The 144,179-nt window shown below is 44.4% G+C and overlaps 3 protein-coding genes across 3 annotated transcripts; 2 read left to right on the top strand and 1 right to left on the bottom strand.

Annotated features, from left to right (window-relative positions):
- Positions 1-31,071: 31,071 nt before the first annotated feature.
- cldn18 (claudin 18) lies at positions 31,072-37,360 on the top strand. Its single transcript, XM_061243762.1, has 5 exons — positions 31,072-31,353; positions 35,141-35,305; positions 36,212-36,350; positions 36,480-36,590; positions 37,155-37,360. The coding sequence occupies exons 1-5, from the start codon at positions 31,134-31,136 to the stop codon at positions 37,246-37,248; spliced, it is 729 nt and encodes a 242-aa protein (XP_061099746.1). The 5' UTR covers positions 31,072-31,133; the 3' UTR covers positions 37,249-37,360.
- A 9,229-nt stretch (positions 37,361-46,589) lies between these two features.
- selenof (selenoprotein F) lies at positions 46,590-63,756 on the bottom strand. Its single transcript, XM_061242095.1, has 5 exons — positions 63,427-63,756; positions 59,066-59,233; positions 51,609-51,672; positions 49,088-49,137; positions 46,590-47,170 (listed from the first exon to the last, which is right to left on the bottom strand). The coding sequence occupies exons 1-5, from the start codon at positions 63,472-63,474 to the stop codon at positions 47,039-47,041; spliced, it is 462 nt and encodes a 153-aa protein (XP_061098079.1). The 5' UTR covers positions 63,475-63,756; the 3' UTR covers positions 46,590-47,038.
- Positions 63,757-63,934: 178 nt separating this feature from the next.
- Positions 63,935-139,993, top strand: hs2st1a (heparan sulfate 2-O-sulfotransferase 1a). Its single transcript, XM_061242094.1, has 8 exons — positions 63,935-64,138; positions 64,351-64,478; positions 132,479-132,714; positions 135,278-135,363; positions 136,089-136,227; positions 137,195-137,292; positions 138,293-138,450; positions 138,787-139,993. The coding sequence occupies exons 2-8, from the start codon at positions 64,355-64,357 to the stop codon at positions 139,011-139,013; spliced, it is 1,068 nt and encodes a 355-aa protein (XP_061098078.1). The 5' UTR covers positions 63,935-64,138; positions 64,351-64,354; the 3' UTR covers positions 139,014-139,993.
- The last annotated feature ends 4,186 nt before the right edge of the window (positions 139,994-144,179 follow it).

Genomic DNA, 144,179 nt, shown 5'->3' with positions numbered 1-144,179 from the left:
CCAGCTGCAATATCCACCAGCGTGCTTGCCACTGAGTCAATACGACTGGCTGTTGGCTGTCGTGTGCCTATCTGCTGCCTGGACATAACATAGGGGGGCCTGTAGCGTAGTGGTTAAGGTAAATGACTGGGACACGCAAGGTCAGTGGTTCGAATCCCAGTGTAGCCACAATAAGATCCACACAGCCGTTGGGCCCTTGAGAAAGGCTCTTAACCCTGCATTGCTCCAGGGGAGGATTGTCTCCTGCTTAGTCTAATCAACTGTACGTCGCTCTGGATAAGAGCGTCTGCCAAATGCCGTTAATGTAATGTAATGTAACTGCTGGATGTAATGGTCTCCTGTTTTTTTGTTTGTTCATTAATTCAGACTTGTTGACCATTTTGTCTCTCCCATGTTAAGTCTATGGAAAATTGTTCATCATAATTTCACCATTTTGGGGTCACATTCGATATTAATAAAGTCTGCAGCCTTGAATGTTTAACAAAGACACATACACTCAGTGAGCAGTTTATTAGGTTGACCTGTAGACCAACTTGTTAATGGAAATATTTAATCAGCCAATCATGTGGCAGCAACTAAATGCATAGAAGCATGCAGATGTGATCAAGAGGTTCAGCTGTTGTTCAGACAAAATGTCAAAATGGGGAAGAATTATGATCTAAGTGACTTTGACCGTGGAATGATTGTGGGTACCAGACAGTGTGGTTTGAATATCTCAGAAACTACTGATCTCCTGTGATATCCACATACAACAGTCTCTAGACTTTGCAGACTGGTTGAAACCGACAGGAAGGTGACAATAACGCAAATAGCCGCGCATTACAGCAGAATGAGGGGTCATGCATCAGGAGCCTTTGGAATGAAATTTAGTTATGTTTGCGCTAAACAAGCCTAAACAATTTTACGCTAATTTTAGGGGGTGTCCAAAACATAGTAGTGGTGTAATGTATTTATGACAAAATCGTATTTGGGGAGCCCATGGTTATTGTACTCCACCTGTGAAATGGTATTGAGATTGAAATGGGAGAGGTATCGAAGTTCAAAATCGTTAAAAACAGTTTTATATTAGAGAGTTGACCAATGCGAGCAAATAGTATAACATATAACAGCCAGCACTTCATTCAGGGTTCCTATAAAATGAACTCCTAATTCACATACAAATACACCATTTCATTGATTATATTTACCAATGGCAGTAATATCCACAGAGCTGGAGTCTAAATAAATTCTAGAAGGTAATTTTGTTTGTGGTTTTTGTGGTGAATAACCTCCTTAGTTATGACTGATGTATTGATGTTTAGTAGAATGTCAACATCCACGAGACTCATGTATATGTCTACGATCATTCAAACGGCTTTGTTGATTCGCTGTTAAAGCCACTTCCCTGGAAGGAACATGCTTTTGTCTTTCATCATGGCTGAAGTGAAGCAAATCATATATCTGTAATGTTTATACTTTTTAAGCTATCTCTGTCGGTCTCCACAGGTTGTTTTTTAAAAGGTGAATAAAGGAATGTACTTTTCTCAGCTAAACCACAAACATTCTTTTCTTAGTCAAAACAGCATTTTGAGTTGATCTTTTGTCATTGATAACAATGGCCAGAGGATTCCTTTTTCATAGTTTTAACTCAGATTATAAATGCGCAGTGTTATGCTGGAATGCAAACACACATGGGCATGGGCAGCATTAAACTTCAGTTTATTTTCTACAGAGGGTCCAATACTGGACATAAAAAAAAAACCTGAGTCAAATTAACACGTTTGCATCTTTTGCACAGTCAGGGTGTTGGTGGGCCATGGCCTAAAATCTACCGCCTTTATTAGTATGAAAAATCATGAAACCTAAACAAATAGGCATAACAGAGACACCTAGGCTCAGTCATAAATACCATGTGAATGAAATCTGATCAGTACAGGCATTCCACCACACATGTACCCACAGACGAGAAGAAAACGAACCTTATTTCAGCACCCACCACTGCCTTATAAAAAATATATTGAAAAAATAGTCTAGCAAGCATTTAACTGGTATGGTAGCCAATATCAAATATTTTCTCAAAGAATGACTCTCATTCGTCATTCTTATGTTTCTTTAATTACTTTTTCAATGTGCATTTAAAACCATTTGAGGCAGACATATAATTTATTCAGAAGTGCCTCCGGACTCACAGCACTTAATCCACACATTTTTTGTTTGGACTTTGTTGCCTAAAGCAATGTGCATTTCATAGCTAACTGCGAAATGGAAATGAGACGAGAATAAAACAAAACAGGTTATTTCCCATTTCAAATAATTTATGACCACTTGAAACAAACATCCAATCAGAATACGTGCTGATTATTCACTTCTCATCCTTATATTTTCCATATTGTCCGTTAATGGTGCACAAAATCCCAGCATACCCACCCACATCAGTACAGAATATCACTGTATCAGGGCACCCACATCAGTACAGAATATCACTGTATCAGCTGTTCAATTAAGACAGCTATACATTTTGTTGTTTTTCTGGAGAGTATTTATCATGGGTAAAAAAAAAATATGGTCTCTTTCTGCAGCATATCCTGCCAATGCCACCTCTTAATCTGTTTTATTTAAAAAAAAAAACCAAACATGAGCAGGCAAGAACTGGCTAATATATTCATATATTATGAGATGGAGGAACTTTGAATGAGTTGGATGCAGCAAAAGAGGCTTACAATACAACCAAGGTCCCAAAGCAATTAGCTCTTGCAGGAATCAAGTAGCTACTCGCTGCTTTAGAATTTTTTCAGACAGGAAGTGATTTCACAGCCACAGGAACTCACACCACCTCTATTTCTCAGGTGAATAATTACTGATGAATCTTTTATCCTGCTTGGCTCGCAGGAGGGTAATTAAATCTGGAAACAGGTTCAGAGGCCTTTTCATAGCTACATCAATAATCACAAAAAGGATTAGCATACAAAAAACTGCTGCAATTCACTGGCTGCCAGTAGAAATCAATTTGAATTGGGCATTTTTAAATGATAGCATCCTCCGTGTGTCTGTCTCAATTGCAAAAGACAGTAATATTTTTCAAATAGATTTAGATTTTCCTCTCCATCTGTCTACCCCTCTTACAGCACAGTCTAATGAGAGACATTCAGTTGAACGCCTAAAGGAATAAATGTGTACAAGAAAATGTGTGCATACCAGTGAATGATTTATACCACATATTGTGTTGTGATATTCATACTGTGTATTGTAATAGCTATAGTAATTTGGTAATTACTCCCAGAGGAAAGTGGCCTTTGCTAAAATAAAAAAGCAAATTACTGTGTAAGAAGAAAAGGTAACACTTGCATTAATTAAAGGCAAAGTGTCATTATGCAATATGAACTGACCAAACCTTCTTTTGTAAATTTCGCTACATTCATAACCGACTCATATCCAAACTAATCCTATATTTTCTTTCATCGCACTGACATGCTCTCGAAGGTTTCTGCTTCAAGGTGATAAGCAAATAGCTGCCAAATTAGTGAAAGAGTCCATAGCATATTCCCCTTCATATTCCTTCCATGCATTTGAAACAAAACCTTCAACCTTGCCCATGTTGTTCGCCTTTCATTCCACTGATCTTAGAGTGCTTTCAGGCCAGCCAGCTTTGTTCATGCTGAGAAAAGGCCTGAGGCCCAGTCCTGCTGACAGCTGCATAGTAACATCCTGAAATGCCCTTTGACCTTTCCAGTATACAGGGCGTGCAACCAGGATGTGGGGCTTCCGCCCTAACAGGGAACAGCAAACGGAAGACTTCAGAAAGTGGAAGCTAACTGTTTTGCTTTTTTTTTTTGCCTGTGTGTCTTCTAAGGCCAAATGAGATTAGTGGGGGCAGAGAGGGCTATGCAGAGCTTGGGAGGTCAAAGGTAAAGGTACTTATCGGAAGGGTACCCCAGGGGCCAAATGGTTCACTCAATCAAAAACTGGCAAGCACTTCTGACTGGATTAAATTAATCAGGAGCGAACAGGGGAGTTATAGGCTGCTTATCTAGGGAGAAAACATTTGGCTTTCTTTCCTTTGAACGGGCCCTACAGAAATGTTTGTTAATTTTATTTATTACAGGCCTTGTCACTGTGGCAATCTTCCATGAAATCGTTAAAAAGGGCTCTGGGACTCACTGTAGGAATGCAGTGTTTGCATGCCGCATAGATAGGGGTGTCTTTGATGTTCAATATTTTCTCCGCACCCTCGTTGTGTGCATTTATTATTAGGAGTATTTTATGTGCCAAAACAGATCATACTGAACAAGGTGCTTGGTTAAACAAAGGCCTGGAAGTGCAACTGTTTTCACAGCCATCTTTGGATAGAAAGGTGATTTGTATTACTCATATTGCAACAATAGAGCCACTCATCTGTAGGCATTATTATTACATTAGGAAATATGGAATACCCTGCAAACCACAACCCTCCCTCCCTCCCTGCTTGAATGACACTATGGACAATTCAGCATTGCCCTATATAGCTCATGGTTACTAGTGAAGGACCATGGGGCTTGTCCCTGCATCCAGGACATTTGCATTAGCAGAGCAAAGTCTGACATATCTTATGTTTCTCTTGCTTACTCCAGGCACAGTTCTTTCATTTTGGGGTCTCAATAAACCCAAGCAGTCTTCCTCTTTTGTTTTATTGATATGCTGACAAATGGTCTGTTTTAGCGCAATGTTATCTATTACAATGACTCTACTGTTGTTGTGGTATTAAGAAGTGGAAAAGCCATTTGCTTTCTCCCAAGTCATTGTTTTTATGAATTAAATATTTATTTGTTTTCTGTAAGGTGTGTTTGTTGAGGAACAATATTTAAAGATTAATTTCTGTTGTAAAAATTGGTTTATATAAGCATCAGTTAGAAAGTTGGTGGCAGTTTCTGGCAGCTATAAAAAATATGCATCTAATCTCTAACACTAAACACTCCATTTAGCCACTTTTGTGTAACTAAATTAAACCCTGGCCAGTACATCAACACAAGTCAATCATTATTCAAGTTGCCGTTGCCTGTGCCACTCAAACACTATGTTGAGAGTGTAGAAATGTCACAATATTCATATGGGTATTAGCAAAGACTTAGTAGTGTCGATCATTCGAAAGAAAAGAAAAAAAAGGATTGTCCGTTATTCGTTAACATTAACAAAGCAAATGTCAAAAATGGTTCATTCTCTGATTCAGTCCCTCAAAAAATGTGGAAAACATACTAATAAATTCATGATTTAAAGTATTTGGGGGCTGTCAGCATGTCACTGCCGCACTGCAGCTCAATGGATGCAATCTGCTGTTTCCTTTTTTTCACCGTGACACAAATCCAAATATAATCTGCCAAACTTGTTTACATGTGTTGACGCTTGCAAAGTAGGTTGCCGAAAGTTTTCTCCAAGGCTGCATTTCTGCGGTTGGCTCAATTAAACTCCCACATAGTTTCACACAATGCTCGCCTTGTAAGCAAGGCAAAATAATATCTCCACTTGCTGCATTTACGACCTCAATAAAAACTCACACCGGATAACTACAGAAATAATCAGTGGAAATGGATCGGCGTGTTCTCCTCAAGGTGTAGTAATATGGTGCAGCTGACTCAGATGTATTCCGGAAGCATCCACCACTAGAAAGTGAAGGATACCACAGAGGAAGAATTAAACAGAGACACAACTTTATCCGATTTCATAACTTTGATTTTTGTATAATTTCATGACGTGAACGGTTGGCATTAGCTGCTATTCATTACCCGATGATCTGGGAGTCTGGGGGGCCTTTTACACGGAAACGAGGCCTGGTTTGTGGTGGGGAGGAGCGAAGACACAGTCAGCAAGACGAGGCTCGACTTTGTTAAAGCATTGCTTTGACTTTGAATCAATACAGTGACATTGCTGCAGAAATACACCGACTTTGTGAGGCATTAAATCCTGGCCCTGGCAGTGGTGACCAGCCTGCTGCTCGAGTCAGAGAGCTTCAAGGAAACCCTGTAAAAAAAAATGACACGTGTAGTAAATATTATCTCTCATTAACGCCTCTATACCACATCGCACTGACTTGTCCCTTGTACTGTCAAGAGATCTGATTTAGGACGGACTTCTGTAGGCTTGGTTCAGGCTCAATTGCTGGTCGTTGCTGAAAATAGCAGGACAGGTCGTCAAAGGGATGATTCCTGTTTGAGCCTCTGTCTGCTCTCTCTCACCTCAGGGTCTTTTGACTCCTTTGTCAAGTGGATTTGGCAAAGGGTCTCTTTTCCACATATTTTGTGGTCCTGAGTGATGTGTCACTGAGCTGTATATTGGAGGGAAAAAATATGGCTTTCACAGCATTTCATATTTTTGAACACATCAATAACGTATCAATAAAAATACTGTGACTATAGTCATTGCAAAATGGGTGAAAAAAAAACTTCAGAGCTTTTCCTGAAAATGTGTATATACTATATATATTACATTTACCAGCTTGGTTTCCTATCTTCTTGTCAGACTTCTGAATAAGATGTGGTGATGTATTTTGCTCATACAGGACTGCACGGCAGTGTTCAAATACATACTCAATAATAACAATCTCACAAAAGAGCTCTCTGAATGTTTCTCCGGTTGGTAAACACTGCGATTTTGCTCTTGAGTTCTGCTAAAGTGCATGTTGTTACTAGCGACTGGCCTGGGGCGGTAACGTTTAGGAGCGTTATTAAGAAATTACGAACTGGGAGATCAAAAGGACCAATGACTTAAGGTATGCTTAATCAACCAAACCAAATTCTTTCTCCCTCTCGGCGAACAAAGAGAAACAATTTAAGTTGATTTTTTTTTTGTTTCACCCTATTACTGTTGCACATAGAAAGTACAGAGATATTCAAAAGGTTGATTTAAATGAGATTAGGGTTGCTTGTCTGGGGAAATATGTGCAAAGATATGCGACAGGCAGCAGCAGGTCTAAATCCACAGCATTCATCTCCTTGGCTGATTCGTGCTTTTCGGGTCAGTTTACGCTACTACAGGAAACCAGCAATGAGATGAACAACTCCTTCTGCTCAGCTATAGGCTTGTCGAAATAAAGATATCCACGACGGAAGGTCAGTATTCAACTAACCTAGATACAAAATTTGTCTGAATATAATCCCTGAGCGTTACGTAATCTCGGGCATTTACCTGAAAAAACAAAAAACTTGAAGATCATAAATATTAAAACCACCAGTCCACAGAGATGGTAAACGAACCTAAAAAAAGCCATCTCAAATAGTCAGAAAAATCATGATCTAACATTCCTTGCCGGTTCCTAAATCGAACAGCACGGTGTGGCATGTGTTTCGATTCCATGACTTATTCCACACGGATAAACATCCAGTGTTGATTTAACAGAGTGCGTACAGGTCTGAGTCCGGTGGGGGCCGTGGTGTGCCGTGCACTCGGTGACAGTTGATGTGAAAACGTTTCTGTGCAGACACACCTGTGAAAGCCACGGAGCGCTGTGAACGAAACGACTGGGAGGGTTCGGTCGCCGCGATGTTATCCACACCTCAGACGATGCTTTCTCACGCACTTGCCTCCCCCATGTCCTCCTGTACGTGGCTGCCCTGCCCTCTCTCTCTCTCAAGGTAAGATTCAGCCCAGGGACATCTGGCTCCCTGCCTTGGCTGAGTCATAATAGCATGTAATGACAGCTTGACGTGAGTGACTCATTCGCATGCTTACGTGTTCCTAAGTGATAACATGTTTGCCACTCATTGTTTTGTTTTCCTTTGTGTTTCTTTGTTAGCTGTTGATACGCGGACTTTATTTTTTGTTGTCGGTTGATATGTGAATTGATTGCTGGGGTGTGGTGGGGTTTGGGGTGGAGGTGGGGGGGGGGAGCAGTTACTGAATGATAGGAAATGCATTCCGCATTATCACAATTTACTACTGTAAGGGGATATTCTCAATGTACAGGTGACAAACTAGAGGTGTTAACAATTGTCTGAATCTTTTTGTGTAGATAATCCATTCATTCTGAACATTGTATGATTTGTATACGCATTCCATAGCATATCGGAAAATCTGAATAATACTCCAAAACTAACAAAACGTTCCCCACTGCAGTCATATATCTACCCTCACTGAAGAGGGATTGAAGACACTGACACTGAGAGGATGATGCTTAACGAAAGCTCTCACGTGGTTCAGGTTTGGACACAAGGTCCCCGATCCGCATTCAAGTTTGGGCTTAATTATGAGGCTCAGTGTAAACTCTGTTGTGAGGTTGCTGAAAGCCGGGGCTAAGCAGTATGATATTATTCCAAGTTTCACCTGTGTCGAACCTTTTGACAGAGAACAAATAGAAATATGTTATGAGGTCATTCAGCTTACCCATTAAAAAATATTCCTCCTTTTGACAAGAGACATGATTCTTGTAAATAATAATTAGCCGATTAAGTCCTCCCTGGAGTAGGATCTGCTTTCATGTTGCAAGAACAAGGAGAGAGGGGACAGATATTTAATTGCAATAAACATACAGACAGAATATATTTTTCTACATGGACGACTCAGTAGTCCAGTAGTCACTACCTCAAAGACCATGAACACTAACACAAATTATTTCCCCTCTCTTGTTAGATAAATAAATAAACGAATGGGTCTTTCACACCGATAATTTATAATTATCGAACTTTTGGTCGTCCAAAGACTAGATGGTGGCTACTGAAAACAAGTTGATGCCTTTTTCTCTTCTTCAACCCAGTAATATCAGTACATTTTATGACATTCACAGCTGTCATAACATTTACCAATAAAAGTACGACTGTTTTATGTCATTTGACATAACCTGACATCATCTGTTATGCCATCTTTAGCAGCTGTTATGTCATGTGTATGGCAGTGTTATGTCAGCCTTATGGCAAGGGGTTCAAGTAAAGTGTTACTGTACTAGAGTAAGAGTAGCCAGTAGTTACCTGACATATTTAGTTGCGGCCAATGTGTGTGAGAGTGTGTGTATGAATGGTGAATGAGGAGCATCAATTGTACAGCGCTTTGGATGAAGGCGCTATATAAATTCCAACCATTTACCATTTTACCATATTCACATTTTTTATAAATGGTGACATTTCCCTTGCCTATGTGGCAGACTGTCAGGCAAGTCTTTTTAGCAAGCTGCTGTTGCAGTGTACATAGAAAGCACTAGCAAAACATATTCTTTTACTTTAACAGTTTTAAAAGCAGAGACATATTGTTTAATGATACAAATAAAGTATTCAATTGAACTCAAATGAAATGAGTAATTTTTCAACCTTGGTCAAGGATGCTCTTACTGCAATGTTAATAATGAAATGTACGTGTCAAGTGTTTTGACCCTTGTGTACAAATGATTATAATCACGGGATAGCCCTCCCACCATCTGCTCTTTAAAAAGAAATAGCAGCATTTTCATATACTTGCCAACCCCTGCCCTACAGCCTGTTCATCTTATTTGCAATGAGATGGTAAAACCTTTCTTTTCATGAACATAAATCTTCATAAAAATGACGTTGTTTACTTCATTTCTTGGCTGGATAAATTGTATTTGAACTCCAGCAATTATTTCCTGAAATTAAACTGTGTTTTGTGTGTGTGTGTGTGTGTGTGCACGTGCGTGTGTTTGTTTGTGTGTGTGTGTGTGTGCGTGTGTGTGTGTAAGTACATGTGTGTGCTTGTGCATGCATATTGTGTGTGTATGTGTGTATGTGTGTGTGTGCGTGGGTGTGTGTAATTACATGTGTGTGCTTGCGCATGCATGTTGTGTGTGTGTGTGTGTGTGTGTGTGGGGGGGGGGGGGGGGGGTACATGGGGGTACATAGGGCTGTCCTATTTAAGTGTATTGCAACAGAAAGATTACAAGCAGAACAGAAACGCGGACAGGAACAAAAACAAAAGTGTCAAAGATGCTGGTGGCGCCATTTTAGCCGTTACCTTACAGTGGGCCACAAATTACTGCATTTTATGTTGACATATATTGCAGCCTTCTTTTCAGCTGATAACAGTTTTATGATATCTTGCATTAAACATTTGGAACATGCTGGCCTCCATATTTCATCTGGTTTTTTAATTTACTGTACTGGCAGGCTTGTTGTTTCAGGTGGAAACATCAGAATCAGCATAACGCTCACTCCAAAGACACACTTTACGAGATTCATTGCCCACACTGCAGTACTGTATGAATGTCAAAGGGCTGCATACCGCCCAGAGCACAGTGCATCTCCTCAGCAACGGGGAAGGATTAGTATCTCTCACTAAATGACCTTTGACAGGACGACAGGGGGTTAAGTAAACATAAACCATTTACATTACATTACATTACATTACATTATTGGCAGACGCTCTTATCCAGAGCGACGTACAGTTGATTAGACTAAGCAGGAGACAATCCTCCCCTGGAGCAATGCTGGGTTAAGGGCCTTGCTCAAGGGCCCAACGGCTGTGCGGATCGTATTGTGGCTACCCCGGAATTAGAACCACCGACCTTGCGTGTCCCAGTCATTTACCTTAACCAGTACGCTACAGGCCGCCCCATTTAGTTGTGTCTCCTGGCTGTGGTTTTGGCAACAAGACCAGAAGCATCCAATTCAAAGATGTTCAAAAGTGCAAAAACAGCCATGGGTGTTGAAACCATTACCCGCTCCCAGCAATACTTGTGTGTCATTTGAACACATTGAAGCTTTGTGTCCTTATTCCGATTTCCTCTTTGCAAAAATGTAGCTGCAATGATTCATTTTGCTCCAGTGTTGTAGGTTCAATGGAAAGAAAATGATCTACATTTGAATTCAAGACAAATGATCACCTGCTCTCCAATTCGGAGCATAAAGTCATCAGATTTTGAATGTCAAACTTTATTTTGGTGTGCTTTTCACAAAGTTCCCCTTTGCCGTAGCTAAGACAGACCCTGACAACCCCAGATAATTCACGTTTCCAGTCGAGCTGTATGGGTAATGCCAGAGAGAGAAAAAAGGCTGTAATCCCTAAGAAAAAAAAAATCAGATTAATATTAATATCAAATCAGGAAGATGGCAGAAGAATCAATGTGGCATGAAATGACCAATCTCTTGCAAATGTCCCTCAAAGCCCCCATAATAACATAAACTGACCTGTTCAACTTTCCTGTTGGGCTCACAGATACTTCATGAATTATAGACATCCAGCAAGGTCAAGCAGTCACTAATGATGGCTTTCTTTGTCCCATGAATCAATCAGGCCCCTCCTGCTAGCCCTGAGAAGGCCAGGTGGAAGAAATATAATGTCACATCGTTTATTAATTTATTTGTTGTGCGATGATAGCCAACACAATGTTTCACTGATGGCCATCTGAGGAGCTCCATCCCCATCAAGTGATTGATTGGGGACTCTAAATGATAAGATAATTTAATCATTTTAGTGTTGGAATTCAATGGGGTGTATTTGTATACCAATGCATTTTGTTTGCATTATTAAAAAAGTAGGTTTGGATTTGGGACCCTAAATGATTAGAGAATTGCATAATCATATGGTTGTAATTCAACAAAGAGTGTTTGTTTATCAGCAAGGTAATATGCATTATTAAATAAGACATAATTATTCTTATTCTTATTACTGGTTAGTTGAAGCCCATCCTACTGCTGTTAAATGACTTGCAGAGGGCACTTTGCACAGTTTGATTGTGGAGTTATACACTATTGCTCCTACATATGTAATGGGGTGGAGATTCCACTCATTTTGAAACCCCATTTTTATATCGCATTTAATGAATGAATGAATGAATGAATGAATGAATGAATGAATGAATTAAAAGAGGCACAGGGATAAAAAAAGAGAAAGAAATGCATTTGTGCTCAGGAAAAAAATGGAATTCTTATAATATTTGGACAAATCAATCAAGATGAATCTTGCGATTCAATGACTGGGAAACAAGAAATGAAAGAAATGCTTGACAAATCTCTGGAAGATAGGGAAAGGCAGAGCATTGCCTTTTCTCCTAGTGGCAGAAAATACAGGAGATGAAGCTGGGAAATTATTGATGCAATACAATGAACTACAAAGAGGGAAGAATGAGCAATCAATCAAGCCCAGAACTCTCCGTGGAAGAAGGGTTCAGGCTGATCCCTGATCCTCCTCTTATAGATCCAAAATGGATATCGGCTTTCATGGCCAAACTTGTTTGGAATATGGAACACAAGGAAGGGATGGGGCACAAAGCATTTCAACAAGAGATCACGCCAGCTCAACATGGAGTGCAGGGGCGGGAATGATAGACACTGTCTTCATAAGCGCTGCAAGTCATGAATCCTTCAGCCAAGTTCATCCTCAGCATCTCTATCCCACTACTCATAGAATTATTGAACTAAAATACTGAACAATTCGTATAATAAGTATTTAGAAAACAAGCTATTAATCTATGACTTTTTTTATGAAGTCATCTTATTGATTTGGGTCTGGGCGGGTCTATGAGGTAGTATCCACAATGTAATCCAGTTTTAACCTTATTCAAACGGAATAGGTAAAATACACATTGTGGCTGACACAATGAGTTCTTGTTTGCTTTCTAGCCCAATGCCCGTATGTTACCTTGGAAAGCCATGTGCACTCATGTAATTCCCCTGTATGAGATGACTTATGTCATTGTAAAATGTAAAGGTTTGTGGCTAATGCGGAGGGGGTAAAGGGTGGGTAGGGTGGGTTGGTGGGGTGGGGTGGGGGGGGGGGTGAGTTATTTGGGCAGAACAGCAAAAATTGTGGGGTGGGGGTGCGGGGGTTGGGCAGTACAGAAAACATACTGATACTGTGTACATTTACAGTATCGCTGTATCACTGACAATTTTTTTTTCAGTCAAAAAAAAAAACAGCATATAAATAAATAAAAACTGTCAGCGTACCATTCCTCTGAAAATAGTAGATATAGCAGGTATGCCACCTCATCGACACCCAGGACCCGGTGCACAACAACTGATTTCACACCATAATAACTGACACTTTTTTTTTTTACTCTAGCCGTGCACATGCATTATTTGGCTTCCATCAGTTACATTATTGTCGGTTCATATGCTGAGGATTCCACCTTGACTTCGGCTGGTACTTCTAATCTACTGTGTAACTAACCGTAATATGTGGAATATATGGCAACCGCCACTTTAAAAGAGCTATACGTTTTGTGTTTCGACCGTTTCCCTCAGCTGTGGTACACAATATAACATAAATTACCTTAGCAAATGAGGGGCCAGTTTATCGTTGAACAGCAGCTTTCTCGAGTAGAATTGGCACTAATTGTATTTGACAATTGCATTTTAAGTGTTCTCAAGGGAGCTGACTAATCAAATGGCATTAACCATCTCCAGGTTTTATTAATTCCATGACTAAGTGCTCAGTGTTAAGTGAATGGGTGATTAGTGGTAAAGCAGTGGGATGAAATGAGGTCTTAATGAATTCTCATTAGACAGATTTCTCTGCAACATTTTCCCCTTTCTTTTCAATGTCTTAAGGCCAGACTAAATTAATGTCAGAAAGCAAATAATCAGAAGCCAAAACTTAACTGTACTACAGATGGCAGGACCGATAGTTTTGTCTGTAAAATAATACATTTAAAAAACGTGGTTGTTTGTCCAATTTCATTCCTGGACATCCATTGTAATATACACTCAGTGAGCACTTTATTAGGTACACCTGTACACCAGCTTGTTAATGCAAATATTTAATCTGCCGATCCAGTCATGTGGCAGCAAATAAATGGATAAACGCATGCTGACATGGTCAAGAGGTTCAGATGTTTTTCAGACCAAATGTCAGAATGGGGAAGAAATGTGATCTAAATGATTTTGGAATTATTGTTTGTGCCAGAGAGGGTGTTTGAGTATCTCAGAAACTGCTGATCTGCTGAGATTTTCACACACAACAGTCTCTAGAGTTTGCAGAGAATAGTGTGAAAAACAAAAAACATCCAATGAGCAGCAGTTATGTGGGCAAAAAATGCCTTTTAGTGGAGAAGGGCCAGACTGGTCAAAGCTGACAGGAAGGTGACAGTAATGCAAATAACCACGCATTACAACAGTGGTATGCAGAGGAGCATCTCTGAACACACAACACGACCAAGCTCTTAAGTGGATAGTGCTACAGCAGAATTATTGGCAGCAGAAGACCAATAATTCAAATAAATACCTAATAAAGTGCTCACTGAGTGTATATTACATTACATTGCACTATTGGCATTTGGCAAACGCTCTTATCCAGAGCAACGTACAGTTGATTAGACTAAGCAGGAGACAATCCTCCCCCGGAGCAATGCAGGGTTAAGGGCCTTGCTCAAGGGCCCGACGGCTGTGCGGATCTTATTGTGGCTACACTGGGATTCAAACCACCGACCTTGTGTGTCTCAGTCATTTACCGTAACCACTAAACGACAGGCCGCCCTTGCATATATATTGCTTTCATTTATAGCCTATGTATTTATCATGAGAAATGTTGTCATGTATGCTTTTATCCAAGCTTTATCCAAGCTTTGAAGAAGTGTGTGGGTGGTGTGAGGGGTATGTAACAGTTGTGCTTTGTAAAATCAAATAGTATCAAATGTTTACATCCATAGTAACCATGCGTTTCGTATTTTGATAGATGCTTTGGTATAGTAAACTAAAAGCTAGGATAAATGCGTTTATTAAGGAATGTAATCTTCTTTCCCTCTTTTAACCAGCTTAAGCTGAAGGAGTGGATGCCATTCGTCTGACATAGGTGTGTGTGTGTGTGTGTGTGTCTGTAGTATACAATGTATTGTGTTTAAATGTGTTTTACACAGGATAAGCATCTGCAATTATTATTATTATATATAAAAAAGGTACACTATATATATCAGCATAATGGAAACTAAAGCTTAAATAATTGCAAAGAATAGATTATAACTGAGTAATAAATGAGAGAGAATACAGAAACAGCCATTGTATCCCAGCAGATTCCTATGCTATGGGATACAATGGAAACAGAACCAAACAGACCATTTCACTCATTTCAAGCGTAAACACGGACTTGTATGCATTTAGCTGACTTAAAATGTTTCTTGGCCTAGATTAAATCGACATGCGCCTAACTGTGTTTATTCCACGCAGACATGATTTGGCGAAATGAAAGTGATTGCTGAACCGTGAACAAAGACACTGACACTCGTATTTCATTGTGAGCCGAAGTTTAGGACACATCTCTACTGAAACCCGGTCTTTTATTCCCCACAAACAGCTATCGTCTTGGTTTTGAATGCAGACGTAAGTTAGTTTCCTCTCGCGCACTTTTCTTCAGGCGGCGAACACAAAGAGCGGCGCACAGATGGCAAAGGAAAAAGCCTGCAGCCCCGATGGGAGGATTTTGACATTGAAAATATTCGGCAATCAGGAATGAATTGAAACAGATAATAGATGTTTTGGAATCTGCGCACCCAATGGAGCGCTTCTTCCCCCCCTTTTATCTGATACAGGCTTCTGAAAGCTCGGCTCTGTCAACGCGACTCGCCTCCACACTAACTCCGTGGCTGCACCGCCCACTAGTGGCCAGAGAGGGCAACTGCCCGACATTTCTCACAGGCCCCATTTTTTGAAAGCCTGAGTGAGTCGCTGTGACGTTTTGACTCCCTTCCAATTAGTCCTGGGATGCCCTTCTATTGTGCCGGGCTCGGTGTGTCGGGTGCACAAAGTGGAGCACGGAGGCGGAGGAGGGAGAGAGAATCGAACAGACGTGTGAGCTGTGTTCCGTCAGAGCCCGGGAGGAAATGTCAGCCACCTCCTCGCCATCAATGACACCGAAAATGTAATCTCTTCTGTTCAAAGCTCTGCAGAGGCAATTAAGCATGTGACATTTACTCTTTTTTAAGCAACGCGTGAGCCAAATTGCCACCGTGCCTTGAAACGCTACACAAAGCTGGCCAAATGAACGGCAGTCTTCAGAACTGACGGCGATGCACCGTCGGAATAACAGCGAAAAAGGTCCGCCTGAAAACGCACGCCCGTGGGAGACGGGGAAAACAAATCTGCAAGAAGATGTAGAACAAGAGCATAAACCCACCGTGAGGAATCTGAGATTTAAATACGCGCCGCAAACCATCGGTGTAATATTGCTGAGTTTCGCACTTCACCGGAGGGAGGGGGAGTGGGGGTGTTGCCGAGGGGCTGACTGGCTAACTTATCAGCGTGGAGGGTGACTGGAGATAAGATGGACTGGACACATTGACTTACCCTGAGATTAACTCCAACAGGAACAAAACCATATTTCTTGTTTCTCTCAGACTATGCTGAAGTGTGGAACAAGCTGATGATTTGCTGTTCCGCAGTGTTTATGCTCACGCGCATTCACAGTTTGTGACGTTGCTTTCCTGAAATCTGATTCTAATGAGAGTTCACTCAGTGTTATAACGTCGGTTATGTCATGCATTATAAAATAGCTATTTTGTTTTGTTTCTGACAGTGCTGCTATCACAAACCATTATTGGGCTCTTGTAAAAGTCATAATTTCACCTCAGCAGAAAAACTGTTGAGACAAAGACTGAGTTAAATAAGTGGGAGTGAACTTTGAACTCTGCCCTTTCCTCTTCCTCTTTGTTCTGAAATCCACTCCACCTTCCCAGCCAAATGAAGAAAAGGAGCAGGAAGGAGATTACCATACATGTATTCTTTCATGTCATTGTTTGAAACAGTGTCAGAACTGGCATGCTGTTATTTGAACGGATTAAGGCAAAAAAAAAAGCGTCTAATCTTGGATCGGAAGCTAAGTTACAACAGGGCCAAGCCCTGGGGCTGGCCTGACGATTTGAAGAGCCAGAACGGGGTTTTCGTCCAACTGCCAATACGCTGATCCTGACAAGGAGACCTCTAACCAATAGGGAGGCCCTAAAAGGGCGCTAACCCTTTTATATAGCATTACATTCTCCAATACTGACCCAAAATGAAATCATGCTGTTGTGCGATGAATGTTAGTGTTAAGGGTCGTTTATGCTGAGCTGTATCGCAATCACCGATGCTGACTCAAGGCCAGTCACAAGTCCCTTTAAATCAGATGAGTGTATACCCTGCGGGGAAAAGTGGAAAACGGGTGGGGATTGGGTCGAGGTGCTTGGGGATGAGTCAGAGAACATCTGTTGCTTCTGAAGGCGAGTACTGCACAGCAATGAAGATTCGGACCATCGTCTCCTCCCGGCTTTTAAAACCAACCCACAAAACTTGGTCTGAAAAACAGCTGAACCTCTTGATCACGCCTAACAGGTCTACACTGATAGAGGGATCGCTGAGGGTATTGTTTGCGTCGTTCTGCTCGAGTGATCATGGAACGATGAGCGGGGCACTGCGTGTTGATGCCCAATGTTCACAGTGCATAGACTCGCCCTGGGGCCCATCCATACATCCTCAAATGCCTCCGTTCCTTTGTGCTGGTTTTAGGCATTTACGGTAGGATAGGATTGGGCTGAGAAATTGTTTGAGCACTGATGAAATGATAGGTTGTACAATGTATGTCGGCGAGGGTATTCTGTTCCTCCATTCAAATCCATTCCTATTCTGTCTTATTTTACGCCTTTCTCATTTTAACTATATTCTGAACCATTAAATGGTGTAAACAACAGAGGCACCAGCTTTTATGGATTAATTATGGGATGGATGTTCAACAGAATAAACAGCACTATAGTGCTTGGAACACATTGTATAAGAAAAGGCATATAATATGGCATGAATGTAACAACAGTGGGAACATTAAAAAAAAAAGGCTTGAAGCTTATCATATCGAGTCACAAAAACAACAGTTTTGGGAGATTGACAGAATCTTAGGAATTGCTGATGTCCTATTTTGCATGCTTAATACTACCCATGCCTTCTTTAGCAGAGCTCACACCCCCATCTGTAAGTGTTGCTCCATAATATGCTCATCATCAACTTCTGAGCAAAGTGTCCATGATAAATAATAAACTTGTCAAAGACAGAGAGAGATACAGAGAGAGAGAGAAAGGGAGAGAGAGAGAGAGAGACAGAGAGAGAGGGTGGGAGACAGGGAGAGACAGAGATACAGATAGAGAGAGTGAGACAGAGAGGGAGAGAAAGGGAGAGAGAGATACAGAGAGAGAGAGAAAGGGAGAGAGGGAGATACAGAGAGAGAGAGAGAGAAAGGAAGAGAGAGAGATACAGAGAGAGAGAGTGAGACAGGGAGAGAGAGAGATACAGAGAGAGAGAGTGAGACAGGGAGAGAGAGAGATACAGAGAGAGAGAGAGAAAGGGAGAGAGAGAGATACAGAGAGAGAGAGTGAGACAGGGAGAGAGAGAGATACAGAGAGAGAGAAAGGGAGAGAGAGATACAGAGAGAGAGAAAGGGAGAGAGAGAGATACAGAGAGAGAGAGAAAGGGAGAGAGAGAGATACAGAGAGAGAGATACAGAGAGAGAGAGAAAGGGAGAGAGAGAGAGAGAGAGAGAGCAGGGTGGCTAGCCCACAGCTTGCACTATGCGGGGCCCTTAAGGCTGAGTTAACATGAATCAAATTACTCCCTAATAGTCCAGAGAATCAATTCTGCGCGGGAGTGCGGGCAGCGCTGTCAGCTGCCACTCCCGCCCCGCCTCCGCTCGTTTGGCCCGGCCGCTTTAATTGAGCGGCCCCGGCCGTAAATTGTAACCCAGAATGCGGTATGGACATTTTAATCAGCACTGACTCCCGCGCGGAAAAATGAAAGTTGCGCGGCTGTCACGGGCCCCCCCGGTTAATGAAGAGCGGGCACAATCAGGGCCGATCCATCTCCGCCCCTCCTGGAGGGGGGGGGGGGAGGCCTGGCGGGGCTAGAGCGGCTGCGGATGTTTATAAGGTTAAGCGTCCGCCGTCTCCGCGCGGAAAGGCTCTTCCCCGTCCCCGAGAGCGCAGGGGACGCCGCGGACCCCCCCGCGGACCTCAGAGGCGCGACCGCGTCGGCCGCGGCCCGGGCGTGATTGACCGCGCGCGGGCTCCCCCCCCCCCCCCCCCGCGTCCCCCCGCGCTCTCCGATTAAACGCATCCATTTGGACTCAAGGTTGCATCCTTCACAGATCATCTCGCGGCTTACCCGCGCGGCCCTAGATTTATGTGCCGTATTTCCGTGTCATCGTGTCACGCGGGTTTATGAAGGCAGACCCTTTATCTTAACACGGATGGCCCGAGGCACTCAATACGCTGCTTTTTTTGCTTTGCGACTGTAGAATACTTTTTTAGACTGCTGTTTATAGACTTGCTGTCGGCGATCGAATTTTAGATTCGAGACTCTTGCCTCTCGCTGTCGTCACTCTGTGATGCCTTTCAGTGAAAATATCAGCGCTGATATACCAATCCCGGGGGAACAACAAACATAAGGGCACCGTGCCTTCCTTGGTGAATGTTTCATCTAAATGAAACCACACGAAAAGGAGCGCGAGACACAGTAGATATGACAGCCGTTGGTTCACACTCAAAAACAGGGTGAAGCATAATACCCTGGGGCCCTCCAAGATTTGTCAACAAGACATTTAATCAGAGCACAAATGAGACATCTCATTAATATAGTACTTGTGTGTGACATAGTCATAATAAATCATTGTATTATGGTCTCCTAAAACTAGAAGCGTAAAGGGAATTAATCACGGGTCATGTTTTGTTTCCTGGTTTTGAAATATCAGCTAGATCAAGCCCAATGTCGATAACAGTTAATGGTAATAGTACATGGCAATGCAGTGCCAGGGCAGATGAATTTGAGGTTTGGACTCACCTCAGACAAGGCCTTTCTTAATGATCCACCGGAACGCACAGGCAAGTATAGCCCATACCCTAGATTTACAACTCCTGCAGGCAATGTATTGATGCAAGAAGAAATAACCCTTTTGTGTGTACATTCTAAAGGGTTTCTTATAAAAAATGAACCTGGAAATAGTTCAGGGTGTCTCATGTATATTAAGTAGGAATGCACCCGCTTTTATGATAAATTGCCGGGGCAACGAGGGGGACACCTTTTTTGCATTTCAATACAAGTGTCAGATTCTTATTTCATTACCAGCTGACACATTAGTGGACATATTTTAATTTGCTTTTTTTCTGGAAGCAAGTCTCCTCTGAGACCAGTTCTGTACCAAAATGGCCTGGACAAGGAGAAAAATGAGAAAAATGAATCTAAATCAATGTCAAACATTGTCTAATAATCTTGGGCCACTATGTAAACAATGATACACTTACTGTAGATATATAGACAGGTTGCAGTAGATTCTAAATTCAGAATAAACTAAGAACATAATCTTAGGGCTAAGTTGTCCAGAATGGAGGTTGATGAATGTTAGTGTGGAAAAAAGGTGTAATGAACACAAGGGAAACAAAGATATTATTCTTAACAATTAATTCTGTAGCCTGGTTCTTGGACATACAGGAAAAGCCAAGCAATCATATTCATATTCATTCATATTGAACAATCATCTTCATTATAACAGTATAGTAATAACACTACACAGTGCTTTTGAATATCTATGTCAGGTTCTGTGTTTTTCATTGTCTATGTTTTTGTCTAAGTTGTTAGGATTTCCGTGTATTGTTACCCTCTGTGCTTTCCGTAGTCTGTCTGTCTCCCCATTCATTCGTTTCACCTGTTCTCACTTCCTTGTTATCATGCACACCTGATTGTTATTTCCTCTCGTTATCCTTCTATATAAACCTGTTCTGTTAAGTCTCAGGCGGCACGGATGGTGCAGTGGGTAGCACTGCCGCCTCACAGCAAGGAGGTCCTGGGTTTGAATCCCTGTCGGCCGGGGCCTCTCTCGGCAGAGTTTCCATGGGTTTCCTCCCACAGTCCAAAGACATGTAGGTTAGGCTGATTGGAGAGTCTAAATTGTGTGTGCCCTGCAATGGACTGGTGACCTGTCCAGGGTGTATTCCTGCCTTTTGCCCAGTGTATGCTGGGATAGGCTCCAGCCCCCCTGCGACCCTGTTCAGGATAATGGATGGATGGATGGATGTTATGTCTCATTGGTTGTGTGTTCATTATATACTCTCCAGTGTTGATTTCAGATTAACTTCTTTTATTTTAGACCTCCGTCTCTGAATTTACCTGTTTGATCCGATTTGACCAGCTGTGTTTTGACTCTGTTTGGCTATTTGGTCTTTGATTTTGGTTTCTCCTTTTGTTTGGACAGCCTGTGCGTTCTCGATCTTTTGTTTGTTACGTCGAACCACGTATTAGATTATCCCCTGCTGAACATGACAATTTCTTAAAGCATAAATGAGAAAACATTTAGATGGAATGTGTGAAATAAATGTTATTGTCTATTGTACAACCTGTGTGTGGTTGTGCCGGATTATGAATGTTTGTGCGATTTATACACATGTAGGATTATTTTACTGTGGGGTGAGATTTTGGGTGGATTGCATGGGTTGTCAGCCATCTCCCTCATCTCCCTCATCCGTCGTCTTTGTATGCTGCAGAATAGCCGTTCCAGTAAAAACATTCTGCTTTCAGTACGTTGGCTTTTAGTTTGTAGTTTGTCACATATATTCGTCCTGGTCACATTCAGCCCACTCCAGTGCTCACATCGTGTTCTCAGCCAGAATAAGTACAATGTGTGGATAGGCCTGAATGCTATTTCATTCAGCAGAATTATTTTCCTCTAAACTTTGCTCTTTGTGGTTTTCAAAGGCAGCGCAACAACAACTGTTGTTTTGTGTAGCTCAGAAAAGCAATCTGCTGATTTAGTCACCGTTGCGCTCGGGAGAAAAATAAGGCCTCGGTATGATATGCCCCTGGCTTCCCAGACATAATTGATTGCTACAATCAAATCTTGAAGTGAAAGTGTCAAGGAAATCTGGAAGAGATAGGAAACTCAAAGTAATTTTTTTAAATAAAGAAAGCAGTGCCCTCTTGTAATAGTCCAGCCCAACTCAATTTACAATAGAATTGAATAATTATTTTTCCCAGGGGGAACATCATGAAATTAAAGAATTAAGAAATTAAACAAACTATCTACATTATCTATATTTCCAACTTTCACTCCTTCTGTCCTCTTCCATAACTGGGTCCCACAGCTTGGTTAGCTTATGGCATGGCTACACCTCAAACCTGTGGTGTCTATGTAGGCTGTACATATTATAATTGGCTAGGTTTTGAAACAGCTGGTAGCTGGTTGACCGGTTCAGACCAGCTCCCAGCTTGACATGGTTTAGTTGGTTGACCAGTTCAGACCAGCTCCCAGCTCGACATGGTTTAGCTGGTCGACCAGTTCAGACCAGCTCCCAGCTTGACATGGTTTAGGTGGTTGACCAGTTCAGACCAGCTCCCAGCTCGACATGGTTTATCTGGTTTGACCAGTTCAGACCAGCTCCCAGCTCGACATGGTTTAGCTGGTTTGACCAGTTCAGACCAGCTCCCAGCTCGACATGGTTTGCCCAGCTCAAACTATGTTTCGACCAGCTAGCTGGTTGACCAGCTCATACCCTCTTAGACCAGCTTCATGACCAGCTTGGCCATGCTGGTTGACCAGCTCATATCCAGCTAGACCAGCTTCATGACCAGCTTGGCCAGCTCGTTTTTTCAACCTGGCCATAGCTGCCATAGCTGGGTCTTGCAGCAGGGAAGCCAAGGTTGTGCTGAGTGCCATCTGCATGCAAAGCACTGAGGAAGCCGTCTCATGTGTAATGCTGAGGAAATGCTGAGAGAGGGAAACGGCGGGCAGGGCACACTCAGAAGGGCACAGTGCTAGAAATGGATTTGAAGATACTCTGACTTGTCCTCAGTCTAACATTCAGAGAGTGGGGTCCCTTTGCGGCCTGAACCCCCCCAGCACTCTGCAATTATCATAAACTTACTTTCCTCTGCCCCCCGGTGCACGCGGGAGAATGGCTACACTTATAATTTCTCCCTCACTATCCCTAGATTAATTTTCCAGAAAGCCCTGTCACCACTGTTAAAGGGACAATGAGAGTTGGGGGGGTGGGAGGGGGGCAGTGGTTTGGGGGGAACAGCTGAAAAAGATAGAGGCGCGAATGAGGGATCGAGGCTGTGGTGAACGAGTGCTGATTTTTTTTTTTTTTTCTCTTGACAGATCATTTTCCGTGCAGGCATCTGGGGGTCTGGCCGATAATTGGCATGCAGATTGCTCCTGATGGCTCCATACAACAGAAGAAAAGAGAGGGGCCGTTAGAATAATGAGACAGGCTTTCAGGTGGTGGGACGAGAGAAGGGGGTCAGACCAAATGTTTCAGACGCAATTCCCACTCCCGCCAGCTTTCATTCTTCGCATTCCGCAAAGCCGTAACGTTTCATTATTTTCCTCTCACGCAGGGAGATGAGGGCAGCTGATATTCTTCCTTTTTTCCTGTGCTTTGCTCCCTCTCTTTCTGACTAAAGTTGGATTGTGCGAAAGTGTTCGCGGTGATGAGCTGCTTTAATCTGCACAGATCTATGGCAATATAATGCCAAGTGCTCGATGGGTTTTAATTAAAGTAGTGTAATTACTGTAGTACTTGCCCCTGCATGGGTCTAACTCAGGTGCACTCCAGCCAGGAAATTGGCTATTGGTGGTACTAACAGACGCTGAAGTACAACAAAGACAATGATTATTGTACAGTCATGGAGAAATACGGCTCTGCCTAATACCCTGTATTGTTTTAGACTGCGCTTCTGTGTGAAGATATACTCTCAAACCTCTGGTCCTAAAGATCTGGGGCCAACTGTGGCTGGAAGCCCCACAAGGTGGCTCATAATGGGCTGGGTAATTGACTCCTCTGGTGAGTAGAGGACTGTTCTACGCACTTCGCTGTGCTTTTACTGGCGAACTAGCCACGCTAACCCTGCTGCACCTGCATCAGCCGCTTAAAGATAAAACAGTTTCACAGCGAGACGGTGAGAATTGTCAGAAACTCACCGCATCGCACAACTGCTGAGATGCCACCTTCTTCAGTACAGGAATTGAGTCAAATGAATGTCAATACGCTCACTGGAGGAGCAGACGTCAATGGAGGGTCACTCTTCAGCTTCTTCTTGTTCCGTTTTCTCAGGTCACTGGCATGTTAAAGTGTATAACCGGTCACTGGCACGTTAAAGTGTATAACCGGTCACTGGCATGTTAAAGTGTATAACCGGTCACTGGCATGTTAAAGTATATAACCGGTCACTGGCATGTTAAAGTATATAACCGGTCACTGGCATGTTAAAGTGTATAGCCGGTCTCTGGCATGTTAAAGTGTATAACCAGTTACTGCCATGTTAAAGTGTATAACCGGTCACTGGCATGTTAAAGTGTATAACCGGTCACTGGCATGTTAAAGTGTATAGCCGGTCACTGGCATGTTAAAGTGTATAGCCGGTCACTGGCATGTTAAAGTGTATAACCGGTCACTCACATGTTAAAGTATATAACCAGTTACTGGCATGTTAAAGTGTATAACCGGTCACTGGCATGTTAAAGTGTATAACCAGTCACTGGCATGTTAAAGTGTATAGCCGGTCACTGGCATGTTAAAGTGTATAACCGGTCACTGGCATGTTAAAGTGTATAGCCGGTCACTGGCATGTTAAAGTGTATAACCGGTCACTGGCATGTTAAAGTGTATAGCCGGTCACTGGCATGTTAAAGTGTATAACCGGTCACTGGCATGTTAAAGTGTATAGCCGGTCACTGGCATGTTAAAGTGTATAACCGGTCACTGGCATGTTAAAGTGTATAGCCGGTCACTGGCATGTTAAAGTGTGTAACCGGTCACTGGCATGTTAAAGTGTATAGCCGGTCACTGGCATGTTAAAGTGTATAACCGGTCACTGGCATGTTAAAGTGTATAGCCGGTCACTGGCATGTTAAAGTGTATAACCGGTCACTGGCATGTTAAAGTGTATAGCCGGTCACTGGCATGTTAAAGTGTATAACCGGTCACTGGCATGTTAAAGTGTATAACCGGTCACTGGCATGTTAAAGTGTATAGCCGGTCACTGGCATGTTAAAGTGTATAACCGGTCACTGGCATGTTAAAGTGTATAGCCGGTCACTCACATGTTAAGGTGTATAACCGGTCACTCACATGTTAAAGTGTATAGCCGGTCACTGGCATGTTAAAGTGTATAACCGGTCACTGGCATGTTAAAGTGTATAGCCGGTCACTGGCATGTTAAAGTGTATAACCGGTCACTGGCATGTTAAAGTGTATAGCCGGTCACTGGCATGTTAAAGTGTATAACCGGTCACTGGCATGTTAAAGTGTATAACCGGTCACTGGCATGTTAAAGTGTATAGCCGGTCACTGGCATGTTAAAGTGTATAACCGGTCACTGGCATGTTAAAGTGTATAGCCGGTCACTCACATGTTAAGGTGTATAACCGGTCACTCACATGTTAAAGTGTATAGCCGGTCACTGGCATGTTAAAGTGTATAACCGGTCACTCACATGTTAAAGTGTATAGCCGGTCACTGGCATGTTAAAGTGTATAGCCGGTCACTCACATGTTAAAGTGTATAGCCGGTCACTGGCATGTTAAAGTGTATAGCCGGTCACTCACATGTTAAAGTGTATAGCCGGTCACTGGCATGTTAAAGTGTATAGCCGGTCACTCACATGTTAAAGTGTATAACCGGTCACTGGCATGTTAAAGTGTATAGCCGTATAACGGCGGACGTTGGTGCTGCAGACAGGCCTGGGAGGCCTGACAGGCCGTCTCACACGCTGGCGCCGTGCGACGCTCCCGGAATCGCGTGGCCTCGGCTCCGTTTACACTTCCTGTTCCCCGTGTCTGAGGGCGAGAGGGCCGGGACAGGGGCTCCTCTGAACAGGCTTTCATGTCGGCCGGGGGCCTGGAGGGCACGGAGCGGCCTAGCGGTTAAGAACTCCGCCGCACAATGGCTGCTGTCACATCACCGTGGCCCATTCAGCGCCGCGCTCTCTCACTGATTGCCTGTAATCCCTCCAGCTACAGAGATAATTAAGCAGAGCTGTCATCTCCTCCTTTTGATCAGCCCCACAGACAGGTAAGTAAAAGAGGAATTAAGTCACGAGCGCTTTCCGAGCACTCTGTTGTGCAGGCCTGGATCGGTCCTGTTCGACAGCGCGCCGCCCGCCCCTCCCCTAATTCACCATTGTCTGGTGAAAAAAAAGCCAGGCTTTAGGTTCAGTTTATCAGTTTATTATTATCATTTCTTTCTTTTTTTGTGGGCCGGGTAAGGGTTGATGAGTGGTTGTTTTGCACGGTTTTAAAAATGAAGAACACTCTGCGTTTGAAACATGTGCCCCCCCCCCTAGTGTGGAGGTCATCGTCAGCCCCACATACAGCAGCTGGATCTGGAGTGCTGATGAAGCAGTCTTTCCAAATGAGGTCCAGTCAGTTTGGCGTACGGTCCGCTTTCCAATCAATGGAATCGATAATAAATCTGCCTGCTTCTCCCAGGAGAGTTTGTGATGTCAGAACCCTGTGGGGGTTTGGTTTTCCAGACTCCACATCTGACCCCCTGCCCCTTTAGCTGTGTATCCATGACGAATGGAGGACCTCTTGATTACCAGTGCAGCTCATATGTGATTCAGAGACTCAGATCTCGGTATGGATGCCATTTCAATTCCAGATACCTTGATTCAGAAGCAGTCCAGGCACCGTGATAGGCTGAAACAGCCTGCAGCAATCCCAGAGAAAAGGGTCAAGTCCAGAGAACCACAGAAGAAGTTGCAACAGAAATAGTCAGAGGTGATAGGACATGCCTAAATCTCTGTTAGATCTCCATAGGAAAGGTGAGCTTTCCAAACTAGCTGTGTAAATTCGACTCCCAAGCAAGTTGGGGATACGAGAGAAATGTGCGTGATAGGTATCATGTTCTTATGGAGGTGTGTCAAAGCACGACACCTTTTCTTCTCTGCCACGGATTGAAAGCTGTGTCTTTGCACGTTGCTGGTAGATTCTTCTGTACTGCACAGAATGCCTGGAATCCGGTTTCTTTTGGTCTTAAGAACATTCCTTGCTGCCAAATTGGAGAATTACCACCATGGAGCTGTTGATGCAAGCGTTTCCTGGACGTCTCCGTCCAGTACGTCCCCATGCATTACGAACACACATTTTCTTCATTTTCGTTAGATGAATCACATCATAAGGCATTGGCGTGCGTTAAGCGTGAAAAATGTGCACTTGTCTACTCGTGAAGGGATTCATTAAAGGGTAAAGTACAAACGCGACTCCGGCGCCCAGAATATCATTTGGTTGATGGATGCTGTCGTGGTGTAAAACTATCTCCCTCGCGCTTCTGCGCGAACAGCAGGGACACGTTTTCCGTCTTCTCCATCCTCCCGGCGCGGGGGGACTGCGTACAGCACACTCCAGATCAAAGCCTTAATTGAAAAATAATTATAGACACTTAATCACTGAAAGCAGTGGGCTAATTGAAGTGAAAACAAGGCGACAGGCCCGGGCCCTGTGAATTGTCACATAAAGGCGATATTGTGCCGCTCCTGTCCTTAATAAGGCATCCTCTTCAAACCTCATTGTCTCTCAGCTTAAATTGGAGAGAGCTATTAGTGCAGATAATTGGCTCTCTAATTTAGATCTCAGCACTGAATGCATGACGGATGGAGGCTCGTCACGTAGTGATGTGGGCATTCCGTCAATGCCCCCTGCTGGAGCCTGATTGGTTAATTACTTTAGGCGCGTAAGAAGTTCCCTCTCATCCCTCAACATGTCTGAGGGCAAAGGCACGCATCCTCTGACGAGAAGCGACAATGACATCACCCCCATTCATTTCCGATGAGAAGCCATTTTTTATGTCTTCTTGGATAGCTGGAGACGTGAGGCAAGCAGGCGAAGTGATCAAGCAAAGCAGGATTACTGCGTTTGCTGGACGTGCACGAAAACCCAGAACCCTTGAAAAACTGAAACAAGAACTGCTGTTAAAAATAGCTGTGCAATTATCCAGCTAACCCAGACGTGACGGGAAACAAACCTGACGCTGAAATTGTCCCGAAACGAAATTCAAATGCCATTTCCTCATTCCGGGAGGGCTCATTATTGCTGTGTCAGGATTGTCGCTAAATATGATTGATAGGCCCTATACATTTAAGAACACGGCATGTCAGAAACAGCAAACACACCCAAGGCACCGATTGTGGGAAGTAACAGCGATGCCCCTATCAGAGACTGCAGGACACATCACCTGGTGGGGCCATTTCTGATTTCTTTCCTGAGTGGTTGGATAATGGCAGTGAAAGGAAATAGCTTAGCCTAAAGGTGGAAGTCATAATATCCCAATTTCTTTTTTCTGGTTGCGGCACCAGGAGGTGTAATGTGTTATCAATGGATCAGGTAACTGTTGCTGGTTATTAGGTGGCATTCCCCTGTCCAAACAAAGCACCGATACACAACACATCTGTGTCATGGCCGTTCCCCTGGGAGCCTTTGAGTTCACAGCACTGGCTGTATTTCCTTTAAATGTCTTTACCGTCGATGCGAAAGAAATTAAACAACCTAGTTCCTATAGTATATCATCAAAGGGTATCATCAGCATTTGACTATCCGTCTCCTATTTGCCTTAAATAAAAATTGCTGTCCGCAGCACACACACAAAAGCAATCATGCATTGTAGGGAACAACAAGCGAGCATAATATTTCAACACTGAAGGTGAGTTATTTTCTTTCTATCGCTCTCTTTTCTTTCTCTTCTCTACACTGAAAGTCCCCTCGGCTAAAGGACAAAGCTACAAAACCCCACGAACAGGCACAATGACAACAGCCAGCCATCAGCTCAGTTCCTGGTGATACCGTACTTACGCGGCACGCTCGCCACTTTGCTCAATGCACTGATTAGCTGAAGCGAGCTAACAGCACGAGAAGCTCTTTTCTCTCCCGTCCTTGATTTTGTCTTAGCTGAAAGAGATGTGTGGCTCTCGAGTTAATTCTAGCAAGCCTGGAACATTGGAACAATGGCTTACGAATAAAAGGCTAGAGGGTCTGCCAAAAAAAATGAATCAAAACCACTGAAGGTATAAGCTGATACATGTTTGTGCAATTTTTCAATACTTTGTGGTTGTCTACTTGTTATTAAAATTGCCGAGTCTACCCAACCCTTAAATAAATGAAAGAGCAGTATTATATTTTCTTGAAAAATACACTCTTGATTGTTCACGCAACATTAGTAAATATTAGTAAATTAGATCATTCGAAAGAGGTTTTCAATTGGGAAATCACACAACATAAATATACTGCTGTTGCCTTTTATTCAGTCTCATCAGTTTTATTTTTAATAACACATATACCAATACTTAGACTAGTCTGAAATGTATTGCGTAATGTTTAAAATAGTTATTGATCATATATTAAGCATGTATAAGCATACTCCAAAATGTTACTGATCCTACTACTACTACTGATAGTGTAGTCATAGTGTAGAATGTATATAGTTTTTCAGAATGTTATTATTGTACCATATTTTTTATATATATATATATATATATATATATATATATATATATATATATATAAACCTTGCTCAATACTTGTGAGTCAACTGATCAAGGGCTCTCAGTTTCCTGGGGGACACTACACTGGGTTTGTTACAGCCCATCTCTCGATCACTTAAAACTTAAGAATGTAAAACCTTAAAACCTTTTGTAGACAATAAAATACACTAAATTACTCATTTAGAGTGACTGCCTATTAGAATTAATGGGTTACAGCATACACAGGGGTTTGAGAACCCCTAGCAAAAGATTGCTGCTTTTAAAGGTTCTGGGCTACCATTCCTCCATTCCTTGAGGGCATTCAAGCTTCTCAGTTAGAATGAAGAGTCAAATCTTGGCATTTAAGAATGACATGTGGTAGTCATGAATATTTATTCTACCTTGTTGAATAAAATACTTTTCTCTTTTAGGTGTTGTGGGAAATGGGATTCCAAACAGGAAGAGGTTGGATATGTTCCTCCTGACCATAAACCATGTTATTCTTCTTCATGCGCCAGTCTCTGACTATTATCCAGGAAAGGGCTTACACACTGAATATTTCATCTACTGGGATATAAAGAGAAAATATCTTCACTCTTTGTCCGTGTAGAGGGAGCATAAAGTTATTCAAATATTCTTGTTCAAGTCGATGACTTGATCTGTTAACCTACTCTGCCCTCTAGTGTTAATATCTGAGCAGTACCGCTTGCTCAGGCTACCTATTCATTTTTCTATACCATTTGCACATATTTATCCCATGCTTTTTACCGTTCTGTGTGTGGCCCTGTCAATGGACTCGTCGACTAGCCAATCATATTGCAGTACTATTGAACATAATTTGCAATTTTGTGTGATTGCTAAAAATGTGTGAATAAGCATCCTGTTTCGACCACCCTTACCCAGAGTCAGTGGGTGGCCAGCCTCAGTAAAGGGAAGAGAAGCAGGGCCGGCTCTCTCCCTCCATGAATAGGCTGTGATAAGCAGGGTGTGGCCAGCACGGTGGCCAGGTGGGCAGTGTTGACAGAAAGATAAGGGCGAGGAACATTGAGATGGGAGGCAGCTACTGCAATCTGCACCCTTCTGGCAAATTATAATGAAATGTGGCATTTCGATTATATAAACATTAAATGGAAAAGATGGTTCAGAGAACTGGTACCCTCATTATTATAATTTTTTTTTTCAAGCCAACGTGTAAATACTCTATTCATAGAATTGTACATTCACCGTGGAATGGGTCACTGTTTGCGTATAACCAAAGAGTGGGTTTCATGGCTGACTGATTAGAAGGCATTTGAATCATGAGATCATGAGGCAGAAACTACGCGCACTTGTGAAATCAGTCAGGAAGGGAGTTTGCCTTGTGGAATCATGATTCACAAACACTCTTCATGACACAAATTCCTTTTCCGAAAAAAAAAACGACAAGAAAGTCCCAAATGACCTCAAAAACAACTCCCTCCTCATGTAAGGGCGATCTATTTACAGTAAGCCGTTGTCTGAAATGGGTGGTTCACCACCACTCTTATTTGCTCAAACACTTTTGGCGGTTGGTTGACCGCTACCTGAAAGGTACCAGGTGGTCCCATCTCCGCAGAGCGTAGCGCGTCTCTGAAAAGCAGGCGTGAGCTGTCACATGACTGGCCGGTCCCCCCTCTGAGTCACACAGCCCAGGTGAGCCCAGGTCATCCGCCCTGCTCAGCCTCAGTGCGGTCGCAGCTTTATAGCTCAGAGTTCGGGTCCCTGCAGCTGTCGAACAGAGTAACCACAGCCCCCCCCTGAAACCGCGTGAAGATGGGCGCCACCATGCTGCAGTCCGCCGCCTTCGTCCTCAGCGTGATCGGAGTGCTCGCGGTCATCGCCGCCACGGGGATGAATAACTGGAGCACCCAGGACCGGCAGGGCAACGTGGTGACCTCCGTCTACGTCTACAAAGGCCTGTGGAAGAGCTGCGAGGTGGCCACCTCCGGGCTCACCGAATGCAGGCCGTTCTTCACCATCATAGGCCTGCCAGGTGGGTGCCGACCGCCCTTCTTTTAGCCTGCTGCGCTCTCCCCGTGCGATCGAGGGCCGCCCTGAATCAGCCTGCGAAGAAGGCGTAGACTCATGAACGTGCGATTGAGCGCCGCTGGGAATAGATCCCTGTGGCACAGTCATGCATTTTGTGTCATTTGTTTGGTCGGAGAGTTTATTCATTTTAAGGACCTAAACTTCTGAAAGTGATATTTATGGAGAATGACACCGCATAAATATCATAAATATCATAATATCACAATCATAAGAGCTACGTTAGCAGCTGTAATATTTCAAAGGCATATAGCTGAAATAAAGTGTGTTGAAATTGAACACAATCTCAGTTGTTAACGTATCTAAATAGGGACATTTCAAATCATACTGGTTATGTTCCAATGATGTTATATTATGTTTCAGATGTCCAAAACTAAGAAAAATACATACAGTTTTAGAACCCATATAATCAACTGAAAAAAGTCTAAACCATGCTGAATATTAGTGAGAGAATGTGTTATTGGGAAACTGGGAAAACTACATTGAATGAATTATACTTTATTTTTATTGTTAGAAATGACAAAAATGTAAATTAAGTACTTGGTCATTTAAAAACAGAATTAATTGCTGTTTCTAGAGAAAGTTTTAGTTTCTGAACATGTTTTTTTCCACTAACAATCCCACTGCTTCAGCTGAATGCAATGTCAAATGGAAAAAGAAAAAGAAAGAAAATTCAATAGAAAACATATACCATGTTGGAGGTTTGACACAATTAAGTCTGAAATTGAGGTTTATAGGTTGTTGATGTCGCTGCTTTGAGATGCGCTAAACTTAATAGATTCTGTAGCCTTGAGGAATTCCAGTGTCTCTTCAGTCTCTGTGAAACTCATTCAACGCCATTGAAAGCCAAGAGGCAGTCCTGCCTTCTGTCTGATTGGTTTGTAGTTTTTGATCTTATGGGGTTTTTTTTTTGCAACGGTCATTGTGATTGCGTGGCTGAATTTGCCACAGGTCTATTTCTATTTGCTCCCTGTTATGTGACTAGTACATGATGAAATGTATCCACGAACAGTTGATGGAATTATCAAGGATTTATTTTCTTTATAAAAAGGTTAAATTGACACAAGGCCCAGAATCAGACCTATGAATTCTTTGTGATGCTTTTAAAAAAAAGATTTATTAAATAGCAAAGTTCCACCATTATAAAATTGCATGCCAATATAATGTATGTAAAGCCCCAAGGCTGAGCTCTTACTGATTCATGTCAAACTGACAGCTTGATATAATTCATGTTTCTAAGGATAACATTTTCTTGATTATACTGCATATTATTGAACCCAAATGAAGTCTTGTACCTTTGAATATTAAGGACATGTTTTGCTGATCACCATGTGTGGATTTTACAAGCTGCTCTTATTTACATATATCTTAAACTATTCAGACACAGTCTCATGCTATATTGTAACTTTCATGTAACCTTTTTAAGAATATGGCAAAAACCTCTTTTAAGCAAAGTGCTCAGGAAAGGTCAATGTTTAGGTGGCTTATGGCGAGCTACAATATATCATTGTTAGCTAAGGACCAAGTTTGTTAAAGGTGTATTACCCTTCTTCCAATCACTGACAAACCAAACCTGTAAAACAAACACAGCAAAACTTTTCTGTAATATACAACTATAATACTGGACAGATTACCTGCCTATGTTGCTAAATTTCAGAAGGATGTGAGCATTTTGAGGGCGGACCTTTGAATTGTATGACCACAGTTGGCTCTTGTCACTTTAGTAGGAATTGTAATAGAATCTGGCAAGTAATAGTAATACAATATAAGTTAATGCACATTTATCAAAACAGAACATGCATAGTTCTACATAGTATGATTTTATTTATGTAAGTTTAAGAGTAAAATGCTTTGTTTTTGATCAATCAGATACAAAGTGCCAGGATAGTTTGGCAGATTGACTTTCAAGTACTCTGAAATGTTCATGTAAACCGACATTCAGAATTGGAACACATACTATTAGGGAACTTGAATGAAAACAATAGAACATGTCAAATAAGGCAAAATGGACATCCAAATAAAACTTCCCTTCTTGTAATTGTATCAGAACGTGTCTCTAAAGGTTGACCAAACAAGCTAAATTTCATCCATGCCCTTATAAAGCACCTGTTTTCCTCACTGGCTATCAGGGTGTTCATCCTGGGCACCAGTGGAATGGCTATGAACAAATATATTCTAAGACAGAAGTTTCTTACAAAGGTGTAGCACTACACTAAGTAAACAGGGAAGTGGTTAGTGCACGTTTAACTCCTAAGAGAATTTAAATTTAAATCCGAGATTATTGAAAGGTACACTGAAAAACTCATCAGATCACTATGAGAAGACTACCACAATGATAACCTGATGAGGGAATATGCACAGATGGCTCCTTGTTGAGCCAGGTAAAGATTATGGGAAAATTTGCTGCAATGAAGATGGGAAAGGGGAGCAAAGCAAACCTTTTTTAGACAAAGTGCCAATTGTTCTTCATGGTTAGAGGATCTTTTGGAGGTCAAGCACAAGCCGGAATTCTGGGTTCATGTTCGAATACAAGAAATGATACACTTGTGAATTAAACAAAAACGAATGTGAGATAAAGCAGTGAAAAAAACCCCCAATTCTAGCTGAAACCACTCCCCATATTACGCAAATGTGGAATAAAAAAACATATTCGAAACTCGAAAGGTTGTGCATGAACAATGTGAGCAAACACTAGATAAGCTTTTCTCACATTTGTACATAGCGATAAGAGATGCAGAACTGGCTTCCATTTCATGACTATACAGACATCGTGTCGTCCAGGAGGCTTTGTTTCCAATTCACAGGGAAAACAAAATGGCTGCCACAATGTTTCAGCTACTGGGATTTTTGCTGTCGGCTTTGGGGCTGTTTTTGATATCGGCCGCCACTGCGATGGACATGTGGAGTATTCAGGACCGTTCCTTCGCATTAGTGACAAGTTTCTATACTTTTTCTGGTCTGTGGAATTCATGCGTTGGGTCATCGTATGGCACCACTCAATGTCGGCCGTTCTATACTATTCTAGGACTGGGAGGTAAGGGATTGATTTAAGATTATACTTGATTCACTGATTTTATCCTCGACTGTTTTTCTATTGGAACTTTTGGTGAAAACTGAATTAAATAGAACTGAATGTGCGTATGATAAAGTCAGCAGAACCTGTGATGGTCTGTGTAGCACTGAAACTTACCTGTATGCTACTCATCTTGTTGCATGGGTTAAAAGCAATATATTTACAAGGAAAAGATTTTGATATTTTGAGAAATATTTTGTTGACTATTAAGTTCAAGAAAGTTTTTAATTTTTTTTTCATTTAGAGAAATTTTCCCTCTTCAAGGTTAAAACTCATATTACAAATTTATTATCATATTATTTTATCATAGCATTTATGGAAATGTCCACATTGCGAAGACCAAAATGACTAATAAATGTGAAACATCAACACATTTGTTTCAGTCTAGAGAAAAGCTATGTGAGTGTGCACATTGATTCTGTATTCCAGAAAATATAATAGTCTCATTCAAATTTCTATCAACTGCAATATATTCTACAACAATATTGTCACGTAATAGAATTTTTCCATTTTGATGTATTGATATTCTATGTTATAGATTATCTGAAATTGTACTATGTTATTGTATGCATAGAATATGTACTTTCATTCATATAATTACATAAGTCTGACTGCGTTACTGCCCTATTAACCCTGTGTTAATAATGTTGTTGTCCCGCAGGAAGCTTCCAGGCTGTGAGAGCCCTGATGATCGTCGGCATCGTAATGGGGGCGATTGCCAGCCTCATATCCATCTGCTCCCTGAAGTGCATCAGAATGGGGAGCACGGAGGACGGGACCAAGGCCAAAATGACCCTGGCGTGCGGGGTCATGTTCATCATCGCAGGTAAACCCCGCCCCGGACCTCCGTGTCTGCGGATCCTCCATCTCAGCACAGTCCAACGGCAGTGCGCGTGGAGCAATGAAATCAAACTCGCGCACGAGACAATCTGATTATATTGAATAGATGCCACCACCCATCTTTTCAGAACCTTGTATATAGGGAACCAAGGATCTTCTTCCTGGTAATGTATTTTATTTTAGTTTAGAGTGGTAGTTCACCCAAATATCTAATTCAGGTATTTTTCCACTTATTCTTCCAGAGTACTATCTATCTATCCAGTTTTGTTTTAAGTTTTCTAGATGTCCACTGCAGCTCACACTGCTGATACAACGGACCTGACCACACCCATATTTTCATGGCACACAATGCGCTGATAATCTAGTTTTGGAAAAACCTGACAGCAACATCTCCTTTCAAATGGTTTCTCACAAACATCCACAGAGCCAATCTGCACACGGTTTCATTAGCAACTCATTTGTCTACCAAAGTATGCTAATTGTGTATATCTAAGCAAAGTATTGTGCAGACCGATTGGCATGAAACCTGGAGGTGACGTGACATTTTAGCGACATTACTGATATCGATACTTTTGTTTGTTTGTGAAAGTAGAGTTCACACACTACTCCAATGCTCCAAAGCAATCCAGAAGGAACTTCAACAGGACCCCTCTCATCATTGTAATACTGGTCTTCATCTGAACACGTCATCATATTCTAATTTTTCATAATTTCCTCTGCAGACGTTCGTTTTAAGAAAAGGTTGAGGTTGTACCGTTTAACCATCACGCCGATACTTCCCCTGTGTTGCAACAGTATTTTTCTGCCTATGCTTTCCCCCCCCCCCCTTGCTTTCTGCTGCCAGCGACAGTTGACACATGACGCTCAGAGCTCCATTGTGTTTCTACCACAGGCCTCTGTGCTATAGCCGGAGCTTCAGTCTACGCCAATCAGATCGTGTCCAGCTTCATGATGACCACGTACAACACAGAGTACAGTGGCGGAATGGGTGGCATGGGAATGGGCGGTATAGGAGGGACACTCACTCCCAGGTAAGAAGACCGGCACACAGCGGCCACTCTTTGCCTTTGCGTGGACTGGTATCGGTTCAGGGGAAGTTAGTCATTTCCTGGAGAATCTGTTTTGTTTGGTCTCAGTCTTCTGGTTTCTCTACGTTTCAGGTACACGTTTGGGCCCGCCCTGTTTGTAGGCTGGATAGGAGGAGCCGTGCTGCTGGTTGGTGGGATTTTAATGTGCCTAGCTTTCCGAGGACTGGTTCCGGATAAGTCAGAGTACGTCTTGATTGTATTGTATTGCGTGTTTCTGCAAATACATTCGATTGCAATATAGAACCTTATAAGTTACAGAAAATATGCACGTATGCATTTAAGCATATATTTAATTGCATAATTTTATATACAATAAATTATATTTACATGGTATCTTTATCTCACCATTTTGGAGACGATAGATGCTATTTTGTCATCACAGATTTTAAATTTCACAGAGCAAACTGTGAGCTGAGAATTAGAAGGTTCTTTCTGCGTTCTGAGAGTTTTGAGATATTGAGCTTCAAATATCCCAAAGTGAATGGGCTCCAAGCATATACGGCTTTAACATTTTCTTTTTTCATACTTGTAAACAGTATTTTTGTATAAAACTTCACACATGTATTTAGTGCCCTATGAACAACATATTTCAACACTAAACAACACTGATTCATTTTTTCAAAACTGTCAGTGAGAACCTTATAATTCCCAGCTCATGAGCTGTTCATAACTTGTGAGCTGGGAATTATATTAATTTGGATCAACTGAATATGAACTTTTTAACAGTTTTTTTCCATTATTTTTCAGATTCAGAGCAGTGGCTTACAAAGCTCCTCCCCAGGACAGGATGGTACATGATCACGGAGAGGGCGGAAGACACGACAACCAGAAATATGTTTAAGTTCTACCCTGCGCTGCCCTCAGTAACCTGTACATGAGACAAAATGGATGCCACCTATTTTAATATTTTAATGTTGATATGAACATCTGGTTCTCCCATTGTCATTAATGAATATAGGTAAATAATGTACAGGTACATACAGGTCTGGGAGCATTGAAACATTTGTGTGTGTAGTAAAAAATAAACAGCTAGCGTTAAAGCTGGCTTAAAAAAAAAAATCTTTCTTTCTTACTTAGTTGGGTTTCATTTTTATGTTGTTCTGCTTGTTAATGCATAATTTGTTTTATATAAAATTTTTAGTTTTAGATTAAACTTTTACAAGTGGTTAAAAGGCTGACTAGTTTTATTTAAGAGGCATTAAATTCTTCATAATTTGTGTCGCATTTATCAAAATGTAAAAATAACGTGAAATGTGTTTGTTTTTTTCTTAGATTATCATGTTACAGACATTATATTCATTTTTTAACTTTGGTATCATAACACTGAATACAGAATTAGCCGATATAAAGCAGTATTTGTTGACCAAAGTCACTCTCACTCTGATGGCACAGAATAATGGATATGGGATATGGATATGGATATACTCATTTATTCTCTATTCTCACAAAAAGAACAAACAGATATATTTATATTATTCGGTTTGGAAAACATTTGTACATTTAAGGACATTTGGGTTGATAGTGGGATTCTGAAAGTCTATATTTGTTTTACAGATTCTACCAGAAAAAAAAAAAAGTTTAATTTGGATTAAAGTTCAAGTTGTTTTATACTGGTGTAGACTGATGAAAGACAAGCTTTTAAACAGAGGCTTAAAATATATGCTTTTTCAGCTCACTAAAAACAGCTCTATGTGCTTTAATCATGCCATATTGTCTGTGTAATTATACACTGCACAACGCAGAGGTTCAAAATAAACACAGCTATGCATTGTATCATGTGCTTAAAACATTTTTACTTGAATATTTTTCTTCTCAGAATTCAAACATTTGCATTGCATAGTTCAACACCTCTTCAAACAATAAAGGATTTTCACAGATCTACATATTTCTGGTTTATTTTCCACCCTAATAATCTTGTGGTGACTCTACATTATTAATAAAAAAGAAAGACAGATTTTAGTATTTTTTTTCAATCAGATGACTGAGGTTGAGTAAAAGCAATTCATTCCAGAACAGGGGTTCCTCTATATGTTTAAAATTCTTTGTATGTAATTACAATTCCAAAAACAACAGCACCTTTAAAGCTCTGACCAGGTCAGTAAAGCCTGAAATCATTCCTCACCCAAGAGACATTGCATCAATTACTGTAAACATTTTTAGATGCAATCAAGAAGGTCCCCAAGAATGCCCTCGCAAAAAGGCTTACTGAAGCATTCTGCTAAAATACATATAAGTCGCAAAATTCATAAATGACAATGTGTTATCTGTAACACACATGTATACATTTGTATTTACAGAAGAAGTTTGTGCTTTCAAAGTAACATCTACACGGCAGAGAGATAGATTATGCGAGATATTATGTTTACCACTCGCCAATACAATATTTATAGATATTTGATTTGCACATTGTTTACATTTGCTGTTTACATTACAGCAGCTTTGTGTTGAGAAGCTGAGTCCCAATGAAAGCACTCATTTAGAGCCTCTTCTGCTGTATAGAATGCAAAAGACAATTTGTATTAAAGCAAAAATGTATGAACTTAGATTTGATTTTTCTACATCAAATAATGGCTAAAACCTGCAAATTAGTTATCCCTCTGTTGGAAAATTTGAGAAAAGTTGACAAATTTCCACTAATCCAACAGCTATACTACAACTTCAAAGGAATATAAGTGCCCCCTTCCGGAAGGGACAAATCAGAAGAACAGAGACACCACACCTTAAAACAGTTTCGGTTAAGTAAGGAGCAGATAAAATGCTTTTGTACAAAACAAATAATTGTTTTAGAGGTGAGCAGTCTTGAGGAGGACAAAAGGCAATAGAGAACTATAGAATACAACAAAAATAATCCCTTTTTTTGGGACCATTCCAACGACTGTTTTACAGTATGTCGGGCATTCTGTTCCACAGCTGTGTAAAGATTTGGGACACTACTTCACGCTGAATAATTGAATATTGATGATTTTATTTATTGCCTTTTAGAACACATCTTAAGCTGAGACTAGATTCACAGTAAAGAATAAAATGTATTTTCCTTATTCATTGATAATTTGAGTCTGTTTGAGTCTACATTCGACCAAGAAATTAATACATATAGATTCAATGACAATGCAAGGGTTACCATAACTGACTTCAAATTTAGAATTTACTGTCACTGGGGACAGTGTAGACTTAAATAAATGTAGGATATCCAAGTAGCCATTTTGACTATATCCACAAGAGGATGCTAAAAGCCTGAGATTATATTGTTCCAGCATTAGTTTCTGTTTCGACTGTTTTTTTTTTTTTGATAATCACAGACCCAACTATGCCTATAAACATATATTTGTTAAATGTTATAATGGTATGTATTTCCTTCTCAGTTCTCAAGTGGCACAATAAACACACAACCACTTGAGGGATAACATCACAATACAAGCAGATTTGGAGTAACAATAAATACATTTTCCAATGTAATATCAGCAGGTACCTGCACAGATAAAATGATATTGGACAATAACAAGCATACAGTAAAACTACATTATTTAATAAAACCCCTGGTAATATGAAGTACCCTAGTTTATTTATGAATTGGTGGAATCATATCAATTATAACTTTTGATTCAGCCCTCAAGAGGAAAGATGTTGATTCAGCTTATTTATACAGCCATCTGTTGTGCAATGATTAACAATCATCCCAATAAAGTGGACAAATAATCTCAATTAGTAATGTAATGATTATTAATTATGTACAACTCACGCCAGGACTGACTGTTGTAGGCATCCCTGTAAGGCAGGGGTGTCAAACTGAATTCCGAAGGAGCCATAATATCGGAGGATTTTTTTGTTTCCTTTCAATCAGCTGCCAATTAAGAAGGTGTGTGGATCCTTTAGCCAAGCAATGACTAAAATGAACAACTGGTGCCGAGAACACCCAGAAAACTAGCAGGACTAGTGTTTGACACCTGCAGGAATGCAGATTCATTGCCCTGAGACTGCAGGGCAGGATTCCAGCATCTCCTTGAGCAACAGTGACCCCTGCTGGCTGACAAGTGGTGTTGCGGCACCTGTTGATTTCTGGACTGCTAGATGATATGTAGGTGAAAGAGGTTCTCATAGAGACTCACACACATTGACATGTTTTTAGCTGTATTAATGGCAGTGTGACAATAACATACAGTATGCAAACGCATGTGGAATGTATGTACCTTCTGGAGGTTTTTTTAATGCTTTTTTTAAATACATCTAGATAAATAGATACCTCTATTATAAAGATATCATTATATTAATATATGATGAAGGAAGATAGGTCTTCATTTATAAAGCACTTTTCCAAAAAGTAATTACAAATTTGCAAGCAATTGATCTTAATACACCATATTAAGATTAATGAAAAAATAAAAATAAAATGAATGCTGTAAATAAAAGTAGAAAAAGAACAGCAATAATAATAATAATAATAATAATAATAATAATAATAATACACTCAGCAATAACAACAATAAAAACAACAATAAAACAAAATAGAAAGAAATGGAAATGGAAGTAGAAAAAAGTGGGTTTTCAAAGGTCTTCTGAAACAAGACTGCAGATCTAATATGTACGGGCAGGTTATTATTATGCATGGACTTCAAAAGCACAATCTCCCTTGGTAACGACTCATACAAAATTGAGCTAAACCGTCCAATTATTCAAGAGGCAAATACGAGAGAATAAAATCGGACCCAAACTCGATCCTTGAGGGACTCCTCAAGACAGCAGAGGAAACTAATGGCCACAGTAAAACGTCGGTTAGACAAATAAGAAGTAACCAATAGAATAGAAGAAAAAAAAACTGTATATCATAGAAATAATTAATCAGAAATGCACAATGAAACTTAAGACAAACTATGATGAAACAATTATAAACCATTACATAAAAACAAAAAAGGATATTAGAAAAATAAATGGAAATTTAGCTGAAATACTTTGATATGTTGATATGGTATCAGGGCAGATTTTAATTAGTCTGGCCTAGTCTGCCAGGAGCAGATGGCTGCCCCCTAAGTGGATTGGCGTCCAGCCAAAGTTTCTTCTTCTTTCCTTAAGGGAGATTGTCCTTGGCACAGTTGCCCTTTGGCCATGCTCCAAGAGGCCAGGGGTCAAAATGTCTGCTAAGTGGTCTGAGACACTGGCCCGTTATGAAAAAAAAAGAGAGAGAAACAAAAGGGAACAGTAAAGGGAGCATATAGCCTGAAGACGACACTGTGTGTTGAAATTCTGTTTTTGGCAATAAAGAGCATAATAGAGTGTGCAACAAACATCTTTTTATATAAAGAAAATTGAACTGAAATGAGGAAAACCATAAAACGAAATACTGCCTATCATTGCTACATCAGCTTAACTGAAATCACTGCAGATTTCTGAAGGTTATTTTAGTATTATTTATGTTCATTGCTTTCAATTGAAGATGCATTGTACATACCTTAGTATGTGGTCAAGAGGTTTAACTGTTGTTCAGACCAAATATCAGAATAGGGGAAAACATTTTTTATCTAAGTGACTTTAACCAGGGACTGACTGGTTGTTGGTGCCTGACAGTGGTTTGAGTATCTCAGAATCTGCTGATCTCCTGTGATTTTTATGCACAGCAGTCTCTAGAGTTTGCAGAGAATGGGGTGAAAAACTAAAATCCAGTGAACAGCGGTTTTGTGGGCAAAAATGAGTTACTGCGAGAGGTGAGAGGAGAAGGGCCAGACTGGTGAAAGCTGACAGGAAGGTGACAGTAACGCAAATAACCACACTTTACAACAGTGGTATGCAGAAGAGCATCTCTGAACACACAACACGTCAAACCTCTAAGTGGATAGGCTACAACAGCAGAAAACTTAAGTCTAAAAAAATAAGTCAAATAAATACCTAATAAAGTGCACACTGAGTGAATATTTTAGGACTTAATTCTAAAATAATATTAGAGTGAATAACTGCAATAGGTGGATTACTTGCAAAACTAAATGTTTCTTTCCTGAGAAACTGCAGCATAAGTCTGGTATTAGAATATAATGAAAAAATAATTGAGCATACAGATCGTCTCATTACCAGTATTATTTCTTTTAGGCGGTCCTCTCTGCTCATCTTCACACCTCATGAGTGTGTGAATAAATTGAAAGTGCTCCAGGTTTCCCTGTGTAGTTTTCTACATTTATTTTACTTTCGGTATAATGCAATAACTTTATTCCCATTTAAAAAACGAATACAAATATAGTGTTGATTGACACTACAAATAAAAATCAGCATAAGGGATAGATCCCTTGCCACGCACCACCCAGGAAGTCTAATCACACTGCACACGACACCGATGGGATAATTAAAGCCTCACACGACACCCGTGTAAACAATCAGTTACAACACGTGGGCAGGCACAGCAAAAACCTGTGTGCCGCTAAATTCTGAACGACTTTGATGGACCTCCTTCACACAACTGCCACCCACAGTCAGCAACAACAACGCAGCTGCTAAGGTCAGACAGCTGAAAACATGTCAAGCAGAATGATCCGGAATGTATTTACCAAGCGCAGAATGCGGAAAAAAACAACAGACGGACAGGTTCTGTCTGACTGGTTTTTAAAGGGAATCTAACTAAAACACTTTTTCTATTCCATTACAAATTCTAACAGGCTCAGGTGAATCGATGGTGCGGACGAAACTCCCGTTTTGATTTAGGAAAGCAGGGCATACTCAATATTCACACCAACGCTTTCTTTTTTTTGTGCCTGTGGTTTTACAGGGCAGCTGGAGGACCTCTCATTTCTTTGCCAGTGTGGTGCCTTGGAAGCTGAATATAATCAATGCAGCCCAAGACAACGCTGTGAAGAATGGCCAAGGTTAATGAAGAATGAAAATAACACTCAATGTGCTTAAGAGCAGTGGGACGTGGGGGCCTATTTGGTTCGGCTAAAGGTACAGAAAACACAAAACACACAACAAGAAAAAAAGCTCCTGACCTGACCGGTGTCTACATCATTGTATGCATTGCTCTGCTGCCACACAGGGCACAATTGGCTGATTAGATAATCACATGAATAAGCAGGTGAAATAAAGTGAAAATGTTCCTAATAAAGTGGTCGGTGAGTGTACATACACCAGAATTCAGTTCATGCATACTTAATAAAAAAACATTTAAAGTATTTAAGCACAATAAAATTTTAAGACAACTCTGGCTGTATTTTCTCAAGGTGTACTATATCGAATAGCGCTTACAAGCGTGTGATGCAGTTCTGCAATAGAATCAACAGAGGGCGCCTCTGTACCAGAAATGGGGGGCTTGGCAGAGCCCTCATTGCATGCATCCATGAAGTCTGCCACATTATGAGGGTATACATACACCACGCTGTTATATGCTGAGCACATAATCAAAATAAATCACCCCACTGAGGCTTCTATGCTTGTAGACAAACAGAGCTGGTCTGGGATCAGAGCAATTGATTATTCAGCATTTCAGCCTGATGACAGGTTGGCCAGTGATTGCAAAATCTCAACGCTGCCGAAACAAGTCTAAACAATCCCTGCCACAGACAACACTTTCACTTCTGCAGCTAAACTAAATTGTATCAAACAAGGCCAAGCTGTAGCAGACCAGGAGTGACACCGCAATCAGATCAATACTGCCTGCATGGTTTCAGATAATCAGCGAATAAGTTACAACAGCTTCAGATTGGAATCATTTTTTAAGTAATTACACAGACAATGCAATAATACCGAAGAAAAACAACAGCAGCAACAAAATCATCGAACCGTGAGAATGTCAGTTGAAGCTCGCCTAAATATAGATAGAGCTACGAATCTTTTATATCTGTGTGATGATCAATGTTTTATTATTTTAACCCACAGCGAGGAAACTAGTTTATCTAGCCTACTGCAGGTGCAATTCCGTTTTATGGTGGTGGGCTAAACAAGGTCTTTTCAAGTGCAAAACTGTATCTTACCTGACCTGGACTCTCTCTGAACCCGATACCCACAGTAAAATTACCCATAAATGGATAAGTCACATGACCCCCCATAGGAGCTGTCACTGTGCTGATAATAGCTCATCCTTCAGACACAGTACCTTACGGTTTATTAGTCACTCTGGCAATATCATAACACACTGCATCCAAGTGCAGACTATTATTTCCCTTTTTCCATCAGAATTCGCACCTTGTTACTAAGGATGCACACGTTTTAAGTAAAACTCACAGAAAAGCATTTTAAGAAAATGTTGACTAAAGAACCACCGAATGACTATTCCCACAACAGCAATATGGAGCTGCAGTAACAGAATCACAATTTAAAATGTCTGCCAACAAAATTATTTATGTTCCAAAGGAATCCAAAACAGCCTTTTCATCATTTCTGTATGGGGGGAAAAAAAGGTTATACACACGTATTACTCTACATGAATGGCATTTGGCAGACGCTCTTATCCAGAGCGATGTAATTGATTAGACTAAGCAGGAGACGACCCTCCCCAGGAGCAATGCAGGGTGAAGGGCCCCAAGGCTGTGAGGATGTTATTGTGGCTACACCGGGGATTGACCTTGCGGGTCCCAGTCATGTACCTTAACCACTACGCTACAGGCAGCACACACAGGGAAGTAGCAGTGGCTGGGCAGAATCCTCTCTGTGCAGTTTGCAACTATTCATTCTATAAAGCTCTAATTGGTAAACTCCCATCGTATTTATCCTCGCTCCTCATTCACAACTCTATGAGTTGCCGAACACGCTCGCAGTCACACATCAGATTGCTCATTCCGCGCGTGAGGACGGAATATGGAAAGACTGCTTTTTCTCACTATGCTCCGGACAAGTGGAATAGGCTCCAGGACACTCTAAAATTGGATCATTTCGTTTCTCTAGACTCTAAGAGTGCTCCTCGTGGGTACCATGACTGAGAACTGCTCGTGTTTTACCTGATTTTTAGTGTCATCACTTATGTTTTTTATAACTTGTTTTTTGTCTGCTCTTATCTTGTCTGTTGCAACCTGTATCTTTGATATATGTTTTTTGTAAACAGGGCACCCTTGAAAATGAGAGCTTGCTCTCAAGGGACTTCCCTGTATAAATAAAGGTCAAATAAAAAAAATAAAAAAAAAGTCCGCCATGACAGACGGTTGCCCTTGGCCTCAGAACTGGAGTTGGTCCCTTGGGCGTGGCACTGTGGTTACCCACCGCTCAAGTTATAGGACGGGTCAAATGCAGTTTAGGAAAGTTTGGGATCATCGTCTCGCTGTAGGATGAAGCGCCGTCAAATGAGTTCGGAGGGATTTGCTCGAACTCGAGGAGAGAAGAAAACTTCTGTACACTTCATAATTCATTCTGCTGCAGCCATTAGCAGTTCCATCGTCGATGAAGACAAGAGAGCTGGCAGCTGTGGCAGCCATACATGCACAAACTAAAACATCCCCCATCAAACATGTTTCATAGCGGTCAGAGGGCACGTAGGATCTTTGGGAGTTCCCTCCGGCCACACATTGCTCTGACCATCACTCTGATACTAGTTAATCTCGGTCTCATCTCCCCATACGCCCTCCATGGCACCGGATGTTTAGGAGAAGAATCATTTTCCCCCACGAGTCATTACAAAAAGATGCAAGATTCATGAGGTTTAACCATTAACCGAGAATCCTTCAGGTGCGTGCGGTTTACAAAACATGTCCCACTGTTCAAATGCGATCCATAACGCAGCTCAGGTGCCATTACTGAACCTACGGGCATCTGCTGCACATGCATTTTTAAAGCCATTTAAAAATTCATCTCACCTCATGTACTTCATTATGATATAACAGATGGGAGAGTCGCAGGATTTATACCCCCATTACTTCACAGCATCATTTCATTATTGCGCTCACCACTGGGGTAATTCCACGGTCGGCCAACATTGCATAAAGTCGACTTATTTTGGGATTCACAACGACACGGCCCCCGTGCGTAACATTTAAAACACTAACACAATAACATTTATTTCATATATTGTTTATTCACTGGGTATAGTTCTGCATCAACTTATGTGCCAACACAATCGTTCGGACTTCCCAAAAGCTGAGTGAAAGAGGAAGCGTTGTGCGTGGATAAACGCCCATGGAACTAAGGAACCGAAAGTAAGACAGACGCAGAAACGAGGTGGTTGCGACGCGTCGGTTTTTATTGGTTTCTCCCCGGACCGGGGGCGGCCCCCCCCCCCCCCCCCGAGTCCCCAGCGGGGCGTAGGGCCACAGAGAGCGCACGGGAACATCAGGCCTCCCATCCCAGAGCAGGTTTACTGAGAGGCCCTCACAAACGTGCGGCCCCTGCAGGCCCTACAGCACACGCGGGGCCCGGCGAGACCCCCCGGCCCAACCCCACACAACGCCACAAAGGTACACTAGACATTATTACAAAATGTGAGAAACGGTACAGAACTACTGCAGAAAGACTTTGTTTTTCAGGGCTAATCGAGGCCAGTGACTGTGAAGAGATTTTGATCAACAAAATTTACTTGAACCAAAAAATATAAAAAAACAAAAAAAACGAACAAAAAAACTGATGTTTTAAACAGCAAGAATAGCAAACATTAAAGGCCCTGTTGATATGGCTCGGTATCAGTAATCTCCAAAATGGTGGACAGATGGAGTAGAGAAAGTGCCGGAATTGGTTGTTTAAATGCGCTCGAGTTTCTCGCCCAGGAATTCCTCCACGCTGTCGGTGTTCCACTTGAGGATGCTGAGCTCGTCAGCGATGTTCCCGTTATCGTCCAGGAGCTTCAGCACGGGGTCAGAGCCGCGGACGTACTGGAGGGGGCCAAACACAGGAGAGGAGCGCATTCAGAAACAGGCCTCAGCACAGGGTCAGAGAGACGGATGGGGCGGTCACACACCGGGCAGCTACTCATTCAGCACGTGGGTAAGGAATCTGTGGCCATACATCTGCGCATTGATTAACAGTGATATTCATTAAAACGCCTGCATTTAAACTGATGGGCCAACTGTGAAGGCTTCACTGCATTGACCGGACACACTCAGGTCACAGAGGCACGCTACGCTTATTTCAATTCGCCACTGGAAGTACCCTCACGAATTTCACAAACAAATAAAACGCTCATTGGCTGAATGTCATCGGATCTCATTTCCGATTGGCCAGCACAGAATATTAGCAAATGGCCTATTCTTCTATTGGTCAGGCAAGAATTTTGGACATCAGCAATGCAAATTCAGCCGATCTCAAACGACGATTATTACAATGTCTTCACAGTGCACTAAATTATCAACTGTAATTTGTGAAGGTTCTGTGGCTTGATTCATTTTACATTCCCCAAGCAACACACTTCAAAACACAGAAAATGTTACAGGCACTAAACGCATTCTCAAAACAATGGCGGGACATCTGATGAAAAGCAGACACTGTGATGCTCTTCATAAAAGTCTCTGCCAAAGTGCTATTACTGAAGCCCATTACTGGTATCATTCTTTCTCACTTGCGAATATTAAGTGCTCGGGGTAATTGCACTGGCAGACGATTTACATTGACGCATTCCGGCCCTGCACTTCAGGCGGTGGGAACTGTGCTCTCCGTTCTGCGTGCCAAAATAAACACAGGCCACACATATCCCCACCTGGCAGGGCCCCCCCAGTTCTAAAGAGGGGAGCGATCGCTCACTGCCGTTTTACTGAGCAGCTGTGGTCTGACTGGGCGGCGGAGACCTACACCAGTGTCTCCGACTCGGAGCCGAGCTTCACGCCGTATGGATTGGCGGGTACAGGTGGCACGCTGAACGTGGGGACCCATCCTGTTGATGTAAGGACGGGTGAGCACACGCAGTGTGGTGACCAGCACCGCACTGCTCGCTCCCGCACCGTCTCTTACATTAACGCCATTTGGGTAAATGGTAAATGGCAGGCATTTATATAGCGCCTTTATCCAAAGCGCTGTACAAGTGATGCTTCTCCGTTCACCCATTCATACACCGACGGCGATTGGCTGCCATGCAAGGCGCCGACCAGCCCGGGCGGGGGATCGAACCGGCAACCCTCCGACTGCCAGACGACTGCTCTTACTGCCTGAGCCATGTCGCTATGGGCAGACGCTCTTATCCAGAGCGACGTGCAGTTGATTAGACTAAGCAGGAGACAATCCTCCCCTGGAGCAATGCAGGGTTAAGGGCCTTGCTCAAGGGCCCAACGGCTGTGCGGATCGTATTGTGGCTACACCGGGATTAGAACCACCGACCTTGCGGGTCCCGGTCATGTACCTTAACCACTACTCTACAGGCCGCCTAGACGGGTGTTTTTGTGCAGAGTTTAATGGCAGCTCTGTCAGCTACAGGCAGAGAGCATCGAACGAGGAGTAAGTGCCAGTAGAAAATGAAAGTATGCAGGCACACACGTGGCGGTGAGGGTAATTGAAGTTAAAATGAATCGCAAACACCAGCTGGGCCCGTCTCTGTTAGCGCACACAGCCTTCTGATATAGACTACAGTACAAGGCTCGGTTCTTAAGGCGGCATGCTAGGAGTGGATAATATAAGACTCACCTCTCAAAGTCCAGTCAAAATGAACACACTAAGTGAATGAAGCATGAAAGCAGGCCGTATGGGGGAACGCTAACAACTGCACCATATGGACTTTATTCAGAGAAGATTTGATTTAGAGAAAATAATACAGACAAAATGCACTTTATCTGAATGAGTAAACTGCACAAAAGCCTCCTTACCTTGATCTGAAGACCTCTGAACATCTTTGGCTTGTCACTCCTGACAAAAGCTGAGAGAGACAAATTTTTACTGAAGTGTATCAGCACTGTATTTACACATTTACACATTATTTTACACATTATTTATACTGTATGATCACACTTGAGATTTTATATCGTTTTTTTTTTTTTTCTCCAGTGTACTTCATATCGCCGAGTGTTTATTGCAGTCACTGGACATGGCTACCACAAAAGCCTGCACATGCTGTGCATCTCTCAAATCCCACAGGCTCAAGTGTGCAATGGAGGCTTCCTCGACCGGCTGTAAAACAGCCCTGACGTGTACACGTCGCAGGGGCAGTGCTGACTCTGTCGTAACTCCACAGTGACACCGACCCAAACCTCATACAACCCTACCACCTTCTCGTGAGCAGCTACCCTCACCTAACCAGGTGTGGACAGAGCACTGAGGGATTTATGTCTGCCTGACAGGCCTTGCGTCACCTGGAGACCCGTCTATATGACCTGCGAGAGATTTCCGATACAGACAGGAGTCTAAACGGACCTTGGGCCCCGGTCTGCACCTCCTCTCACACACTGAGGACAGCCTGGGAGGAAGAGGCGCTGTAACTCTTTACTGGACGAGTTTCCCCGGAGGAAGCGCCCGGTTACACAGCACTTAACATGTGCACTGCTGAAGACAGAACGCCTGCAGCCAGCCTCTCTCTCACCAGGGCAGGTCAGGTCAGGGTCACTGTCCCCAGCTGGGCTCTAACCCCAACACATGGGCTCCCATACTGAAACATTTAGGAGCACAATAATGTACCCAGATTACATCGGCCTCTTTCTTCTACTTGCTCCTGACTCTTGAAATTGATCACGGTCGGCCATCTTTAAGGACATTCCAACCTGTTAAATGTCCCTTCTAGGAGCTAGAAGTAGAAGTTAGGAACTCCAAATCCTTCCTTTGAGCGAGAAAACATGAGCACATCCTTTTGAGGAAGTATTTGTTCGACAAGCCTGATGTATAAACGCTCGCCCACCATCCGCCACGTCTGTAACTGACGTTTGAAGGAGCAAGGACATTCCATTTGCCTAATTAAACATCTCGATTTTCCTATTCCTTGTCACTTTTCCTAGTCTCTCCCAATAGGAGTAGAAACAAATTGCAAGAGAAAAAGAGAAAAGGTTCCTCAGTGGTGGAATGACTTGCCTACCACTGTCAGGACAGCAGAATCCCTCCCCCTATTTCGACGCAGACTCAAAACACACCTGTTCAAACTCTACCTTAGTCCCCCCTCCTGATTTACCCCGCCCCCCCCTTCTGATACCCCTATCCCTGTCTAACCCCCCCCCCCCCAAAAAAAAAAAAAAAAAAAAAAAAAAAAAATTGCACTTATGATGACGACTATATGTTTAGAACAGCAGTCCAGGTGTATTTTTCTAGTTCTGGATGTGATGCTTTGACTTGTGGTAGAACCTATGCACTTGTAAGTCGCTTTGGATTAAAAGCGTCTGCCAAATGACTAAAATGTAAATGTAAATGTAAAATAAAAAATAAACACAGGAATGAACCCGAGGTCAGCGGAGTGTGTCTATACCAAACACGATCAGTGCAGGGAGCAGGAGACGCCACGCGAGGAAGGGCTCCGGCCCTCGCTGCAGCCTCAGTGACTAGGCAACGCGTCTCATTTACACAGCACACAATTCAGCAAGGAGCAACGCTGCAATGAGCGTGACCTGCTTAAGCGGACCATCACGGCACCAGCACTTTAACCGCCTCAGCTTACGAACACGCCTCAGCGAGCTAATTTCACTTCAGGGACCCGAGCGTACACCATCACGTACGCCCGGTTTCCCCTCAAGGAGTCCACAAATTGTCAGTATAGGGATTTCATTTGGGTTTAGACTATGGGATCAGTGGTTCTGTGGCAGTTGCTTTTCTGATCTCGCACGGAGTCAGTGGCCGCGGTTCTACGAAGAGAAAAATCGCGATCGATTTCCCTGATTCAGCAACCCTCCGCTTATGTTTGCATCAGACTTAAGCCTACAAAAACCCTAAAATCAATGTATTCCTGTACAGGAGACCTCCAGTGTATAGTGGTGGATGCTTGAGGAGGAAGGCAATGGCTCGTTAGCTACCAGGAACAATGCCTCGTCAGATTTAAGCAGAGGTTTGCATGAAAGTACAGGTTTGTCTTATGTAGCGCAACATTGCCTGGGGTGACTCTCCAACTAGAACTTTGCACTTTTGCAGTGTTCTGTTCTCATTATCTCTTAAAGTTCAACGCGAATGAGCTGATGGATGAAACTGGCTAAGAAAAACTAGCTACCCACTCTAAATCACTCTCCTTACAGGTCCAATTAAAACCTGCACGCAGGTCTCCGAGTCTCTGAACAGAGCCAGAACTGCGAGTCAAGACAACAAACTTATTTAACTTCTGTTCAAATGAAATACCGTAATATGACGTTAGTGTATTTTACTGACCGCCTCACCCTATTGGAAGGTTGAAAATACTGATATTCTACGAGGCACACTCACCTTGGACTTGAGGGAACCTCCCCAATTTTCATCCACATACCTCCAGGATGGCACCAGGGTAGTGCTGCCAGAGAGGGGGGGGGGGGGGGGGGGGGGGAGAGAGAGAGAGAACGTGATTGGTCCACAGGCACACCCCAAGACACACCGAGCAGGGCTGGAAACAGCACACCCAACGCGGAATTAGAAACGGCTCCGGCTGCTATGCGTTAAGGGTCACTTCCATCCAGACGGACATTTTGGAAACCTGATCATGCAGCTCACAGCCTCTTCACGAGCCCAGTGTCTATCCAGGAAAATGGGAGAAAACGCCTATGAAGACATGCTCCGTTGGAGATATACAGACACAGCCAATGGAAGGGGGAGTGTGTGTGTGTGTGTGTGTGTGTGTGTGTGTGCTGTCAATCAAAATACTGAAAAGGCTGACTAGAACGATTCGCCTGACTGGGTAACCATGGCGTCTTGGAGAATACACAACAAAAAATTAATAATACAAAAAAAAAAAAACGAACAGAACTGAGAGCTGTACTGCGCCGCGATTTGAAAGACAGCTTGGCATCCTGGTGCGGCAGATAACGAATTAAGTCCCAACACAATTACGCCAGCAAAGGCGCCAACTCCCAGCGGGGAGGAAGAAAGAGTGCCGTTGTACCTCCAGCGAGTGAGACGGAGGCTGTGCCACGCTGCGAAAGAGACCAGGAGCCAGGAGCGCTCCCGCGAAAATGCTGCCGTCATGGCTTTGTGCTTGGATTACAGCTACGGACGGCAACAAGGCCCCGCAAGAAGCCTCTGTAACACACACGTGTCAATTACAGATAAGAGCTCACAATGGGCCAATTATTTAAATGATAATGAGGAACTGAGAGCACCCAGATTCCTCTTTGAACTTCCGACCTGACTAACATCACTTTGCATCTTGGGAAGACTGGGAAAGAATGTTTTAAAGGGGACTGATAGAGCAAGCGAAGGAAGGAAGCAACAAGGAAGTTACATTGTCCTTACTATGATTCACCTAATACCCACTACATGCTCACCTCTTTCCAATTATATACCACGTTCATGAGAAACTTTCAGTTTGAGTACTTCAGAATAGGTTTCCTTATCTTCTAAGACAAGGGTGACAAACTCCAGTCCAGGAGGGCCGCGGTGTCTGCAGGTTTTCAGGGTGTCTTTGATTGTAAAAAGATTCCACACACCATGTTCTCAAGGCCTTAATTGGGTGCTGATTGAAAGGAAACCACAAATACCTGCAGACACTGTGGGCCTCCGGGACTGGAGTTTGACACCCCAAGATTTCCAAGAGATGCTTCTCATTCACCCATTCATATACACACTCACACACACACCAACGGCGATTGGCTGCCATGCAAGGCCCCGACCAGCTCGTCAGGAGCAAATGGGGGTTAGGTGTCTTGCTCAGGGACACTTCGACACAGCCCGGGCGGGGGATCGAACCGGCAACCCTCCGACTGCCAGACCACTGCTCTTACTGGCTGAGCCATGTCTGATTAATTTGAATTTGAATTAATCAGGTATACTGAATACAGTTGACCATGTGCTGGAGGCAGTCAGTTTGCTCATTCAGAATATTCAGCCCCAGAATCTAAATTATCAGTCCAACTGTTGTGACCAGGCTGCGGTGGAACAAAAACCAGAAATGGCACCGGCACATCAGGACCAGGGCTGCCTACCCCTGGTTTAGAGCATGACACAGGCAGCAGGAACACCATCCAGCGACACTTTCTGCGCAAGGTACAAACGTGGACGTCTCACAACACAACTAAAAAGCCGCACACACTAGCAACAGAAGCGGATTTGTGATGATAAATCTCACGCTTCCAGACTCGCTGGGCGCGCAAAAAGCGGGCACGCGACCGGGAACACAAAGCCTTTTTGTCTGAAGGAGCCCAAGGACGAGTCGTCCCGCGCGGAAGGAGTTACCGCCGGCCCCGCGCTCCGCCGGCGCCCGGGGCGAATCGATTTCGCCGGCGCAATTAATACATTGTGATGGGCCGTATTTCAGGATCATTAAACGGTGTGACTCTGCATACGGAGGGGGTCGGGGGGCCGTGATGGATGGGCCCCGTTTTATAGCCCGCGCTGACCGGCCCGGCACCGGGCCCCTCCGCAATTTATCTCTTTCCCAACTTTCCGTGGAAATTGGTATTCCGCGGGCGCTGTCTCCGTGGCACGCCCGCGCGGTCGCCGTGCATACAGATTAATTTTCCCGGTCAGCTTCGTACAGCGGAAGGGTGCGCTGATACTCTCTCACTCCACCCCCCCCACCCCTCCCATATTTGATGTGTGGGATCAAGGTTAATGAAACGCTTCTCTTTGTTACAAGCCTGCTGATTGCACTCCGGGGGGGACATGGTGTTAACCTTGGGCGTGCTGATTAGGGTGTTGAATTATAGCTTTGGATCACTGTCTGAAATGCAGAAATGTTTCTTGGGGGAATGTGGACGGATTCAACGACTCGTAGCTTAACACTACTGCCTCCTGAAATTTCCTCCCTAACATGGTACACAGAGATAGGACTTAGCAGTGTGTACTAGCATCTGTTATCTGATTTCTGTTTAAAGAGTACACACTTCACTTGAACTCTGTATATTGCTCACAACTTTGTTAAAAAAAAAAAAAAAAAAAATAATAATAATAAACTGTCTGGAACCACTTCACTTCTGTTTTCTTTCACTAAAGCTTGCACATTATTTTAAACGGTATTTGTTATCGACGCTCAACATTCATCTTACATGCTATTGGTTATGCGTATGTGAAAAGGTTTTGGGTGGGCTAAAGGTTAATTCAAGTATCATGGGATAGCACATTTGTCCCAGCTAGTTTAAAATCAGTTTTCACAGACTGACCGTAAACTACTACTAAACATTTTTTTTTATTTTTTTTATTTAAAGGCCTTGGTAAATCACGCCTCTCAGCTACAACAAATAAATATTCAAAATTCCATGCTAGAGGGCACGTCACTTTCAAGGCAAGACAGAAAACCTTAAACACCTGCAGATCACACAGCCATGAAATTCATGGCGCGAGTGAGAAAATGCCTAAAGTCCTGCATCAATTACCCGCATCAATATTCAGGGTGCGCTGACGCGGCCTGTAACTCAGAACCAAACGACGGGGACGAAAGCCTTCATATCAGCGGCGGTGCCGGAGAGCCAGGTCAAAGTTAAAGACAAGAGGGGAAACTTCTTCATGAAATGGCTGAATGGCGGCGAACGCTTCGATTTCCTCTTTACCCTTAATAACACGTCTCGGGACTAATGTCGTCCTTAAGACTTAAGCCGTCACGGTTCTCTCATTCGAGGATAAGCAGCAATTCAGAATAGTGGTTAGGGGGGGGTTAGTCTTGTAACTAGGGTGCACTGGAGACTCCCAAATGTTGTAATTGCTTTAAATATCGGGCTGTATAAACTTGGCAGTGAATAAACTTTGCATGTCTAGGTTTCCCAAGATGCAGGGCACCCATGAGGACATACATAATGTCATGTATGATTAACCAAGTCAGGCAGTGATTAGAAGTGCCATTTTCTCGGTAAATAGCTGGTGCATGTTATCCATCAATCCCACGGAGAGGAGGAGGAGGAGGAGGAGGAAGAGGAGGAGGAGGAGGAGGAGAGAGACACCCCGATCCTGCCCCGGTCGGCGGGAGAGCCGCACACGCGTGAGGGATGCTGTTGGGTAGCTCTGTCCAGAGTGGGCCGGCTTTCCGAAGGAGAGGAGGGCTATTTAAAGAGGCTGTGAAATGTTCCTGGGTAATTTCACGCGCAGTTGGTCTCACCTCCCACTCGTCCCTCTCTGTTTAACACGGTGGCAGCACTCTGGGACCATCAGGGGGGCTGCAGCTCAGGTTTTCCGCCCTTGGTACCGGGCAGAGCTAGGCTGGGCTCACACTGCACCTGGGCCTTGTTGATAAGGTGTACCCCCACATAAATGATGGCTCAAGATAACGGATGGTTTATGTCGTTGTATTGCTCCATCACAGTGTACAGTTAAATCCAGCATAACAGCTGGTGGAAATAAAAATAAAGCACAGCTATATTACTGTAACTTTTTATCACAGTAATTTATTTATAAGCCTAAAGTTACCTGCCATCATTGTTCAATTGTTATCTTTATTTTGGAATGTGGTGCCAGAATTTCCTGAATATCTGGAGCTTTCAGAAGTTCAATCGGCTGTTGGGAGGACAGCCGTGCCAAGCAAATAAAGCAGGAACAGAGGACTGCGAGACATCCATAAGGATGTTAACGCACTACTGAGTGGGTGAGTAAAATGTCCAAGATTACGAAAGCTCTTTAGACCACTGCCTCTCCACCAAGACATTCGGCTACATGAACCCCGGAAAGTGGAAGGGGAAAACCGGCCAGCCAATCACTGCTTTACACCTGTGAGTAAAGCTGTAAGCTTCACTATTGTACATACAGTACAGCTATACAGTACTGTGCAAAAGTCTTAGGCACCCAAGACTTTATTATATGTTTTTTTTGTGTGTGTGTTAGTATAAAGTAACTCATTTGAGATTTCCAAATTTCCAAAGGCTTTACATTTAATTTCACATACATTTTTGTATTCAATTTAAAAAAGTAACATATTACTGACTACTTTTTACATAAAAACTTGATCAATGCTGTCTGAGATCAGAAGCAAGGGGCCAAACAAAGTCTGCAGAAGAACTGTGGCATGTTCTCCAACATGCTTAGAACAGCCTCCCTGCTGATTGTCTTATAGAACTGCAGGACAGCGTGGGCTATCTCAGAGAAGTGATGCAGTTTTAACACCGAAGGGTGGTCACAAAAAATATTGATTCAGTTTTTAACTATTCTGCCAAATTACTAAAATGTAATGTAAAATGAATAGTATGTTTATTTAGCTTTCATTGAATTATTTTTTAAAGAATCTTATCTATACAGAATGTTATACGGGTGCCTAAGACTTTTGCACAGTACTGTATGTATTACAAAAAAAAAAAACTTGTATATAAATAAAACACTTGTCAATGATTCCTGAGGTAAACAATAGCTAGACTATAACAAAAAGTGAACCCCAGAAAGTCAGGAGAAAACAAAGAGGGTACAATCACAACATGCAATTAACCATGCTGGCTTCCCCTTCATCACTTTCTAAAAGGCATGCTTACCCACACTAATGTCTCTGCTGCCAAGCAAAGACTGCATTTTCATCTCCTAAGTGAAGAGCCGTATTCTGATTTCACAACAACAAATCCACTGGACGTTATGAAAAGGCTTTACTGCACTTCATCCGTGCAGCCAAACTGACAGTATTTAAAAAGGCAAAGTCGAATATCGAGAAGCCCTTTGACGGAATAACAACCGACGCTGGAGTACTTTAACACTTTGAATAAAAACATAAAAACATTCTCGACCAGGGAGATACAGATCCTTGTGCATTTTATGAATCTACCCACTGCATGCGATCAGGTCTAAATGCATTAGCACATGCTGTACCTTCTTTGCACTCTACATCACAACATTATATTATTATGGACTTTATGCTGTATGCAGTTTACAGAGAATATCAGTGCACTGAATATATTTTAGCCTCTGGGTGTGTTCCGTGTCTAAGAACATTCTTCTACGCTTGCAGCATTTTCTGTTGTTTTATGAAGTGAATGACAGACAAACTGATCCTCAGTCACTTGCGTGTTGTAAGTTATGTTATTACTGCCTAAGTTAAAACGCTCGGTGACGTTATCTTTGTAACATCTACCATGGTTATCTTTCTGACAATGCAAAGTGCAATGTAGCCTACAGTAACATTTTTGTCACCAGATTAGCTATAACTGGACTACTTGCATGAATTTGAAATTGACTGCATAGTAGTCTATGTTGCATGCATCGATATTTGTAGCTTTTTTAAACGGAAGTACTGCACACCCACGTGACACATCACGGCCAATCAGAATCCATATTTGCCCTAGGTGGTCAGTTATTTTTCAGTGCCGTGGTATAACGATAGGGAATTTGCCAAAAGCCATCTTGATTGGTCTGCAAACAATACCAAAGGGTTAAAACATAACTACAATTCTAACTGAATAGCTATAATGCATATTCTTAAAAATTTGGATCAAAATCAGGAGCTAAGCCACACTACTTAATGCCATTTCACTTTCAAGTAATCCTGCCCACAAGCTACAATTATCACGGGAGAATAAATGTTTCAGACGATTCAAGACAAACAAAATGAAACATGATTGGGGGCACGGCCTCAAATTTATGACAGCAATTCTGCCTCAGTAGACAAGCAGAAATGCAATTACAAAGCCAGGCTGATCAGGGAAGGTGGCATCCACCACCTTCCAATTCATTCTGTATTCTAAAATGCTTAATTGTTCGTTACAACGGTGCACTTGCAAAACAACTTTTTTCTTTTTTTTGTTGTTGTTGTCCTTAAGCACGATTAGTTATGTAGCCTGCATTTTACCACCACTTTAATTAAGACTCTCCTACTGGATATTTACTGTACCAGTGCTGTGCTCAGCCGTGAGAGAACAGGACAACAACCACAACTTGCATCATAAAATGTAAAGAGACTAATGGGACCGGAAATAGTTGAAATACCCATAAATGATCACAGAGGAACGCATACATTACACATCTTCCAAATATATATTCAAGGTAATGTCAATAACTGTAATAACACATTTTTAAAAAAATGAATAGCAAACTCCACACAGAAAGGCCCAAGTCGGGATTCAAACCCAGGACGTTTCCGTTGTGATGCAACAGTGTTAGCAACAGTGTTAGCTCATGCTCCAATTCGCTCTCTGTAAAAAAATCTCTCTATACAAAATTTGTGAAACTACAGGAGTAGATACATAATGACTAAAACATTTGAGCCATTAGGTCAAGTGCCACTTGATGTCATGAATAGTCGGACCCCATAGCTCAGAGTCAGATTGAAATCTACCCATTTAATTCCCTACACTTAGACTAAAGACTCATACAAGTTGATTGCGCAATGCGGTTATTATGGTACTGTATGTATTAAGCATCAGCGAAAGTACAGAAATCATTCATTATATAATAACCCAATGCAGTCAGAAGGCACTCATGGATTGACACTTCAATATATTCTTCTGAATTATGAACATCCAAACTAAAGTCAACCACAGCGAAAGGAAGCGTTACCACAGCAACACAGGATGCATCTTTCAACTTAACTTTCAACAATGCATTAAATTGCAAAGTTATTTGTTGTAAATGAGTTTCTCACACATTATATCATATTTGAATATGCATTTAAAAAAGAACTTGTTTGTCACTATGTGTCAGCGTGTATAGATTTACCGAAAAAAGAAAAAGTGTTATGAAATGGAATAAATACATTTATCAGTTTCCATTAGGTGCCAGAGCATTGTTCTAATAATAATGACCCACAGGCACCCCCTCCAGGGGGAGGCTTTTCCATGCGACACGGGCCTTACCTTCCTGGACTCTAGCTGTGCCTCCTCCTGGCAGCACTGCCTGCAGTTGGGGTCGAGCTCCGCCAGGCTGAACTGGCCCAGGAGGTCGCAGGAGCTGCAGAGGAGGTTGGAGGAGAAGCCCACCTCCCTGCACACCTCCGAGGAGAACTCCGCGCCGTAGGCCGCGATCTGCACGCACACGACACAAAGATGGAGAGCCGGGTTCAGAAACGTTTCTGTGCTCTATTGACCTTGCCTATCACACGTGATCCTGCATTACATTACATTACATTACACTACAAGGCATTTATAGCAGACGCTCTTAACCAGAGCGACGTACAACGTAGTGCAGACTGAACACAGGAACGAGTGTGAAGAGGACCTGAGAGGACAGTACGGTTCCGAGTCCTAGTGTGACCATACATATACAGTTGGAACCCTTGAAGAATACATCAACTTACAAAAAAGCATACCACAGTTGGCAGCTAGAATACCACGAGTACAACAATACAATATTTAATACAATACAACAATATCTATATAACTATATATAAATATACATGGCTAATCATGGTGGTGAGGAAAGGTGCAGCCTGAAGAGATGAGTCTTCAGTCTGCTTTGGTCAAAGTGGTCATTCCACCACCGTGGGGCCAGGACAGACAGCAGTTGTGACTGAGAAGTGCAGGTGTGGCGAGGGGGAGGTGCGGCGAGGGGGAGGTGCCTGGCGTCCCGACGGAGCGGAACGGAGGGGTCAGCAAGGGGGAGCAGACGGGCAGGGCTCACACTTTTGGGATCGTTCCAATTTGTCCCATACACCAGGTGAGGTGGGTCAAATACAGAAAAGTATTAGAATCCAAAACAAATGGTGCACCCCTGCACACAAGCTCGGGTCAAAGAGACGAACGGCGGGGGGGGGGAGAGGAAGCCCCCCAGAGTAATGCCTCACTGTGAAAGGAGGAGGCAGAAATTCCTGCTGGCTAAGCCCTGGGCGCATTCCAAGCGCCGCGGTTCCTTTATCAGAATGTCAGCTTGTGGTAAAAGCTGACAGGCAAAATTAGAAACGTGTAGGCAGGGAACAGTAATCTCAATACCTGCATGTTAATCCCCTGCAATTCACCTCACGCTGTTCGTATAAATGAAGGTTGTAAGCTTCCGGCTTCCAAGTGTTTCTATTCAAGTGCTTTCACAAACCCTTGCGCACTCAGCCTAATCCAACCACTAATTAATCCAAGTCTGATATATTTATTATTTATTTATTTATTAATTTTACACTTAAATTCAATATGAAAAAGAAAAACGTATCTTTCTTCCATCTTTGGAAAAGATCTGTTTTAGTTTGGTTTTTCATTCTATATCACACCCCTCAAAGGCACGACTGTCTTATTCTATTATGCTCATGAAACCTTAAGTAATGGAGGTAGGTTTGCATCCAAACTGATGGCAGAAACAGGCTTCAGGCGGCCTGTAGCGTAGTGGTTAAGGTAAATGACTGGGACACGCAGTCGGTCGGTGGTTCGAATCCCGGTGTAGCCATTATAAGATCCGCACAGCCGTTGGGCCCTTGAGCAAGGCCCTTAACCCTGCATTGCTCCAGGGGAGGATCGTCTCCTGCTTAGTCTAATCAATTGTACGTCGCTCTGGATAAGAGCGTCTGCCAAATGCCAATAATGTAATGTAATGTAATGCTTCAAGCAGCCCAAAAAGCTAAAACAAGCCATTAATAACTGACATTTCTGAAACAATCAGAAGGTTCTGCTCTCAACATCAAATATACACAAGTGTCAGAGACAGGGGCTGGGCGCGATCCCACTAACACAGTCCCATCCCTTGCAGTCTTCCCACGAGGGAGGTATTTCCCAACAAAATTTGTGATGTGCAACAAGCAAACGTAAAAGGTGCTCTTCAAGGGAGGATAGACGGAACTGAACCACTGTATACAGGAAGCAACCTCAGCCCCATTTCCCTTTTACAGGCTGATGAATATTCAAGAATAATTAACAACAACCAACCTAATATAATAATAAAAACACAGGAGCCGGTCTTATGAAACACTAAGAAAAAAAACATGCCGTCTAAAGTATTCAACAACATTAAATTCTCAGTTCTTAAATAGACGCTCCCATTGCTCAACGTGGGCACATGCAATATTCCCAAAGTGAAATAGTACCCCTCTTCCGTTTGTCAGGCGTTATTGGATTTCCCTGGAAGTCTGCATTACCCTTGGCAGGAGGGTTGAAAAACGATGAAGCAAGGGTATACAATTGCTCTCGCCCCTTTCATAATTAGGAACCGAACCCCACTTGGCGTGGCCTCCATATTTCATCCTGGCATTTTGGGAAATCCCCCCCCCGTTAAACAAGGGAATGGAATGGCGGGAAGAAAGCATACAATTTGGAATTTTACCAATTCCAAATCATTTGAGACCTTGATGGGTTTGTGAGGTTTCATTTAATTTAATGCCTTAAAACTTCAGCATTTGTAGTTCTTAGAGAATATGACGGTGCAGGAAGCCTGAGGCACACCTCCACACCTGCTTGGATGCACTCTAAAACCAATCGCGCCTTGTTCCTGCGTAATTCGTAAACGGGATACCAATGATTCCGAGAACATTATTTGCAGATGTTTTTTTTATGGTTCTTTTTTATGATTCCAAGTTAACCAAAACCACTTTCCGAAATAATGCAGCAGATCAGTGTATAAGTTCACCCCAAGAAGTATTGCCCAAGTCAATTCTCGATGTATTTCCATGCCAATTCAAAACACTTTCAAAGTGCATAGTCACAGATTTTATTGTTTTCATCATTATGCTCTTGAATGGCAAATTGCCAAGGGGGAAGAAACAATTAGACATCTTTTAATTGATTGTCAAAAAACGTGGGAATTAAAATCCCCAAATCATGAAAAAATATTATATCCTGATTTCTTCGACACCGAATTATAGCTTCTTTGCCAGGATCAGCAGACTTTGGTCTCTAGAGACCTGCTCATTTTCCAGCCTCCATTTACCTGTGAGTCATGTGTGATTGACAGACAGTGGCGGCCAATTACCTGCAAACTTCAGTGCAAACTTTGTTAGCACATATCTCCCAAATTAACAATCCGAGACATGCAATTCCGGTTCCTGGGGTTTCTTATAAGGCCAACTCAGCATGCCAAATCTCATTAAAAATCTGTGATTAAAAGATGTGGGCCGAAAGTGTGTCGACATGGAATTACCCAAATACTGGTTGTACAAAATTTGGTTGGCACAGGCTATTATTTAAAAAATGGAACATGTAGCACCTTGGATTACTCTCAAAAATGACTCACTCTTCAGGGCTTCACAGCAACAAAATTCCTTTAGGCCCAGCTGTTCCATTTCAGCTGTTGCGAGGTGTCTTACCCAAAAAGACCCTGTGTGGTCTCCATAAATCTTAAGCTTTTAAAGAGACATTTTAATTACTTGAGTGCAACAAAGTATACACAAAGGGTCAGTTCAGCACGTGTACAGGGATCGAATATGGGGACAATGTTTTTTTTTTTTTTTTTTTTAAACAACAAAAAACAGGGGGAGGGTAAGGGCGGTCTGGCATCCTGTCATGTCCACTGTGATGTTTAAGCGCAGCGAAATACATTTTGACCGTTAGATTTCAGACCGTCAGCACCAGCATTCAGTTTGACTCAAATCGCAGATCCGGTCAACAGCATGCATCTACAATGTTCCCTTTTTAGCGAAGATGTTGAAAGACTAAATGGGCGAAACTATGTCTGTATCGAGGTTGCGTTAGAGTTAATATGAACTAACTAGCCATGCAATTTCAATGTGATTAAGTCAGCTATTGAACGCTAGTAACGGCTGCAATCACAACTGAGCACGTGTGCTATTCATCCACCTACCAGGTGAAATCATCCCAATGCATTTTAAAAATGTAAACTAAACGCATAAAGAACTGAATTTCAGACTTTCAGAATCTAACCACCAACCACGACAACATTCGCTAGAAAAGCTACCGTTAGCTAGCGCCGTGAATGTGGCAAGCTACGTTAGACCATGCAGCTTTGAAAATATGAAAGGATTGTGCCATCTAGTTAACCTAAAATGTAGTTAGTTTACCACTTTCATTCCTGTGAACCTTAGAACGGGGATCACGTTAACGCGTATTATTTTAAATTATGAGTATTGAAAACTATTTCCTATAAGGCCACGTCACACAGTCACCCGGCTTCATTGCTGGTAGCTGGTTAGCTAAGTTACCTAGCTAGACTAAATTGCCGCGCTATCACAGATTTTCAGATAGCCATATTACCATGATAAAATCACATCGTATTGTTTCACAATGAATACAACAAAATGATGAACTATGAGTAATTGCGAGCTAAATGAGCAGAAGTATATAATTACCGTTTGTAAGAGTGGCAAAAGCCACAGCAAATACACTTCGCCCGCCATCTTGGAATGTGGAACTTGCTGATAGGTCCGCGGTGTAAGGCGAGGGCTTACGCTGAGGATAATGGACCTTCTATAATGCCTGTTGTGGTGCTGTGTGCTTTTTTAACGTTGATCTTCTGTTGATAACGTTACAACATCATAGTGTCATAAGTAATTGTATTAAATTAATATCAACAGTAAGTCATATACGCATCTAGCCATCTACACATCTGGTTAACGTACAACTTGCATCATCACAAAATATTATATTAGTTCAACTGTTTGCGGTGATTTCCTTGGTCTGGTTAGCAATAATTAACTGGATTCAATAAATGATCTTTTCATTAAAACAGGTTACAAATGATTCAGGCACGTTTATGATACTTCCGGACAGTCGGACTCTGGGCTATTGAAGCTATTATATCCAATCGCGTCTTGGGAAATGTAACAGACCTTAAAATTCACGAATCACTAGGGCGGCCAGTGTTTGCAGTTGTTGGCCCGTCCAGTAGGCGTAATTTGTGGGTGGGAGTACGGGGAAGACACGGCACGATCGTCGCGCTGTGCACGTAACACACGGGTATTCGCTGAGGAAAGGGAGAGCAGTAGTCTGCATATCCGAGTTTTGAGTGCTTCTGTCCGATGAGCCAGACTGAGATTGAGTCGGCTCTTCGGGTAATCACCGGTAATGCTAGTATCCCTTACAGTTTTTAAGAGTATTGCACGCTTTGCGTGGTTTCTTTCCTTCAGCAAAACATACAGTTGAAATAATTGTACAGGACTGAACATGAAGGCATAGCGGCTGAGCGCCACACTTGTTTTTCGTTTTGCTGCCGTCTTGCACATCTTTTTATTTTTGGATTACATGATCACGGTATGACTTTTGTGATTCGATAGTTTGATGGGGATCCTAAGGATTATGATGCCGCCCAAGTTTCAGCTCCTGGCGCTGCTGGCGTTTGCTGTGGCGATGCTCTTCCTAGAGAATCAGATCCAGAAGCTGGAGGAGTCCCGGGGAAAACTAGGTGAGTCAGTGCCAACGTGCATCAGTGTGCACATCATAAACCGAAATCCAGCGATTAACCTGTTTTAGTTGGCCATCCATCTGAAGGGTCCAAACAGCAGATTGCACCGTGTTACTCGCACGACGTTGTATCAGCCATTAAATAACCTAGCTAAGTTCACGGCAAACGAGGATGATGGTAGTCAACAAGCAAGCTAACAGTGATGTTTTGAGAGGCCGGTTGTGGTGCCCTTTAGCTTATCTAAATACAGTGGTTTGAAGTTGGCCCTCCTATACGGGCACATTATAGCCTAACTTGTTGTGTAAATTGTCTGCAGTCTAAAGGAACACGAAGACCGTTAGCTACTGCACATAGTTAGGTGTTTTATACAGCAGTATTCCTGAATAATATTTTTATGACCCAGGTTTACATGAGAACTGTATGTTAGGAATGAAAGCTAGTATTACTTTTTGATTTAGGCTATTGCTTGACATGGCATGTAATAGCCACACTCGCGCCAACACATTTGTGTGATTAAAAAAAATGTTTTAAACCGCCACAATGAGGTGAAGTAGACTAGTAGATTCAAACGGAATTATCCACTAATTGTGGCTTTTCAGGTGATGTTTTGTTTCCTTCTCACCTTATAAAATATGATGGAACAACAGCGTCTGATAAATTATTACATTGTAAATTGGATTTATGTACTTTGAACAATCAAGAGAACAGCATGATGGGCTGTGATTTTTCCATTCCAACGGAATGTATGGGATATGTATAATCGCATCCTGGTCACATTTTTAGTCTCAGAGAGAGAGAGAAAGAGAGAGAGAAATAGTCCAGTTAGCAATTGTTGTCTGAGGTAGGCCGAAACAGCACTGATAAGTCTATCTGAGTAAACGTTGTTTGAATAGCAATGTATTGCTAAAGGGAAGGTTCAGAGATGCGACGTTACATTCCGTAAATCTGAAAATAAGGCAGACCCAAGGACGTCGTCAATAAGTTGCCTGACCCAAAAGAACCGGCTCATGACAGGGGCCCATGGAACGCTTGTGTTGCATGCGTTGCTAAAAGCTCATTAGGTAGTAATGGACAAGGGACTGTTTTTATGACAATTTGTCAATCTTATTTCTAAGACTGGACAATATTCTAAGTTGGAGGTTTTAATGGAAACTGTCACAACAGTGACAGCAGGAAATCCACCATCCGCCCCATTCTATGTACGTATCATTATGATGTCGGTAAAATACTGTTGTGCTCTGGAATTGTGGGAGATGGAAGCGGTTCTGATAAGGCTTTCAGAATTTAATTTAGCCAATCAGAATTGAACTTAGCCCGAATATTATATTAATCAGCAGGATGCCTGTCAAACTCTAAAATGACCATCACCTTGTTCCAAAGAAATTAAAGGGTCATCACTCTCCTCGAGGGACTTCCAATCGTTACAGGCTAAGGGAAATAACCAGTGTTTACTCTGGAGTGTTTCAGACTTGGGTTTTTCCCCCACCTGCTTTAGTGTTCATATTTTCATTGATCGATTGATTGCATGCTAACAGTTGCTTTGCAAGGTGTTGGCGTCGAACGTAGTCTTCCAAGTATGCACCGTCTATCCGCCATCGAGTAAACGAGGATGTAAAAATCTAAGCGGGTTTTAAGTGCAAGATATGTTGCTATATCTGGTGTACTCGATTAGAGAGGGGAGGACTGAATGTCAAAGTTACCACCGCGCTGCCATGCTGGAATTCATTGTTGAAGAGTAAATGGGCTGGCTGTCAGCGACCCAGTGGGGGAGTGTTCATCGAGGCAGGTTATGGTAGCTCCTAGTGCGGTCTCGGTTGGCTCTGCCTTACTACGCATTGACAGGCAGTGCCCTTGCCTACCTTAAGTGCTTGTTACCGTCCTTCTGTGTTGGCAAAGTCAGGCCCTACTGCTGCTCTTTCTCCTCCAACCATGACCTTCTCTGTTTGACGCTCCGACAGCCACCTTGGGAGATGGAGATGGAGGGAGAGGGAGAGACCCCTCCGTGGGCTGTGTCTCCTGTGGAATTCACCGCTTATAAAATGTCCGCTGTCACCAGAGGTTGTGATTTAATGCCTTGTGGGTTTAAAGGTCGCTGGACAGCACTTGCTGTGCCCGTTGATAGCGTGTTGTAGGTACTTGAAACGTATGTTTGAAATAGCCGAGGTCGTGGCATTTGAAGGGGGTTGTCACTAAGTGTCAAAGTTAGTCTTGTTATTGTGCTGTTGTGAAATTGTCTGGTTGAATATGCAAATGCTTATTTTGCAGATTGAGCTTTCTCTCGTTTTTGAGCAGTCTACAGTGTTTGATTTAGCCTCTTGCCTTGATTAGCCTACAATAAATAATTTCAGATCTTGGCACTATTTTACATAATTTCTTTAACAGGTGCACTTTTTACAATGAATTGGATTGCATTTGAAATTTTATTTACTGTGATACTGACTTACTAACGCAATTCAGTGTGACTACAGTTCTCAGAGGCTCCAGAATGACATGAAAAGCTCAAAAACACACAAAATATGTGTGTGGGCCTTTATTAATACCTCCCAGATGGCAGTCGTGCCACAAATCTGTATCTGGGTAACCTGTTGATGACATCATCTGTGTGCCTGGTGATGGTTGTTCAGTATTGCTGGTCTGTGCTGTTGGACTAAGCAGAGCTACATATAGTTGAATGTGAGACACTGGTAAATAGGAGCTGAGAATAAGCTTACCTGATGGCTGAAACATTAGAGGGGAGTCATGTCTGCGGTTGCTTAAATAGAAGTGCTGTTTATAAAGCTGTCATGTAGTGCTGCTTTAAATAGCTGTTAGGCCTGGAGTCCTTAGACAGTTTGAAGTTATTCGACCTGGACTACTGTGCGAGTGCTGTAGCTAGCCTAATGTACTTTATCTTCTGCTGCAGGTGGTCAACCTGCTCCTTGTCTTCGGGAGGTACAAAGCGACATTTTGAAATGGCCATTTACGTATTTTTATATAGGATTATGGGGCAGTCCATGTGCAAATTCCACTGGCAAAGGTCATGCCAATCCGCCTACATTTTGACCTCAAATGGAACCACGTGGAAAATCATGCAATACAAAAGTAGTCCAAAACAAAATTCTGCATTTGGGGGAAAACAAAAAAGAAAAGAGTTGCATGTTGTAGAAGTATTTGAGGAAATTGTAATGGGTTATGCCTCTTATGTGGAGGTTGAAATTGTACTATTTGCTTGAGTTTAAATGGTGGCATCTTGGACACGCACTGTAATAAAGTGCAGATTATGTTGCTGTAGTGTGCGGTGTGTCTTCAGACATTATCACATTGTGTAAAGCAGTACAGCTGATGGTTGCCCTCTCCAAATTTGGCTAAATGTATTTCTCTTGCATGCGCAATTTTGCACCATTTAATTTTATTGTCGTTGTTCTTCAAACAAACGCATCCTTTTGTTACGTGCTCTTAACAGAAGGCGGTGTGAGTGCAAGTGCCTTTAGATTCCTACAAAAAATAAATGGCTAAAAATGACTGTAAAAATAAAGACCTGCCATTCTGCACTTGCTGCTGTTTTGAGATTGGTTGGAAACTTGATGGATTTCTTTGGTGAGGGAAGTCTTTGCGGGTCGTTGATTTGAAGCGCATTGGCATGACGTCGGTTGGATGTGCTTGAAAATCGTCCAGATGTGCTCCCTTTGATTGAGAGGTTAACGGGTTGGTAAATTGTGCTTTTTCCCCACCACTCTGGTTTTGTGCAACGGATGATGTCCATAACCGGCAGATTTATGATGGCTGCATGTCCGCTGATAATATCAAATTGCAAAAATAATAAAAAAGACAAATCAGGCTGTGCTGATAGACTGGCACTTTGTTAAAAAAAAAAAAAATAAATAAATAAAAATAAAAAAATTCCCTTTTTGTCCCAATTTGGAAGCTAATTGTTCCTGGTCTGATCCAATTCCAGTTATTGTTAGATACACCGCCCACTCCCTGTCCCTCAGCGGCCCAAACGAGAGTGACACGCCTTCTTCCAGCCTTCTCGTCTCATGCTCGTGACCATGACTCCGAGGCGCCCGAGGTGCTTTATTGTGCAGTGATCAGCTAACCCGCCAAGTCCCTCCCTCTGGAGCAGAGAGCCAATTATGCCGCTCCACGTGAGCCGGCAAAACTTGGCTTTGGCAGGACCGGGAATCAAACCCCGGTCCCCGGTGTGCAACTGCAGTGAACTGCAACTGACTGGCACTTTTTTTCCATCCACACAAACATATAATAACAAGAATGAATTCTAGAAATCAGTTGCTAATGAAATGTATTGCTTCCTGGTAAAAAAATACCATTGGGAAAATGCTCATAATTGTCAATTCTCAGGAAATGTAATTTACACTCTAGACAGGTGCACAACAGAGTACATACATTTGGCGCCCATAAAGGTTCATATAACCCCTGACCCCTTCCCCCCCTCTGTCCGATATATCATTTCATGGATTTATCCATAACCCTTTAATTCACAGATCACCCAGGGATTATGTTTTCTCACATAGGCCATTTTCATTTTATTTTTCCTTGTGCACTAGTCATGGTTTAATTACAGTATAAGTAGCCACAAACCATCTATACGCACATGCATTATTCATTTTATTTACTTCATTGTGAAACATTTCACTTCAGTCCTGTATCTGTGGCCAAAATATGCCATAATGCTGTCTGGTGAGATTTTCACAAAGTGATGTTATTGTAATTTTCTCAAATTGTTTCATGACATCATTTTGAAAAAATACAATGCTTAATGTAGGCAGGTCCTGGTTGTTTTGAATCAAATTCATTCTGCAGTGATTTTGCTCAGATATGTGCTAAGTGCTGGACAGATAATTGCTCTGCTTTTTCCTCTAACCTTCTGTGGCCCTCTTAACCTTGAACCTAGTTTTTAATGTACTATTATTAGAAACTGCCATTGTCGTACATTTGTGATACAATGAGATGAGTTGGTCACAGCTGAACACGAATACATTTGATCCATCTGCATTTCTGATGTCAGTGCAATTCTTTATAATGGCAGAGTTCAAGACCTCAGTGAACCTTGCTTGGCATCGCAGTGATTTTATTTTCTCCGTGGTTAACGTTTGTCAAATGTCTTTCATCCCTCACATGCACAACTAGGCTATACCTCCAAAGGCTAAAGTATTTTTAATCTTGTTGAAATGTGCTCAAAGCCTAGCTTTAAATGTTCATCGCTGGGAAATCATCTTTAAAATATTCAACCTTTTCAATCAATGTTGGAAATTACATGATAAACCACCCTGTTATTTTTCATACATTAATTCTCGTAGGTTTATATTTTAAAGCAACAGGAAATAGACGAGAAATGACGAAACAGGCCAGATGTACTTGCATAAAAGTAAGTAATCCTGAGTGAAGGTGATTCAAAGGTAAACCTTTTTTCATCTTTCAAAGTAATGGAGGTAAAGGCTGGCAAACACTGGATGATAATGTACAGCACCGTGCGTCCCTATGGCCTTCAAAATAAAAGCGTGGGAAGACTTACCTTCGGGCATTGGTCATTGTGCGAAAGATGAGGTATGGCAGCACAATTCTTTTCCGAAGACAACAAACACAAATTAAGTTGGAGATCGCAGAAGTGGCCCTGCCTTCTACGGCGACGTCTTCATTATCTCCTCAGAGTGGTGTGCCGAGCTTTATGGCAGCAAAGGGATATGTTGGATTAGGTCTGGAAGACCTTTAACCTGCCGGATTAATTTTGACCATGTGTGACATTCAGTGAGTGCCTTCATTGTAAGCGAGTAGCTCCCATGTACGTGGAATCTATAATTTGACATCTCACATGCTCGCACACAGCTGGGATGAGGCGGTGAACTTATTATTTCCCCCGTTATTATGTCCGGCACTCAGACTGCTAATGATGCCGTCCGGTTGATGTATTGAAAATGCAGTCATTATTTTGTCCTAGCCGTTGTGGCGTGTCTCCCTTCGCTCTGCACTACACCAGCTGGACTGGCCAAAAAGCACAGCCTTTGCACTGGTGCCCTAAGCACCATGTGGAGTTTAGTTTGTAATTTGTAATGAGGGATTGGATACCATTCTTTGTGAAACCCTCCTTTCCTTGGGGATGCCATGACCGGTTTAGCATTTCTATGTATTTTTATTCAACTAAAACTGTTTTAGGGACTGGTGTTGGAATTTGTTTTGGCTATATAGGCATGTCAAAAAATACAAACAGAGTAGCTGGCTAATTCCCTTCAGTGAGTTGAATGAGTCAGTAGATAGGTGAGTAGAGATTATTCTCTAATTAAATTAATTAAATATTAAATATAAAGTGTTGGAATCCAGTGCTTTAGCCATTGGGTCAAGGGTACAACACAGTCCACAACACATGTAATATATACTAATGCAAGACAATGCAAATGTATATGCAGTACAATACGAATACAAATGTTACAAAAGGATAGTAGAATACATAAAAATGGGGAAAAAGTTTGGTCAGACAGGGTTACAGGCTTGCTAAGCTTTCAGTGTTCATATTGCTACAGGGCAAGGGCTATTTTTGAATCTGCTAGTTTCGGCAATAATGGACCTCCATCATCTCCCAGATGGGAGTAGAAGCAGTCTGCCGGGTGAGAGAGGTTGGAGGACACTTTGAGGGCCATGGATATGAGAATGGGAACGCGAGGCCAGTGAAGAGAGGTTGCAGCCAGTTAACCTGTCAGCAGTGCGTACTACCTTCTCCGGCTGACGTGTTCTCCACCGTACTAGACTATGAACGAGAACGTCAGTACCATCAAACTAGAAGAATCTTGCAGCCTCCAGAGGAACCATGAACACTAGCGTCTCCGGTGACATTCCTTAAAGGTACAATAGATAATTTCAGACTTCTAACGGACAAGAGAGGAATAGCAGCAACAGACACCTTCAAACCACAACACTGTTTATCCCTCCCCCTTCTCTGTAAACGTGCTGCCGATGAAACGCCATTGGCTGTGACAATTTTCAACCAATGAGCTTAAATTATTGTACAATGATACAATGTTTTGGTACAGAGTGTCAGGCCGTCTACTGCATATTTTGAAACCCGAATTTAAGGACTATAAACACAGGCAGAGGGTCAGTCCCCATGTCAGTGAGCCTTTTTCAATGATAGGAAGGGATTTACAGTGGTCTTGTAACAATGTTTTAACACATAAATCTTATCTATTGTGCCTTTTTAATAATATTGGTTTATAAGTGCATTTGGGATTGTTGTAATTGTGTTGAATTCGAAGCTCTCCTGTCTTTCAATTGATTGCCCACTTATCTTCAGTGGCTGATGCTTGTGCTTGTTTTTGTTTGAACAGATTCACTTCCAGAAATGGGCTACCTTGACATGTCATTCTTGGTTTGACTAATCATGCTTTCAGTGTGGGTAAGTGCTCTGAAAGCGGGTTTAATTTTGCTTGCCATTTATTACCAGCAAGCCGGCTAAATTGCCTTATAACCATAATGGAAGAGAAATTGACGTCTGATCATAAAAAGAGCTGAACTTGTCTTTATTACTGGTCATCCTGCGTCGTTTCATCTTAATAATTTACTGATTTGCTGACATAAATTGGCAAACTATTAAAGTGGATGCTTCGTGGGCAGAAATCCTCTAGTTCAGTGTCACAGCTTTAAGGCCTTGTAGCCGGGGTGGTTGCCAGTCTTGATTTCTGATTTATACATTGCATTTTCATTTCTACACTGAAATATCAATCCATGGCGAAAGCCTCACTAGAAAGCTCTGAAGTCTAAAGCTTTCAGCATAAAACATTTCAGCATTTCTGCATTTTACTGCCAAATTTCCTTTGAAGAAAGAGGGTCGGGGGGGGAGGGGGAGAGGGCATAAAAACGCAGGCTTAAAAAACCTGCTTCTATAATTTGTACGTTAGCCCCCGAACACAGAGCACCATCGCAGTACATTAGGGGCGGACCGCGCTCTTGTTCTGCAGTGCACCGTCGGGTTTATGAAAAGTGAAATGGAATTTATTCATGAAGGCCCTCCTTTCAATACATGCATCGTGGAGAGCAGAATTGAACTGCCGTCTCTATGCAGGACCCACCGAATGCCTTAATCCCTCTATTCTTTCAGGCTGAAGGAGCCCGTGTCTCCACGGCAACCCCCGAAGCACAACTGACGCACTTCTCGGGCCACCCATTCAGGAAGGTTAATTCCCCCGCCTTTTCCCCTGGCCTCCCCATCGACACGGCGACGCCACGCCTAGCAGTTCTCAAAGTATTGACAAACGAGTGTGTACCCTCGCCGAACGATAATTGGGTAAATGCGAAACTATTTGTCCCCGGGAACAGTTTGAGGAAATACAGGCTCGCTCTGAGCACATTGATTTGCGGTCAGAACCGATTTGCGAGGGCTGGATTAATCCAGGTGTTCTCTGTCGCCAGGCGTTATGTCACCCCCCCCCCCCCCTCCCCTCCCCTCCCCTCTTCCCAAGTGCTAATTGGCAGCCTATTTATGGCCGTTCTCTAGGCGTCTCCGTACTGCTACTCCTTGCGAGTATCGCTTGGGCTTGAATCACCTTTCAACTCGGCGCAGGGTGTATGAAGTGTACCTGCGCCAGTCGATCTGGGAATGCGTCCAAGGCCTGCAGTTGTCTGACGACGGAAGGGGACGTGCCAGGCAGAAGACGGGCGGTGTCAGCGGACGTGAGCGCTACTTATGAAAAGTCGACACGCTTCCTCAGATTATTTGGGGGTGTAATTTACTTCCAGGTGTGTAGTTGTGCCTCCCAACAATAGGATGCCTCCGCTCATGCCTCTCTGGGCAACAGACTGAGGCCACTCCCTCCCCCAACCCTCATTACCGCCTTTTCCGGCTGGATTGTTCCATGGGGCTACATTGCGGCGTTTATTGAGGGGAGAAATGTGATTCCCTCGCCTCTCCCCCCTCTGAAATGGCACCCTCTGGGGTACTGTGTACATTCAATAAAGTATATTAAATTAGCATATCGTTTAAATGACTAAACACAGGAGAAAGCCGTTTCCGTCCTCCAGTGTATTGAGCGGAGCGCTGTAATTTAGTGTCAGTCCACCCCCTTCTCTGTTTCGCTCCTGCTCCCCTGGCTGCGGATGCCACTGCCAGTAGACAGGCCAAGCAGAGTTATAGCGGTTGTGACTGTTTATTTGTATGTTGGGATTAAATGATGTGGAAGCTCACTCCAGTGCTGGAAGCCGGCATTTGTTTAGCCAAGCGAAGCACTTTATCAACGATAAATACGCTGTCAAAGTCCATAATCGATGCCCCCCCTTCCATCTGAGAGGATTATCTGGACAGCTGCAGAAAGGACCTTCAAAGGACGTCTGGGATCTCTCCACACGTGACCGGGTCACCTGTCTCTTCTGCCAGCTCGTCAAACTGGCAGCTGACTCGGGTGTCGAAGGATTTGCAGCCCCGTACTCTGAAAATAAACTGATAATAAAATTAATGTGGATAGTTTAATCTCATTTGGATTTTATGAATCTCTGCAGTAAGGGCATTTTCAGGTATCTTTGGGGCGGCCCATCCGAGAATTTTTGCGCCAACCGGTCCAGAAATTGCGCTCCTTACCGAGTCCCACACAATGCTGTGTTGTCGCTCATAGGGTTGTCGACAGTGGGGGTATCCCCTACGTCCGAGTGCAACTGATCTGGTTGATTGGATGTCTGCAGTTTGAAAACGTGTTGACTGGCTTGTCTGAGAGCCAGTCAACACTCAAGGACATGCTTCCACCAAAACACGGGCTTGCGCTTGTTCCGTTGAGTCCAACGAGAGAGAAAATGTCGCAGTGATGCAATGACATTCTAAATGAGGAAAACAAAAGTAGAAAAAATTAAAAAGTTTGTTTAAAAAATCCAGTTGGGGCGACTGGGTGCCTGGGCACACCGGAGAAATAATGGGCTGAGCCGGTAAATTGGAGCTGCCATTTGCAGATGGCGGGTTGGGCGATCGGTCTTGTATTCCCAAGCTGCAGTGGCTTTTAATATGGATGGATGGCCCCATGAAAACCCAGGGCCTTCTCTCGCTGAGCCACTCCCAGTAATCGTGTCTGGGCAGGCCATTATAGTTAATAAAGACAGCATGCAGGCCGTTACAAGCGAGTGAAATCAATCTGGACGACTCTTCCAATGTTTATCATCTTCTTTACTTTATGGAGTGGAGATCTGAAATTTCGTTTAGGCATTAATCAATTAAAGTTTTTTTTTTATTTTATTTTATTTTTTTCTTCTGGCTAAAACATTGGACAGAGTTGTTTTTTTAGGCAGTTCTGCCTAACGCATTAGATGTGCCTATCAAAACAAAAATTGATTGCAAGAAAGACCAGCTAATGGATTGTCAAAAAGGACATTTATAGAAGGAATAATAATGTGGTGGAGGTCAAATAAAATACAGTTCTGCGTTGGCCAATGTCTTGAAGGCTCCTTTTTTCATGGTGCGATAAAAAAAGAAACCTTCAATCATGCATTTATCATGAATTGCTTCATGATGTACTGGTATTATTCTGATTCAGATGGCCTATTTGATATGTCAGACATGTACCGCATAGGCTTTGTGAAGAAAAAGTACTGGAAGTAAAATGCAATTGGCCCATTTTTCCTTCTCTTTGATGGAAAACGCTTAATGGAAAAAGTCTTTATGAAAGTGTAATGTAGATATTATTTTTTTTTGTCGATGGTTTTATTTGTAAGGACAGTTGCTTCACCGTGTCTCTTCAGCATAGTCTTGGAACACTTCATTCGCCTAATAATACCAGTGCTTCCTCTAAAGTCTAAAGATAACACTTTTCGTATTTTATTTCTGCGTTTTGTTAACACGTACGGAAGCGTATGTCAATTCTGTTGCTAGCCTTCAACTCTAAAGCGCTAGGGAGCAAGGTACATGATTTTTTTCCTTTCCTTTCTCATTTTCATTTTCTGTATTCCGCTCCTCAAAACACCTCTTTGCTGGATTTTGGATTGGACTCTGGATGGCGCGTGGATTGTCGAAGGCAGCGTGAAGGAGAGGTGGCAGGGTGGCTGTCCCCGACGGCCGCTCTCGTCTTCCTCTGAGAAAACATTACGGCTTATCGCCGGGAAGGCAGCCGGGCCGAGTAACAATCGTTGCTTTTCTGAAAATTATAACTTTGCTCTCTACGCTCCGGCTTTGTGCTTAGTCCGGGCGGGACATGATTGCGATCGACTCCGCAGGCTAGCTTTCTGTCCGGAAGGACCTGCAGAGTTAGCGTTGCTCTAGCTGCAGAGCTATAAAAGAGCACGGTCGGTGTGTGAGGCTCGCGTCTGCCTCACACACTGCGCGACCGCAGGTGGACCGTGAATGCCGTGGGTTTCTGTTCGGGCTGCAGCCCTGCCCTCGATCCAAGGGCTTTGGATCCGTGGTAGAGGCTACGCGCTACCGTTCTTTAGCTCAGTTTAGGGTGAGCTCTTGTTAAGCAAGCGTGGCGTAATACCGAGCTGCGATTGGGCCAAGTTTTTCCCCTTGTCCTCAGGTGAAAAATAACTTACCGAGTGCAATTACTTTGGATTCAAAAGAAATTCTGCGTACCTGCCTGTAGTCGGTTGTTTGTTCTTGGTTTTGTTTGTTTTTTCGTTGTCGTTTGGGATCTTTCTTCAGGATGTTTTTGGAGGGGATTTGTTTTCTCATCTCAAAGTGGCTTTACTCATTCAACGGCGGGGTCTTTCAGCACATTTTCTGTCATGCATTTCATTGTGGCTTTTTCGGGATGCCCTCCCAGCAATGGGGCTTTAAGAACCAGACCCCAGTTTAATATGCAACATTAAAAGCAGATGTGTTATTAATGCATTTAAAATATAGACCCTGAATTTGAGCCCTGTTTTGGGATTTTTGCTCCGTGTTGATTCATGCGATTTGACCATTTAATTAAATTTCATATGTTAGGCACCTTGTCCTGATTAGCCAGATTACCAATTTAAACACTAATTCAAAATGCACTTAAACAGAGCACACATGCTGCAGTAGTTTGGCTAGGAAACATGCAGAACCATGACTTGAATTGACCATGACAGACTTGAATGCCATCGAAGTAGCACCTGAGTTATCTTGTGCTGATGATATATTTGTTTAAACTTGTTCTGGATAAGAATGTGGATTAACAATGGAATGGAATGAAGTTTGGGTGTGCTTGCAAATGTATTTATTTATTTATTTATTTATATAAAATTCGTAGTTTTAAAATAAAGTAAATGTTTTGGTGTTTTCCTCACCAGTCCCCACCATGCCACTGGAGTTAACGCAAGAAGCAGGATTGACACTGAACGATTTATCATATTGATTAGCCACGGGATGAATGTATTTCTCTCAGAGTGATTTATGTGGTCCTATGGAATTGTTCCCTCTCAGTTTCTTTCTATTAATCTCACCCAGGAGGCTACCTTTTGTATGAATCGCGCTGGGCTTTGATTAATGACCCGGTCAGACAAGATGCACATAGTGGCAAGGTTGACGGACCACATGCACTGGAATCCCAGAATGCTCATCACAGATATTCTTAGAGATTCCCCCGCCTAGACCACTGGTTCCTAAACCTTTTTATATTGGGACCCTCATTAGAAATGCCTTTTTAATATCGGAACCCCAAATTTTAAATCTTGTAGCTTTGTGGGGAATCATCTTTTACCATCTTACACCACAGAGTGTAAATTGTTTGATTCATATTATTGTTTGGCAATTAATAAGCTTAATAATGAGTCCCGGCGGCACGGATGGTGCAGTGGGTAGCACTGCCGCCTCACAGCAAGGAGGTCCTGGGTTCGAATCCCCGTCGGCCGGGGCCTCTCTGTGCGGAGTTTGCATGTTCTCCCCGTGTCTGCGTGGGTTTCCTCCGGGTACTCCGGTTTCCTCCCACAGTCCAAAGACATGCAGGTTAGGCTGATTGGAGAGTCTAAATTGCCCATAGGTATGAGTGTGTGAGTGAATGGTGTGTGTGCCCTGTGATGGACTGGCGACCTGTCCAGGGTGTATTCCTGCCTTTCGCCCAATGTATGCTGGGATAGGCTCCAGCCCCCCTGCGACCCTGTTCAGGATAAGCGGGTTAAGATAATGGATGGATGGATGGAATAATGAGTCCCTGTGCTTGAAAGAGACCTGCATTTGTGTGCGTGTTTTTGTCTTTTCCACCGTTTACAATCAATGGCATTTGGCAGACACTCTTATCCACGATAGCCTCGGACATTTGTGTTTTTGTTTGCCTCGCTTTTTTTTTGACAATGCGGAGACTGACAGCAGTGCCGTGTGGAGATTCGGAGAAGCCCCTCGTCTTTCGGCAGAAATGAATTACCTCTAAGATGGCTGTGCCAAACGCGGAAATGGGAAGGCGCTCCTAGGAGATCACAGACGCCTCTTTGTTCGTCTTGCGCACCCCACTGGCTGATGCCTCCGCGGGGGTCTGGCTTCCACAATCATCATTCATAATCTCAGAGTGTGAAGCTATTTGTGTTCTTAAAATGGCGGGGGCAGACATTGTAATGGGTAATCATTAAAATCAACTGATGCTGATGGGTGGCGGTGAGGAGAAAGGCATTTCTACAGGGGGGCTGCTTTGCTGCTACGGAATCTTATTTTTTTGGTCTTTTTTTTTTTTTTTTTTTGCATTCCCCTCCCTGGTGGAAACTGCTGTGGTCGGTTTTGCTGGCATTGTACTGTAACTATGGTAGACTGCCGGGACGTTCCAAGTGAAAGAATGTCCCTCTAGAACACCCCCCCCCCCCAAAAAAAAAAAAAGAAGCGTATGGGCTTCCTTGTTCAACCCGAGCACTCAAAAGTTCCTCTAAAAATACACTCAGTGACCACTTTATTATTTCTTACTTATTGGTCTTCTGCTTCTGTAGCCTATCTACTTTTTTGATGCATAGTGTGTTCAGAGATGCTCTTCTGCATACCACTGTTGTAATGTGTGGTTATTTGCGTTGCTGTCACCTTCCTGTCAGCTTTGATCAGTCTGGTCCTTGCTGCTTACTGGATGATTTTTTTGTTTTCCACACCATTCTCTGCAAACTCTACAGATTGTTCTGTGTGAAAATCCCAGGAGATCAATCGGCAGATTCTACGATACTAAAACCACCCTGTCTGGCACCAACAATCATTCCAAAGTCAAATTCACTTAGATCACATTTCTTCCCCATTCTGACATTTGGTCTGAAAAACAGCTGAACCTCTTGACCACGTCTACATACTGTTATGCATTTTGCTGCTGCCACATGATTGCTTTTACATGCTGGTGTACAGGTCTACCTAATAAAGTGTTAGTGTATAAAATGTATTAGTGCTTAGAACACACTGCAGCTTGAACCTTTTCTATATTGAAAAAGGCAATATTGCTTTGGGAATGATTCTCTGGTGAAATTTTGAAACTTTGGTTTATATTACCAGGTACACAAGATTTATGAATGTTTGGTACGTAAAATTTCATGTCGTGCCCACATTTTATTTCATTCCTCTGGGTGCGTTTGACTTTACACTGTTTGGTTGGAGTTTCTTGTATTCTCAAATAAAAATGTGCTTTTTCCTGTTCTGTGGAACATTTGTGATTTAGCCTTCTGGCCCTCTCAGTGCTGCATTTACTGTATATTGAGTGCCTCGCTGTGCGTGTTTTTGTGGACGGGTTCAAATGGGGTCTTTCGCCCTGCCTTCTCCTTATGGGCTAGTGGTGATCGGCTGAGTTTCTCCGTACGTTAGAGCTATTCTTCAAACCAATAAACGCTTCTGAAAACAACCTGTGAGGTTCCCTGTTAGGATTGACTTGTTGATACAATTTGTAGCACAAAGTTTCATTTTATCTTTTTTTTGTAATTTGTTTTTTTAAACTGATCTTATTGCCGGTTTCTGTTTAAAATTCTGCCTGCTGCTCTTTATTGTTTTTTTGCGGATTCTGTGAAATCTGACCTGTACGGACTCTGTTGGATTTTGTTGGAGGTTTGTCTTCGCATTTCCTATTGATGTTGCCACTGAAACAAGACCACTCTAAATTGCTTCATTAGGGGGATATTGATGTTTTTGTTTGATGAATCATTAAAGTCACGTGGCTTTGCTAGGCATAGCTAGCCCAGTCTTCACCTAACTTCACAGAAGGCAAACATTCAATCTTCACATTAATAAAAGAAACGTTTTATGCACCCTGTGGGAGTAGAATGGCGCAATATGAATTTCAAAAAGATGCGTATTTCATCCATGCCTTTTTTTATTATTATTTTTATGAAAGTGGTGAACTAAGAATCTATGTGTATTTACCACAGTTTTGTACAAATATGCCAAAGCTATTTTAAGGCCTGTAAGAAAAACAAAGAAAAATTAAATTCTCCAAAGTAAATTGCTGCCTTTCTTTAAAAAAAAAAAGCAGAAAAACAGTGACTTTATAAAACGACCAGCTTCATTCCCCATGTGGCCATTAGCACAGCAGAACAGACCAGCCAGAACACCAGCAGTCCGTCCAACTGGCAACATCAAAATGCCCCCTTTCAACATGCCATGCAGAATGTCAGCATTTCTGGGATAGAGAATAACACTCATGTATTGTTTTGTGTTTTGACTAGTCTTTCCTTTCAGGAGTATGTAAACCATCAGGTCTTGCTCTGAAATACAGCAAGAATTGCAGTAAATTCATATGACAGGGAAGTGACTAATTAGTCTGATTGCTCATCATTAATGCGCCTTTCCATACGTCCAGTTCTTCCCTCCCCATCAGTTAACTCTTTGTTAAATTGGCAAAATTGGGCCAAATTGTGTGTGACTGTTTGGCTGCCTTTCTCTGCAAGGCTACTCTACATTGCTCTAAACTTCTTGTGAGCTTTATTAATTATTCAGACTTTCAGAGCCTCATTAGCATATCACGTTGTGCTGAATCTGAATGTTCTTTTCTGGGGAGAATTTTTCTTCTTCGGAGAAAAACCTCTCGGCTACATTCGTCAACACTTTCTCAGTTTAGTGCTCAATTATGGTTGAGCGCAGTGTCAGAAAAGTTGCTGAAGTCCTTTTGCATACACCCAAGACTAATTAGTCTTTTGAGTGTATTTTTTAACATCTAATGACTGTGACTGTTCATCATTAGGCATTTATTTTTCATTTTACCTTTGTTTAACCTGGAATGTCATCTGGGAGTTAATTAGTTTTTGCGGTAATGGTCTGGGTAGGGATTTTGTCACCGATCAGCTGCAGGGGATGACTAAGGAGCAGATGCAGAGAGGTAGCTTTGTGTGAATTTGACCGGGCTGCTGGGTTTAACACCCGCACTCTTTTGGAAAGTGTCACACGATCTTTAATGGCTTCATTGATTCTGGACCTTGTGATAATGTCTCATCCAATTCACTAATGTAATGTCATAAGCCAAACTGAACAATAGAAGCACCACAGAGACCAGCTGGCTATTTCTCTCAGTCTTTACTTTTACACTGCATTAGATGGACTATGCGCTCCCCATGTGAACTCAGATGCCCAGGATGGCCACACGCATTCCCTTAAAGGAACTCACTGCGATGGTGTAACGGCTTTTTGGTGTCATAAGTGTGTGTCCACATATGTACCTGTCACTCAGAGGGAATGTTTAATACTCTGGCATCTCTTATTTCTGCACCGTAAATTGTAATCAAATTATGAGAAAATGGATAAATCCATTATAAATCCTCTCTTTCCCCCATTTGTTTTGTTTACTGAGCTGTTTGGACTCCATCCTGCGCACGCCTACTCCACCTGGCTGGGACACTGACTCCGACATTAAATGAAGTTCATTATTTGTTTCTTTTCAGCGGTGCAGTAATTACTGGTATCATGGTGGTTACCACTGATCAAAGAAAATGAAGCTTTTGAATTTGTACATTTTGCAGCACAGTGTAATTGTGTCACACCCGCGAGTAGCAATGCATGTTAAGACTCTGAAGTTGGTCTTCTCAAAAACTCTTGTTATCACGCTGAATGCATTTCGAGATCACAAGCCAAAATTCAGTCTCACTGAACGATGATCTATGAAAAGCAGCTTTAATGACGGGGAAGCAAATTAATTAATCGCTTCGCTGTCGTATGAATTTACTGCCATTCAGGTCCGAATTTTGGCTTGTGATATCAAGTGCATTTAATCCCTCAGGTTGGTCTTCTCAGGCGAAACATCACGTTGAATGCATTTGGGATGGACCCAATGTTATTACCACTTCCACAGTTATGTTATTTCTGTTTTTCTACACGCATGCTCGAAACTTAAAGATCACATGCTGGTCTTTACCATTTACCGTCGTGCAATTGGCATCCAATAAACATTGTGATTATTCATCATTTGATAGGTAAGAATTCAATATAATTAAACATGTTAACACATTCCTTGCTTAAATCAGACTGTCTGTCCCTCACACACAAGCCACAGAGTTAACCGCTCCTCTGTGTATTCAGTAGTGACGTCGCCCTCATTGTCCGGGGTCAAAGAAATTAAATGCGTTACATTCACAATTCAAAATAATAGACTGGGTGGGTGAACTGAGCAGCTGCTTAAATAATTAATTCCTCTGAGGGGATTTCCACTCTCTGGTTCTGACATCATAATGTGCCATTCTGTGAGGACATTCCCCACTGCGAAACAGGTTTCTTGATTTTGATTCTGAAGATATTAAGCTTTCGATTTTCTGCGACGTTACTCTTAACGATGCTGTTAGGGATTACCCTTGCTATCAGCTACACAGGTGTTCCTGAGGGAAAGTCTCGTGGTTTCGGTGACCTGAAGATGTTCCTGAAGAGCTCTCGCACGATCGCTATCCACATCGCCTCGTCCGTCGTCAACGTCCAGTCGCGTTGGAATCCGATGCGAATCGCCTCGGGCCAGGCTAGGAAAGAAGTTTCCGGAAGAAAAAAAAAAACCCCCCAAAAAACAAAGCGACTGTTTTGTAGGCATCTACAAACAGTGTGAGAGACATATGGCCTGGGAAGCCTGTATCGATCCTTCTGTTTCAGTGCAAACAGAGAGACCCGATGCTGGAGATAAGAGCAGCTGAAGGGCCCGCTGGCCTCTCTCACCATCACAGGGGGACGCAAGCAGCCAATCAGCAGCGGCTCTCCTTAGCTACTGTTAGCATTTTTTTTGGTTTCAGATGTTTCTCCTTTTCTCCCAGTTTGGTCGCCAATTTGTACCCTATCTATGGTAATTGCCCGCGTTGCTGTGGAAACACCGTTGCTTGGCGGCCCGGAATTCCCGGCGATTCAGGATTAAATTACGCCGCCAGCCAACCTCGGCATTGGCATGACCGGGGGCGTGAACCCCCGGTCCTGGATGTGTAACCGCAACGCACTGAAACGCCTGCATCAAGGTCCGACCGCTTTAGCCCTGCGTCACCGCGGCACGTCGTGAAGCTTTTCCCAATGCGCGAAAAACGGAAGGCTTGCCTGTCCGGCGTCCGGGATCAGGCCCTCAAGGGGCGGACAGCCGGGACACGATCGGTTGCCCTGTGGCAATCGAAGAATTGGGATCGAGTCGTTCATTAAAGACATGCTGTAGGGAGGTGTCACAAGGTGTCACGGGATGAGTTAACTCTAATGACTTGTTAAATGGTGGACAGCGAATCATTGTATAGAACGCTTAAAAAGTATCCAGTGGCTGCCCACAGCGTGATGGTAGTGAATTAATCTTCCCGTCTGCAGTCCACCGTTTTTAATGTGGAAGGCAACGGGGGGTATGCATACATTAATGCGGTACCTAGCAGAAATCTCCCCTCACTTGAAAATTGCAGGAAAATATTTCCAAGCTTTTCTTGAAAAGGTCAGGCTACCGACATTGAATGGATAAATGACATAGTTGGACTTTAATTATATTACATCATTAAAAATCAGTTTGTTCAGGGGCATCGGTTCTTAGTAAGCGCTGTGCTGATCCAGTAATCTTTCTCTTATATGAAACTATCAGTGCATTGTAACAGCCAGTGAGTTCTTTCAGTGAAATATGATGTTCGGTACTATAAAATTCAGTGCTAACATTCCAACGGAATGGTTCATATTTCAAAAAGTAGCTCAGATTTCAGTCTTAAGGTTGCTGCTTTGCTCTTATTACTACTCAAAGGGATATACTGTATGAATAATATATGAATTATCGAGATGATATAACTGCTGCATATTTATAAGCAAAGAAGCAAATGGAAAAAATAACGCCCTCAAGGTTAAACGGCACTTGACTGTTACCCTCAAGACTACTATACTGTTTTGGAACGCAAATATGGTGTTATGATAATGTCTGTTGCCTAAATGGGATGCATATTACAGTCCTATAGCCAGGGTACGCACACAAATTCAGTGACTATTCTGACTTACAAATAGTTAGTAACTATTAAAAAATACGTATAATAATTCCTGTCAAATCGCAAGAAAGAAATTGGGATCATGTAAATTTAGGCTACATTTGACTTCAGGTAGATGGACTTGTACACCTTATTTTCTTTAATGCAACTGGAAAATGTACTTGACACAATTGTATATTTTATCATGTTGGGTATCTCTTCATATATGGTAATAAGCAAACCTGAAAAAGGGTACATTGGCTTTGGGTGTGTAACTTTATATTTGTGGGTCTTGGTGTGTTATGTGTGAGAAGGAGAGAACTGCGGCCCTCCCCCCACCACTAAAGGATTATGTTGTCAAAATGAGCGATGAAGAAAGTGTTTTTGGCCGAGTCAGCACGGCCCCCACTTCCTCGCCCCCTTGGTGGATCAGCTACTCTTACGCAAGTTTGGGGATCTGTTCTGTACTGCCTGGAAACCAGAGCCCGGCTGGAGCCCACGGGCGCTCCCGTTAAAAATCGCGCTCCGTGCCTGAAATCGTGCTCGCGTGCTGCATGGCGACGACCGCAGAGGATTTCATTCGATGGCGATGTTTTGCTTAGCCTAGCAGCTCCTGTCGTGTTCACACCGCGGCCGTGTCTTGGGCCTGGTAACGTGAGGCCGCAGCTCCGGAGCCCAGATGTTACGAAGAAGCAGCCAGGAGCCGTGACACTTTGGATAGACCTCGCAGTTTGCTGCTGGTTTAGTTCACTGATTTGTGTGCGTCTATAAACAGAAATAGGATGAGAACTTGATGGTGCTGATATCCTCAGAAATGAACATAAACAAATTTTTTGGACCTCAGAAATACTCAGAAATATATCTTGATGTTTTTATTTTTTGCCGTGATGAATACACGCCTCTCATTCGCTTTGATTAGCGGCCTGCGCGCCTAGCGCCCGCCCGCTCGGTCCAAACGCGTTTCATCAGCCCTGCCTTTGAATTGTGAAGGACTGAAGCGGCGGGTTTGTAGGGAATGGTGAAGGGCGGGTTGGCTTGCTCTCGTCGGGAAAGGTAATGGAAACTGTCACCCGGCCCCCGCGCTGATTGGTTATCGTCCCGGCTGCCCACCTCGCCTCCGCAGAAGCCCAGGCTAATTATTCAGGAGAGGAAGCCTCGGTCGGGGTGTAGACTATCCGCAGCCGTTTTTATGTGCTAACAGCAGCGCGCCTTTGTCAGGATGAGAAATCCTGCCCCCCCCCGCCGTTGAGCTTCTGTTGCATCAGACTGTGGGGATGATGAGATGGCGAAGGCCTCCATCTCACCACACTCTGTATTCCTCCCCGCGCTTCGGGAATAAAGACGCTCCATTCCAACAAAATTGTACCGCCGCGTGTTAAGCCGCGGTTCCAATTAATCCCTTACCTTTTTTTTTTTTTTTTTTTTTTTTTTCGATTTCATGGCTTTTCCGAGAAAGTTCCGGCCTCAGCTAGCCCCTAAAAATACAATTGGGTGTAACAAGGACACTCTGTTAGCTGCTGAACAAAAAAACGGGACAGGAGCCAGCCGGCGGCTCCGTGCGGAGGTGCCTGTGGTTTTGACAAGGAGTCTCAAGGTTGGAGAACGCAGCTTAACATCGGCGAGCCGGGGAGCGAAAGGTCAGCTCTCAGGAGGCACGCCCCGCTAATAGAGACTGGTCAGCTGTGTCAGAAAAGGACCGAGCCATTGTTCAGCTTGTGTAACTTCACGGGCCAGAAGAATAAATCTTGGCCTGTGAACCCCACTGTTCTGTAGTGCTCTCTCCGATTGGTCCCTGGCCGTTTTGAACCGTTTTGAGTTCAGTTGCAGTGCCGTTAACATATTGGGAAAACTGTTTAAAAATCTATTAAAACCTGGTAGCACTTCTGTTTTGGGATTTGAATTTTAAGGAGCGATATTGCTCTTTTGGGAAACGCCTGAGGGAGCTGTCAGGCGTGCATGTACCTGGCTGTCTGTTATTGCTTGGCTAGGTACCATGGAAACGGACAGCTTGCACGGCACACAAATCCTTTTAAAAACGTGAAGAGATCACGCGACGCTTTCAGGCGAAATTGATCTGCCACGTAAGGCTTCTTCTGTCGCTTTGCAGACAGGAAAGTCAACAGCCTCTCAGGGCGCCCGTAATGGTGCACGGTTCATCGGTCTGGCTCCACCTGCGCACCTCTCCGTTCCCCACCGCTGCCCCGTTCTGTGAGACGCGGGCCTGTCTGGAATCAAATGGTAAATGGTTGGCATTTATATAGCGCTGTACAATTGATGCTACTCCATTCACCCATTCATACTCACACACTGATGGCGATTAGCTGCCATGCAAGGCACCGACCAGCTCGCCAGGAGCATTTGGGGGTTAGGTGTCTTGCTCAGGGACACTTCGACGCAGCCCGGGCGGGGGATCGAACCGGCAACCCTCCGACTGCCGGACGACCGTTCTTACTGCCTGAGCCGTGTCTTCATCAGTTTTATTGAATACAAATATACAAATGAGCTCTTTTTGTGTGAAGGAGTACCTGCAGAAAGGGTGTGCTGCAGTGAACGTCCTGCTGTTCTGCCGGGTGACGTGAACGTACTGCATATGAGGGCTGTCACTTCCGTTAAGAGAGCCGGCAGTTGGCAGCTTCAGTGACGGAGACTGGATGACTGTTTTGCCTAGGCAGCTCCATTTTTGTTTTTCTATTGGGAAAAAATAACAACCTATTCATCTCATTAGACCTTGAAATGAATTCTGTTCAAGGCATACGCACATTTGAAAGCCTAAGGGAAAGTTTTCAGTTGAGTACAAGAAGCCACATCCAAAAGTTAATACCGCATCGAAATGTTTCCATTCATAGCGTATTCCTGCTGAAATTATTTCCTGTGAACAGGTTTGACTGTGTGATGGGGATGTCATGAATTTCATTGACATCTGAATTGTAATTAAGAGATGCAGGAGCATGGTACAAGTAGGCAGAAACCGTGTTGTTATGGATTCTTCTTCCTTTGGGGAAAAAAATCTATAAAATCCACAAAGTACCAAAAACTAGATAAACTTGGCAGGGTTTTTGAGGGCTGCTGAAATATGGAATCGATTTGGTCTCATGTTCCTGCTATAATGGTTAAGTTTTCGATCATAACATTTTCCCAACTTCATCAGTTGTGATCATTTATTGTATCTAAACAAAACTGGCTATTATTGCATACGCAGAAAGTGGTCTCTGAAATTATTTCGTAAGCTATTTCGTACGGACCTTTTGCGAGATGTTTGTCATCAAATGTATGGTGGCTGTATGATGTGATTGGTTCAAATTATCGTCCCCACAGATTTCACACCTAATTATTATTTATTTTATGTGATTGAGCCTCTACAGAGAATCGAGCAATATTTCACTTCATCAGCAAGCCCTGATGCATTTAGATTAGGCTCGTATTCATCATGACAGATTTGGAGCTTGTAAATATTTTGGAGCATGAAAATACAAATTTATTCAATGCAATTTTTCATAACAAGAAATGCATTCACTGTTGGATGACAGGCAACGCTTACCGTTTAATTCCAATGTTTCCCCTGTCACAGGTAATGTAACCTTTAAACTTAAATAGCACTTACTAAACTCAAACGACTCCAATAATGACTGCTTCTATATTTTCTTAACGGATTGTCTTTTGGGACTCCTTTTTGTTTAAAGTGAGCCTTTATAGCAAGGATCGTCAAATCTGGCCCTCATTTAAATCCAGCCTTGGCGTCTCTCTGTTAATTAGTGCTACTGATTGGCCAGACCGTTTCCTCTTTTATAATAAAAAGGTAATGTTGGCAGTGTATGATAGGGATATCTTTTTATATTTCAGCCTTCATAATGTGTGTAATTTCGTCCATTAGTGAATGGATATTTCTCCTGACATCTTCTCTTCTCTTGAGGGTTCCTGAAGTGGATTGTTTTTGTCAGTACTACAACCCCCCCCCCCCCGAAACACACAGACACACCAGGTTTCCTACTTCATTTTTTAAAAGTATAATCGAACCCAGCTTCCCTCTCGACGTGTTCTGAGGCTTGACTTGTGTTCTCTCTAGTCATACCATTTTCAGTTTTTATTTGCAATCACTGAGTGTGTCTGGTTCAGCTGTGCTGTCCGACCACATTTCTGTGTGTTCGCCGTGCTTGCCAAGTGTGCATTAGTGATGCCAATAATGTTTTTGGCCGCTGTCACTTTGGTTCTACCGCCGCGTCGATTGCTGGACTGTGCATCCGGGCGGAATCTGAGCCCTGGCTGCTCATTCTAGACTTCTAGGCAGACGAGATTGTTACTTTGATTTGACATCTCTTAAATTTCTTCTTAAAAAAATAAAATAAAATAAAATGTATCGAGGTGGGAGGTTATCGCTGTCTCCGAACAAAATGGAAACGGCGATGCAGGTGAGTTTACTGTCTGTCGGTCTGGAACGTAGCACACAGGCCATGTGCTGCTCTATTCGCACAATGACACGACTCCCACTCTGCTGCTGTGGCTGCTTGCGTTGTGTGTGCTCCAACACTAAAGTGCTTTCAGTTGGTTTCCAAGGCCTGAATTAGTGGCTGATTTAAAGGGGAACCAGAAACCCTTTAAATCAAACCTCTGTATTTTAGTCCGGTTTAACCTGACCGCATTCTAACCCCCCCCCCCCCCTCCACATTCAACTAAAACAAGAAACAAAGAAACATGGATCTGAAATTGCCCCCTCCTAATGGCAGATTAAGAGGGATTAAATGCAAGGATGGAAGGATATTTATGTCAGGGCTAAAATCATGATTCGTAGTCCACTTTGAAACCACTTCTGAGTTGACTTACGCTAATTGAGCTGAGGTTTCCCAGTGAGGGTAAAATCTGTACTTTCCCATTCAAAAGGATTGTGATCCTGTATTGTAAATGGAGCATTAGCTAGTTGGAACACTCTGTGGTCTGTTTTTTTATTTATTTATTCTCTTTGCTAATGATAACAGGCTGTGTAGTATTGTTGAAAACCTGGCTTGAAAAAAAAAACTTAAAAAAAACTGCAGATTGTGTTAAGTCAATGTATTGTGCTGACTGTTATCAACATGGTGAACATGCTAGCATAGCATTTTAGAAGTCAGGTCAATTTTGTTTGTTGCTGAATTGACAAGTGAAGGACGTTCCCTTACCCTTCCGATGCGCTAACATATCTCCCAGCTTTCTAAAAACAGTTGAACTCAACGAGTATTTTGTAATTTATTTTTATTCCGAAATCTGCTGCCATATTCTGCGTGTTGTTGCGTAATCATCCTCAGATACATTTTCACGCTTTCGCATGCCAATGGCAGTACTGCGTTGTCTGTTGTGACGTGGAAATGTGTGCCAGGTACAAGGACATTTTGTGTAATTGGCTGTTTTACAAAATGGTTCTTGTAGATTGAACTTTACACTGGCTGTGACCATGTTGATCTGACGTAATTTACCGTTGCTACTAAATTTAGCATTAGTAGTAATGGCAGCAGGCATACATACATGGTACTGCAGTAGTTTACTAAGCTAGTCTAGTTAAGCGAGTTTATTATATTATTGTATTGATTGCGACACAAATGTAGAGCATCTGTCTTGGTAACACTTAGAAATGGGTGTGGACCTGCTAAAATGGGCTGGTACACACAGGATGACGGTACATTGCAAATTAGCCTGAGATTAGGGCTGCTCTGTGATTTATGTGAATTGTGACCGGGGTTGCCTGACCTCCATATCTCTTTGCCATCTCTTCCGGTCTGTGAGTGATGCAAGGAGATGTGTAACATAACATGAAATTCATTTCTGTTTAAAAGACAGGTTTTTCTGCCTGGGCGTTTGCTAAATTATGAAATTAAACAGGCAGATAAGAGGACGCCATCAGTCATTACTGACAAATCTTGAGAGCGTATCTAATTGCGTATTGTTTCCATACGCTCCTTCGCAAAACGGTGGATCCATGCAGATCGCTGTACAGGAACCAGAGTTCATTGCTGTGCGAAGGCCGAGAACTCCAGGAGCGTGAACGACCTGCTTTTCGTATCGTAATAAACAGAGGCTGGAAGTCAGCGGCCGATGCACGTTCCAATAATACATTTCGTTATCTCAATGCTTAGTTTATGAAATAATGAAGTGTGTCAGCGCAAGCTTTTGGTTATTTATTCTGCGCTGGAAATGAGATCTTTGGGTGGATGTGGCACGCCGGCAGGAACACGCTGTAATGTTCTCAAATGACATCAAGCTGAAGGAGACGTGTCCGCCGCCCGGGCCTTGATTTAGTTAAGCAGGGCATGTAAACAGCAGAACTCTGAACGGATCATATAGCTTACCCACAGCTGCTAGAGGCAAATTTGACTTAACTTTTTTTTTTGGGGGGGGTTTATTGAACCAGTGATCTAAATTCAATCAAAATGAGTTATAATGAAATTTTTCCAGCATTAGAGATGACAGTGTAAAAGCATCTGTAACTGAATTTGTGAAATGGAGAAAGGCTTAAGTGGGGGAGGTGACTCACTCTCTGTAATTATTACTTCTCATATTTTGTCAGCCCTTTCTATCCTGTCAGTACTGGGTCATTATTGGGGTCGTTTGAGTTTACTAAGTGCTGTTTAAGTTTAAAGGTTACGTTACCTGTGACAGGCGAAACACTGGAATGAAACGGTAAGCACTGCCTGTTACCCAGCAGCGAATGCATTTCTGGTTGTGAAAAATTGCATTGAATAAATTTGTATTTTCATGCTCCAAAATATTTACAAGCTCCAAATCTGTCACGATGAATACGAGCCTAATCTAAAGGCGGCAGGGCTTGCTGATGAAGTGAAATATTGCTCGATTCTCTGTGGAGGCTCAATCACATAAAAAAATAATAATTCGGTGTGAAATCTGTGGGGACGATAATCAAAGCGAGCATGTACTTAAATAAACTGCAGACCTGCTCCCTGGGATAAAAAAAACATGCAGAACTTGGCTGTTTAAATGTAACCGCTAGTTTACTTCAAAGAAGGTCAATTCCAGGTCAGATTTGCAGAACTCTCCGTGGCATTGATGTTTGTGACCAAACAGCTGCTGTGTTTCGAACGAATATGTTTGAAACCGCTTCCATCTTGCCCAATCTCGACCTGCGGGGAGTAGCCAGTGCAGCCATTCCTTTGCATGGTATATCTGACATGGCTTGCGTCTGATCACTGTGCCCGGCTGCCACTGCTGCACTTATAGACGGTGGAGCAGAAGGAGCCGTCGAGCTCTCCTTGCGCGTCAACTTTGACTTTATGTCTAATTCGTTATGCTTCCGTGGCGCGGCGTCAGCAGGCCCGGTCGACCCCCCCTCGTCAACGCCGTCTGTTTTGGGAGCGAGTGCCGGTGGCAGCAGTTTCCCCGCGGCCCCCTGAGGCATCAGGAAGTTGGCAGTGAAGATTTGACTGAACACTGCAGCCTTTTTTTTTTCTTTTTTCCGTCTACACGCCACGAATGTAATGAAGAGGTTTCAGGCACGCGTTTCGGGTTCCCGCAGTTGTTTTTATTATTCGAGTGTTATAAGTGAGAAACTACGGAGTGCGTGCCGAATCCCGAGGGTTCACTGATAACGCGAGACGAGAGGTTTGGTCGAGTTCACGAGCCGGACCTGCCGCACACGGTAACCGCACTACGTGGCCCTCATAGATCTACTGTGCTGCTCGCGCTGTCTCAGACAACTTCAAAACCCCGAGGCTGAGGTGAGAGTGGGTGGAACCCGGGCAGAACCTCCGAGTGGAAGCTGCAGAACCGATCGCCCACCCGCCAGTGTGCCTGCAGGCAGAACCGATTATGCACTTCCGCCGTTCCTCCTGGGGACTTCGAGTCTGCTCAGGGGTGGCGATCTCCGGTGGTGAATGTTGTGAATGTTGACTGATGCACTGCTATTTACCCAGTTGGGATCACCAGGCGGTATCATACCAGTGCATTTTCACAACATCATAGAATATATTTTAATTTGATGGGGTCTTCTACTCTAGACCTGGAGAGACACAGTGTCTGTTGGGTTTCAGTGTTTCTCGGCACAAAGCAGTTAACTACACAGTTAACTCGCCTCTGCTCAGGGGTGGCGATCTCCGGTGGTGAATGTTGTGGGGCGGCGGGGTTCTCGGCGGAAAGGGTTTTGACGAGAAACGCAGCCAGTCGGCCGCAAACGCAAAGGCAAAGGCGGGCGAGGGACAGGGGAAGAGGCGTTACATCCGGACCCGGCTCATCAGCGAATGCACCGGGCGTGCAGGAAGTATCATCGCACCGGCAGACTCGGAGGACGAAAACTCTGGCGCCAGCGTTAACGGAGGGTCCGCTGTCATGGAAACGAATCCGTAACTGAACCGCGGTTGCGATGCGCCGGCCGGCCCCCTCAGATCTGGCAGGTTCTGCGGTCTGTCCTGCCATATCAGCAGGAAAGTCTGCTGGACCTCCCTTCTCTCCGGGGAGAACGGGAGCGGGGTCGACTTCAGTAGGATGTCAGCGGGGGAGGGAAATACGCTTTTGCCAGCAGTACTTGAGACATACGTTTCATTTGAATACATTGCACAACTTGTCGTTTCTCCAATTCCTACCAGAAGTCCTTTTCTTTTTTTTTTTCTTTTTCTTGTGTGGATCGACTTGTCCTCAAACAGCACGCTGCGTGTTCCCTGTTTTTTGTACAACTTTTAGGATTTAGATTTCACAACTTGTATTTTTGGGGACGTCCTCGCTGAAAATGGGACGGGATCGGTTGCGAAGCGGGGTGCTGTGTGGGGAGCGGTTCTCCCCGCCTTCATCTGGATGAATTGCTCGTCTTTGATCCGGAATCCATTTCCAGCATCGCGCAACCTGGCCCCCGTAGCTCCGTGACTGTGTGCCTCTCTTTGAGGTTTTGATGTAATCGCTCCGTGCCTGTCGTGGATGGTGCTATGAGGGTGCCTTTGATCCTAGAACGTAGTGTTTCTCCCAATTTCTCACTGTATCGCAAATAAGTGGCTATATGTAGTCAAAAGGATGTGCTTTAATGCTGAGGGACAGACGTGCCTCTTTGAGTCCTGCCAGGAATCGTTCCTGTTACGTATGCATTAACCTTGTGGCATAATTCCTGAACTCTTTCTTGTTGCAAATGCGATTTCAAAGATTATTGTTTCCATTAAGACATAGAAGGCACTTTCTGGCAAATTAAAGTTTCATTAGACAGATGGGAAGGGATTGTCAGTGATTAGCTTACATCATTCCTTCAAAAAGCCATTTCAGTCCTAGAAAGGCTTTGGTGCTTTGAAAGCCTTCATGGGAAATGGTTGTGTACTTCATTACACATACTAACATACACAACAGCCTTCTGTAAAATACCTTTGTAAATGGTCTTTAAAACAACTGGGTCATGCCATTTATGTGTATTTTCATGGTTTAAAACTGACCTAAATTTCTCTTCATTAAAGAAGATGAATCGTACTATTAATCGCTGGTTCTTTTAAAGTATAGTACTGACATGAGATTCATAATTGTATATGACCAGTGATTGTTTCTTGACTGATGTACTGCTATTTACCCAGTTGGGATCACCAGGCAGTACCATACCAGTGCATTTTCACAACATCATAGAATATATTTTAATTTGATGGGGTCTTCTACTCTAGACCTGGAGAGACACAGTGTCTGTTGGGTTTCAGTGTTTCTCAGCGCAAAGCAGTTAACTACACAGTTAACTTGCCTCACCTGGATTATTGGGTCTGAATTTCTTGCTGAAAACGAAAGTTATTAGACCATGTGGCTGTCCTGCTGGTATGTTGTTATAACAATAATGTATCTACATATGAGTAAAGGGTTATGGTTAAATTAAATTAAATTGAAGTTAATCCTCTGTTAGGCCTATGTATACAGAGGAATCTCAAAGTATACCACAATCTAAAAATATGTCGGCCAAGTCCTTTGGTCAGTGTAGATCACTCAGAATTTCCACACCTGGACTCCCTATGTCTTTGTCTCCGCTAATTTGGCAAAAGAAAGCTTAGCAAAATGAAAAATTACACTGGCCTCCATGGCCAGAGAAGAATTATCACAGAAGAATGTGTGTGTGGTCCCTGTCACATAAATCACTAGGTCCCTTCACAAGGTGGTCCCACTACACTGGATTGTTTTGCTTTGAAAAGGGTTAATATCTTTGAAAAATGACTTTTTCATACAGGGTCTTTTGTGGATGTTCACTGTGAAGTAAATGACAGCAGTGTACCAATGATTTGTCAATAGCATATCTTAGATTCCAACTCTGCTAGATAGCTAATTGAAATGCATACAGAAAATCTTAGCCTATATCTTATTTTAGTACATGTTTTGCTTCACAATGAGGAGTTTTAGCTGTACTACACATTGGAACAGACCATGTTACACGTACTTCATACATAACAACAGGAGTGCACGCTTGGGTCAGATTAACCTCACCTCAATATAATTCGTAATGCACTAGTAATGATACAAAAATAATTCCTCCTTCAGTTCAAGGCAGCATCAGCAGCATGACAGCAGTGTAGCTCATTTTGTAGAAAATAGAAATACTATGTTTCTTCTTTGACTGCCTGGAAAACGGTCATAGAATGGGGTCTTTTTTCACCCCCACCTTTTAACATCAAACGTTATAGTTTCACTGGGCACTGCCGACATGTGCACGAAGAAGCAGCTCACAGTCACTGTCACCCTTCATTTTCTAGAACCGATCAATTTGCTCTCGCAGAGATATGTAGAAATGCCCTGTGACTCGGAAATTTTATTCTGACACACAGAATCATTTCCCCGATGAGCTTAGAAAATTAAATATTTGGCAAAATGTCTGCACAAAACCTGGCAGAAACATTACTTAATCGAATGAAGACTGCAAAAATAATATAAACACAAGCTTTATGAAAAGGGGCACTTGGTGGACAATAAAAAACACATTCTCGTCTACTGTAGTAGTTAGGATGCTGGATTTATATGTGATTTTTGACAACATATAAATTGCACTGCATACTTGCATTAAATTCTCTGAACAAACAACCTCATTTCAAAATTCATGAAGCTAATAGGAGTCCATTACTTAATCATCTTGCGTCAGTGCTGTGAAATGGCACCATCTGACCTCTCTTTAACCTACCAAGAGATGTTCAACAAGGCCATCTCCCCTACTCTTCAACTTGCCAAATGAGTCATTTGAGACTGAAAAGCCTGAGGAACACCATTTAAAAAGAAATACAAACATGTTCTGGTTCTAGGCTTTATATAAGTCTGTTTGGTGAAAAACCTGTAGTTTCCTTCATGGCATTTTGCTTGCGTTATAGGTTTTCCTGTAAAGAACTAAACAATTAATTATACTAATGTATATAGGCTACATTTTATTTAATGGAAAAGAGAGGGCAGTATTCAGTGTAAAAGAAATAAATAAATAAAATGTTGCTGTGCTTTGGTCCTGCGCTGCGCCTGGATGGTAGCTGAGACATAATAGTTCATATTATTCCTCTTTGAAACAAAAACAAACCCTAATGTGTTGTTATGGTTGTTAAAATACTTCACAGGTTATTTTTTCCCTCTGGCAGTGCTGCTTGTTGCCCTCTTAGTCCTGTTTCCGGTACAATTTAAATCCGGGAGGGAACACGGCTGCCTGATCCGGTACTGCCTGGTTGCTCGGTCCATTTCATTAATGGCATCCAGAGCTGTCTGAAAAATCGATGTGTGTCAATCCAGTCACGTGTGGGTAGTTTAATCCCGTATTCATACATTGCTTGCTGTGATCTGTGATGTGGCATTCCCAGATTCCGGAAACAATGTTGTCGCACACCGTATTCCAAGGCTTGTCTGTAAATAGGTCGGAACCACTAGTGCTAGTTACCTTAGCTGGCATGGGTTAGCTTGAAGGAAGTCAACCTGACTGTAGTTTGACTGGCTCAATCTGCACATACATTTCTTTTTTTAAACGATGATGGTTTCTCCCAAGGTGAGCAAAGACGAAAGGGGGTTGAGTGCATCCGTCTTTTGTCCCGGTGACATTGTGTAGGCTGAGTGCGGCAATCATCCTGAAAGAGCCACATAATATGCCACTGAACGCTGTCAATCAGACTTGAATAAGCCAATCATAAGATTTCACTTTCCCATACCAGAACTCGACGATGGGTTAAAGAAGAAGGAGTAACTGATAGCCCCACTGCCGATAAGCTGTTACTCAAATGTTTCTGCCAGCTCATGTTTTTTAATTGATATAGAGCCCAGAGCGTCTAGCCATCTCCCAGTGTTACATTACATTACATTACATTATCACTCTTATCCAGAGCGACGTACAGTTGATCAGACTAAGCAGGAGACAATCCTCCCCTGGAGCAATGCAGGGTTAAGGGCCTTGCTCAAGGGCCCTTGTGCGGTTGTGCGGATCTTATTGTAGCTACACCGTGATTAGAACCACCGACCTTGCGTGTCCCAGTCGTTTACCTTAACCACTACGCTACAGGCCACCAGATGTTATGATGAAGATGATGATGATGAAGCCCACTGCTCTGTAGATCCTTCAGGGGGCTGCAGTGTCTGTTCATCTGCCACGGGGCTGGGCACAGACTTTCAGCGAGGTCTCTGGGCTGTACCCAGCACAGCTGGCAGGACTGAGGACCCATGGCAAACCAGCACACTTCCAAGATCTGTTGGCACGCTTGCAGAAACGGGCTCCCTCAAGCAGACCACCTACCTTTGCTATGAAAGGGCGAAAGTGATTTCCGCTTGCCGAAAAGCAGCAGAGCACTTAAGTGCCCATCGCCTTTGAACTCGGCGGGACTACACTTTGAGTCGAAAAGGAGTCGGCCTTTCTGAAGGCACTGTGATGGATGGAAGCCACTTTTTGGAGAAGTGACTGTATATTTCTGTTCTAGCACCATAGGGAGCTAAAACGTGAAGCGCAGGTAGTGACACTAGTGCTTTTTATGTTTTATTCAGTTGGTAAAAATGTTTGCTATTTTCAGTCAGACGCATTCTTTGGTCCTTTTTTCCATTACGCCTGTGTATAGCTTCACGGCCTGCTGAAAAGAGCATAATTATCTAGCATCAGCGATGAACTAACAGGGTACATCAAAAACCAATCGATGATGGGGAGATTGAGTTTAATGTGGTTCAAGACCGAGAGAACAACCAAAACACTTGACGGAAAGAGAGGTGAAATGAGCAGGAACGGGCGAAACGGAGGAAAGGAAGATAGAGGAAACGCTCTTTCCTACACATTTTGATTCTGCATATTGGATTGGATGTGAAAACCACAAAAGTGCTTCTCTGCGGAGACGAATGAAATTGAAGGAGCATTGGCTAAATTCATCACCAAAACTAAAATGAGTGAAACCTTTGAAACACATCGGATTGTTTTTTTTATTTTATTCATATAGACGTGTGGGCAGTTTAATCCCATATTCATACATTGCATATCAACAATGTTTATGCGGCACACTGAAATAAGGCTTTTTGGGTGGAACAGAATACGATTAAAGTCAAAATAATAATACATTCTCTGATTGTTACAGTGCAGTTTGGAACCTTGATGTGCACAGTAATTTGGAGATGGTGTGAATGGCCATTGGAATTGGCCACTTCTCAAATATTGGGGCGGCTTTTTGAAATTTGATGGCGGCCGCCTTCTGTTTGCAGGACTATAAAGGCGAGCTCAGTCGCAGTGACTGTGTGTGTGTGTATGTGTATGTGTGTGTGTGTGTGTGTGTGTGTGTGTGCGTGCGTGCGTGCGTGCGTGCGTGTACACTAGCTATCTGTGCTATGTGCCAGCCTGCATACCGACATTAAAAGTGCACTCGGTCCCATATGGCCACGGGAGAGAGCAGAGCCTGAAATAGAAGAGCTAAGCCTACTGGGTGTCTGCGGGCTGCTTTCAATGTTGATAAGAGATTGTCAGGTGCAAAAATTGTCTAGCAGGATATGATTCGGATATGTGTGCCATTAGCAAACACGGTACACCGTTGCTTCCCTCTGACGGGCCTGTACAGCGCGGTGCGTTTGCTGGCTCCATAATGGCCTAATAATAGCTCCGCCAGGCTATAATGGAAGTGGCAGAGGGGCCAGGATTTAATTGCTCTGACACGTGTAATTTGCCAAAAAAAAAAAAAAAAATTCATATTATGCTGTTTAAAAAAAAATAATAAAAAAAAAATACTCTGAATGGCAGAGCGCTATTTGCACTTTTAATGGGGACTTTCCCTCCAGGTATGAGATGTCTGAATGTCCGCATTATTGCAGCTGTGGTTTGGTACAAATCCAGGGTATAAGCCCAGAGGGTTGTGTCACAATGTTGGTACTTTGGAAAATTGTGCTTTTGGAAGCACTGCGAGCACAAAATCTGCCTTTTTTTAAATAATAATTGCCCCTGTTCTACGGATATTTTTAAAAATTGTTTTGTTTTTAATACATTTTAACATAGGGTTGCATATGTTACTATGAAGTATACTATGAAGACTTATTATTATTTTAATAGTTTTTTATTCAGTTTTCCAGCTTCAGTAAGCAATTAGGTTTCTTGTTAAAACTGTAATAATTGTTCAGCTGTGGAAACGAAACATGTGAGCCAAAATCTATTTCAGCAAAGGAATTGCACATCGTCTGTGTGAAAATATTCTGAAAACATGGCATAGTTTGTATTAACCCCTGAGCGTTTAAATATCTGATGTCATCTATTGTAAGAGAAGCAGCCTGGCTTCCTGCTGATATAGCAGGTGACTTTAAATGAAGAGCATAATGTTGCTGTGAATTTGAGCAACCTTGTTTGTTTACACTGCTCCAAGGCCCAGCAACATATCTCCATATTAGCGGGGGCAATTAGTTTCTGAACGAAATAGATTTTACCACATGACATTGGGGTAAAAATGCTGAAATCAATGGGTGGATGGCCCTGAAATCAATGGCATGTAAAAGGTACATTTTAAGCCTGGGAAGAAATGCTGTTTGTATGCTTTAGCCTGCTTGTCACTCAATCCAGTAACTGCGAACATCATCATCAAAATATACTTGCCAAAGTTTAACAAAAAATTTATAGAAATAATGAACTAAACCGATGGTGCCAATTAGTTGCAAGTCAAAGTTCAGGAAAAATGTCTCCTTGGAGATCTCTGCTAGTCTCCCCAAATGCTCATGGGCAGCACATGTCTCACTTTTGACAGATGCCTTTAGACAGTTGTTCTTGCGGTGGAGAGATTTGAGGAGAAGTCCTTTCTGTCTTTGTAAACGTCGTGAACCTGCCGCTTGTTCCGCTTCAGATCTGCGGGGCGTCACTCGGCCTGTCGACAGCTCGCCGACCGAGGGCAGAGGAGTGAAGGCGCCCAGTCCGGCGTGGCCTTGTCTCCTGGGTTTGGCTGTCTTCCCGTTGTGCGTGGGGAGGGGGGGTTTGTGTCATGTGAAGTCGCGACGGACCATCGCAGCGGTCACTCTCTTGTTCGGGCCGGTTTTCGGCCACCTTGCGATTCCACCGGGGAGTTTTCCGGAGCCCGGCTGGTGACGGTTTTGACTCGCTGCCCTGGCCTGAACGTTTTTTTTATTTTATTTTATTTTTTATTTTATTTTAAAGATATTTTTTTAGGCCTTTTTTCAGCTTTATTGGACAGTATATAGTATAGAGAGACGGGAAGAACGGGAGCGAGAGAGAGGGGAAGACGTGCGACAAATTGTCGGACGGTCGGATTCGAACCGCCGACGTCGCGGCTCGCAATGATTCGCGTGCGGTCGGTGCTCTACGGGCTGCGCCACCGAGACACCCCTGGCCTGAACGTTTGACGTCCGGGGCCTCCCCCCCCCCGCGGTGCCGCGCGGCTGACCCGTTGGGACGGGGGACGGGCTGCGAGTCGCCTTCGCCCGAAGACCCCGCCGTGGCGTCCGCCGCGTCGGAGACGAGTCCCTGATTGAGCGGAGGTAGCAGTTACCAGACACTGTCTGAGGGCCGCCTGTCTGATATAATTGGCTTTTCAGCCCCGGTTGACAGCTGATGAAATAACCGCTGGTCTTCCCGGGCTGCGGGGTGGCGGTGGACGTCAGCTCTCATTAGCCCCAACCCCATCATTTCTTTCACACGCATGAAAAAAAGGGATAAAAGCATTAATCTAATCATATCCTCCGCGGGTGTGATTATCATCGTCGCTGGGTAATTCGTCGAGTGATATGGCGAGTGTTTCCTCTCCCTTCCCCTCCTCTCTGGAGACCGGTTTGGTCCGGCTGGGTCTCTCTCACTCAACTCACTCAACTTCCCGAGCACCCCATTATCTTCATCAAGTATAATCGCAAGTGTTTTTGATTGCGTAGCCCCAGAGTATTCATTAAGGTGCCGCCTATGGTGCGGGATGCGCTTGAGCATCTTGTGGCCATGGTTTATCTTCGCTCTATGCTTTAGCTGCAAACCTCAGAATGAACCGGTTCTGATATTAATCGGTAAGTTCACTGCAGGAGAAGACCCTTGGGTGAAATAAATGTCACCACCAACATGAGGCATGGGTATTGCAAATTTGATTGTTTCCATGGTTGACTTGGTCTAGATGTTTTTCCTACATTGAAACTATGCTTCCTCACTACTATCTCGCTCTCAAACTGTCATTGATTTAAAGAACAGTGACTAGTGACATGCCAAGGAAGTCGTTTATTCAGCCAAGCTTGGGCTCATCCTCTTTAATGAAGCAATATTAGACACACAGAGATGGTAGAAAGATATTCGGAAAGGAAGTATCTTGGAATCTGTCTCACACATCCAGAAAATTCCAGTAATCGGTTCATCTGTTATCACTGTTGAGATTTCAACACTATTTTCTGTCAGCTCCTTTGAAACTTCTTGGCAACAAAAGCAACTGGAGTGTGATGTATAACTGAAATTAATGCGTTTGCTCTGTTCCCATTTCACAAAGCAAGCTGGATTGCGAGGCTATTCTTTTATATTGATTTAGAGGATAAAGGGTTATTATTTTGACTGGATTGAGCAGCGGTGACTTCAGTGCCCATGCTCCAGTGCTAAACCACAGTGAATTGCTAAATTATATTTTCACCACAGGCAATCTATTCCCTTACCCGTCACTGTCCCAAATAGAAAAAAAATGTGAATATGTTAATATGCTAATGGACTTCCAGCCTCTCTCCTGTTGGCAAGTAGCAGGGGAGATGGGATACCTTGTGTATCACACACACACACACACACACACACACACATAACAAATGATGTGGCTTTTGAGCAGGCCAAATCCTTCACTGCCCATATTCTCTCTGTGCTGTAGTCTGTCTTGAGCTGTAAACTGGCTTTTCTTCTAAACCTGACTGGAAAATCTTTGCCTGTATACATTGTATACTTGTTCACACATCCTGAAAGGATTTGAGTCGAATTACAATCCGCTGATGTTGACAGCAATGCAAGCGAGAGCAAAAACAAGCCACACAGTGAAATTTGAATGGTGCTTGTGTTTTTGAAGATTTAAAAAAAATGCTATACCGTTTAAATTGAGCGCAGATTTCCGGATTGAAATGTGAATGGCGTGACATTTTATGATTGGCAGGTGACATTTTGTCTTTCATAGTCTATTGCTGCAATGACCTGTGAGGCTAAATCGTGTTCTTGGCTTGTTGTCTTGATTTAATTTATATAAAATAAATTCTATTTTACATTTTTTCCTCTTTGAACTTGGTATGGATTCTATTGTGGCTGTTGCAAATGTATCTTTTGGATGAGTCAGTTACACAATTTGACTTTCTATTAAATATTCTCACGATTTTCTTCTTTTTTTCCTTTTCCCCGGAGCATCCTTTTTCAGAAATCTGACCCTCGGGTCATTTTATTCTGAATGAGGTTGTCAAATGCTTGCTAACGCAGTGGCTCATCCCACACAGTATACCCGCCGAAGCTCTGGGTCTTCTGATTCAGAATTGTCTGCACAACCGTGAATACTGTATTCCTTTAAAAATATTATTTTAAAACAAGAACTTGATGCAGCATAGCCGATATCGTACATACTGTGAGTGCATGCGTTGAAACCGCCAGGTATAGCGTGATTTTGTCACTGTCACGTTTGCCGTCACTTCCCTTGTGTGTGTGTGTCCGCTCTGATGTTAATGTTGTTTGTTCGGGGGGCGGACATTTTGGGGGGTTTTCACACAACACATGACAATACCATGTACCGTGTCTTCTCTTTTAAGATGACATTTGTTACATAATCTTGAAAGATGACGTATGTTAGCCTGTGCTGTTTCTCTGGGCGTGCTGTGATCGTCTTTTCTCGATAAGTTAGGGGTTTCTCCCGCTCTTTTGGCAGTGCAGCTGAGGTAGTCTCACGGTTTGGAATTGGGAAACGCTTTTCTTTCGCCGTTGCGTATCTGATGAGATGTGAGCTTGGGTGTAAATGGCGCGTTCAGTGAAAACTCTCTGTTACCACTTAGATTATTGTTCATCTGTTGTGCACTGCAATTATTGGGAGTGCTGTAACTTGCTACTTTCAGAACCAATATCTCTGTGGTCATTCCGGTCTGTGAAATCGGGGCACGAGTAGAATGCCTCTCTACAAAGGCACAGGCTCTCTGGGACGGCCTGTAGCGTAGTGGTTAAGGTAAATGACTGGGACCCGCAAGGTCGGTGGTTCTAATCCCGGTGTAGCCACAATAAGATCCGCACAGCCGTTGGGCCCTTGAGCAAGGCCCTTAACCCCGCATTGCTCCAGGGGAGGATTGTCTCCTGCTTAGTCTAATCAACTGTAAGTCACTTTGGATAAAAGCGTCAGGCCAAATGACATGTAATGTTGGTCTCTTTTTGAAATGGAAGCTTCCGGTCCACGTTTCGTTCTCAGTAAATCTTGTCAGAGGTGAGGAGGGCAGCGTGTGGTGATTCTTAATTAGTCACTGGTGAGTTCTCCAGCCAGACGCATGCAGAGATAAAGGGGCGCATTTGGATTTGCAGAGCTGGCTAGGTCTTCAGTCCTCTCCTGAGCTCACAATCTCTTGTCATTTAGCCAGAGCACTGGAATGCGGTTCTTCTGAAACCCATGATGGCCAAACCCGATCTCTCTCCAATTCCAATGCCGTTTGCTCTCTTGCCATGAATGAAAAAATATGCCGTTTACACAGGTAATGCATAAAACGTTTTTTTTGTTTTGTTTTGTTTTGTTTTACCAGATCGTTTATTTTAATTGTCAGTAAAATCATATGCTTAGCCAAGTAGACATGTAATAATTAACTTACCATTAAAATCAGTGAGTCATAGTGGCTGTAAACATTAGCAATGCATAAAATAAAATTATACATAATTGATGCTGACACTTTGTCAGCATCATAAATAAAACTTTAAAGGGAATAAAGCCAACAGTTTGGCAAAGTTTTAGACATTTTTAGTCACAGATTCATGAGACATTGACAGTGTGCGACCGCTCTCCTTTCCACCGATGCATTAATCTCAACAAACAACTTGAGATCGAAGCTTTTACGATGGCGACACGGAAGGTTTTTTACGATGCCCTCAAACTGGGAGTTCTCTTCTGGTTGTAGCTCGGTTCCGGTTGCCGCACCGCCTGAGCGTAGCCGGGGCGTTACAGACGGCACCTCGCCAGCCCCAGGCCCACTCCTGCCTCAGCCTCTCTGGATCCGTCTCCACGCTACGCCTGCTGATCGGCGGCGAGGAGGATTTAATCAGCCCGCCGACGCTCACTGTGGTGACCTTGAGGCCGGCGCACGCAGAGTCGCCTTTGTTCCCCGCTGTCGGCGCTCTCCGCTGAGTCCCGTCTCCTTTCTCCGGAGGTGTAGCGCTCCCACTTCATCTGGGAAGTGCCCCTGCCGTCGTAGCCCTCAGTTATACCCCCCCCCCCCCAACTTGCATTAGCGTTTGAACGACGATGCGCCCACCCTTGACCCCCGGTAGGACGGGTTGTGCAGTGCTTTTGTGAGAGGAAATGGTGAAGTCGACATTTCCGTGGGGTTGGCGTGAAGCCCTCGGCCTCGTGCGTGTCGAGTCCAGTGATCAATAGAGCCATTCAGCGCGACGCGTCTCCTTGTACGTCCATGGCCCGGTCTCGTTAAAGGGCTATCTCGGATTTCAGCTGGCTTATTTGTTTTGCTCGCACTTCCCAATCAATTAGACTCTGTTGCTAACATTTGGAAAGGGTGCTGATATTAAATTTGTTCACAATGTGTGAATTCATTATTCAGACCGTGCTGATCTTTAGATTGTTTTTTTTTTTTTTTTACTTTTTTACTTTTTGTGTTCTGAGATTTGTGGGTCCTCTAATTAGCTGTCTTTGCAAGATGGAGGAGCTGTCACCCAAAGATATTTTTTAACGATAACGGCAAGAGATGGGCAACCCATTTAACATGTCTTCTGCTTATTATAGGATAGCACTAGGCTTGGCAGAAAACATTAAGCACTCAATACTGTTTCAGCAGCCAATGTGGTGTACTTCTGACACTGATCTTGTTAATCTTCTTTGAACATGGTCTGCCAGTTTTCAGTGTTTATTGCACTTTTTTTTGTCTCACCTAGTGCTAAAATAAACAAAGTTGTTTAAGATAACACATTTCTGAATTGTCCACGGTATTTTAGTGTAAATTTAAGGAATGTTCTCAAATTCTCAACAGACAGTGCAGCTGTCTTGCATGTTGCGGATTTATGGTTGTAAATATCTTTATGTTAGTCACACTCCACAGGCAGCGGACAATGTAGGCTTACACCGCATCCTGTGTGTGTGTGTGTGAGTGTGAGTGTGAGTGTGAGTGTGAGTGTGAGTGTGAGTGTGAGTGTGAGTGTGAGTGTGAGTGTGAGTGTGAGTGTGAGTGTGTGCTCGCTGGCATGTAATGTAGAAGTAAAGGGGAAATCATTATGGTTAGCTGGAAACATTTTGTGTGTTAGTGAGGCAGTGTCTGCGAATGACATAATTAGTAAAGAATGTGATTGGTGATAATATGAGTGTGAAAGATGGGCTGGATAATCTGGTGCAATTACCGGTCCGCGTCCGCAGACGAGCCGCCGCGGCGGTTAAGCGGGGAGACCGAAGTGAATGAAAACCGTGTCGTCCGGAAGAGATTAACCGTCACAGAGTGGGCCCTTTTGTTCCGTAATTAAAGCGCGTCGGTGGGGGCCGTCAACCGGGGGCACGGCTTTCCCGTCTCCCGGTCCCATCCGAGCCCTGGCACGACCACTGAATAGCATTAGCTTTTTTTTTTTTTTCCCCACCATGGTTCTGGGATAGGCGAGCTTTCAGATATAAACCTCCATTACGAGGACTCTGTGCCACCGAATCCAAATCCAAATCCGAATCCTGTTCCCTTCCGCATGCTTCTGCCGCGGTAACCGTTCGTACGGTGGCCAGAAACGTAAAGCTACGCAGCGACTTAGCGACCAGAGAAGGAGCCGTTGTAGCGCCTCGTTTGCCTTAATAAAAATAAAAAAAACGATGTCTACTTTGAACAAATTGCCGTCATTCAATTTCAGCGCGTTCCAGTTGGAGATAATCAAAGAGCCGGCTCCTTTGATCAGTTGTTTCAGTCCCTCTGGTTCGTCTTTGATCTTCTCACCCACAGTGGACCATTTGTACGACAGGCAGACTTCTGAGAAAAATCATTGTAATCAAAAGGGGTGTGGTTTTGAAAAACAATTAAGTTACTCTCTTGGTCAAAATTCAATTGCTTTTCAGTTGCCTAAAAATACTCTCAAGAAGGATCTTTGGATCATTGGATCCATAAAGACGCATTTATCATTTCCACTGTTTGATGAACCATTTCTGAATGTGAAAAAATATATATATTCCCCATGAATGTTGAACTTTGACCTTCATTTTTATAGATATATTTCACCGGCATATTCGCCCATTCTCCCTTCTGCTTAGGCGATCTATACACTGACTGAGCATTTTATTAGGAACAGGGTAGGCCTTCCTTTGCTCTCAAAGCAGCCTCAGTTCTTCGTGGCATGGATTCCACAAGATGTTGCCACTGCAGCCCCTCACAAAAGACTCAGCGTTCCTCACACTTCTGCTAGTGTGCTCGTATCTCCATTTCCTCGCCAGCGTCTCGCCTGAACCGCGCGGCAGACATCTCCTGCCTCAGCGCCGTGCCCCGCCCGTCTCGGGCCGAAACGTCGTAACGCCGGAGGTCCTGACTCTGAGACGCACGGTCCAGACTCACACTTCCCATCACGACCCACGGGCTCCGGGTAAAGCCCACCCACTGATGGTCCTGAAGAGCAGGCACAGCCACAACGCATGGCGCTGCCCCTGAGTTCTGCCCGGGAAATATCAGAGTAATGGGGCAAAACATGAGTCTGCAGTTCAGGGGATCAAGGGGAGATAAAATTTACACGAGGGTGTGACTCGCCTGTCCATTCATCTCAGAATATGGAAATAGGCTTGAATACGAGGCCTACATACTTTTCTTTTTCTTTTTTTCATGGGTTGATACTAGTTGAATTGGATTCATGCTGCTAGCAGTGTTCAGAGATGTATGGAGTGGCCTGGCATTCGCACATTGTGGTTTTCCTGCAATTCAGTCAATCCTCGCTCATGTCTCCTCTGAACGGTCGTATTGTTCACGGCACAACAATGCAGTCAATGGCAAAACGCGCCTCTTCGATGAGGAGACCAGGCCTGCTATTTACACATACTGTTGACGTCGGCACATTTTCATGAAAGCGCTCTTGTCTCTGGAGGCAAGGCGTATATGGACAGGGATGTACGGTAGCTGTGCTGAACAACCCCCCCTCGCCCCAGAGCCCCCACCCTCCCTGCCCCAGAGCTACCCCCCGCCCCAGAGCCCCCCCACCCCCCGGAGGAAGTGCGGGGAGAGCGGAGACATTCCCAGAGACGGCGTAAGAGACAGAGACAGATGCACGGCTTTGGTCACAGTCGGCATACTCCAGCTGTCCGCGCAGCAAGACAGGCGGAACGCCGGCTGGGGATTATGGGTAATGTCTCCATTACAACCCCCCTCCCCTCCCCTCCCCTCCCGGCCCCGGGCCGGAGGTGGTCTGGAGGAGTGCCACTTTTGGGGGGCCCCATCTGTGTGGGCGATTGGCAGGGCCAGTCTCACGCGTATTGAGTGACTGACACCAGGCAGGCTACAGGGATTGGGGATCCTTTAACCCAATAATGCAAATTCAGTTAAGACGCAGAGACACAGATTACTGAGTGTGGAACGAGTCGCGACTTGGAACCGATGGCCACACGCAGCGCGTCATTTTGATATCGAAGTTCGTCGCCTTTCGCACAAATTACGAAATTATTTCGGTCGAGTTTCCGTCTTCGCATTTCCTAATTTCGCATTTGCTCATACAGATAAGCCTAATCTCTCTGAATGTTTGTGTTCTAAGCACAGGGGATGTGGCGTCACAATAGCTAGCCAAAGACGATGGCGACTGGCACATATCTAAAGTATTTGAAACGTGACGAAGACCGCGTTCCTCTCGCGGTCTCCGTGTGTGTTCGGCCGTGGGTGGTGACCGGAAACGGCTGATCCTCTCCCAGAAGAACAGTAGCGCTCGGCTCCCAACGCTCTCTCCAGGGGTCATATTCAGTGGATTAACACCCCGGCTGACTGGCGGGGGAGGTGTCCAGTTGGTGCTGTAAGTGATTGTTAATGAGACACGGACACGGACCTGCACAGAGCAGGGCCTACAAGAGGCCTGTCCCCCGGGCTGGTTAGGTTTCTCTGTGTGGTGGGGTATTTGTGTGGCCCCCTGACTGAAGAACTGAAGCAGTCTTAAGGCATTGCTTCTATTACACACTGCAGCTCCTGTAATTAAATGTAGTTCTTTATCTCCACGGCTGAAATTATGTTGTAAAAGTATAGGTGAAAAAAGCTGAGCGATTTCCTGGCAGAAGTACCGTACAAGAATAGAATCAAATTTGTAGGGGGAAAATATACTTCAATGAATGATATTTTTACATTTTATATTTTCTCAGAGATAGATCAGCACCTACTGTAGCTCTTGCAACAAAAGGTATCGGTTTTCTCAGGTGAGTTTGTGTACAGAGTATTTAAATATTAATTTGCATCCTCATTGTGCTGAATATATGCAGTGTGTGAGGTTTGTTCACACTCACACGCCATCACATCTGCACTCATTTTCGGTAACACTAGCATTAAGCGTTTATGACACCTTGCAAGGATCTTTTTGTATTTAGTGCAAGCTTTGTATGAATGGCTAAGCGAGTTGTTTGATTTGATCCAAAGCGACTTACAGTTGATTCGACTAAGCAGGGGACGCCCCCCCCCCCCCCTGGAGCAATGCGGGGTTCAGGGCCTTGCTCAAGAATCCTCGTGGATCCCAGTCGTGTACTTTAGCCTCTACGCTACAGGCTGCTCCTGAGCCCAGTTTGACTGAGGTGAATATCCCCCTCTTGCGCCCGCTCCTTACGCCCATCAGCCATGTTCCGTGTGTTGGGAAGTGCATGTCGCGTTCGTCGAGCGGACACAAAAGTTCTACCCAGATGAGTTCTCGAATGTAATCCGCCGTAACGGGACAGAGCCGGCGGAGGGTACCTTCAGATGATTTGTACTTCTGAAGCCTTTTGTTCGCCCAGCGCCGTGTTAAATGAGTCAGGATGATGAATTTAAATTACAGCACGCAGCCCCGCCGCCATTGTCCTCTCACTCCGCCGCTGTGAAGCGAGAAGGAATCGCCGATTTAATCGACAAGGCCTGACTTCCCCCTCCCGCTTCGTTTTTCATTCGGCTTCGTTCCGACTCCCGCGCGTCCCCGCGGATAAATCAGGATCCGGGTGAAGCTAAGGCTTAGCAGACCTTATAAAACCAGAACTCCTCAAAGCCGCAGCCTTTACATGATTTCTGGCTGGAGCCCGTTGTGGGAATATGCTCTGGGAATTGTTTGGTTGTCTGGGTCGATAGTCAGGAAATTATGACAGGAGTGCGAGACCATTCATCACAAAGGGGTTTTTTTCTAATGCTACAAATTATGAGGCAATATAGATGATGTGCATGTTTGCCTCCGATCATGTTCTTTATGGATTTATTTTGCACAGCGGCTGGTGCAGGCTATACTGCCTTGCCTCATTTTTAAGGTTGTGCAGAACGCATTACCTGATTTATGAAGTCTAAATTAAATCATCTCTGTCACATTTGGGGATTTCCAGGAAAATGACAGCAATGTATACATCATTTTTTCCATCGTAGTTTATTTAGAATTTATTCTGGAGATTACATTTTCTACTTAAGCCACCGGCACAGTTGTGTATATATCCATGGCAGTTCGGTTTAATTAGAGAACAGCAGCGTAGCCATGCAGTTTTCACACTTAAAAACCTCAAGTTACGAGCTGCTACCTACTTGCTGCATTACATTCTCTCGCAAATGCAAGATTTCCAGGTATAGCCTGTTCTGTGACGTCAGTACGTTCACACGGTAAAGTAGGAGTTTCACACCACAGAAGACAAAAGGCGTGACTCAAAACGCGTTGCAATAGTGGTCTGCATTTATTAAGCTGGTGTGTGTTCTGTAACTTTCTGAAAACGCCTATTTTTTAGGTATTAAAATTGTTTTGTTTTTTTGCTGTTTACAGTGGCTTCCCTCTTCATTTTTTTGTTCGCCTTTTGGGAACCTTTTTTTTATTATCTCTGCCTTGATAAGAGTTGGCTTACGGCAGGCCTTCTGGAGAAGCGTGTGAAGAACCGCGGTTTGTTCAGTGTGTTGGGTAATTGTACATTACATTACATTACAGTACGTGGCATTTAGCAGACGCTCTTATCCAGATCTCACGTCCTCCCGTCTCCCCCCCCGCCCGCCCCTGCCCCCCCCCCAGGTTTATCCGGGGCGTTGCCGTGCCGCCCGTCGACGGACCTGCGCGGTGACCCCCGCCCCGCCGGGGTTACGGTGACGCCCCTCAGAGACGGTTACCGGGGGCGCGTTGCCGTGCCGCCGGGGTCACGGTGACGCCCCTCTGAGACGGTTACCGGGGGCGCGTGAGCCGAGCCGCCGGGGTCGGGCGGAGCGCTTCCCGATGAGCGAGAGGCAGCGAACGGCTGCTGAGATTCACGAGGTCTCTGATGTTCGCCGAGACCCGGATCCCCCCTGGTAATGAATCTACGCAGAGCCCGTGTTACCAGCCGGCTGTAGTTTTTATGGTGACAAAGCCTAGCGGCCCAACCCTCTCTCTTTCCGCCGTACACATACCCCGCGTTCCTCTGTGGAATTATTCATTAGACGCAGCCGAGTCTCGGCAGCTCCCCGGCCAGGCGCCGCACCGACGCCCGGAGCGCGTTCGGATCGGTGTGAATCACACCCGCAGCCCCGCATGGGGAACCGCGGCTGTACTGCAGGTGAGCATGTCCTGGCTTGATCTGCCGTGAGGGGAAACTAGTTTCGGGATTCTCTCTCCTCTCGCCAGAGTGCCGTCTCCTCTGCTGTGGTTTTCCCCCCACGCTTACTGTAAATGTGGCGTGAAAGAGCCAGAGATTTGTAACTGTACCTGTGTGCCCGACAGGGTCAGGTTCGCCTTTTTTGCTTAAGTTCGCGTGAGAAAGTGGGTAAAATCCCGAACGCCGCTACACCGGAGCTCGTCCGTGACTCATCTTCGCTCAGGTTTTCATTAAAAGGCTTTAATGAAAAGGTTCTCCCCCGTGTCACTGTGTATTCAATATGAAAAAGCTAGCCGGGTAGGCTTGCCTTGCATGGCGGATAAAAGGAGATGTATTAAAAGAACAGCACAACTCGTTGCTCTTCAGCGAGTCTAGATTACGCTCAAGGCTCTTATGTTTTCCATGCCTGTTTTTTATTCCAACAAACCACATAAACAAACAGATGCCAGATCTTTCTTGCATTAGTAGTTCGGGGATTTTTTTTTTCCTCTGCTTTCTTTATAACATCTACTTTGTAACTCACTGCTTCGTACCAGGGACAAATGGAAACCAGAATGGCATCACGGATGTTCTGATGATGAATGCTAAAAAACATCTGTAAACAACTGCAGATACTCCAGGCAGTGGTCTCGAATTTGTTCGACGCTCGCTCGCTCGATTCAGGCGGCATACTACGTTATCTGTGCTAGTCATACTTTAGCTCATTGAAGTTATAAATAGGCCTTTTCTATGTTTGTTATTTCTGAGGGTGAATGTTGAATCTGAATGACAGCTGAGGTGGGCCTGGCTCCCCGCTCAGCGCTGCTGCTTCTCACACACACACACACACACACACACACACACACACACACACACACACACACACACACACACACACACACACGTCTGCGCGTTTTGCACTATCTGGAGCAGATGTAGCGGTTGCGCGCTCCTTTTTATCGCCTGCATTTTTTTGTTGTTGTTGATCTCGGTTCATCTGCTTTTTTACCCTGGATACTTAAAACCACTCAAGCTTGGAAAAGAAGCAAGTTAGTTGCTAGGGAAATCGAAGCCTTCAGTGGACTCAGCCGAAGGCCTCACAGCCTGAATTTGAGCTGAAGTGGTTTGTTTCTCCAGTTTAACTACCCCGGTGCCCTTTAGTTCCCGATCAAAGACTCGGCCCTCGTGAGTCCGGATTGCCATTAACTGTGATGTCAAAATGTCAACAGCAGCTCCCCAGACGGCCAGCAAAGTGAAGACTACAGCAGAATCACACGAGGGAATATATATATATATATATATATTCTTTTTTTTCTTCATAAGACAGTGACACCCTTTGTCTCAATGCTAGGTGTGATAACCTGCCGTTTTGACAGTAGCTCGATTCATTCACAAGAATTCGCAGCTTCGTCGACAGCATTCTCAAAAGACTGGAAATGTATTTTCATTTGCTGTTCCGCAGACATTGTTTCTTTTCAGCCATCGACTGGATATTCTCTCCTTATGAGAGCGCTGGCCCTCCCTCCAGAGTCAGATAGCTACGGTATAAGCGTCTTCAGCCTGAAGCGAAGACAACACCAGAAAACAAGCAGGAAATGAAAGGGAACTATCACCCGCATTAGCAAGCGCATTCACTGTTCCTGGAATGAACTCTTGAACCTGTGCGCCGTTTAGTGCGACGGGGAAGATTTGACAAAATATTCAGACGCCTCATGCACCAGTAATCTAATGCGCTCTGTGCAGGCTGTAGTTGTGTGGAGGGAGAGGGAGGGAGAGAGACAGAATAGAAGGGTGGAGGAAGAGAGGGAGAATAGAATGGGGGGAGGAAGAGAGGGAGAATAGAAGGGGATGGTGGAAGAGAGGGGGAATAGAAGGGGGGAGAGGAAGAGAGGGAGAATAGAAGGGAGGAAGAGAGGGGGAATAGTATGTGATGAGGAAGAGAGGGAGAATAGAAGGGAGGAAGAGAGGGGAATAGTATGTGATGAGGAAGAGAGTGAGAGTAGTAGGTGATGAGGAAGAGAGGGATAATAAAAGGTGATGAGTAGGAGAGGGGGAATGTGATGAGGAAGTGAAAGTAGTATGTGATGGTGTAAGAAGTCCCCCCCCCAGCACCGCGACCCCGCCCAGACCTGTCAGTGATGTCTGAGCGGTTGAGCCGGCCGGCCCTGTGCAAACAGCGCGGTGTTTAGTGCCGTGTAATTGCCTCTTTAGCGTTCTCCCTGTATGGCCCGGGCCGGGGTTGCCGCTCTAACGAGGGCCTTAAGTGGGGCCGGCGCTTCGGCGTAGCCGCTTAAAAGGCGCCGACGGCTGTTTGATTTGGCCCACCTCGTTGACCTCCCACCGCCGTCAGACACCGGCGGCTTTCCCCCCCCCCCGAGGAAGGGTCGGCGCACACGGAGAGGAACAAGATGAAGGGCTCCGTCCGCTCTCTCGACGCGCGCGTTAACCGAACGCGCTGCCTCCCCCGTCTCGATGGGGACTTTTGGACTCGCGGTATTACCCTGCTTGTTCTCTCCTCGGCGAGAATTATCGTTTTTGTTCTGCCGCACAACGGGCCCATTCAACCGGTGGCCCGGGGGCCAAACGCAGTCCTCCACAGAAGTGCTCTCGGCCCTTTAATCGTTCAGAAGGAGAATTAATATCGGCTATATTCTTCAGGTGCATCAAAAATTGTGACTGTGTGCAGGTCTGAATCCTGTATGCCTTCCTCTAGTTGCTGGATAATATCCATTAAGATAGGCATTTCACACACATTTCATTCATACTTTGTTTTATAAATAGTATGTTTGGCCCAAATACATAATTTCTAGGAAGAATCTTGCCCCCAGGTTGGGTAGAGTCCTGTTGTGGAGCACTGTGACAAGCCCACCGGATGATAAATCTTGCATGGGAAATGAGCACAACCAAAATCCACTCAGTCAGTGGATTAATCAGGTATCAGCCCAAAAAAAAAAAAAAAACTTAGGATGTCTTCATCCTCGCTAGTCAAGTTGGTTTCGCCTCCCTGAAGCAATTCATCACTAATTTCAATTTTCCGACAGGTAATGGATATTTTCATCATTCCTGGTAACCTTTGCAGCGGTCCCAGAACCCCCGGCAGCATTTATAAAAATAAAAAGTGATGTATTGAGGGCAGCATTTCAGACCTTTTCCCTTGATCCTTTACGCCAAGTCAGTGCTCCAGCTGTCTCTGTTCACTTTGCCGTTCCGATACAGAAGCTGTTAATATGTATTAATGTCTTATTTTTTATTTAGCTACTGCACAGAAACAAAACAAACTAGAACCACACTGAAACTCCTTACTTCCCACCGCCCGACCACCTGTCCTCTTGACCCCATCCCCTCTCCCCTCCTACAATCTATATCTGAGGACATTCTCCCTTTTCTCTCCTCTCTAATCAACACCTCCCTCTCTTCCGGCACCATGCCCTCTTCCCTGAAGAGGGCCAGAGTCACTCCCCTCCTCAAAAAACCTACTCTTGATCCCTCTGCCCTGAACAACTACCGGCCTGTCTCTCTTCTTCCCTTTCTCGCTAAAACCCTGGAACGGGCGGTCTGCTCCCAACTGTCCACTTATCTTCTCCACAACAATCTCCATGACCCCAACCAGTCTGGCTTCAAGAGTGGCCACTCCACTGAAACCGCCCTGCTCGCGGTCACTGAGGCACTCCACTCTGCTAAAGCAAAATCCCTCTCCTCTGTCCTCATCTTCCTCGACCTGTCAGCCGCCTTCGATACAGTCAACCATGAGATTCTGCTCTCATCGCTGTCTGGGTTGGGTGTCACAGGTTCTGCACTCGCTTGGTTTTCCTCCTACCTCTCTGGTCGCTCCTACCAGGTGACTTGGAGGGGCGCACTCTCCGACCCTCAACCCCTACGAACTGGAGTCCCGCAGGGCTCGGTTCTTGGGCCTCTCCTCTTCTCGCTATACACCATGTCCCTTGGTTCTGTTATCTCTTCCCACGGCTTCTCTTATCACTCCTACGCTGATGACACCCAACTCTTCATTTCCTTCCCCCCTGACACCCAAATCACCACACAGATCTCTGCCTGCTTGGCTGATATCTCTGCGTGGATGACTTCCCATCACCTGAAGCTCAACCTTGCCAAAACTGAGCTTCTCTACATCCCTGCTAAGTCCTCTCCGTCAATCGACCTCTCACTGACTGTGGAGGACATTGTAGTTTCCTCCTCCCGTACGGCAAAGAATCTTGGGGTGACTCTTGATAACTGCCTCTCCCTGGCTCCACAAGTATCCTCCACTGCCAGAACCTGCAGGTTCTTTCTGTATAATATACGCCGCATCCGTCATCTCCTGACGGAGAAAGCCACCCAGCTCCTAGTCCAGGCGCTCGTCATTTCCCGCCTGGATTACTGCAACTCCCTCCTAGCCGGTCTTCCAGCGTGCGCCATCAAGCCCCTCCAGCTGGTCCAGAATGCTGCAGCCCGCTTGATCACCAGTCAGCCCAGGTCGGCTCATGTCACCCCGCTTCTCATTGGCCTCCACTGGCTTCCTATTGCCGCACGCATCCGATTCAAGGCCCTAGTGTTGGCATTTCAGGCTGCTAAGGGGACTGCCCCACATTACATACAATCCCTGATCACTCCCTACTCCCCAGCTAGACCACTCCGGTCTGCCAGCTCTGGTCGCCTTACGGTTCCCTCTCTACGGGCACCTGGCGGTCGAGCTGCACGTTCACGCCTGTTTTCCGTTCTGGTTCCTCAGTGGTGGAATGACTTGCCTACCACTGTCAGGACAGCAGAATCCCTCCCCCTATTTCGACGCAGACTCAAAACACACCTCTTCAAACTCTACCTTAGTCCTCCCTCCTGATTTACCCCGCCCCCCCCTTCTGATACCCCTATCCCTGTCTAACCCCCCCCCCCCCCAAAAAAAAAAAAAAGAATTGCACTTATGATGACGACTATGTTTAGAACAGCAGTCCAGGTGTATTTTCCTAGTTCTGGATGTGATGCTTTGACTTGTGGTAGAACCTATGCACTTGTAAGTCGCTTTGGATTAAAAGCGTCTGCCAAATGACTAAAATGTAAATGTAAAAAAATGTAGAACTAAAGGAAGAAACAAACAAAAAAAAATAAACCAACGGGGCTTAAAGAAATGGACTTATGAAGCAATTATCACGGGCATGACAACAAAAGAAGAAGAATAAACAAGGAAAGAGAGTGTCTGTAACATAAGAAATGAAACGCAGGAAGTGCGGACGTGGTATAAATCAGCGCTGTGGGACGAGTGAGCGGTTGTGTGGCTGTGCTGTGGGGTGAGGGACAGGATGTGCTGTGGGGTAAGGGACAGGATGTGCGGTTTGGCTGGAGGCGCTGGGTATCCCTCAGCTCCCTGTTCTTCATTTAGCTTCAGCAGGACGGGCACGGCTCCAGATAACGGCGTCTCCCTGGGTTAGCTCTGCAGTGAGCCGCTGTGGCTTAATACTGCTGCTAGGGTCGGCCAACTCCATGACCCGGGAGTCCTCCGTCACCCCCTCCACTACAGTGTCCCTCCATCCCCCTCCACTACAGTGTTCCTCCATCCCCCTCCACCACAGTGTTCCTCCATCACCCCTCCACTACAGTGTTCCTCCATCACCCCCTCCACTACAGTGTCCCTCCATCCCTCCCTCCACCATGATATTCCTCTATCCCCCTCCACTACAGTGTTCCTCCATCACCCCCTCCACCATGATATTCCTCTATCCTCCTCCACCCAGTGTCCCTCCATCACTCCCCTCTCCCTCAATATTATTCTGTCGCCTTCCACCACTGTCCCTCAATCCCCCGTCCACAATATTCCTCTACCCCCTCGCCCCACCCCCCAAATTGTTGTTGTGACATTTAAACAGCCCTTAACACCATATTTCATTCATCGTTTGTGGATTTGTCAGTTACGAAGAGAAATTGGGTGGACGGTGTTTCTTCCCCTTGTCTTGAAGGGGAGTCCGTGTGGAGATTTCAGTGGTGGAGGTGGAGAAGACTTCTTTCCTTATGTTAATTATTTATGGCTTTTTATGATTTATTATTATTTTTTTCCCTGAATTTCCATAAAGATCTACCCATAACCGAGATGAGAAAAATACTGTTTGACATTTTCACAACGCATCATGTTTTAACTTACTGCACTTTATTCAATGCCTCACAGGTTATGCAGTCTGAAGTAAAAAAAAACTGAATCCAACAAGATATACTCTCCAATATTGTTCTGGGCCGTGGAATGGATGTACTCTGAGAGATGACTTTTGCACTCCTATAAAGCTCATGCATATGTATCCACTTGACTTCTGCTCAGTAGTGCTATTATTCAGTTGTTAATTGATCGCTCATGACGTTGACTGGGCCACTCACTGTACTTACCCTGCACTCCCCCATGTGTAGAGCACAGGTAAATGCATTGTAATGATGACAGCAGTGTATTTTTCATCTTTATAGTGCTGATCCATTTCACATTTCCTCCCTCTGCTCAGATCAGAGGTCCTGTCAGAAGCGGAGTTCCTGTGCGGCTGACGCACACTCTCTCTGACAGACACACACACCTAAAACACACACACACACACACACACTCACACACACCTAATACACAAACGCACACGGACACACCTAATACACACACATACACACACACCTAATACACACACACACACACACAGTAAAACACACAGAAATACACACACAAATATATACTCACACACACCCAAATACACACAGGCAATGTTTCTGGTTTCCTGACAAAATAAGCCGGCTACAATGATAAATTCATTTTCTTCTTTTTTCACATCAAATACATTTGCAGAATAGTATTTTTGTTTCTATGCCAACGACATTGAGGCCTCTAAACAAAAAGAATATAACTCGTCAGAGGTGTTGAGGTTGAGGTGTTCAGTTCCTTATTAACAAATTGGATTCTGTATCAAATATTAGCAATTACCTTTTCAATATTAATGGGACTATTCAATATATAATTGGTTAAAAAACCCAGTCTATACAGTGGCTTCAGAAATTATTCAGACCCCTTCACTTTTTGCACACTTCATTGTGTTGTAGATTTAATTTTAAATAAATAATTAATAAAAAATAAAAAAATGCCCATCAACTACACTCAATAACCTGTACTGATGCTTTTAGAAATGTTCTATGGGTTATGATTTGTGGATCGATTATTGTAGATTATTATGGGTTATTGAGTGTAGGTTGATGGGCAAAATGGCAATTTTAGCCATTGAATCTACAACACAATAAAGTGTGCAAAAAGTGAAGGGATCTTAATATTTTCTGAAGCCACCGTGGAAAATATATGGATAAATCCAGTGGCCTTCAAAGATTGATTTGTAAATAAATGATTTCCTTACTGACTTTATTCTCCCCTTTGGGAAATACCTTTGCAGTATAATCATGTTGAGGGCATAATATAATTACACACATTATGGAAATATAAAACCCAATTCAAACATTAAAGGGATTATACCATTAATATAAAATGAGTCGATTACTGTTGGATGTAGGGCAACCCAAAGTTCCTAATCTGGTATGGTGCTTTATTACAAATGAACATTTATAAAAACAGGTACATATACAGGTTTGTCTTTTGTGAGGTGGAGTCTAGCCCCTCTGACCCAAAGCGATCATATTACAGCACGAGTAGCTATCATTTTTATTATTATTTCTTTTTTTATTTCAACACTAAAAATGGTTGTAAAAACTTCCCTATTATATTCCCCTGTTGTTTTTAAGTCACCAATCCTCTAATGAGGGGAAGAGAAAGGGAGGTTATTTTAAATGTACTGTATTTTTTCCACTTAATTCCTAAAGTCAGCAGGGTTCTATTCCCTGTAAAGCACTTTCTTCCTGGGATAAGTGACTGAGTGGCTCACACTGCAGCATTAGCCAGTGTGGATCATTCTACCCTATGTTCTCTCTGAGCTCGGTTCCGCTCTTGAGCTCGATTCCGCTCTCTCAGCTCGGTTCCGCTCTTCAGCTTGGTTCCTCTCTGAGCTTGGTTCCACTCTTGAGCTCGGTTCCGCTCCCTCAGCTCGGTTCCTCTCTGAGCTTGGTTCCACTCTTGAGCTCGGTTCCGCTCCCTCAGCTCGGTTCCTCTCTGAGCTCGGTTCCTCTCTGAGCTCGGTTCTGCTCTTGAGCTCGATTCCTCTCTGAGCTCGGTTCCTCTCTGAGCTCGGTTCCTCTCTGAGCTCGGTTCCGCTCTTGAGCTCGGTTCCGCAGTCAGCCCGGTTCCGCTCTTGAGCTCGGTTCCTCTCTGAGCTCGGTCTGCTCTCTTCGGCCCTTGTGAGAGCACTGCTCTTGTGCTCTGTGTGAGTGAGAGGGCTTGGGGATGCGTGAACTGGGGTCACCCTGATTTTAAGACATGCACGACCAGAGTCTCTTCCCTGTGTAGCCCGGATTTTAGGATCCAGGTTTAACTGGGAGAAACGTAACACTGCAGCCAAGGTTTAAGGGGTTACTCACTGGGAACAGTTGCACTGTCAGGGGGAGGTGGATCAGCGCACTAGCACCTTGGACTTGTGGAGTGTGGGGCTGTGGTAGGATTTGATTTTAGTTTTTAATCATCTAAATGATTCAGATAAAGATGGGACTCGTGCATAACGTGCAACACATTATTCTGTCTTCACGAAGACTTTTACTTTGATGTGGCTGTCGTATTGTCAGTTTTATTATACGGGGAGGGGCTCGAATCGGTCACAGGAGCTCTCCAGGTCCTTGTGGCAGTCTAAATGTGCACACCCACCGTGCACTTTCTGATGGCTCGGCTCATCAGACGGGCTTTGAGGACGCTTCTAAGCTGGAGTAACTTCAGTCTACGGCAGGTTCACGACAAGCGTGTCCGAAGCTGGGCAGAGGCTCGTGATGAATTTAATTTGCACCAAGGACCGTTGTGTGAAAGAAAACCAAAAAAGCAGGCGGTATCAGATTCATGACATTTATTTATTCCAGCACCAAATTGTAATGAGAGCTTGAAGTTTTATGGAAAAAAGCCTTTGGACTTTGTTCTGAAACCAAGTTCTCTGTCGCGTTCATTACCATATTACCCTCGAGTTGTCTGTAGCGTTCATTATTTTAATGAACAGCCCGAGTCCTGTTGAACAGACGGGACGATTATGGATTCCACGTTCGTTGGCCTCTCTCTCAAGAGTAAGAAATAGAGAACAGAAAACAAAGCCGTCTCTCTGACTGGTATTACATTGTGTCCATGGTGATGTATCGGCTGCCACGTCCTGCGTGCCGCTTTGCCGCCCTTTCTCGTTGTTGGTTGGGGTTTAATCACATTACCAGAACAGAGGCCACTTACATAAAGTGACTAATTGGCTGACTTCATACTTCTTCCCAGTCGATGACTGGATAGAGGGGGGCGGGGGAATGCCAAGCTCCTGGCAGGGGCGAGGAGCTCCCCGCAGCGCGTTTCGAATGAAATCGCGGGACGGGCAAGCGGCCTGTCGGTAACGCCAGCTCGCTAGACCGCCGGCTCCGGCAGGCAGCTGGGAAGTGACACGCCAAAATCCCGCGTCGTCCTTCCTGTCCGTCCCTAAGCACGCCATCATCGCCCCGCGATGAATCTGCATGCGTCCAATTAAAACGGCAAACCTTTACTAACGGCGATCAATCTGCCCCTTCTCCCTCCGCGGATCCTCCCCCCTAGGTGCGCTCTCCCAGGGCATGCTGGGATGCCGTGAGCTCCGCCAATAAATCACGGCTGTCGTTGCCGTGTAATATTGTGTCCCGCACTTCCCTGTCATGCTCCGTGTGCTTTAATAAAGCGGGGGGGCGTTGAAGGCTGAAGCATTATGGGAAAAAACGAGGGAAGCAACGGCTGCATTATGCGGCTGGGCTGCGAGGCTGTAGAAGCGTTTTCTTCATGCGAAAATTAAACTGAGATTTTATTATTCAAAGGTTTCCTTTGAAAGCCTGCCGTAATGTCTTGCCTGTTCACAATTGAGTGCTATTACGGGGGTGAGGGGTTGGGAGAAAGGCTTCTTTCTGCCATGAAGTGAACATATGGCATTGTTTTTTGAATATGACGGTAAGCTGGGCCTGTATGTGTCTCCGTCTGTTAATGAGACGGCTGGGCCTGTATATCTAAGCACTGCTCCTTGAAGTTCAGGCTGAGTCATTAGTCATCTGTGACCAGGACTCTACAGCTGGGCAAATTTTACATTCTTTTAGACTCGGAAAAAGCCCATTAAACTCTGCACATAATTACAAATTGTTTCAACAATGTTTTTTTTAATAGATATTTTCTGCTCAATGGAATTATGCCGTAATTGCAATTAATGGTTATATTTAACATTTCACCATCCACTTAACTGTACGGCTATGCACTCACATTTATTTCAAGTTTCTAATTTCCCATTTCTAATTCAGTATGTGGTTATTACTTTTAATTCATATACAGTAGGTGCACTCACTAATTCTAAATGAACAATCACTGACCTTCTGGTTTTCTCACCGAGTTTGGAATCCAAAAAATTATTGTAATACTTCTGCACCTGTTAGTCCATAGCAAGTACTAGAAATAAAATCTTTAAAAAAACTTTAGGATTCATAGTGGGTGGAAGGTGCATGCAACTGCACTACCAGGAAAATAGCAACACAGTTGTCTGTTCATGCATATTTAAATTGTGTTATCTACATAAATCGAAGTGCCAGAATGACTCATTTTTATGCAGATTGCAAATAAAAATTTACTTTAAAATGAATAAATAATGTTATTGGAGTACTTGCACTTGCTCAATTTTAAAAGTAGATGTGATCAAATTCTGCCCAACACTTTAGCATACCTGTAGATGACTTGACACCAATACTTGAAACATACCTTCACTTGTCTTTCTGATTTTAATGGCTGAAAAATTATTAACAAAAAATTCATATTATCGTATTATGAATTTGTGAGCCAGTCTCATGCCCCCTCCTCCTTCCACCAAAATGCGATTTGTGCTTAGTACAACCTAAAGTCTGGTCAGTTGGGTATGTGAAACATACCCGTCAAACTTGCTACCATGGTGTAATTGAAATAGCCAACCTTCAGTGTGTGGTATCAGTACTTTCTCTGGTTGAATACTGCTTTAATGCAGATAATTACCTTATCTGCTCAACTGGAGAATCACCACCTGTTCCTGAGCTGAATCCAAGACATTTTTCTTTGGTCCTCCATTGGAGATCATTCCATCTTTTCTTTGTCTTCTCCATTGTAATACGTAACACTTACAGCATAGGCAACATTTTCTGAACGTTTTAGCATTGACCCACCGATATACGTCACAAAATTCGGAAAACGTGAGGTTTTGCCCTGACAATGCGTTCACTCAAGTGCTTTTATTGCCACGCAGCACGCTGGTGGAATTTGGCTCTGTACAGCTGGAGAGCTCACATCTATGACATTCAGCGAAGCAGACCTTAAACTGTCGAAGGTAGCGTTTGTAGTTGTTGTGCCATAAGGGCAGCACAAACCGCTCGGTATATGCTGCATATTTTTAGAGGATCTCCCCCCTCAGCATTTTTGGAGACATCTGTTCACTCGAGCCTTGTGTCTGGCCCCATCAAGCACTTCACCCACTATGTGCTTATCGATGCGTTAACTCAGAATATGGCCATGATACCATATTTTCTTATTATTGTTATAATATTAAGGCGGCAAGGATGGTGCAGTGGGTAGCACTGCCGCCTCACAGCAAGGAGGTCCTGGGTTTCAATCCTGGTTGGCCGGGGGCCTCTCTGTGCGGAGTTTGCATGTTCTCCCCGTGTCTGCGTGGGTTTCCTCTGGGTACTCCAGTTTCCTCCCACAGTCCAAAGACATGCAGTTTAGGCTGATTGGACTGGCGACCTGTCCAGGGTGTATTCCTGCCTTTCGCCCAATGTATGCTGGGATTGGCTCCAGCCCCCCTGCGACCCTGTTCAGGATAAGCGGGGGTTAGGATAATGAATGAATGAATGTCATAATATCAGCCAATGAATATTGGTAATGCTGGGTAGTGACCGAGGCCTTGTCTGGAAGCTGCTGCTGGCGGGGAGGGCTGTGCTCCTCCTTTCCAGAGGCTCAACTCCTCAGCCTCTCGCTGGGATGTGACACGCAGCGCGCGTCTCCTGTACGCCGCGCAGAACCGAATGGAGACCTCAGAGTGTGAAAACTGTGCCGTGTCTCGCTGCGCCAAGAGCCGCGCCTCAAAACAGGCTACGGCAGAGGTGTCGAGAGACGAGGAACGTCAACACAAGCGCTTCCCCGTACTCTTTTTAATGAGTAAACTCTGCAACAGACAAATATTTGGAGCTGAACGACACAACCCCCCCCCCCCCCAGTGCAAGGTTAACAAATTCCCCAGCGTACCTGCATCGCAACAACATTGTCGTTTGCTCTACATTTCAAACGGCTGATTGCATAATTCTTGAATACGACAGTTTTCCCAGTGGCCCCAACGAGCACCTTTTTGCTATTCATAAAGTTAGGAGTACAATATTTATATTGTATTTACGATGTCATTAGTATTCAGAATGGTAAATCTGCAGGGGTAAAGCTGGGAGATCTGTGACAAAGCAGAGGATTGTGGGACACTTAAGGTGCAGAACCGGAACAGCGGTCATTATGTTTGAGAAAAGAACACTGTTCAGATCTACTGTACTTCATACTTTTGTTATATCGTACTCTTAAGGGACTAATTGTGAAGGTGTTGGTTGTTTCAACTCTACTTCAGATAGAATAAAATGCACTACGGCGTGGAATATCTGCACGAACACTGCTCTTCGTCCCCGTGTGAAGGTACCGGTGGTCGCTGTGAGTGCCTAGCGGTCTGGCGTGATAAAAGAGCGCGTTTGACCTTTCTGAAAAGGCGAGGTAAGATGGAGGATCAATAATGCTCATCTCCCCCTGCAGGCGACAGGGGGCCGGTCGGGGTGAGAGCGAGATGTCTGAGTTTGACAGGGACTTGGCCGGAAGACCGTGACCGCTTCTGGGCCGAAAATATAGAGGGAATTTACAGCTTGGAGATCTCTATCGCTGACCTCTTGCTCGTGAATCGTCCCATTTGCTTGGCAGACCCGAGTTCGGACTGTGGTGCTGGGTTGGCGTTGGCTAGACGTTTGCGGAGTTTCGGGCAGGCCTGTAAGCCTCATGGCCAAGATGCTTGACTGGGACCTAGAAGGTTGGTGGTTCAAACCCCAGTGTGGCCATAATAATGTCAGTGCAGGTGTTGGGCCCTTGAGCAAGGCCCTTAGCCTCATATTGTCCCAAGTGGGGGGGGATTGGTTCCTGCGTAGTCTTAATTAACTATGAGTTGCTTTGGATAAAAGCGACAGCTGAATGATGTGATGTAATGTTTGGCGGCAGTGAGCGGAGGGGCTTTGAGACCCTGAGGAGGCTGGGGAAGGAGAGACGGAGAGGCTGTAATGAACACCCTGGAGAGGCTGGAGTTGACACCGACAGGCCCTTTAGCTTTCCGTCGGCGGTTCCCCGGACGAGGCGATCGATGCCTCGGCCCGTCCCCTGCGGCGGTGTCCGTCCGTCTCTGCCGCTCCGCGCCCGGAGCTCCAGCGGGAGGTCTGAGGCGCGGCGGTGGATCTGATCGCCCGTCAACCACCTCTCCGCCCCCTCCATCCCACGGGGGAGTGAGCCGTTCACAGAGGCGGCCTCCCGGCTACCGACAGACGTTTTGATTTCCATTTACCTGTGCGATAGCGTTATGGCTAGGTTGTGCCCAAAAAAAACAGTATTTTCTTTTCTGCGTCAGCTCAGATTAAAAAGGTTTCTGGCCTGCTGCATGCAAATTTACTGGTAGATAGAACTCGAATGACCAAAATTGACCTTTTACAGTTGAAATGTGTTTTTAAATGAAAAGACTGAGGGTTGATGTAAGATCATAAGCTGGAATGTTTCTAACACGTAGCATTCAAGGGACATTCTGAAAAATCAGGCACATTTGCCTACCGGGAACGTTTACTTTAGCTTTCCAGGACCGTTCTAGAAATGAAAAATTGTTATCAGTGATGGAAAGGCGGATGAAGGAACGGGGCTTTCAAGGTGGTTTTCGGTTTTGTGTCCTGGTGAGACACGGCGGTAGCAACCTTGAGAAAGGTGATTTCACTCGGAATGCTTTGGTAAATATTCAGCTGAACATCTTAAGATAGTAAGTGGTTGAGGTGTCTCATGGTAATGTGCCGCGCCTCCTGATTGCTAATCTCCTCCTGCTCAGCCTGTACCCTCTGCCGACACTTGGGTTTGCTCCCGGCCTGAGCACGTTTGCCCGGTAAAGGTGTTCGCTCGCAGATAGCTGCTGTGGATGGCGCGCGCGCGTATCCCTGAGACAGACCGGCGGACGTGTCAGTCAGCGGCGGGAACGCCGCCGTGCCCTGGGTCCCTTTCCCCCGCTCTGAAAGCCTGTGATTATCTCGCATCAGGCGGGCCGCGTAATCCCGCCCGGCAGTCCGCCGTTACCGCCATCAAAGGCTTAATCACCTGGAAATGCGTTTGTGCTGGGCGAAGGAGCAGCTTGTTTAGCTAATTAAGGTATGCTAATGCTGATGCGGTCGCCGTCCGAACCGGCCCCCACCCCTCCCCCCCCCCCCCCCCCCCCCCGCCCGCCGGGCTGGCTGCTCGTTCCAGGGAGAGTGTATTTACTCTCCCGGCTCGGGGCTGGGGGGCTCCATCCGGCGCTCAATATGCAAACGGAGCGAGACAAAATCCCTTTAGCCACTGTGCGGTGACGTCTCCAGACGGGCTTGGAGATGCCGTGGTGAGCCCCCCCCCCTCCCGGGAGAATGGCGGGGGCTGTGGAGCGCGCGCAGAAAACCCCCGGGGGGCCCGCAGCGCCTCGTCGGTCTGAGGAACCGCCCGAGCCGGGCCGCTACCGCGAGTCGCAGCGTAGACGTGGCAGGTACCGTAATTAAAGCCAAGCTCCGAGGCTGTCTAGATTCGTCTTGTCGAGGCTACCGAGTCGGAAAATGTATTATTTTTTTTACCCTCCGTGTTTCATTTTCAAACGCAATTACACGTGAGGGAACTGGCGAAATATTTAATGATCCTACTGGTATGCACATTAATAATAGTACTGTGAACTACCGCTAATGTGCCAGAGAAATACCCAGGTACACTGTGCAGGCAGGTCTGGTGTGGGTTTGTTCAATAGGAAATCGCACGTCTGATGTCTGCTCCTGACAGCTAGCCACACGGGCTACATGTTAAGCAGGGGTGGGAACAGGGGATGTAGCTGTGCTAGAGAGCCATTATCTTTACTACTGAAGGCAGCAGGCCTCACCAAACAGCCATAAACCACTCCGAGACGGGCGTGACTGAGCACAGCTACAGAAGCTTATTAAGCTGTGATCAATATTTAAAGATGGTCATTTTATGCGCCAGTGGACATTGGTGGCGGAAGAGGAGACAGTCACTTAAAGTACTGGTTTCTGGGTAATTACAGTGTCGGCGTGCGGGGCCCGCTCGCAGCCAAAAACGCGAGAGAGCGCTTCTCTCCTTTCTCCCCTCTCCTTTATCACGTCTTTTCACATCCTCCTTTATCTGCCGGGAAGAGCGCCCTCTCGCCCCGAGGGGTGACGGCGTGTGCCGTGGTAGCGCCGGAGTAGCGCCGTGTGAAAGCACAGACGCAGGGGAAAGCGCTTTCTCTGGGGTTGTACTTGTCATTTTATAATAAGCTTTTTTTTTTTAAGGGCTTAGTTCGCGCTTGGCGTGTTGGGCGTCGGAATTTAATATCCATTATCTAACCCGCTTGTTCTTGGTCAGGGTCGCGTGGGGGCGGGAGCCTATCACGGCGTGCGTTGGGTGAGAGACCGCACGCCATTCCCTCACACCTACTGGCAGTGTACTTTCCAATTAGCCTGGCCTACATGTCTTTGGACCGTGGGAGGAAACTGGGCCTTCTCGCTGTGAGGCGAAAGTGCTGCCCACCTCGTGCCACCGAACGGAGTACTATTTTTTTTGCGTTTGAGGCTCATTTATCTAGTACAAGGTGATCAGTCACTGCAGCTTGACGGAGTCGTTGTGAATCATCGTTCATCAGCCGAGCGTCGGGTGTTTGGGCCGGCTGGCCTTCAGCGAGGCTTTCAGGTACAACGCGTCCTCGGTTACTGTCAGAGCGGCGTGGGTTTTTGCGAGAGTGCCGTCGATCGGAAGGAAGACGCCGCTTCGATATTGTTCCGTTGTTTATTCGGGGAGCTCAAAGGTGTCCGTCAGCCCAGAGAAACTCATCATTTCAGAGGTGCCTGTCAGCGCAATCTTGCCAACTGGCAACGTGACAGAAAGGGAGAGGCTCTGTTGCCAAGATGCCACAGCCTATGGAGGAGACGAGGTGATATCCGGAGCTAGCCGGATCTTATGCTGCTCACACAGCGAGCTTGCGTTGGAGATGACTGTGCAATCCCTGACAATCTGTCTCTACCTTTGCTCGCTTCAGATAACACTAATATAGCATCTCATTCACCAGATCTTCACAGGTCACCAAGTATTTGCACTCTGTCAATATGTGTTCTTCCTTTTTCTGTGGAAAACAGGCTTATCTGTGGGGCTCTCTTTCTCCGAGCCCTTGCTCGAAGAGAAATGGTTTTATATTCAGTACTTATGTATTCATATTGTGTGATTTGCATACAATATTTATTCAGCTAACAACAAACAAACCGTTCACGTTGGCTGAAATATTTTCCCTCGTTGAAAAAAGAGTGCTATTTTCCGAAAATGTCTGCTGTTCTTGGACACCTGCTGTTTGAGTTTAAATCCAATGGGTATAACAGTAACCAATAATTTTAATAAAAATAATTGGGAAAAAATGTTGGTGTAGACCTTTAAAACGCATGCAAATGAGAATTTCTCGAGGGGCCTCTTTGTCACAGATCCACTCAAAGGAATTGAAGTAGTGTTTTTTTATTGTTGTTGTTGTTGTTGTTGTCGTTTCATTTGTTTTCCCTCACACCAGCATATTAACGCTAAATACACCAAGGCATTTAACAGATGCTCTTATCCACATTGACTTACACAACTTGTATTCTTCACAGTTCTATCCTACAGCTGTGCCGTTGTCGAAGCTCTTCACGTTAAGCACCTTGCACAACGCTGGCCCCTCTGTGAATTGAACTTGTAACCTTGGCGTTGAAGGCAGCCATTACGGTGCACTGACGTCCCGAAGGAGCGCACGCAGGTCTGAGGACATACAGCCGGTGTGGGGAATCAAACCCTGCACTTTCACACAGGGAAACAACAGCGTTTACCTGTTTGTTTGGGGAGTCCATTTCGATCGCAGAACTGCTAAATGTGTTTATGTGGGAAGAAAAAAGCATTTGTAAGCGGAAGGGAACATTTCAGCTGTGCAGATGCTCAGCTCTTTTACATTAATGACTTGGTGTGACAGGGTAATTTGTGATCAGCGATCTGTGAGTGTCTGAGCTAAGCTGCTCAACTTTATTTCTTTCTCTTTTTTTCTGTTCTGCTCTGGAGGACTTTTAAATGAGACGGCGAGCTCTTGCACTTGACGGCGTCGCAGACCCTTCCCACAACTTCTACAGGGTTCGTCTGGCCCGGCGAAATTCACGAGCAGGAATGAATACCGCGTTGAACCGAGACTACAGAGTTTCAAACGATATTCAAAGATCGTATTGAGCTGTCGAGATGCCTGGTTTTGGAGAGAAATGTCAATCGTGATTTAGCGGGAATGGTTGCGGTGCACAGCGGCACGAATAATTTGCGCCGTCAGGAACAATCAACAGCCGCCGGCATCAAATGCAGCGGTCGTGCTGACAGCTTGCAGCGCCTTCCCCCTCGCAGGTGTGAAAAAACACACCCCCTCCCCTCTCTCACGCGGTCAGGCGGCCTGGTCCAATCGGCAGAGGCACGGCATCTTGTCCCGGTAACGGGGAAACGATTCCGATTGGCTGCGGCCTGAATGCACGCCTCCTCGCTCGATGCGTCTCTGAGACGGAGCAGGAGCGGCAGCCATTGTGCGACGTGCGAACACAAGAGAGCATAATGAGCAGAACAGGCCATTCAGTGCAGCTCGCCCCGTTTTAAAAGGTATCTGCCAACTTGAAGGTGTCTTACAACATAATCCCCGGCAGAAACCCCTGAGAGGAAAATGAGACACAAAAGTGGTCGGGGAAGGAGGTTTTGTGTAAAGATGGCGTCGTCGCCAATTAAAGCTCCTGAAAGATTCATTTCCTGGGCTCGCCAGCGCTTCTGGCCTCTGATTGAACTCGCGGTTTGCGGGACAGGACTTGAATAGTCTCTGTGATGGAGGGGTCGTCGTGGGAGGGCGCCTGGCTCCACCTTAAGCCGCTGAAGATTTATAAGTTGTTTGATTAAACTTGCTCTCCTGTGAACTCCCCCTTTTCTTAACCCCCCCCTCGTGGTGGGGCCCAAAAGTGCTGCCCGCTCTCAGGTTGTCATGGAAATACTGGTATTGATGTCATGGATTTCCTCCTTGTGGCCGCTGGAAGAACCTCCACGTCTCCGTCATTGTGCTTCCCGTTCGCCGTTCCCTCCCGTTTGGCTGCGACAACCCCTTCAGCGGCGCGGAAGCAGCGCGCTCCCTTTTGAATATGGCGAAGGCCAAAATATGTATTAAGGGCTTTATTGTATTGGGAAGAGGGGGAAGCAGGAGGGCCGGCAGGTGAAAATTGGCGAGAGCCGCATCAAAGCCAGCGGCTGACAAAATGTATCAAAGACGAAAGGAAACCCGCCGCTCGAAAGCAATCAAAAAACATCGGCGGGCGAAAATAATGTTTCAGCCTCATTATTTTTAATGTGAAATCCAATACATTTCCTGTTTGTTGGACGGGCGCGAATCAATCCCCTTTGGTGTCTGGGAGGAAGATGCAGTCACTGCTCTGCCTGCAAAATAGAGCCTTGGTCTGTGACAGAGGTCCTTTCAGATGGATGGCATTCAGTCTTTCAGTGGGCTGACTCCCCCGGAGAAGGGGGTCTCTTTGTGTAATTATCTGTGCGCTGGTGCAGCTCCAGACCCCGCTGCTCAATGCATTTCACCACGTTTTCTTTATTTTTTTTTTTTCTCCAAACAACAGCGTCCACTTAATATGATCCGAGTGTAGCTTGGATGGCTCTCGTTAAAAAAAAGGGGCTATTTTTCACCGAATTATGTGACAGTTTTATTTGAATTGGTATTGTCTGCGTGCGCCTCAAAATGGCCCTGCAGTGGAATTGCTTCATGAATCCTGCCCCAAAGACCGTTGGCTGAGTACCTTGCTACGGTGGCGATGAGCTTGTCTTTATGTGAAGCCTGCCTGCTACGCTGTTTCGCGGCTGGCTCGCAGTGTTCTCGTTCGGTTACGTTGGTTTTTGTAGCTTGCTGTCGGAACGTTCGAATGCGTTCATTCACGCGCGGTCAGTGCTAGACTGGCCGCTGGGTCAGGTTGCTGGGAGAAAAAAAACAAAAAAAGTGGCTTTTCCAGCTGCTGGTGTTTAGCTGACCTAGGAGGGCAGGACTGTCTGAACAGTACTGCAGTCCAGTCTTACATGTTGAAATGTTCAAAGTCAAATGCGCACAGTGTTTACCAGTGAGCATGTTTGCTGTTTATCTGAATAATAATAACTGTGCAGTACATACTCTTGCATATTATACTGTGTGTTGCAAATTGAAAGCCAAGTAAACATAACACAATAAGCATAATACATTTATATTGTGATTTTCTTGAAACTCAAAGTGCTTCTTACAGTAATGAGGGGTAAACTCACCTCAGCCACCATGTTTAGCGGCCCACCTGGGTGATGCATGGCAGCCATTTTGTGTCAGAATGCTCATCACACATCAGAGGTGGAGAGGGAGATAAAAAAATAAATAAAAAAATTAATGGGGGGGGGGGGGGGGGGGGAGTCGGTGATAGATTGCGAAAGCCAGGACATTACAAAAATATCTGTCACGTAATAAAAAGGCAAGAGCCCCATTTTATTGCTTGAATGTACTTACTCCTCCCAACTTAATAAAAACAAATGGAACGGGAACATTTCGTGGTGTTGACGATGCGCTGCTCACTGAGAGGCTAAAAGCAAACACTAGGATAAGATGATGTCACCTTAGAACAGGACGGACCTCTGGGGAGAATTGCCTCATCGCCGTGCTGCCGATCGGTGTGTTTTCTTGACACCGTCGTGTGCGCATCTCCACTAAGCCATCTCTCAGGGGCTCAGGGCCATCACAGTCCAAAATTACCCTCATTTTTATCCTTTAGCAGGGACAAATCCAACCAGTGCGCTTAGACTGATCTTTTATCTCGCCAGCCACCTCCCGGGGAGTTTGTGTTTTTCCTGCAAGTCTGCATCATCGAAATGATCTTTAATAATTGCAAACATCATGAGCTTTCCCTTCAGATGGAGAGAGAATTATCTCCATATCCTTGGCAGTCTGGGGATTTTTTTTTTTTTTCTTTCTCAAAAACATGTTCAATTTCAAACCTCCCTTTGTGCCTCGTTAGCAGGGACAGACGGAGTCCGGCGCGGATCTGGGTTTGCATTCTAATTGGTATTATTTATTGGCGGCTGTATTTGCGTTTGCTCACTGTAGCTGTCGAGGGGGAAGTGCCCAGCTGAGGCTTTGTGTAATCCATCTTTCTCAGACGGCGCTTCGCTTCCACCAGGTGCAGCCAATCAGGTGTGAAAGGCTCTGCTGGGTGCATCCCATTGGCTGGGAGCTGTTGTCTTGGGCCGGGGCCATTGGATCTATAAAGTGGAAGAGGAAACGTGATCTATTTAATAGCGTTCGCTCTAAATCACCTCGTCTACATGAGGGGGGATACTGATTTGTTTATGATATTTTTTTGTTTGTCTTATTTTTATTATTCTCCGTCATTTGAGAGTGGACGGCGGTGCCTGGAGCTATGGTGGGGCGGTGCCACCTGTGCCCACACGCCGGGCCAGATTCAGCAGCAGCCTGCGCTCCCGTGTGCCCGCCAGCGCGCCGCGTCTATTTCACACCTCGCCTCCCGCACAGCGGAGCGCCACCGCCAATCACCGCGCGCCCGAGGGCCCCTGGCACGACAGCGGGCCCCTAGCACGACAGCGCCGCCCGCGGGCCCCTGGCACAACAGCCCCGCGCACGGGCCCCTGGCACGACAGCGCCGCCCGCGGGCCCCTGGCACAACAGCACCGCCCACGGACCCCTAGCACGACAGCGCTCCCGCCCAGTCACTCACGACCCCGGCCCAAACCCGCTATGATTACTCTGCATTTCAAACAAGAAAAAGCCTGCTGTTGACAGATTAAAAATGACTTTTAATAGTGCAAAATTGATGCACTGCTGCATCAGTCAGGACGTTTTTTGTTTTCCTTCCACACAGCGAGTGGTCAATGTGTGGAATAGCTTGCCAGTGCATGAAGTTCAGGCAGAAACACTGGGGGTTTTCAAGACCAGGCTTGGCAACGCTTAGGGGTAGGGAAAGGGCAGCATTGCTGGGCTGAATGGCTGTGTTGTGTTGTGTTGTGTTATCAGTTGTAGTTTTGTGACTCTGATGAAGATGCAGTCGGGTTCCACGTGTCACGTTTGCATCGTGACTCGTTCAGTTTTTCAAGGCTCATTTTGCATCCGCGCGCTCCACACTTTTTCTCTTTGAAATGTGTATCATTGTCCTGCTCATCACAAGCACCAGATTCGCCTTTTCACTGGCTGAAGCGCGGTGACATTTGCTCAACTCTGTCAGACTCATTCTCATTCTGAAATTAATACTGAATTAGGGAAAACAACCTTTAAATACTGTGCTACATTCATGTGGAACTAACTTCAGCAACAGTGCTTTGGTCCCTTTTGTTTGGTCTTTTCAGAAATATGATTTTTTTTTAAAAAACCTAATTACAATTTATTGTGAATGTGTTAATAAATGCTACATTACTGTCGTGTTATTTATCTTTTTCATTTTGTGTTTTGACTGTAAAGTCGGCACTCTTGAAAAAGGGAGCACTGATTCCTCAACTTGTCTCTGGGTTTTATTGTGCTTACATTCTCAACGGTAAATGTATGTGATGGCTTCTCCAGTGCGGGAGTATATGTATTTCGATCATCATCATCATCATAGGCGGCACGGATGGTGCAGTGGGTAGCACTGCAGCCTCACAGCAAGGAGGTCCTGGGTTCGAACCCCCGTCGGCCGGGGCCTCTCTGTGCGGAGTTTGCATGTTCTCCCCGTGCCTGCGTGGGTTTCCTCCGGGTACTCCGGTTTCCTCCCACAGTCCAAAGACATGCAGGTTAGCCTGATTGGAGAGTCTAAATTGCCCGTAGGTATGAGTGTATGAGTGTATGAGTGTGTGAGTGTATGAGTGTGTGAGTGAATGGTGTGTGTGCCCTGCGATGGACTGGCGATCTGTCCAGGGTGTATTCCTGCCTTTCGCCCAATGTATGCTGGGATAGGCTCCTGCGACCCTGATCAGGATAAGCGGGTTCAGATAATGGATGGATGGATGGATGGATCATCATCATCGATAGAGATTGATGGATTGAAGTGGCGTGGCGGTTGGCTGACGGAGACCCCCCCCCCTTCCCTCCGCAGAGCTGGCCATCGCCCGGCACGAGGTGCGGGAGGTGGAGCAGCGGCACACCATGGACGGCAGCCGCGAGCAGGCGCTGGCCGAGAACGACGACGTGGTCATCATCTACAACCGCGTGCCCAAGACCGCCAGCACCTCCTTCACCAACATCGCCTACGACCTGTGCGGCAAGAACAAGTACCACGTCCTGCACATCAACACCACCAAGAACAACCCCGTGATGTCACTGCAGGACCAGGTGAGTGGCTGTGACCCCGGGTTCCTCTTCGCCCATTGGCCGGGATTGTTGTAAAGGGGCGTGGTTATACTGTTGGAGCTCGGCCTCACTTCCTAGCCCAGCCACACAGCGGGTGATAAACAGTGACTAAATTCGATATTAAGTGCAGGGACTTGCATCCTGCAAATCATGGCCCGTAATACCTTTGCTGCTCAAAAAAAAAGGTCTTTCACATTTCAAATTCGGTAAATTTGATGTCCTAATTAAGTCTAATTTCCATCTCCCGACTCCCACGATTTAATAATTCCAGAAGTTCAGACAGGAATTAAAGAGGGCTTTTAAAAACAGAATCACAAATTGACACTTTAGCGTTCACGGAGAAAATTCAAAATGTCCGCCGGTTTTCCCTCGTGTAGACAAAGACGCGGCGAACGATCAGTGGCGCCGCTACATTGCATTGCGTTGTTTCAGTATTCCATTTCATCACTGAGCTGTCATTTTGTCTGAAAGATATCGGGCGCTGGGGGGGGGGAGGGGGGGAGGGGATGGGCTTCCTGGCTGCATCAGTCAAATCTTCTTCACCGCAGCTGACAGCTGTCATTTTCGTGATTGCGTAATGGTGACGGTTTTCCGCCCTTGCCCGCTGCCGTGGCCTGGGCCTGCGCAGACGGGCCTGCGCAGACGGGCCAGCGCAGACGGGCCTGCGCAGACGGGCCTGCGCAGACGGGCCAGCGCAGACGGGCCTGCGCAGACGGGCCAGCGCAGACGGGCCTGCGCAGACGGGCCAGCGCAGACGGGCCTGCGCAGACGGGCCTGCGCAGACGGGCCAGCGCAGACGGGCCTGCGCTGGCCTGCGCAGACGGGCCAGCGCAGACGGGCCTGCGCAGACGGGCCTGCGCAGACGGGCCAGCGCAGACGGGCCTGCGCAGACGGGCCAGCGCAGACGGGCCTGCGCAGACGGGCCTGCGCAGACGGCCCTGCGCAGACGGGCCTGCGCAGACGGGCCTGCGCAGACGGGCCTGCGCAGACGGGCCAGCGCAGACGGGCCTGCGCAGACGGGCCTGCGCAGACGGCCCTGCGCAGACGGGCCTGCGCAGACGGGCCAGCGCAGACGGGCCGCGGCGCTCCCGACGCGACGCTCCCGACTAAATCCGTAACTGGATATCGCCTCCAGATCCGCTTGCCAGTCGTCTGTTCTGCGTCATGCATAATTCATGTATTGTAATCATTAAGGGAATGTCACCGTTTCCAACTTGGCATGCTAAAATGGATAAAGGAAACGGGTTTGCGTTCATGGGAGGAGGCTCGACTTTTATAGCTAGGTACCGAAAAACACGCGGCACCTAATCTAACCGTTGAAGGACTCTATCTGCTGTTCTACTATACTGCTGTACTCCGTTTGTGGTCTTGATGGGCTTCTAGATTTAGGTAAAAAGGCTGCATAAGCATTCTGAAGGGCTGAAGGATTTGACAGGGCCTGCTGAATTGGCACTGTTCTCTGCCCTTATCCCTGGGAACCATGTTGTTCCCTGTCCTAATACATTATAAATCTGCAGTTAAGTACAAATCACTGGCGGCTTCAGCAAATAGCAAATAGGATAAATTAGTTATGTCAGGACTTAGGACATTATATATTTAGGTGCAGTGCCCATCTGTCTCATTAATGATGCCAAGTACATTATGAACTTAGAATACCCATGATGCATCTGGCTTTATTGACCTACAAGTCTGCTTAAATTCTGTAAACATTCCAAAGCAATGTTGAGTCATCAACTACAATTTTAAAAAAAGCCCTAATGTTTATACTTTTTTGGTTTCGAACACAACTTGAGCTCTGATGCTGATTTGTTGTTACATAGGAGACCCAAAAAATAATGGTCACTTAGCCTAATTAAATCTTTCAGGCGACCTCGGTCCTCTTCGCTGTGAGTATCGGTGAGGTCCTTGATATTTCGCTGCATGCGTGCTAAACAGACACTTATGTATAATAATAATAAGCAGAGTGCATTTAAGCCATCCTATTACAGCGACACTACTCACAATGATACAGTAAAACATAATAAAATGATACATTTAAAATTAAGGTTAGAAAATAAATAAATAAAACGGAAACAGATATGCATGAATCCTATCCCTGTGGCTCCTTACTGTGCCTGTTGAGTTGGAAATCCACTGTCCCCGTGTGGCAGCTGAGTGATAAACGTCAGCGTGGCCGGTGCTGAATCAGGTCCTGAAGGCCGCGTTTTTATTGAAGTTTAAACAGCACAAACTCCCGGGGCGTTGTCCTCGCCCCTGCATGTCTACAGTGCACCCTGCACACAGACAGCCTGCCCTGGCTGGTGTGAAAGTATCTCCTTTCCCTTGTTCTTCTGTAATGCCCTGACCGTGTTTTCCCAACACATTGCCTCTGAATAATGTATCAGCCTCCTCAGCTATGAGGCCAATACTTGCGGGAGGGTGAGAGAGGCCATAACCGAGCGTCATGACTCAGTCATGAATCGGTGGTTTTAAACGTTCGGCCTGTTAGAATGTCAGCGGGAGGTCGGGATCGAAGTCGTCTCATCTCTCTCTCCTGCCCTCCCAGGTGCGGTTCGTGAGGAACGTCACCTCCTGGAGGGAAATGAAGCCGGCTTTCTATCACGGACACGTGGCCTTCCTGGACTTCTCAAAGTGAGTGCTGTTTGGCCCGCTGTTAGAGCGTGCTGCTCTCAGATACACCAGAGGGCCTGTCATCACGTGGTACTGTTTCAGAGGAACAGGACTGAGTGTTTTCCCAGACTGAACTATGAGTCACCCGGTAGGGGAGTTTGGGGACTGTGTGTGCTTGGACAACGCCGCTATGTAAAATGGTCAATTTTGCAAAATTACTGTGAAACAACCCAGCTGTTACCCGGTAGCCATTTTGTGCAAATGATACTCGCTGTGAAAATATGACGGATGTTTGTTTTTTCGCCGGTAATTGTGTGATATGAACTCATATTTGAATGTAGGCATCTGCGTTGAAAGGACAGGATCCCGTTTACAGATAAAATGATATTGCAGATGGACTCGTTTGAAAATGTCTTGTGTAGCAGCTGCCCTCTTGTGGCTGGAGCAAGGCAGTGCGCCAAACGTTTCACGATCCAATCTGCTTTACACTCAGTGGCGCAGATGACATATGGGGATATTAAGCGGTTTCTAACACATATACGATTATGTTTTATCCGATGGCCCTGCCGCATGGAAGAAATAACAGTACTCTGTAAGAGCATTTAGTTGAATTGATTGAATTCGGCCCCAGAACTATTTTCCCCGTAACTGAGGCGTGTACTCGGTCGTGACCACGAGCTGTGCCTCGGCGTGTGCCTGGGTTTAAGAGCAGAGATTAGGCCCGCTGACGTCCCGTCCCCTCCCAGGTTCGGAGTGAAGAGGAAGCCCATCTACATCAACGTCATCAGAGACCCCATCGAGCGACTGGTGTCCTACTACTACTTCCTGCGCTTCGGAGACGACTACAGGCCGGGCCTCCGGCGCAGGAAGCAGGGGGATAAGAAGGTAACCTCCCTGGCCTGCTCCGTTCTGTAACGGCTGCTCTTCGACGGCGTCGTGTCCTTCTCTACGACCGGCCGGCATTCCACGCGCGTCCTTCGCTCTCTGCCTCATTCACCGCTGCCCTTTCAATAAGACGTTTTATTGAAGTACTAGACACATGCCCGTAGTCCGTTTGGTGGTCTTTCAATAAGCCACTTGACACGCGTCTCTTTCATCCAAAGAATGCGATTTGCCTTCTCTGATTGTTGCCGTTTGGCCTTTTTGATGGCTGTGTATGTGCTGTTTTTCAGCCGTTTCTGTGTGTTGAGTTTCAGGACTTTGACCGCTGCATGCTTTGGTTATAGCCGTTTCCGTGACTGTGTGTGTTGTGTTTCAGACCTTTGCGTGATTGTGTGTGTTATGTCTTAGCCCTCTCCGTGACTGTGTATGTTGTGTTTTATCCCCTCGCGTGACTGTGTGTGTTGTGTTTTGGCACTTTCCCAGCCTGTGTGTTGTGTTTTAGCCCTTTCCCTGACTGTGTTGTGTTTTAGCCCTTTCCCTGACTGTGTGTGTTGTGTTTTAACCCTTTCCCTGACTGTGTGTGTTGTGTTTTAGCCCTTTGCGTGACTGTGTGTGTTGTGTTTTAGCCCTTTGTGTGACTGTGTGTTGTGTTCTACCCCTCTGCGTGATTGTGTGTGTTATGTCTTAGCCCTCTCCGTGACTGTGTATGTTGTGTTTTATCCCCTTGCGTGACTGTGTGTGTTGTGTTTTGGCACTTTCCCAGACTGTGTGTTGTGTTTTAGCCCTTTCCCTGACTGTGTGTGTTGTGTTTTAGCCCTTTGGGTGACTGTGTGTGTTGTGTTTTAGCCCTCTGCGTGACTGTGTGTTGTGTTTTAGCCCTTTGCGTGACTGTGTGTGTTGTGTTTTAGCCCTCTGCGTGACTGTGTGTGTTGTGTTTTAGCCCTCTGCGTGACTGTGTGTTGTGTTTCAGACCTTTGACGAGTGCGTGTCAGCCGGAGGCTCAGACTGTGCTGCGGAAAAGCTCTGGCTCCAGATTCCCTTCTTCTGTGGTCACTATTCAGAGTGCTGGTGGGTTCGTTTGTTCAGCCAACACAAATACATATATTCAGGGTCCATCAAGAAGGTATTGCATTGAAATGTTGCATGTGCCTAGCTATGTTTGTTTGCACTGAACTTGGCCTACAACATTGTAAGGAATTAATGATGTGATATTTCTCCAGTTAAGTAATGATATCTTGGCAATGACTCAAAGACCAAATTTTCTGGAGGTGTTCATGACGTTACAACCTAAATTTGGTGAAAATGTTATCAATTTTGAAAGCCTATCAGAGTTTCAAAATAACACTGTTAAATTTTTTGGTGTGAAAATAATATGCTAGTAAAAGATAGAGTTAAAGGAAAAGACCTTTCACAATGATGGAATAATCTTCTCTTTATGACCTATTAGAACATAGATATGGCAAGTCAAAGTCATGGATTCACGCTAATTTGCCCAAACTTTGTTCTCCCATATCTCCCTTAATAAGGATCCTAGCCAAGTTTCTTATAAGACCAATTAAGCATGCCGAATCTCATTAAAATATGTGCTGACTCAAATGTGTGTTACACGTTACATTGAAATGTTGCTGGATCTCAGCTCAGTTCAAAACCTAGGCTCCCGTTGTCTTGTGATGCCACTTCAGCTGCCAGTTAGGACAGCATGGTTAAGAACCTGGGCTTTTACTTCAGAAATGGTAGAATCAATTCTGTGTTGGGCCACTTCCATTGTATCGCTGAGCGAGGTACTTACAGTGGCCTACACTGCTTAATTAAGAGTAGTTAAAAGCATACAAAGGGGCAAGGAGAAGAAGAAAAAATAAAAGGATTTCTAGGGTTTTTGTGATCTTCTTTGTGAAGATCCTGTTATACTGCCACTTGAGCTGAGTCACTGTAGAGCCCCAGAGAGCCTGGTGTTCTAAGCGTAACGTCATTCCTGTGGTGTTGAGGTCATTGTGCCGAGTCACCGTAGACCTTCAGAGAGCTGGGTGTCCTGAGCGTGGCGTCGTTCCTGTGGTTTCTGTTTCTCCAGGAACACGGGCAGCCGGTGGGCCCTGGAACAGGCCAAGTACAACCTGGTGAACGAGTACCTGCTGGTGGGCGTGACGGAGGAGCTGGAGGACTTCGTGATGATGCTGGAGGCGGCCCTGCCTCGCTATTTTCGGGGGGCCACTGAGCTCTACCGCACAGGTACCGCCCCCCAGTGCCCGCCCACCCCAGGCCCTGCCTCTGACAGTTCATTTACATTGTGCCTGTACACACTACTGTCTATTCTGATGCCAAAATGTCTTCTTTAACATGAAGGTATGGATTTTCACTTTGATGTGATATGCAGTTACTTACTTGTAGTACTTGAGCATGCGTGCCCGGTCAACTTACCCTGCATAAATAAAGGTTAATAAATAATAAATAAATCATCGAGATGATATCAGCAATTGAGGCCTTTTACGTTTTCGGGCCGTTGTCCTCGATGAGCTGTCGGGACCGCAGTGCCAGGTTACGTGTGCCCGTCCGTCTTGTTTCCAGGGAAGAAGTCTCACCTGCGGAAGACGAGCGAGAAGAAGCCGCCCACCAAGGAGTCCATCGCCAAGCTGCAGCAGTCGGACATCTGGAAGATGGAGAACGAGTTCTACGAGTTCGCGCTGGAGCAGTTCCAGTTCGTGCGCGCGCACGCCGTCCGGGAAAAGGACGGGGAGCTCTACCTGCTGGCCCAGAACTTCTTCTACGAGAAGATCTACCCCAAAATGAACTAGGAGGAGCCGAGCGGAAGGGCCTCACGTTGTCGTCACACACACTGGGGAAAGGAGGAAGTAAACACATTTGTAAAGAACAGGGCGGGGCTGGATATATGCTACGCAGCTCTCGTCTGTATGGGTCTTCTTCAGGCGCTACTTGGCTACTTGGGTCTACTTGGCTTGACTAGCAAGCCGTCGACCGGGGGAGGCTGCAGACGCTTGCGTTTATGAACGAGGGGCAGCCGAGCCTTCGTCCAGAGGCCCGGGCCACGCCACCGACGTCTTCGACCCTCGTCACGACCCCCTTTCTTTCACTGCCGGGTGAAAGGTCACGGAATTCGGGACACTGTAGCAGGGGCGGGGAGAAAAAGTCACTGCCGTATACCCAGTGAGCCATTTCAGAGGTGTAAATTTCACTAGTACGGTAAATCCGCCCTCTTTTCACGCTGTCAAAAGTTCTGTCCAACCGGAGGTCGTTTTTAAAATGAACTTTCTTTTATCTTTTGGTTTGTTCATTTCTTCTAAACATGGTCATCATGATATAAAAAAAATTGACACCCATGTTTTAAACGTGACAAAAGGCATTATCGAGTGTTTTAATAAGTCCCCGTGACCCCAAGAGATGACTACTATCTTACAACGCTGTGGAAAAGACGTACTTGTATTCTCATCGGTGGCAAAAACACATGAAATTACAGACCCGGTCACCTCGGTGGCCGATCCGGTACCGATGCGGTACCGATCCGTTAGCAACAGAGCAACGGTGTGCCTGTGCCTGGGTGCACAAGACATCCATTTTAAGAGTTTTGTGGTATTGTACATTCATGGGTTTTTTTTGATTTTCTGCATCTTGTACACTTTTACCTGTAGGAGTATTTTTGCTAGGGTGCTTTGTAATGTGTTTACAAGCATTGTAATTAAGGAGATGGAAAACGGCTGTACATACTGCATATTTTATGTATTTGGACCAAAAGGTTATTAAAAAAAGAAAAACGTTGCGTTTTTTTTTTATAATTCCTTTACCCGATTTAACACGACTCCTCGTAACTTCACTTGCATAGCATAGACAATAGACATTGATAAATTATATTTATAATTTAATAATACAGTGGTCTTGTCGACTGTATTTTTGCATGTCAAATCAACAATTGAAGTGCTTTGCTTTGGCTCAATGCTGCCCTCCCCAGGTAACAGGTGAAATCGCACAGACGAGGAAAATCTGTCTTTGTCTGGAGGCTGCAAAATGGGTGGACTGTTCACACCCACACTCTGTCGTTTATGTACTTTATGTTCGACGAAGGTTCGTGTTTCAGTGACCCTAGCCTAGACCCTGCAGTGGAGTCCTGACCCTGTTTCTAGGGATGAAAGGCAGTCCGTTTAAAAATGCGTCGTAAATCGTGAGGTTGGGAAATGTGCAGCCATGGCTGGCTTTGTGGAGACTGAAGGGTTGGAGCCTGCATTCTTTTTACAGCACTCTCTCAAAAGGCGAAGTAGCTACCCTTCTCTGAAATGGAGTCTTTGGGTCTCCTTCCTTTTCAGCAGGGTGAAGGATTTGCATGTTAAATAGTTTTTGATCATCAACGACACGTTAAGTGTGATTGCTGGCTAATTATGCTAGTATTGTAAAAAAAAAAAAAAAAAAGTATGCAGAGTGTCATGTCTCTGCATAATTTATTCTTTCATTTTCATCTTCATTTTCATCTTTTTGTGTGCCGCTCTGTGTGTTCTTCAGCTAGGCTAAGTTGACGAAACCTGCTGTTGAAGTGAATCATTGTGAATGCAAATTCAAAGGTGTAAGGAGTATTCACGTGAAATGCAGAGAGCCAGTTTGCTTTGTTGTAAATTCTGACAAATGCAGGCAGTTTTCACACTACTTGTATCCTTGTAAAACACTGTTCAATGTGGCTTGGCACTTTTCATACAGTCTGTGGCTTTGCTTATAGTGACATGTTGATAACTGGCTCATCTAACACTGGGATATAAAGCGAGGGGTTATTTGCATCGGTACAATGTGCCACGAACAGCCTGTAATCAAAACATTTGCATAAAACATGGCTTATCTAGCGAAATGCACAAGCCACCATTAAAGTTGCATGACGTGTCAAATCGCATGTTTCTTGCAGGGACTCTACAATAGTGACGGTCTGCAAAATGTCTCACTGCTGGGCGGGACTCCAGACACGCTGTTGGGCTGTGGGATCAGAGCTATGCTGGAGAATCAAAATTACTGCCATATCCCAATCCGCTCCATTTTATACTTCTCATTTGATCCCCTCTGATCTCTTACTGTATGCAGACACTTGGCAACATTTTACATCAACAAGCCTGGTACAGTCTGATAATGATCTGGTTTCAATTAAGAGTGCCCACTGCACGTTGATTTCGATTGATGCGGTTCGAGATTGATTGAAAAGTGTCCGGAGTCCATCTGTTTTAGATTACTCCGAATTAAGGGTCCATGTCATTTTTTGCAATCATTGTGATAGCACTGTTTTCTATTTGATCAAAGTGCAATACTAAATAAGGCAAATAAGAAGAGGAAATCAACAGCCGGTGTTCTATGCACTTACCATTAATATTGGAGCAGGGTTGAACGGATATTTCATATATTTGCGATATACTGAAAGGTGTAATTTTGCCATCTGGAGAAGTTATTTTTAGAAAAGGGTGTTGATTGAACCTTGGCATGGTTCATCCCTTGTAGGCACTAGAGGGAGCTGTTTAACTACAGTTTTACCACTCTCGCTTCAGTGTAAATCACCTGATTTTACTGGGCTCGCCTATCCAATCCATGAGTTGTTAAAAAAAAAACCATTTATCAGGCGTGCAATCTCACACCTACACTAATAATGGCACTTCATTTAATGATTGGGGTTAAATGGAACTATTGGACATTTCTAAGTATACGTTCCATATGCTTGGCAGGATATATCAGAAATGTAGGTATTGCAAGCCAAGTCTTGAACGTGTAAATTGATAGTGCTATTTATGACTTCTTCATGAATGCTGCATTTCATTCTTTTTTTTTTTTTTTTTTTTTTTGCTAGTGTTCCGTCAAAGAAATTTGAGATTACTACATTGCTTAGCCATCCAGTCAGCTTTCCTGCATGTGTACCTAGACAATGATTACTAAATTAGTCTCAACACTAATAGAGCGTTTTTCCTTGACAAACTCTAGAGACTGTTGTGCATGAAAATCCCAGGACATCAGCAGTTTCTGAGATACTCAAACCACACTGTTCATTCCATTCCACAGTAAAAGTCACTTAGATAACATTTCTTCCCAACATTTTTTCTGAAAAACAACTGAACCTCTGGGCCATGTCTGCATGTTTAGTTTCAGCCACACGATTGGCTGATTAAACATTTGCATTAACAAGAAAATATTACAGGTCTGTAAGTACAGGTCTACCTAATAAAGTGCTGACTGAGTGTGTTTGGGATCTGCCGGCTGTCTGGAGCATTGGCCGGGTTACTGCACCTTCGTTTGGGCACAGAGTCGGTGAGGAGAAGCACTCCTGGGCGGGAGTCAGCGGGGACGTGGGGCGACAGAGTGACTTTCAGCGCGTCTCAGCTTTTCATCAGGAGCGGGAAATGCAATCAAGAGTTCAATCTGTGCCTTGTGTGGCTCGGCTGATGAACTCACGGACCAGATAATGGATTAAATTATTTATTTTCCCTCTCCTATTGATGCTGCCTATTTGTGTACGAGGCACACAGGCAAAGTTCAAGGCAGCAATCACTCACTGCCATTTATAGAGGTGATTTTTCTAATTAGTGCTTGAATAAAGTTCTGGGGGGGGGGGGGGGGGGTAATGTTGGGGGGGGGGTTGGGCAATTGACAGCAGAATGGGAGACACTGCTGCCATCAGAGGGGCTGCTTACACACCCGAGTTTGTATGCATAGCCAAATGTCTGCACTTCCATCAGTAATGAACAATTCTGCTTGCCAAAGACTTCATTAGAAGATGGCTGCCGGTGATGATGACTGCTGAAAGAGGAGGACAGGCTTGCGGTATTTTTATACCGCGAGGGCTCCAGCTAAGGGAGGACAACAGAGAGCTGGAGCGTAGGACTTACAGCATGTAGGTAATGGCCACATCCTGCCCCCTTGCCCTTGGTTTACACCAGAATTCACAGGATGAGGCCTAAGATGCCTCGTTCCGAGTCATGTGCACAGCGCATTGTCATAACGCGTAACATCAGGAGACCTTGCTTTAAGGTTAAATCAAAGGACATTACATTTGCAGAGGTCAGTAACGACAGCTATCACTGCGCAAACAGGCCCACGGCCACACTTCCTCTGCCAAACCACTAGACAGCACTGTTCCCTAATTAAGTGGATGCTACCAAACTTGGGGGGAGAAAAAAAAAGGTTGCTTTCTCCATCAACCCTGGCCTTTTTCATATCTGGGTTAGACTTAAGTGCAGCTCTTTCATTTGTTTTCGCGAGTGGCACAAATAAACAATGAGTCATGGCGGTGACTCATCTGGCAATGGAATCATCACAGTCTACCTCTTTGGAGTCTGCGCTATTGATAGCATCACTAAAGCTTACTGTACTCCTAATGGCAGCTGTATGTGAAATGGTCGTCTTCAAGGAATTTTGGCCCGACATATTTCCATTATCTAATGTTGGGCAGCATTCTACTTTCATGGCTAGGACTACGACTGCCTTAAATACCTGTAGCAGTAAAGATTTGATATTTTTTTGAGAGCAATAACAATTATTTCTGCCTTGCAAAGCATCAGCTTTCGCAATACATTATTTGGGGGTAAAAAACTTGATTCCTGTCCACATTGGTGTTGATATAACAGCCAGGTAAAGGTAAGGCAACAACAAAATAAAATGTAAATAAATAAATAAATAAATAAATAAATAGCCTTGCTGTTTTCACCAAATAGTATAATCTACCACGGGTCAGATCAGGTTGAGAATATGGAGCAACCACTTCATTTCTCAGATATTCAACAATTCAACATAAATATTCTGTAATAATTGTTTTGGCTTTTATGGCACAGCCTGCCGGGCTAGTCTCTGTTCCTTAGATATTACAGAAATATAATTAAATTAAATTAAATTAAATTAAGGCAAATGTGTCCGGGTTGAAGAGTCCTAGCTGAGAATATGATTCTTGGTGCCATGATCTTGGAAAATAATTATTGCATTGTTTTTGAGAGGAA

This window comes from Conger conger, chromosome 5 (genome assembly GCF_963514075.1).
Source record: "Conger conger chromosome 5, fConCon1.1, whole genome shotgun sequence".
In the NCBI taxonomy this organism is placed as follows: Eukaryota; Metazoa; Chordata; class Actinopteri; order Anguilliformes; family Congridae; genus Conger; species Conger conger.
Note: the sequence above shows the minus strand (reverse complement) of the source record. Positions and strands in the feature narration are given on the sequence as shown.

What these genes read in the sequence shown, in the direction of transcription:
- hs2st1a (XM_061242094.1), top strand. Translation starts at nt 64,355, where the DNA reads ATGGGGATCCTAAGGATTATGATGCCGCCCAAGTTTCAGCTCCTGGCG. An exon ending in GGTCACTATTCAGAGTGCTG is followed by an intron (nt 137,293 to 138,292) that starts GTGGGTTCGTTT and finishes CTGTTTCTCCAG; the next exon opens with GAACACGGGCAGCCGGTGGG. An exon ending in CACTGAGCTCTACCGCACAG is followed by an intron (nt 138,451 to 138,786) that starts GTACCGCCCCCC and finishes TCTTGTTTCCAG; the next exon opens with GGAAGAAGTCTCACCTGCGG.
- cldn18 (XM_061243762.1), top strand. Translation starts at nt 31,134, where the DNA reads ATGGGCGCCACCATGCTGCAGTCCGCCGCCTTCGTCCTCAGCGTGATC. An exon ending in GGTCATGTTCATCATCGCAG is followed by an intron (nt 35,306 to 36,211) that starts GTAAACCCCGCC and finishes TTTCTACCACAG; the next exon opens with GCCTCTGTGCTATAGCCGGA. An exon ending in CTGGTTCCGGATAAGTCAGA is followed by an intron (nt 36,591 to 37,154) that starts GTACGTCTTGAT and finishes ATTATTTTTCAG; the next exon opens with ATTCAGAGCAGTGGCTTACA.